At 39.3% G+C, this 144,179-nt stretch overlaps 3 protein-coding genes across 7 annotated transcripts; 1 reads left to right on the forward strand and 2 right to left on the reverse strand.

Moving 5' to 3' along the window:
- Positions 1–4,219: 4,219 nt before the first annotated feature.
- Positions 4,220–70,450, reverse strand: vipr2 (vasoactive intestinal peptide receptor 2). Of its 2 annotated transcripts, XM_040038507.1 has the most exons (14): positions 70,181–70,450; positions 46,303–46,408; positions 35,508–35,621; positions 31,504–31,595; positions 18,886–18,983; positions 18,638–18,770; positions 16,268–16,418; positions 15,247–15,307; positions 13,000–13,069; positions 11,139–11,230; positions 9,223–9,352; positions 9,080–9,121; positions 7,688–7,867; positions 4,220–7,390 (listed from the first exon to the last, which is right to left on the reverse strand). In XM_040038507.1, the coding sequence occupies exons 1-13, from the start codon at positions 70,229–70,231 to the stop codon at positions 7,697–7,699; spliced, it is 1,311 nt and encodes a 436-aa protein (XP_039894441.1). In that variant the 5' UTR covers positions 70,232–70,450; the 3' UTR covers positions 4,220–7,390; positions 7,688–7,696. The 2 variants fall into 2 exon arrangements, with proteins under 2 accessions (XP_039894441.1, XP_039894440.1); XM_040038506.1 differs by lacking the exon at positions 4,220–7,390 and having other exon boundaries at positions 7,666–7,867.
- A 2,240-nt stretch (positions 70,451–72,690) lies between these two features.
- Positions 72,691–73,670, reverse strand: LOC120737666. Its single transcript, XM_040038499.1, has 3 exons — positions 73,266–73,670; positions 72,975–73,192; positions 72,691–72,889 (listed from the first exon to the last, which is right to left on the reverse strand). Exons 1-3 carry the CDS (start codon positions 73,531–73,533, stop codon positions 72,752–72,754), a joined length of 624 nt encoding a protein of 207 aa, XP_039894433.1. The 5' UTR covers positions 73,534–73,670; the 3' UTR covers positions 72,691–72,751.
- A 15,357-nt stretch (positions 73,671–89,027) lies between these two features.
- LOC120737659 (extended synaptotagmin-2-A-like) lies at positions 89,028–142,494 on the forward strand. Of its 4 annotated transcripts, none has more exons than XM_040038494.1 (25): positions 89,028–89,228; positions 90,435–90,819; positions 107,137–107,178; positions 109,189–109,323; positions 109,751–109,827; positions 110,379–110,451; positions 113,168–113,257; positions 122,870–122,925; positions 127,148–127,268; positions 127,402–127,578; positions 128,219–128,301; positions 129,149–129,197; positions 129,664–129,753; positions 129,882–129,977; positions 130,799–130,900; positions 133,454–133,516; positions 135,417–135,491; positions 135,755–135,841; positions 135,956–136,105; positions 136,815–137,242; positions 137,436–137,534; positions 137,613–137,744; positions 137,840–137,945; positions 138,188–138,237; positions 139,197–142,494. In XM_040038494.1, the coding sequence occupies exons 2-25, from the start codon at positions 90,442–90,444 to the stop codon at positions 139,240–139,242; spliced, it is 2,805 nt and encodes a 934-aa protein (XP_039894428.1). In that variant the 5' UTR covers positions 89,028–89,228; positions 90,435–90,441; the 3' UTR covers positions 139,243–142,494. The 4 variants fall into 4 exon arrangements, with proteins under 4 accessions (XP_039894428.1, XP_039894427.1, XP_039894429.1 ...); XM_040038493.1 differs by having other exon boundaries at positions 89,029–89,205; XM_040038495.1 differs by lacking the exon at positions 130,799–130,900 and having other exon boundaries at positions 89,030–89,205.
- The last annotated feature ends 1,685 nt before the right edge of the window (positions 142,495–144,179 follow it).

The following is a 144,179-nucleotide window of genomic DNA, read 5'->3' on the forward strand; positions in this document are numbered from 1 at the left end:
ATATTTATTTTAAAGTACAACACCGTATGTCAAACAAAAAAAATTGTTCCCTATTCTCACAGAGAAAGAAACATACACTAATAAAGTGGCTGGCTTATTAAAAATCTAAACTTATACCATCGCTTTTTCAATTTTTGTTCTTTTTTCCATCTTCAGGATTAAAGTTGTCAGACTATGTCTGTTAAGGTTCTCCGTCATCCAGGTCATGGTAGTCTAACAAGCTTGGAAAGAAAAGCGTCTGGACTAACTTAAGTTTCTTGAAGACGTTTCACCTCTCATCTGAGAAGCTTCTTCAGTTCTAAGAGCAACTGAGACAGAGATGTTCACATGTTGGACAGAGAGACAGATGGTGTGAAAGACTGTGAATGACCATCTTTGAACAGAGGCGGAGGCTTACGACACCAACTGTCTGACATCTATGATCCAGTTTTGGGATCCCTTCCCAGACGCCTTTACAACCGCTCACATCCTGGGTCATTTGATCTCAGGAAATCACATGATAGGGTGGGGCTAGGTTATACCAATGGGTTCACCTGAATCCTTGGCTGATTGTGACCTACACCCATTTTCACACCTTGGTTTGTGTGATTAGGTAGAGGATCAGCAGGAGGTCTATGACCCTTTAAGGAACACTCCCATAGGCTTAAAATCTGGGACTTTCCACCAATAGCTCTTAGAACTGAAGAAGCTTCTCAGATGACAGGTGAAACGTCTTCAAGTTACTTAAATAAGTCCTAACACTTTTCTTTCTAAGCTCCTTAGAAAAGTTTTCAGGCATTTAACTGTGTTAATAAAGTTTTTTGACATTATTTTGGACAAAACTATCAGATTTTTGTGTCTATTCATCAAAGGTCTTGAGCCCACATTAAATCATAGCTCCTTAATGCCTAGTACAGTTTGCATAAAGCAACAGTGCCATCTTTGTCACTTTGCTTTTATTTAACTCACAGACATGAATGCATGTCTGGTCCTGCATGTTGGATTGTTAATTGAAACCGGCAACACTTATCGGAAAACCTCATCGGGGCTCAGGCAGCACAGCTGCAGGGCATTTAATAGTTTGTAAATGTAGCTGCAGACGTCATTTTGGCCCAGTCGATGTTTCATACTGCTGTGGTGTTTATTCTTCATTACCACCCAGACAAATATATATAAGCTATTTAGTCATCCAAACATGATCAATAGATCCAGTTTGGTGAGTGAAATCAGCTGAAAAGACTATAGCGCACGGCCCTTGTATTCACGACTAGTTTCTTCGACTAAAGCGTGTAATCTACACACTAATTAGTTCAAAAAGTCCTTAAAACAGAACATTTGGACTTTTCTTCAGTTGAATTTTAAACTTTTTAAGCAATGTTAAAAAAATCAAATCAGTGCAACACGGCTCTTTACTCTGACTGTAAGCAACCACATATTGGTAGAAATTTTGTTCACGACTGTTCCTCAAACACAATATACAATACATTACAAGTCATGGCAAAGATCATGTCATTTGCATAATATGTCTCTTCCATTATACTGATCTAATATTTCTATTTCTTTGAAAGAATTCAGTATTTGTGTCTGAAGCATGAGATGAAATCTATGATGCATTACTCTAATTAAAATCTGTTACATGTGAACTTCAGCTAAGGCGTCAGAGTGACCACAGTTCACTGCCCATGCTGTTTTTCTCTTATCTGATGAGAGGAATTCATCCTAATTAGAGGGCAGATTAAGGACATTTGTTAGACAGCATTGTGTAAGATGATTGGACCACCGATACAGTCTGTTTGTTTTGACAATAATATCATTACTCAAACAAACATTCATCTTCATTGCAGCTTTCAGATTTTAGCAACGTATAAAAGAGCAGTTCGAGACTACATACCTTCACCAACACGACGCAGGAACTGAGTCCGTCAGTCTGGATTAGCTTCTGATATTTCCAAGACATCAAGACAGTGTGCCCAATTAGAATTTTAATAACCCTTGCACTAAATATATATATGAAAAAGAGTGTAACCCAGGATTTCATAAGCTTGTTATGATGTGTTTACTTGATAGGTTAGTAAGCGTCCACTGTGAGAAACCAAAGTTGTTTTAAACAACTTTTTGCTTTGTTCTGATCAACCTTCAACCGCTGAAACTTTATAAAAGACTAAATAAACCAGAAGCAACAAAAGCAGTGCACAGAATCTGTTTATTTTTTTAATCTTCATTCAAGCTGTGCTTCCATTTCAATGTCCTTGTCACATGTTCGGATGTCTTTTAAAAGAAAACAGTCACTAATTTCCAACCACATCAATCAACGATGAGCTGCAAAAGAGTTTTCAACAGGCTAAAAATAATAATAATTGCAACATTTGAAATGTGCTGAAGGAGAGACTGCTTTAAAACATTTTAGGAATCTTCTTTTGGGCTTTGTGAACCACAATGGAGAACTGCCTGCTTATTTGGGTACCAAATAAGAAAACAGGTAAAGGTAAAGACCAATTCATGGTTTCTGCGGACTAAACTCAAACAAGCAGATCTGAACATGTTATGTGCACTAGCAAAGGAGTCTATCGTGAATATGGTGAAGGCTGGATATTTTTAAAGTTCATTATAAAATGTAGTATTCCATAAATGGATACCATAAAGTACACTCTTTGTGTGAGCTGAAGAAGCCAACACATCAAATTTTAACCTTTTGATGGTGTAACGGTGCACAACCTGTTTTTTTATGTGCAATATTGCTAGAAGAGACAGACACAACCACACACACAAATAGCAACCAAAAACAAGATGTGGAAGTGTCATCAATAAAATATACATGGTGGAAATTTATGTGGTGCAAAAACCAGGTTTTTATGTAAGTTTTTTGGCACATATTCCGTTGTTTCCCTCTGAGGACCCAAAATTTGGGCTGTGCATGAATTTCCTCACAGCTGGCTATGTGGCCTCTTCAACATGGAAACCATGAACTGGCCTTGAGTCAGACTCTAAAATGAATAAATTATAATAAGGCCAGTAGCTACTGTTCTCAGGTGGAATAAAAGCTTCCACGACATTTATACAGCTAGGCTCATTCCTGTTTGAGATGAAGACAGTATCAGCACTGAAGGGGCCACCAACTGCTGGGATACGCTTTAGATTGTGTAGATCAGGAGTCTCCAACTCCAGTCCTCGAGAGCTACTCTCCTTCAGCTTTAAGATGCATCCTTGTTCCAACACAACTGAATCGAATGATTGGCTTGTTACCAGGCCTTTGCTAAACTTGATGGCCTGCTGAAGAGGTAATTCAACCATTTCATTAAGCTGTGTTGGAGTAGGGATGCATCTAAAATCTGCAGGACCAAAGCTCTCGAGGTCTGGGCTGGTGCAGATACTATAATGGGTTCAAAGATTTTAAAAGTAGTTTTCAGAGTCTTTGAATCACTTGAGGCTATTAGTAATGATGATAATTACACAATTTGCAAGCTTTTGAATGGTTTTGGTTCAGATTAGTTTAAGGAAGAAATGGATAAAGCCAACCCCAGTGACTTCAAATGATTTTGAACTGCAAACAAGTTTGGCCCAAGTGTCTAGAATTTTCAATGTAATAAATGTTACCACGCAGAAATCATGTTCCTATCATTGAGAGGACAGAAAAACAAGCAATATTAAATAAAATGCAAATTTCCAGAGAGTTACATTCACACAGCGCAATGCTTACAATGGTAGCCTTTATCAATCATCTTTTGCATGACATTCATGGTGTCTAAGTACAAATACATGTGTTCAGGCGACATGATTCGTAGCATCACGTCAGTCAACATTAAATATGAATTCACTCGGCAAGTCAACACTGTGTGCTGTATATGGTTTTGTAGACTCTCAATCATTTGTAGTCACAGAGATGTTAAATGACACACTGAGTAACATAGTGACATCTTTTAAGGTACTTGGTAACACTTTCATTAAGGCAACAGCTTTGTTTTGAAATTACAACTGAAATTTCTGTACAATTAAACAAGTTGTTTAGTTAAATTAATCGACATTGATTTCAATAGATGATCACTTGTTTAAATCGTTATTTAAACATGACCAGGTACAGCTTGTTAAGTGGGAACATTTACTTATTTAGTTTCTGTTTAAGGACCAAATAATTTTTTTGACAAAATCAGCAGCAGCTGAGCTAAAACCTTAGTATGGACACCTGTACCCACCTGCTACTAAAACTGTTAATATCTTAGACTAAATGATTGCTGTGTTTTTGTTTTGGTGTGTGAGGACATTTCATCTCTCTTTCAAGACGCTTGTTGGGTTGAGTTGGGAGTGTGGGATGAATTGCCTGGTGGGGTTCTTAAGACTGCATTCTAGGTTACTGAGACCTGGTGTTTTAAGCCGCCACCTCTGTTTAGTGCTAACTGTTTACAGGAGATACAGACGGCCTATTTTACTCCTGTCACAGACACAGATGAGTCTGTCCTGTTGAGCTGGCTCTTTATGTTGTACCATGCATCTGACTGGTTGTAGGTGGATGACAATGACGAAACAGAGGGATGATATTTCTTCACAAACCAAAAAGTAATCCAGTAATCCAAGGTAACTAAATCCAAGTACTTAAAACTACCATGAAGTGGATTACTAAGAAACTACAAAGACATGTTACCATGAAGAAGACAGTTGTCGTTATCTATACTATTCAAACATGCTTTATCTTTTTGCCCCCTCCTTTTTGTCATTTCCTTTTCTGTTCCTTTCCAAATTTTTAACAAAGCAGCATTTGCACCATAGACAGTGAATCCATGCTGCAAGTCTTCTCTTTAGGCATCTCCCTGTCTGTCTAATAAGTTCCCATAAAATAAAAGCATGAATAAAATCCCCAAAATAACTCTTGAAAGAGTAAAGCATCATACATTCCTAGTAATGTAATATATAGTATTTTGTATCATCTGCTGATATGCAGAGGATACCATAAAAATGTAATAAATAATAATCACTTTAAAAACAAAACAGGGAAATTTCAAGACTCGTCTCTGCCTCAGTGTTGTTCACCCTGCAAAACACATTGAAATAAGTTTGGACAAATATCTGATCTCCTTCTAAGTTCTTCAAATTTTATGGACCAGATTATTTGCTGCTGCAAGTATGACTTTACCTCGATGTTTATGTGTATTTTATTAACTATATTTTGTGACACAACGCAAGAACTGAATGCTGATTTAAAATATAGGGACACACACATACACTTAAATTAAAGGTTTGAAGAGGAAACTACTAAAAATAATTCTGTATGCCTTAAATCAAGTGTCACCAGAACTTTTTGTATTGTGCTGACCATTAAATACAACATGTTAAAGAAAAATATAGCACATTACAAAAAGCAAAAGTTTTCATTTTTTCGCGTTTTGTCTTGACAAAATATACAATTAGAATCTACAAGAAATCACACGTTAACAGCCGTTTACCAAAAGCAATCAAAAAAAGTCAAACACTGAGGATTTCATGCAACTACCACAAAACACTGGTTGCATGAATAAAACCAACATAAAGTAAAACATTTCATAGTTACTTGTATCCACCAGGCACTTCTGCATTAAGTGGTGACGGCCTGGAGGTTCTTCTGCTGAAACACATTAAATGTGTTTTGAAGCAAATTTCTATCATATAAACCTCTTTTTATGTAAGTAATTTTAAAGACATCATTTCCCAACACAGGCTCTCACGAACACGCTATGTTGTTAATTAAATGACATCTTTAAAGTGCTCGTCTGTGTTGTGTCTTTAGAACAGGTCACCGAGCACTGTGCAGAAACCATCAGAGCATGGATGAGGAGTTTGGAGCATGCTCAGGACTTCTCAGTGACAGCAGTTTGTTGACTGTGCATTAAAATGAAAGTGTTTTGGAGAACAGTTTGGATTAAAATTGGTACAAAACAACCCTGTGTTTACCAGTGGTTTTGTTTTTTTTAACCATAAGCCCAGAAACACTGAGCTCATGTGCTGACCTGGGTCGAAATGCGTTTTCGACTTATTCTTACCAGTAATTTTAAGTATCAAATGGGTGGGTGTGGCCACTGTGGACCAGTAAATGATTCACTGAAGTGACAAGTTGTCACCTTTCCCTGTATATTTGTAAAAAATCAATCATTAAAACTGACCTTTATGTGAAATGGTTTGAAAAAACTAGGAGAAGCTTATTAAAAGAACAGCTAGAGACACTATAAGTAAAACCTAATGTTTAAAAAAATATTTACAAATCAATTTTTTACAACTCGATTTTTTTTTTTTTTTTTTTAATTTACATAACCAAGTTTTTCTATTTAAATGATAATAAATGTACTACCCATGGTCTCCAAAAGGGATAACATATGCCCAAATTTGGGTTTGGAGACAGCTGTGGTAAAAAGGCAACAACAATGACTTGGTACTGGAAGCAAATGCTGTGTTAAAGTTGGGTTTGGACACCAGCATTTCTCACAGATTTTTGGAAATATTCCCATTAGGACCCAGTATGCAAACACAACAGCAACTGACAGGAGGGTGGCGAAACACAAGAGGCTTTAATCAGGAATTTGATAACTTAAGGTGCTTTACAGAGTGACAGCCATCCAGGAGCACCAAACAACAGGAGAACATTTGGAGGCTAAGAGTCTGTTTTTCTTAGACAAACACCATGGAGAGGGAACAGATGGACTCAATCAAGACAATAATGAGAATAGGAAATTAAAAAAGATTGGAATTAAAATCGACCACATTAAGATCATTCTTTCAAAGCTTGGATTAAACTGAAACAGGGTGAGGAACAAACTCACACAGACACCTGTGATAAGGCTGGGAGAACACAGGAGGCACATGGAAAAGGATTGAAAACATATAAGAAAGAACTAAGGTGAGTAGTTTTGCGGGATTTAATGACAGGACTGTCACTTTGCTGCGTTATTGCATACAGCATGCACGTTCTGGAAACTAAATCCTGACACGGCTACCATGAATTTTAGGTCAGTATCAAACAAAAAGGTATTGCAAGGTTTCCCATAGCCAATCTATTATATTTTACAGCATGGCTCCAAAATGACAGCTGGTAAGACTGCAGCACAGTATTACCAGCGGTGTTAAATCGCACAGCAGGCAACAGTTATATAAAGATTTGTATACTGAAACAATCACCTGTTTTCCTTTCTGTTAAAGACGGCAAAAATGGTTCTGTTTTTTTTGGGGGGTTTTTTTGCACTTTTTGCAAGTGCCAATTTAAAGTCTGCAGCACCTAGATCCTGCTGTTTCTATTACACGTATGTTTGTTCAAAAATATAGATTTCAATGCATGCAACATTCAAGTATATACATTTTATATCTCATCTGTGCACAAAGCTCCAGGTAAAACAGTATAAGGACGTTGCACATGTTTTTCTCTGCTCACGCAGCAGACATCATAGCATAAAGACTGCGCAAAAAAAAAAAAAAAAAAAAGGCTCTTAGCAGCAAACACAGTAAACCTCACTGGACAGATCTGAAAAGTTTTTGATCCACTAATGAGAAACTTGAAGGCTTGCAGAGATTTGTAAAGCTAAAACCAAAATCTGCACTACAATGATGTGCAGGTCCCACCCTTGTGGTACTTCATCTCAAAGTACTACTTTTTTTGTATTTTCCTAATAACTTTGTAAAACTATTGGACCCAGGTCAATCTTAAGACTGCATTTTTTTGTGTTTTTGTAGTGTTTGTTTGTGTGTCAAAGACCTCGTGTTCTCACAGCACCGAGGTCTCTGTCTGCAGAATGGACTGGGTTCTGGAGTTGCTGTGAAACTGCACCATGTGCTGTGAACCGTTTCTGGAGGCGAAGGTGTTGTTGTGGCGATTCCTGCTCAGACGACAGTTCAGACACATGCTCCGCCATTTTCTTTTTAGCTCACCTTGAACCTTCAGGAACAGGTAAAATAAAAAAAATTAAATCATTTGGATCAACTAGACACCAATATAGCTAAAAAACTTGATCCAGTTAGTCAATGCATCTCATCTGCTACTTCTGGGGGATACTAAAAATTGGGAGACACAGCCTTTATGTGTGTGTGTGTGTGTGTGTGTGTGTGTGTGTGTGTGTGTGTGTGTGTGTGTGTGTGTGTGTGTGTGTGTGTGTGTTTAAATAATTTGATCCATTTGGTCCAGCAACATTTGGCATGATTATGTCTGATTATCTGTATGATCATCTTATATAAGCCAGGATAAATCAGCCTGCTTAGTTGGTGGAAAATTCAGTTTCCCATTCCCCAATTTCAGTTGGAGCTCGGGGCTGCAGAATGGTGGCAAGAAGAATGCTGTGAGACAAAATTTAGGAAATCTTTCTCAGCATTTGCATCAATGAGCACCTTCCACTTTAGGAAAAGAACAAGGAAAAGATGCTTCCTTGTTATTTTGTATCCAGTTGATCAAATTGCCTGAGTGGCATCTTAAATCTATAAATACTTTCCTCCTTTTTGATATCTGCCATTCATCTTTGTTTTTCTTCATATTCTCCATGAGTATCTATGGAGAACATAAAACTTTGCTACAGTTCAATCACTACCTCATTCCAAATATTAATCACACATATCAGTTACATCCACAGCAATTATTTGGGATCCCAGGCAGCTTCTAACTGATTGAGCGGAACTTCCTCCATCTGTCAAATTCACCACTCACCAGTATTTATGATAATGTAATGGAACACATCATCATACATCCAATGATTTTACATAAAGTCAAAATGTGTGACAAATTCAGCTGACACAGTGTAGCTAAGTTTACTAATGAATGGAGTCTGACTGGCAGATAGAAGGACACTCAGCAATCAACACTTTGCAGATTTTAATTTTAAACACTTTTTAATAAACTAATATAAGGAGAACACTGAAATGTTGGAAAACGTTTTAGCTCCAACAAATTTAATTTTTTAAATGTTTCTATGAAAGATTTACAAAATTAAGCTAAACAGGCACACTATCAGTTGAGTATAGAAACATTCATGGATAGATTTTCTATTTTGCCTCTCAGAAATCACTTTCACTCAAATGTTTTACTGTTTAATCAATTTGACTGCTCATTAAAATGACTAAATCCATACTTTGTATTTTATCAGTTCACCTGATAACTTACCTCACTGTTCAGGAAACAGTAGAGAATGGCCACGACCAGACCCTAAAAAAAAAACAAACACTTAATGAAGTAAAGTTTTTTCAGAAAAGTTTCAGAATCGCTGCTTTAAAGGATCAATAAGGTGAAAGACACTTGTTCAGCACCTGAAAAGATCCAAGGGCAAGGTCAAAAAATATTTTATAATCTTCTGCGATGGATTCACTGAGAGTCACGAAGACCACATAGTGGATGCCAAACAAAGGAATCAGCAGGAGTGTGGATTTGGCCAGCCTCCTGAGAGAGAAACAGTCATATACAATTATTTTATGATACAATTTAAGAATAAGATATGATGCAGTGTTTCTTTTAATTGTTCATTACAAGACCGATGCAATAAATCAGTTAAACATGGATGACTAGCGTGCCTAATTCATCTGACACAGATTCTTTTGTAGGGGGTCCAAACATACTCCACCATACTCTGCTACCCAATGGTAATGTGAGACAGTGAAACAGTGGAAAGATCTAAGGAGCTTGGAAAGAAAAGCGTCTGGACTTATTTAAGTTGCTTGAAGACGTTTCATCTCTCACTGAAGCTTCTTCAGTTCAAAGCGCAAATGGAGGAAAGTCACAGATTTATGTGGACATAAACAAAGAAGCCTGTCGGACTTTTTTAAAACTGAGCTCGAACTGTTCTCTTGAATTGAGATAATCTGCTGTCCAGGGATCTGCTGGGAGGCTCACACCATCAACAAATCTGATATCAGAAGTAATCTTTCCAAAAGCCCTTTACATCCCACTGCAATCAGACTACTAAATGCACCCATCCCTCTGTGCTCTAACACCACGCTTGCTCATGAGTATGGATTTATTTCCAAGGTGATACCAAAGTATTCCCAAGCCAATTAAGCCAGTCAGTTGTAGTGTTTCCCACTTCTGCTCCAGGATCTCCTCCTGGCTGGACATGCTTGAAAGTCCTCTGCTAATTTGTCTTTATTTATTATTTTATTTATAATATATGTTATTCTATTTCTTTGTGTATTTATTGTATGCACATTCCTCTTTTTTGACTCGTCACATTTTTGTAGGACTTTAATAAATTCTTAAAACTTTGCCATCAACCTTCTTTTGTGTTGACATCTTCAGCACTGCTGCTCCACGTAGATCAAGGATCTGTTCACTACACTTTGTTGGCTGTTTGGCATCAGTTTGGCTCATTTAAGGAACTTTCTTGGATACAATTCCTATTTGTCTCTTTCACACTGTGATTATGAGTTCATAGAAAACCCCATATAAAAATAAATTGACATTTTTGGGCGAAGCCTTTCAACAGTGGAAATCTCAAAAAGTAAGAAAGAAAAGTCGCACTTTTCCGTGTGGCATCGGGATACAAGCGGACAATCAAACTGCTCATGCAGCACACTCCCAGAGAAAACGGTAAAATCCTCTTTTCCTGCATCACTCCCAAGCTGTCAAGTGTCAGCTCAGTCTTCACCTACACCAACAAGAGATCCTGCAGTGAAACAAATTGGGCTTACCCACCACCTCTCGCCACTAAATCGTGGATCCCTGTGGACATGAAGAATACCTGACAGCTCAGCACGAGTAAGATTTCACCAGAGAGGAAAACTGCCTGAAGATTAAACAAAGCAAAGCCTTAAACAGACACTAAACTGCAGAGAAAATGTGGCTCCATAAAGGAACAAAGGTTCCCCCTCGTTTCATAAAAGCAGCATCATGAAACGCTGTCTTGTCGAATGAGCGTTAGCGTCACTCTTATCTCAGTCAGCAATACTAGAGGATAAAAAATGTTCTTGGTGTCTCAGATGATCATGTTTTATACTTTGAAGAATTTAGCTGACTCTTTTATCCACAGCAGCTTTTACTGACTGAGCAGGTGTCATTTACTTGATGACACAACAGTTGACACAACCTGTCACCTTTTGTTAACTTGGCTTCAAGTGCATGTTGGAAAAAAATGAAAATATAACAAAACGAGGATCCAGGAAGGCAGAGGTGCGGTTTCCTTTGTGTTCATGCTCTCAGCATGAGCACAAAGGAGCATCAAATCGAATCCTACCTGTACTGTGATTGGTCATTGCCGCCCACGTCAGGACACCTCAGCTTCTGAACCAAGATCCGAATGATGCAGATGAACTGAATGAAGTTTACCTGGGGGGGAGTGAAAAAATAACTTATAATCCATAAGGGGTGATTTTTATTTTGCTGTGTTCGATACTTTGCCACCCACCAAATCCAAGAAATAGGAGGTCATGATATAAACGCAATTTAAAACAGGAAGGCCTTGTTCTAAATAAAAAGCAGCCTGCTTTATTCTTTTTTTAAAAAATGAGGGATTTGTGTCTCATCATTGAACAGAGATTTTTTTGCTTGTTAGGCAAATGTATAAAGTTCTTCCTTAAATAAGTAAAAAAACCAGACCGAACTTGTTTTCTGTTACAGTTATTTTCTGTTGTTTCAGATCTTTTTTAAACATTACAAATGGAAATATTTTTGCAAAAATTAGCAAAATATCTCTATCGCTGCATAATGCCATCATTCTAATGTTTAGTGTTATGTTTTCCTGCTAGCTAAAAGGCGATCATCAGAGAACTTCTAATATAATCTAGAGCTCCCGTTCTCTGGACCTCTGGTTCCTTAGGCGAAACAGTCCAGAATGAATGGGATCCTATGGTCCTGTAGTCCAAACACAGACCTTTTGGCAGGCAAACATTTTCCTCTCACACTTCTCATCATGTCTGTGACAGAAGAAGGTGACAAAATATAGTCCTGAGGAAAGAAAATATTTTCACAAGACTCTGTGCAGAAATTAAGAGAGTAAGTATCTGCCAGCTGGTCTGACCACATCTATAAAACAGAAGTTTTGCTACTTTGTTGGTCTGGTGTTTTTGTGTGTTAACAATATGCCGCAATCTTCTCAGGGGTGGACGTCCCAGAAAATTGACTGTGCTGTACTCAGAAATTGCCTTGCACCCTACAACCATATAACATGGGTACTGGTCGCAGTTAAAATATTATGAATATATATGAACATTTAAGTTAGGCTACATCTTCGCAGTTGGCTGATACGAAGCACTGCCTGCTGTAGGTCACTGATGCCTGAGACATACTGATTTAAAAAAAAAAATTTGAGGGAGGGAAGCTGATTTATTATCCTTTAGGATGTTGTAGAGTGGATAAAATGGTCTGTGAGCCACCTCTGTCCCTCGGGCCATATTATATCCATGTATGCCTTTAAAGGATGAAAGAGATTATGGTGGGCTGTCACTCAGCAGGGCAGCAGGAATGCACTCAGCGGGAATTCCTATGAAGTTAACACCTTGAGACATGAGGTACTAACACATCACACTGCTGTTTTTGGACATTACACAGAACGCTTGGTCATGAGTATGAATTTATTTAAGACTTTCTTTCAGGTTTTAAAAGGTCTTAAAATCAAAAGGCTCACAAACCCTAACACTTTAGTGAAATATACCGGGAGAAACAACTGTAATATCATCCGGTAATGCTGTTCGCTGTCTTCTTGATACATTTTATTTTTCTTCACGTGTAGCTGAAATTGGAAAAGGACCGATTTTAAAAGACTATGTACTTTAAATACAGATCGTTTCTGTAGAATGTTATGGAATAATTTGTAAAATATATGGATGTATCAATGGGAATTTAGAAAATCGTACTAGTGAGATCTGAAACATTGCCATAGGTTTCTAAAGGGTTTTGTATTATAGTCCAAAACCAGATTAAAAAAAATGTGAATAAGGTCAAAGACAGATATTGTTTCACATGACGGACTTATTTGTTTTCCACTTTATGTTTTCAGTATTTGTTTTTTCTAATCAACCAGTTTTTAATTTAAGCAACTGAATGCTTTTTTAACCAATACGCAAAATCTGCAGGTAAAAATGAAAGCAATGGCTTACCATAATGGAGAATCCAATTGGTCCGTTGATCACCCAGTTGGGTATGGGTTGGTCATTTGTTTCCCAGCACCTGAAGGTCACACAAAAATATGAATGTAATAGTTATGTAAATATTATATATAACAGTAATAAAAAATGGGCATTTTAAAAAAACAGAGGAAGTGCTAGTGGACCAATAAATGTCGTTGAATCGCTGCAAAAAGTACCATAAGATGGAAAGAACCTGGTCTTCACTGCTTAACTTGAGCACTAGTAATTTATCTACAAATTTGGAGGAAGCCAGATGGTAATAGACCCCATCTTACTGACTCCTTTTCTGAAGTGAGAAAGCATAATTCTAACTCTTTGTTTGATCTCTACTAATGAAGCTCATTTCTGCTGCAGGCAATCCTGTGACCTTCACTTAAAGTCCAAACCTTTACGTGGGGCGTAGATCAGCTAATAAACATTCCAGTTTATAGTGACAGTGTCAATATTATAACTGAGCCCCCAATGTGCCAATCAATCTCTTTTGATTTCACCTATGTAAAAGGGTACAAGTTTGAAATCTCAAGGTTCTTTTAGATAGATCACAATCCTGAATGACTACACACCTGTCTCAAATCCCCACCACCACCGCCACAACCGTACCCCAATTAGGCAATGCTGTTAACATGGCACTGCACTTCATCCTCCAGTTACCTCCAGTAACTTATGTCTGGTTATTTCTGTAGACTTTAATTCCTATCAGACTCTCAGATCTTTAGTAACAGATCTCCCCAAGGCTGTGTACACTCTCCCCTGCTTTGCTCCATGCATACCAACCGCTGCACCTCCAGTCACCAGTCTGTCAAACTCCCGAAGTTCACAATAGACACCACCCTCATCAAACTCATCTCAAGGATATGTGTGAGGGTGCACTGACAACCTTATGACCAATTCAGAGACAACAGCCAGGAGCTCTGTGCTGTTAAATCAGTGGGGATGATTGGGGTCTTCAGGAGGATCCCATGCCCAACATAAGCCTGCATGACTGCCTGGTGGATACTGTAGGTCTTGGGAGATGAAGACTTCAAAGTTGAGGCAAAACATCAGCTCCCTCATTACAAGACCACAGCAGAGGATGCACCTCCTGCAGCAGCTGAGGAAACCTAAACTCTGAAGTCAGTGCTGGGATACTCCAACTCCTCCTCCCTTGAATCACATCCTCTGGCAGGAGGCTGCGGTCCATCAGGACCAATACTGCATGGTACAGTTTCTTTCCATCTTTATCACTTTATTATTAATGTTAACACTCCCATAATCAGACCATTAAAATCTTCACAATGGACTCCATTGCAAGCCGTAAATATTGAGTATTTTTACAAAATGTATATGTTCTTATGGTTCTTATGACCAAAACCATTTTGTTCATTTGGGTCAAACTCTTCACTTTCTTAAGGTCATCGTGTCTTTGGGGGTAAAATGACACATTTAAATATGACAGATTGTCCTAACAATTAAATATTTAAGCTTTCTGGATATTTGGATGGTATGGTTCAATGAAATAAAAGTCAAGGAAACTAAATGACTCACTGCTGTGACTTAGTCTCAGTCTTCTTCTTGGCTTTGGTAATGAACTTAAAACTTAACAAATTTCATTATCATTCTCCTCACACTCTGGAGTGATGTCCTTACTGTCCTTTGCTCTCAGACCCTGCCTCAGTAATTGTTATAGACTTGTTTCAGAAGCTTGTTTTTATAGTTCGCCTACACGGCATGACTCATAGATAATGAGCTGCAGTGCCAGTTGCAATAATGTGCAACAAAAGCCAAACGCCACCAGGTTCCTGTGATGACATCTCAAAGCAAACCCTGTCAGCTAAATTATCCAATAAAGTGCACTTTGACATGTGAGATATTTCTCTTATTAATTGAAAAACTGGGCCCCCTTCCTGCATGGTAATGAATAACAGTCTAATCAATAAAATGCAATTTGAGGCCCTAACGAAAAAACAGAGGCAGTGGCTGTTGAATACCAATGCATGCCTCTCTTTAATGTAACTGGAGCTGCCTAACGAATATAATAAACAGCTCCAGAGAGAGCATGACACATAGACACATGTCAACTTGAAGAAAAACAAATTGCAGACAGACATTCAGTCAGAATGCAAATCTATTTAGTAAAATATAATCCATGTATGTTTAACAGACTTCATATAGTTCATAAATAACAAACCTGGACCGCGTTTCTATGGTGATAACTCACTCTCTGATTGTTACACTTACCCCGTGTCTTCCAGATAAATCCTCGTTATCACCCACGCAGACACAAACACAGTGGGGATTCCTGTCAACAACCATGAAGTATAGAAAATATTATCACATCGTGTTTGCATTTCTTATTTTTTTTTTATTGCTAGTTACGATTTAATCTTTCTGAGTAAAGTAATGTGAGTTCCATCCATGTATTAAGACTCTAAACAGATTGCTTCAGTGTATATTAAGGCTTTTAATTGTTTGTTGATAAATTCCATCTCAGGCTCAAAACTAGACGGTGTTATACTGTCTTTCAGAGGAGGAAAAATGGAAATAAAAGATGAACATTGCTTCTGGAAACTAACAACCAGCAGGGGAGAAATCCTCTGTTTGGGAAAAGATGTCCCATGGGGATTACCATGACAGTTTCTCAGTCAGACCTAATCTCTTCTAACATCTGGTTTTAAAATACCAAGAAGGCAGCAGCAAAAAGGCTCAGTTCAGTTATTATGCAACTTCACTAAGGTCTCTTTTCCATTAGTACCTAATAGGATCGCCTCGCCACGACTCGACTCGGATTGGCTGGCTTTCCATTACCATCGAGTAGCAGCAGCACTGCAGACCACGCCCCGCCGCAGTTAGCTTCAGCATTAATGCGCAGCTTTTACTTTGTACTTTTTCCCTAGCAACCAGAGGTTGTTGGTGGTTTGCCAACCAGTCTGTGTCCTTGTTTAACTGAAGCCAAACCACGTTGAGCATATATGAAGTTTCTCCTTTTCCTTTACCTTGAGCCATTTGGTGAACTGGTAACTTTTCAGTCAAGCATTATATCAAGTTTGATGCCGTAGGATAACAAATGTAGCACGGTATTGTTGAATTTGAGGGAAAAAACATTTGGCTTATTTGCTTAAATAGCTGCCTAAAGTAACGAGAGCGCTGATATCTAATCAAAATCATAACTAAGCTGCTAAACCTGCAGCTATAACAGAGTGAAAGCTCCCACGTGGCCATTTGACTCAAAATCAAATAAAGAATAAGAAAATGTACCTACCCCAGCCGATGAACATGTAGACAATAAAGTGTCGATTTTCCGAGAAAATGACAACCAGCAGAGTGTGGAGGTACAAACCCTCCACCAGCAGCCAGAAGAAGTTGGCCATAATGAAATACTGGAAAAACACCAGGCTGGCTTTACATCCCACCTAAAGAGAACACAGAAAGAGTACAAAGATGTTAAATAGGCTTTGTGTATACTTAAACTATATAATATCAGCCTTGACTGTACATTGTATCGCTGACTGTATGTGGTTAATTGTAACCATGAGCACAGTGTAGGATAATCATGTATTTATACTTAGTATTCTGATATGTGGGTATAGATTTCAATTTTCCACTGGATCTGTCAGACAGTTCACCCAGAGCAGATTATGACGTCACAAGCACCGAGCAGATGAGTGCATAAAGGTCAGAGTGCCCTGACAATGAGGGTGAGTGGAGGAGGAACGTCACGAGGGAAGAGTCAGGCAGCTACTGAGGCAAGGAGAGGAGCAGATGTCAGCTTTCTGCTGTCAGTTTATTAGCTGAAACTAATACAACAGTCATGAATTAAAACCCGCCTTCATGAAGGTATAACTGGATGATACTTTTGTGGTGTTTCTGGTTTAAAGCTAGTGTGTTTATCAGTCTGTGTAAAGCGCATCAGTGAGCATACATACATACATAAATAACAGAAACAGGTTGCAAATTTTGTCCTTTATCTTTTGCCCGTCACACTGCTCTGAACAAGCTGCGATCTTCCTAAGTCGGGATTTATAACGTATTGAAATGACGCAAAGGGTAATGGCGCAGATCGGTGAAATATCCATCGTGTTCTAATCCAAGAGTATGTTGTTATCCTGTCAGATGCATTTGGTGCTTTTTGCATTGACAGAAATATTAGCGATAACAGACTTCATCTAGAGGCAGAGAAAGTTTGCATCGCCATAGAAGGTTCGGAGGTGGCAGTTTAAGTGCCAAGTTTGCCAGACAGAAAACTCAGTAAGGCATACTCCTTTCTGGAGAAAAACACCCCTTGTGCAACATCAGCCCTGCAGAATGAAAGACCTGCAGTAAACATACTAGGAGTAGGTCTAAAATTGGAGTTGGTTGTGTCAGCCTGGGAAAATTGACATTAACATCACTCAAGTGGGAAAAGGAACATGGAAAATAGGCAATAACAAAAAAGTTGCAGAGTTACTGATGCCACACTAAAACATTGCAGATAAATATTTGGTTGATTGCATGAAAAATTAGATCAGTGCCACAAATTTATTCAAATGTTGACTGTGCATTGTAATATGGTTTTAGGTCATAACAGTTAATTGCTATCCAAATAGAATGATCTAGTTTATAGTAATTCTAATAAATCAGGCAAAGCACCCGGTAAAATACAATATCCTTGTCTTTGTAATGTCCAGGTTATTTTCATGTTCCAATTTTTTAAAGTGTACTAACGCAACAAAGTCGGAAGAATCTCATTCCAAAATGGGAAATCCTACTATCCAAGGAGCACATGGATGCAAGGTTAGAGCACACCAGAGCACCAGTGCCAGGGATACCGAGTATCTGTGAGACACCTGTAGCTTTGACAAAATTGTATTATCAATGCTTTGGCAATGAAACTGGGCAGCAATGCAGGCTTTTCTATACACATCAGTGCTGGGTAACTTATAAAAACAACAGTGTAACGCTAGGGCACAGTTTCACATACTCTTGCTCACTCACTCAGCACAAAAGTGTCTATTACGCAGTGAAGATGGTGCACAGTTTGCCCCACGGAAGCTTTAAGGATTTTCAGGCTTTTGGATTTGCTCCCATGTTTGCGTGGCTCACTGTATATCCCGGGTGTATTAGGAGGACTGGGTACCAGATTACAACCTAACTCCTCGTGCGTTTAATGAAAGCTGCTCAGTGGTGCATGCAGTAAAGCTTTTTTTTCTTCTTGTCCACACTTCTTCCTTGATGTTCCGCATGCTTCCACAGTTTTAGGACCAGAAAGCACGCAGGCTACTGGCCCTCTCAGCTAAGCAGATAGGGAGCATGCGTGACTGGCTGTTGTCTCACCGAACACATGAATGGGCTAACTGCCAGGAAATTCTGCAGAGCCACCTTCAGAAAATGATTACTTGAATCTGAAGAACAAACTGTCACAGCAGAACGTTTGACAGTTGAGATGTTAATTTCATATCTGAAGCATGCAGACCTAATTCCCATTTATTATTTCATGCTTTAAACTTTGTCAGGCTTTACGCTGAAACATTTTTCCCATTGTGACAGTTCTGCTGTTAACACATGAGTGTGTGGCTTTCTGTACTCAGTGCTGCATTGTTGGCCTCCCTCGGGATATGACTCTGCTCGCTGAGGACAGAGGTGGTGACCTCACCAGTGATGGCTGGTTTGAGCAGTGCGAGTTTCGGTTGAAGAGGATGTCGTCTTTCACCAACACCGCCACGGCTCTCAGAATGAAGGAGAAGAAGAGATTGAGGTGGATGTAGTTTCTGGTGCAGTGGAGCTTCCTGCAAACATGTTGGTAATGAAAGAAATGTAGCATAGTGCAGTAAATGTTAAATAAAGATGCTACTTTTTTTATCTTAATTTTCTGATTTAATATATTTTAGTATTCAGTCTTACCTGAATAGGCAGAGGATAGCGCACCCTGTAGTGAGGGCAATTAAAGACAGACTGTGACCCAGGGTGTACAACGTCTGCACGACCACGTAGAAGACCAGCTGCAGACAAAGGGGGAAAAAGAGCTTTTGTTAAATTATTAATGCATGTATATCATCCTTAACATATCACTAAACTGGGCCTCAAATTGAGGTGAAGATTGTGAAGCATATTACATTGCCAAAAGAATTTGCTCGTCTGCCTTCATGTGCATGAACTCGAGTGACATTCCACTCTTAATCTGCAAGGTTTAATATATCAGCCCACCCTTTGCTGCTATAACAGTTTCAACTCTTCTGGGAAGCTTTTCCACAGGGGTTAGGAGTGTGTTTACTGGATGGCTCGCAGTCTTGGGGTTGAGGTCAAGCCAGTCATGCTCATCCACAGCTTTATGGACCTTGTTTTTTTGCACTGGGGCACAGTCATGTTGGAACAGAAATGAGCCATCTCCAATCTGTTCCCACAAAGTTGGGAGCATGAACTCCCAAAAAACAACCCCACATCATAATCCCCCATCCACCAAACTTTACGCTTGGAACATGTGCAGTCAGACAAGTTTTGCATCCACCAAACCCAGAATCATCTTTGGACTGTCAAATGGAGAAGCACGATTGTCACTCCATTCTCCACTGCTCTAAAGTGCAGTGGCAGCGTGCCTCACATTGTTGCATCTGATGCTTAGCATAATGCCAGATGATGTAAGGCTTGGAATCAGGTGCTCAGCCATGAAATCATATTTCATGCAATTTTTTATAGAGCTTAAATATAACTATCCGTTATGTTGCTGAATTATGAAAAATCAAAAATAACTGATGATTTCCAATGCACTTTTATGTAGTTTGAGGTCTTTTATGTAAGTAACACTTCCATGTTTTTTATTACAAATACTAAAGCAACAGAAAAATAATCACATAATTCTTGAGGGTCAGATGGGAACGTTTTCCAGTTTTAGATGAAATGACTCTATTCAAAGGGAGATTTGTTTGGGCAGCGTGAGACAGAACCTAACACTCGGTGTCTCACACCAAAAATGTGAGAGTTGGCAATCCTGCATCAACAGCTGTCAAACTGCAGGCAAGTGTAAGCACACTAAATCACTTTGATTTAACAGAAATTCTGGACAGAAACATACGCAGTATGTGGCTGAATAAACAATGATAAAAGAGCTTTAAACAAATCAGTGTTTTGAAATTTGGCGTAGACACAAGTACTGACTAAGTGTGTGTTTAATTTGAAGATAAGATAAGATATGCTTTATTCCTGGGAAATTCCAAACTAGCTCAATAAGGAATGATTTACCATATCAGTGTTACCATTCCTGATATTTGCATGCTTCACATGTGTTGTACTTATTTGTGTAGCATTATTTCTGTTCTGTTTTAGAGAAACCTTAGAAAAGATAAGAGTTAAGATAATATATCGTATTACAGAAACAATAATTCTATTACATTTAATTCAAACTTAATCTAATGCTGACTGCTTTTATTATTATTTCAACTTTATTAAAAACTGTAGATCTGATGATATCAAATTTGCTCTGAGGAAGATTTGTGTCTCTACATTAGTGACAAGAGGGGGTGTGGTGGAGCGAGCACGGGATTAATAGAGACAGAGTGAGAGAGGCAGGACAACACAATGGGCGATTCAGCTGCACTATTCGTGACCCAAAACGGGTCACGAATAACAAGTGAACAGGATGAAGCTGCGGTCACACAACAGTAGCCAAAATATATGAACACAATGGAGGACAGGTGTTTCAATTCACAGCTAAGTTGTTCTCCGTGTCAGGAAAAAAGGCACCAAAATTTAAAACTGAAAACTAATTTAGACTCTGTGATTTTTAGAATCTGAACTTGTCATCAGCTCACATGAACTGGTGCACAGTTTGATCCACACATTTGTAAGAGAAACTGAAGCCCTACCCCGTACCCTAAACTTAGCTAAAGAGGGTGAGACCATAACCATACACAGGAGGAAGAATCTAATCTCGAATGCTTGAAACACTCAACAACAAAACTAACAAAAGGCAGGAACAAAAGGGTTTGCACAAAACGGCAGGAGAACCAACAGAGGTGAAAACTAACCTAACCTTAAAAACTGAGGAAGAAGGAAACTGACAAAAGTTAAGGGTCGAGTTGGAAAAGCTGACAAGGCTGAAGAACGGATGATTTAACAAAGAAAATGCTTTTTCCTTCATATCAAAAATGGGAAAAGGTTAAAAGATTCAGTTTTTTCCAGTTATTCAGGAAGAATACTGAGTGTACTGAAAAGTACATTCATATATATTCAGTCGTTGGTTGGGCTCCTTTATCATTAATTATTCATTACTGTATTAGTGTGGCATCACATGGAGGTGATCAGCTTGTGTCAAAGCTAAGAAGGTATTGAAGTTTGCTCTTATTGTAGCATTTAGCTTTTCTGTATGTTTGTCAGGTGTTTCTTATTTTCCTCTTGACAATAATCCATAGATTTTTCATGGGTTCAGTAATATTATAGTCAACAAACTATGTTGCGGTAACTTTGGTACTGAATGCAGGTACTACACCCTGCAGGAAAAGGAAATGTCCATCTCCATAAAGCTTGTAAGCAGAGGGAATCATGACGTGCTCTAAAATGTCCCGGTAGATGAGTGTACTGACTTCAGATATAACACAACGACCCGGCCACCATCAACACCAGCTGACAACTGCTTTACCACTCTTCCTCCAGAATCAAGGACTGTGACTTGCAGTCCTGTCTGTGAACAGCTCTCTGTGGACAGCCAGCCATTTAGCCAGGACCTTCTTTGGTTTAGCCTCCTTAATGAGGGATGCAGTGATCAACATCTGGACAACTGTTGAGTCCGCAGTGTTCCCAATGACTGTGGTTGTGTGTACTGAGCTAAACTGAGAGATACATGACATTTACACTGTTTTAATTTGCTGAAACTTTAAATTAAATATTACAATAATTTTAAATAACAGAGGCAGGCGAACCAGCAGAAACAGAGAGACGAGACAGAAGACAGCGCATGCAGGAAACACTGGGGGAAAGGCTAATAATGCTTCTATTGATTACATACAGCAAAAAAACAGGGTCAAAAAACTGAAACTCTGCAACACTACAAATAGTCACGGGAAAAACAGTTAAGTCAAGACTAGAGCAAAGACTCAAAATATAAACAAAACCCCAAATGTCAACATAAAGTACTCGGGACCACGAGATCTTAACTGAAACAAATCAGGTTTCCGATATGAATCAAGTAGCTACATCCCCACAACATGTTGTTATTATTTGTTATTCCATGTTTAGTAGCAAAACGTAGTCAGTATCTATCTCTGTGCACTGTACACATACAGTTTATGCATATCTTCTTGTCCAAAATGTATCTGAGTATAAAAGAAAATCAACATGTTAATGCAAAATGCTAACGCTAAAGCTTCAAAATGCTAAGTCCAGAAGCCAATTATGTCATGGTTCATCTTTTATATAAAGTCTGTGCAAATATCTGTTTTGTTTGTCAGGAGTCAGGTGAAGTGTCTAAATTAGAATCGTGTCTATCTGCAATTAGGGGCTGGTTATCAAATAACTTCCTGCTTCTAAATACTGATAAGACAGAGTTGATTGACACCGGCCACAAAAATTTCAATACTTGTCCTAAAATTTCATCTTGAAAATTGATGACTATGTCATAAATTGCAGGGACAAGGTTAAAAACTTGGGCGTGTGGTTCGCCAGGGTACTGTCCTTCGAGTGTCATGTAAAAGAGACAACAAAGACCGCCTTTTATCATTAAAGGAACATAGCCAAAATCAGTTTTATCTAGCGACACTGCAGAGGTTCTTCTCCATGCATGTGTGTCTTCACGCATCGATTATTGTAATGCTCTCCTTTCTGGGCTACCAAAGAAAGGTTTTAGAGGTTTACAGATGTTGCAAAATGCAGCTGCTCGCATTTGAACTAAAACTGGAAAATTTAAGCACATTACCCCTGAACTAAAATTCCTTCATTGGCTACCTTGTCAGGTTCGAGCAGATTTTAACCCTTAGATGCACACGTGGGGTCAAAAATGACCCCACGGGTTGTTTTTCTTCAAAATCTTTAAAATGAAAAGTTGTAATATATTCATATTCCAGGTATTCCTCATAAAATATGTTTGTAACATGAGGCCATTTGCATTTTTATTAATTTTTTCATTAATTAAAAAAAAAAAAATGCAGTTTTTGTATCACTACCCCACTCTTCCATAAGTGGGGTCAAAAATGACCGCAAGCAGTTCCTGTGGAACCTTCTATGAAACTTTCATTCTTAGCAACTCTGACTGTCCCACTTACACTTCTGATGGATCAAGAATTAATTTTTACACAGTAACATACACGATTTATAGTCAGGGCTGCACATAAGTGGTTCGTAAGTGTGCATTCACTGTCAAAATAAAAGTATTCCCAGAAATTCATAGAATACACGCTTCTTTTGCGGTGGAGGAACACCAAAGTAATTGCTTATGGAGCTTGCTTCTTCAACATCTTTAGAGTTCTGAACAAATGTCTGTCCTCATCCAGAACATCTTATGTACACAAACGCGTGTTCCAACTTCTTATCTGGTACGCGTCTTTTATTTTGACAGCAAATGTGCACCTGTGAACCATTTATGTGCAGCCCTGTTTATAGTTTCCTGTGCATTTCAAACATTGTCCTTTCTGATTTTTTTTTTAATATCTAAAGTAACATGGCTGCTATGAGGCCAGCTGTGGACCTTGCCCTATAAATGATCCCGGACGGATGGGATGAAGAGCCCATCAGAGGCACTGACTCAGAATCTGACATCTCAGATATAGAGGACCCAGGCTACTGTCCCCCCCGCTGGACAAGGCCAGTCAGACACAGAGGAGCCCTCTGATGATTCCTCTGAAGAGGAAATGGATATTGAGTCTAACAGAATGAGCCCCTCTTACTGCTCTAGCCACAATATTCTGAATTAGTCGGCAGGGCTTGCACCTGGGTCTAGTACTGTCTCTCCAATAGATGCATGGAAGATGTTCATGTCTGATAATATAATAGGAGAGGTGCTGACATGCACAAACATGGAGGCACAAAGAGTAGCTACAGACAGGGGAAAAGAGTGGAAAAATGTAATCAAACATTAGCTCCTGGCTTTCATTTGATTGACCATTCTTGCAGGAAGTGAGAAGAACTGGGATGTACCAGTCAGTGTGTTTTTTGGGAGTCCTCTGCATAACCCATTGTACAAGGCCACTATGTCAATTCAAAGATTTAAAGATATTCGCCGTTTCTTGCACTTTGATGACAAGAGGACCAGAGCCTACTGACTGAAAACAAACCACATGGCAGCTTTCCGCTACATATGGGACCTGTTCCTGGTCAACTGCAGGCAGAAATTCATGCTCAGTGATTGTGTTACAGTGGATGAACAACTTGTGCCTTTCAGAAGGAAGAACCAGCTTCTGCAGTATATGCGGAGCAAGCATACAAAAGTGATACAAGTGATACAAAAACTGCAATTTCTTAAAATTAATGAAAAAACTAATAAAAATACAAAGGGCCTCATGTCACAATCATGTTTTATGAGGAATACCTCAAATATAAAAATATAACAACTCTTTGTTTTAAAGATTTTGAAGAATAACAACCGAGTTTATAGCAAAATGCATTGTTTCTATTTGGGGTCATTTCTGACCCCATTCGTGGAAGAGTGTAGGTACTGGTAGGTTGTGCATCCAAGAATTAAGGTCATGCTGCTCACTTCCAATTCTTTAAATGTTTTGGCGCCTTCATACCTCCCTGATCTTTTGCACCTTTATGTTCCATCCTGTGCTCTAAGAACTTTTAAAAGGCCAGGATTCTGTCCTTTTAAAAGTTCTTAGAGCCAGAAAAAAAGACTATTGAAGAGCATGGGTTTTCTTCTCGTGCCCCATTTTTGTAGAACAACTTCCCTCAAGCTATTAGACAGACATGCTCGGTGGAGGTTTTTAAAGCTAAGTTGAAGACCTACTTGTTCACCGTTTTTAAATTTTTGTTATGTTTTTAACTTGTATTGCTATGTATCGCTTTTATTTATTTATCTCTTTTTTTCAAATAGCTGTACAGCACTTTGTTTGAAAGCGCTTTATAAATAAAGTTATTATCATCATCATCATCATCATCATTATTATTATTGTTCTTCTGAGTCACTGCTTAAGGGAAATTTGACTCAGTTACTTAATGACGACACATTAATAGACATTTCACCCTCAGTGCTAAAAACAGGAACACTGCAGGTGGGTAGCAGCGATGTGAAACGATAGACAATTACAAAAATGGACGAAATCACTGTTGGCAACCCAAAATGGGTGGGAAAATACCAAATGATAGCAAAGATTACTGTTCCCAGATATATGACAGGTTCAATGCTTTAAAAAGTTACCAAGGCAACGGGAGTTTGGTCCACTAGTGACTGTCAACTACAAAGCAACAGGCAACACGCCATGGAGGAAGGGATTTCTGATCTATAATGCTGCCAGCCACCAGGGGGTGCTGTACTGGTCTTGCTTCTGGTAAGCTGGCATGTCATCCCTAATATACTAATGCTAATTTTGCTGACATTCAGTTGGAAGCATTTTAACCAGCACTAAGCATCAGAACTTATTTCACTGCATCTTATAGTGGACTTGACTGTTTGCACTTCACAGCAAACTCAAATCAACGTCATGGCGGCACCAAGGGAAATAAACAATGAAGCAAAAGATAATTTGAATAATTTGTTGAATAAACTTCATGAGTAAAGAACAAAGAGAAGAAAGGAGCTGAAAGTATTTTATTTCTACTCTATTGTACTTTATGTGGTGTGTTTATCACCCACTGCTGTTTGGCAGTTATTTTATTCTCTGCAGTACCTGTGGTCTAGTATTCTCTGTAACCTCCTGACCTGCTTTCAAGCATGGATTGCAAAATGGCTTGTAATGTGTCAGCGTTAATTAACTGGGTCAAATTCCTTTTACTCTGTAATTTAGAAAAAGGAAGCAGTGACAGGCGATTTGACCTTTTTTCCTTCAATCTAGCGAAAGTTTCATAAAAGCAAAGACCCAAGGACAGATTCCTGCAACAAAGTATTTGTACAAGAATGAAAAACTGACAAAAGTGATGTCTTAGACATTAGTTTAACCCACAAGAAGTGGGAGGTGTAACACAGTTTAGTGTTTCAGGGAAGAACGTGAAAAACACCAGAAAATTCTAACAGAATTATAAAGTAAATAATGAAACAACAATACCAGAAAATTTACACAAAATGTGTTGTTGTGGACATGTGACTGATTACAAAGAAGCAGGTGGGTTTCATGCAGACATGTGTCTGGTCTCTCTCCTCCTGCGTGATCACGAAGCACAAAATTATTGTTTACAGTCTAATTCTAACGTTCTGTTCATTTGTGGTCTGATTTTTTGGTGGATAAAACATGGGTCTTTGTGTTTGAGCACAGATGTGATGCAATAAGGCCTTTGTGTTTTGTAGATTTCCCGAGCCCCATTATACCCTTAGTGCTGGAGGAGAAAAGCGAGCAACATTTATTCTTGTTTGAAAGATTTTAGTATCTGTTGCATTACAAAAGAAAACAAAACAAATGAAATCCGACCATACATGGTCCGTCGCAGGCTCCCGCTCCCTGCCTCTCTCTTTTCCTCTCTCTCTCTCTGTTTGCGCTGTTATCTTGTTTCCTCAGAAAAAGATGCTGTAGGTTGAATTTCTTCCACTGGCTTCTTTCGGCAAGAACATCAAAGAGTGTTTGTTTGACGAGAAGCCAGGATGCCAGACTTCAGTCAGAAAGGGAAGGTCCAGTCCTGTTCGGGAGACGTGTCCCAAACCATTTATCATCACTCCTCCTTACCTCAACCACAACTGTGCCTCTTCACAGGGTTCCCACCCTTCTAGGAATTCTTTTTTTCTCCGTGACACAGGGCACAAGAAGTTGGATGCAATGTTTTTTTCTCTGTGTAATAAAATGGACAATATACCATGTTACATGAAGTTTCCCTTTTTAGCTCACAGCTGCTTTGCCATGCTGCAGTAACATAACTCAAATCCTTGTTCATAAAAGTAAAAAGTGTTTGTTTTTATGAACACTGCATCTGCTAATCATAAGGAAACTGTTCAACATTTCTTCTGCATTTCATAATAACACTGACTTCAGTTTAAAATAAGTCATTGAAATGTAGATTTATACAAATAAAAGTATGTGAGTGCCTCTGGTGTCCGATGCCAAGTGCAAAATTAGATGTTTTTATAATCATGAAACTACAGTGACTCAGGTTGTATTACCATGAAATAATCTTGATTCTTGTTTCCCGCTGAGTTTCAAACCTGGATTGCTGCCCGGGTGCTGCCAAACTGCAGCAACAGCGAGCCATGCACGATGCACGATGCACTTCAGCGTGTAATATGGCTTAAATGGCATTTCGCTGCAATATCTCCAGTATATCGTAGACAGATCGGATCAAACCGACACTTGGGAACTATAAACAAAAACCTTTACTCTGTCTGGAAAAGCATACAAAGAAAGATATTTTTCCCCTTTATTTGGTGAAGTCTTGATATTTTAATGAAATTTTAAATAGACTCAGCTGAATGAAAGGTTTTTAAAATGTTATGGTTTGACCTTGAGTCTTTGTGAAAATCACAAGGACAGCCGGGGCACTACTTGTCTGGTGTGGGATGACCTTGTAATATAGAGATTCCTGTGGAAGGATCATCTCATCTTCAAAAGTAGATTACCTTACCTGTTGTAACACATGTGCTCACATGAGCACATTGACATGTGCTCATGTCAATTTCTATAATCAGTGTATTCTTATTTAAAAAGGAAACTCTTATGTAATTCCTTATTTTATGTCATCTACTTACTGTTTCAATGGCTGCTGCCCAAAATAAACTTGAACAAGGTTTCAAATATTGATGTCAGTGTATGTGCGAGTAATCCTTATGAGCCCAAACCTCAGACTTCTCTGAACACTAAACAGTTACAGACATTTCTTTTCTACTCTGGGCTCTATGTTGAATAAGACATCTCAGATACACAGCCCTGGCTGTGCACACAGACTTTCTGTTTAGTAAGGAAAAATGTATATGTATGTCACTATATGCAAATTTGTAAAACAGACTAATATATAAATAGAATTCATTCCTTTCTTTGGACACAGCAAAGCCCAAACATCCAGGTGAAGAGTTCATCAGTTCATCAGCATTAAACTTGTATTTCTAAAACTACAACACTGACTATGCGTGAAAACGCTACAATAAGCCACCAGAAAAGATGCAAATAAAAAACAGGCATCATTTAGCTGCTTTCCATCTTTTTCTTTCTGTTTGCTTTTTCCCCAGCGAGCTGTAGTAAAACCTGTAAACTACTTTAATCACTATTCCCATGTTCAAAATTCTCCTGCATACTTTACATTAAAGACTAAGGAGCTTGGACAGAAAAGCATCTGGACTTTCCAAGCTCCTTAGACTACAATGACTTGGATGACTCAGAACCTTCACAGACATATTGCAGTTTACATTAAAGACACTTTTTTGGCAGCTGCCTGAAAAACGCTGGATTCTTTTTCCCTTTTTCAACTTTCAGTGAACAGTGAGAAATAAAACGGAACATTTCTCTTCCTTTATAAAGTAAAACGTCTTTGATTTTAGCTCAGTTTAATTACGCTGCAAAAGAAAATGTATGACTTCTGTCCATGAGACATTCCCAACCTACCAAAGTGTTTTTAAGTGAGTGAGTGTGTATTGGTTTATTTCCCCCATAGGGTTTTAGTCCTAATCCCTCTCTTGTTTGAATTATAAAAGCTCACTTTCTATTTATGTTTTGTTAAAATAATGTTAAGTTCTCAGGTCTTTGAACCCTTTCAGACACTTGCTCAACCATTTCTTTCTTTGATATGCAAAATGACAAAAAGAAGATGGACAGCTGATGCGACGACAGTACCGCATTATTCCCGAGTACCTCTCTACTCCCTACTGAAGACAAGAAAGACAGAAAACCACAGCAAGGGAAGAGTGTGAACCGAGAAGCCGTGCAGAGCCAAAACTGAAAAGAGAGATGGATGAACAATTGCACAAGCACAATGGGCGATTCAGGATACACAGAGTTGAGACCCAAACTGAACCACAGAAGAGTGGAAGAAGAGGGGAGCAGCAATTACCACAGCAGAGGCCAAAAAAGGCCACACACAACACACCAAAAACTCCAGTTTGGTGACCCGTCAGGACGTCCCAAGCTGAACCTAATTGTGAAGGAAGTCGTTTGACATCTGTCCTGCAAAACTATTGTTTAATCAGCATTTCAGTAACTGTATTTCAATATGTAGTTAAAACCTTCAACCACAAATGTTCCTGTTGTGCAATCAATTTGATGTCTGTGCAGGATGAGCAGGGAACCTCACAGACGCCTGTTACCTCTTTGTTTGGTTTGGACTACATCAATTAAATAAAGTGAAGCTTATGCTCAATAAGGAGGAAGTGTAATCACTCATCTGCCTGCTTTCCCAGGCGTTTGAGTGTTTGTCTGTTCTTTACATCACTACCACTTTCCCACACTGGCAGTCTCAGTACTGACATCATTACTCTCATCTAATCATGTTAGTGCACATCTTCTTTGAACCAATCAGCTCAAAGAAGGCGTGCAAGACTAAGCCTAGTGTAAATCCATGTTCTCTATCATTCTTCCTCCCAGACTCTCATTTCTGCAGCCCACCTCCTCCCCATCTCCACCTCACAGACACCTCAGTCAGAGCTCCATCCATCCTCAGTCTTCACCAACAGCATAAAAACTCGTCACTGCTGGAATTTTGTTTTGTCGTGTTGGGTCATTGGAACCTAATCCCCTTATCATGAAGTAAATCCTCTTCAATTCTTGCGAGTGACCTTATTGAAATAATATATACAATTCGCTGCCTTCCACTGTAACATAAGGAACTGGAACACATGCCTACTTTTTACTACACTTAGGGGTTGTTCCGAGCACAGTGCAACTTCTCCACTTTCCCAGTTGTTTGCGATGGCATTGCCAGGTTTTTACACTGTGCTAAAAGAACGGAGCATCTTTTTTAGCACTAAGTGTTTGGCTATTTTATTTCAGGTCAGCATCTAGTGAAACACTGCACTCCACATAATCCTCCTCCTCTGTAAATATCCATGTCTGCCCAGCTGAGATCCACAAAGTATCATAATATTGATGTAGAAAGTTCATTTTTTGATGATGAATCATTTGAAAATGTCCAGGGAGCGATGGAAGAAAAACAAGACGCAGTTAGAGTGAGCTGTTAGATGAAGAGCTGCAGGATATTGGCTGCATACCTCCAATTACTCTGTGCCATGCTGTTTGCAGACACATGTCCTGTGCTGTCCTGCTTGACTCCTACTAAAGTTGCAAAGGTTTTTTTGCAATCATAAGAACGGAGCATCTTTTTTAGCACTAAGTGTTTCTCTTGCAATCGTAATTTAACTCAAAGTCTGCCAGAAAAACAATTGCAATGTAATGATAACAAAGTTTCAGATTCTGTGCTCAGACCATGAAATCGTGCTGTACATGCACATGTACATGTACATCTCTTGACACTAGTTTAGGTATGTTTTGGGACTTTTTGACGCCTGTACATTACAGTTATACATGCACAAAAAGTGATTCTTTCATACTGAACGTTTCATCTGTGTGGACAAATTCACCACCACTTTCCTCTGCTTGAAAACAGAGCTAGATATAACTCAGAGGCAACAAGACCAAGTGTCTGATACAGCGATGGAGGCGTGCTGTGCAAAAGTCTTGAGCTCCTCACTTCACATTTTCAAGGAAAAGTGGGAAAAGGTGCCGTGATTTATTGAAACGTGCAAACATACATGGTGGTACAGTATATAAGGCAAACTGCAAACTGAATATGCACATGTAGTGGAGACCATCTTAAAAAAAGATTGTAGATGCCATGCTACAGGTAGATGGGATACCAAACATAGAAGAAAAAGAAGAATTATTAACATGTTGTATCACCTTGTGGCTATTTTGTACAGATATGAATACAATGTGTGTAGAAATATTTGCAAACCACCGGCCCGTTCCTATTCCAAGATACCCAACTGTCTGAAATGCATAGAATTCAACCAAAGCAATCTTATAGTGGCAGTGTAGTTAAACTGTATGACCTGAAAGCCGTTCAGAAAATTTCCTACCTAGATAAATGGCTGCTATTATACAGATATTCTGGGAAACATAAAATGACGACCCTTTAACACCAAATTGCTTCTAGAGGAAGGCTAATGGTGTTTTTTGTCCATTAAACGACACAAAAAACTAGACAGCAGAGCGCGCAGACACCAAATTGCTCACATTTAAACACGTATCACTCTACTGTTGGGCATATTGACCTTTTAAAGAAGCAGTCTTTCACCACTAACTGGTGTTAATTAACAGCCAACCCCGCGGGCTTCGTCAATTAGGGGCCACTAATGGTCCATGTTGGGGTCGCAGCTTCTTTTCCTGTTCCACAGTCAGAATTCATTAACATCCAGGTGACATTTACGACACACAAAAGAACAAAAAGCAGCAGTTAAGATGTTTACTGTACCTTATCCTGGCTCGTGTCTGCCCCACACACACTGGTTATGTTTGGGAAAACATCAGACCATCCAGCTGTTGTACAGTTTCTGCTAATGTTACCTGCAGGAGAAGAAATGCACACACAACTCAGTCTCTGTTTCTCAGTAAGCATGCTCAAAAATAAATACAGATCACTTTTTCCTGCTTTGTCCTTTTTTAGCAAACAGAAAAAAAAATGTAGGTTTCACTGTGTCGCGTTTTGCTAATACTTCCTGGGGTTTTTGCCTCTGTTCTTTGATTTGAGCCCAATCAGAGGGGTCAGAGTCTTTGTTTGTTCTCAATGGTCGGTGCTGTTTCCTAAGAACCCCTGAATTAATGTGGGAGTCATTTTTATTTGTTTAACAATCCTTCGTTTCTGTAAGTTTTCATTAAACTTTGCACATAAAAACATGGCAAAAAGCAGATTCCCTCCTCACACTCCAGTCTCCCCCCACTGTCCAAACATCTGAGTGTTTTATGGCTAACTGCAACACACTCATCTTCAAAGAACACAATTTGCATTTTCTTTATGAACTCTGAATCCAAATCCCTGCAAAGACATAAACTCATAGAAGACAAGAAATATGTACAGGACTCAAATGAAAATGTATAACTTTTTTTTTTTTACACCACATCAGGATTATTTGGTTACATTCAATTAAATTTAAGCACGTGAAACAGGTTTCAAAATAGTTGTTTGGTAGTGTTCTTGTAATCAGAGTGATTTATTTTACTTCACTAAATGTTATGAAGACAAAATAATTTTGTAGACTGGTTGAGGGCTTTGTAAGCTTGTAGGTGAAATGGTTGTATGAAGCTCACATTTTTGAGTCAAATAAAAGCTTAATGCAATTCTCATTTCCCATTTGTGGCCCTAAGTGAAACTCAGTTTCTCATCCCTGACTTAATTCAATTTTAAGGTTTATTCCTGAGGAGGACCTTGATAGTTGGTCATCTATATTGAGTCTGAGCCAAAAATAAGAAAAACTGCTCATCTAAATGCACATTTAAATCACACCAGCATCTCTAATGTCATCAGTGACCAATAATCTGACTTTTTCTGGGGATTCGCTGGCAGCGGGGCACCCTTGGAATTTTCTCTTTTTGTTAGGTTTGCTCATCCAAGCACTCCAAGCCATATTCACTCAACTCTTAACTGAACATATTGTGAATCACTCATTTCAGTTTGATAGAAGTATTTTGTAGCATGAAAATATCAGTGTTTCAATGAATTTTAGTACTAAAAATGAGTGGCCACTGTGAAGTTGGATGCTAAAAATATCTTTGTAAAGCATGATATATGAGAGCCAGTCAAAATGATTTGTCATGTAGAATGAGAGGATATTATAGCCTACAGTAGACGTTACACTGACAGATGCTACTGGACAGAAAGCCAAATGAAACTCTAGAGGGAGCCATCAGGCATGCACATTCCCAAAATGTTAAAAATGGAAAGTTTGCATTACAAATTGTCACAAAATTTAGGTTATTGCTTATGTTCCCACAGTGTAAAAACACCATCAGTGTGTCTAAAATGAATAGCATGCACAGTGGACAGTGAACCCCTGAGGCAAACTTGCAGGGGGGTGCCAGTGCCAAAATCTCTGCAGTGCACGGCAAGTTCATCCTCCTTTTGTAAATTCCCAGTAAAAAGCACGAAGCATCATTTGTGCGCTGACTGGAAGTAACATCAGCATACTTCTGCCTCACTACACACTCAACAAACCCGGTCCACTGTATCACAGAGGGGGGAGACACAGTTGAAGCTAAGACACCGATTCATTAAGCAACAGTGATTTGCATGTACAGCATGATTACTTGCAACATTTGAGCTGCGTGCACTGCTGTGTTCGCTCTAAATATAACAGCAGTCTTGAACACAAGTGGCCACTGATGTGCACAAGTCAGCCAGAGATGTGGATTAAAGCTTTGGCAAATACAGCATGCAGTTGAGAAAAATGGTGGAGGGGGGGGGAGTTTTCAGATCTTTTACTGAAGTAAAAGTATTAACATCACACTGTGACAGCACTCAGCTTGTTTAAGTATAATGAGCACAGTGTGGCTGAAAAATAAAAAAAAATAAAGCTTTAAATGCAGGGGAAACGACTGCTTTCAATATCTGTATATGGATTCAACTGCCAATTTTTATTTACTTTTTTTATTTACAAGATTTACTCGACATTTTCCATCTAAACTCACCAATTTACCACAGTTAAATACAACATTATCACAAACAGACTGCATTCAATTGTCAGTTTGACCCTGTTTAATCACAAACTGATATCAGACTGACAGACACCAAAGTCACTTTGAAGAAGTTCATTGTAGTAATTTTGGTCGTCTCCAACTGTTGTTTTCCATAGTGTGACATTACCATAATTTCTAAACTGATGGTGAGTTGATCTTGATTGAAATACTTAAATAATTAAATTGTCTGATGAACAGTTTTTTTAATGGCTATTTTTGATATCTGAGAAACTACACAATATTCACATTTAGGAGGCCATAAAAAACATAAAATATATTTTCTTTCAGTTTACTGATCAGTCATCTAAACAGTTGTAAAGTAAAGTAAAGTAAAGTAAAGTAAAAAAAAAAAAAAAAAAAACAGGCTTCTAAGATTGGAGACATTTAGTGTAAAAGTGGGGTAAAAAAAAATGACAAGCTGGAACAAAACTGTGGGAAGAGCTAGGTGACAAATCTCTGTTGGAACGGGTGTTTTTAAATTTTTCTCTTAAAATGTTAAAATTGTGCAGCAATTTTATGGACACTGACACACCACTCAGTTGTGTAGTTATATCTCAGGTACAAGTGACAAGTTGTCATTTTTTTGTGCAGGTTTAATGTTGCAAAGTCATTTATTTTCTGAGTTATTATTGTTTTTCCCCCTTTTTTAGTTCTGTTTACTTAGTTAAACTAAACCTCTCGCGATGCTATAATTAGCAGTATGAAGGTGAGCTGCCTAAAATTAATGTAGACTAAAACTAAATAAAGAGCTTCTCTTTCAAAGTTGAATTCATGGCTTTCTCGCTGGTTTCGTTTAAATGACAGAAAACGAAGTATTCGGTAACTCCAGGAAGGATGTCTTTACTATTTCAGTAAAACGTAATAACTGTAGGGTGTCTGTATCTGTCCCAGACAGGGGAAGCGTCAGGGTGAGCTTTGGCTCCGAACAAGCCGCTGGGCGCTTGCATAATGTTTAGTCATCAATGTAAATCAGAGCACACTCAGAGCGGAAACCCAAACTGCCATCTGGTCACTGGCTGGAAAATCTGATGGATTCAGGAGGGAATCCACTGACTGCACACATTCACACAACTGGGAGATGAACAATGTCAAACAGGGACAGAGAGCCTTGAGTATTAATGCTGAACCCATCTGGTGAGTGACTTAAGTGCAGCTCTAGATAATGTGAAAAGTTATCTGCAGATATTTAAGCCTGGTATCATTATATCATTATATTACAGGAGCAGCCTCATAGAAAGTGAACAAATGGAGGAAGAAATTCTGTACAAAAAGAACAATTTTTAAAAGGTCTGCTTCTCTTCATGCTCCAAATTTCATTGTATGTTTTTGTGTGAATGTTTTTGTAAAGCAGCTGCAAAACAAAAGTAATGGAGCAGAAGAATGCTCAAGTAATGTATAAACACATCAGTTTTTACTTTAACTCTGATGTCTGTGTTTTCATGGCAGTCCTTCAGTGTAAGGGGAGATTAGGAACAAATTGTTACCCATACACTCTAATGACAAAATTGACCTCAGTAAGACTGAAGTGTACACTCACAGAAATCATAACAATGGTTTAAGTGAGTTACTGCATTCCAGTGTTATGTTAATATAAGACTATAGTCATGTGATCAGCAGTTTAGGCAAATAGCTACCAAAATTTGAACTTTTAAATGTCCATTTTCCCTCAACTTATTTATCTGCGGAAACACAAAAACATCAGTTAAAGAGATCCTTTACATTCATTTATGAATTAACCGTACTCACCATCTCTGCCAAACACAGTCCTGAGGACTCGAGGGCAGGGGATGGTCACGGTCTCTCCAAACTCCGCTCGCTCCCAGCATGCTATGCTGTCCCAGTCTCCTTTGCATCCGGGGCCTGTGAACGGTGGGTAGTTAGGTTTAGAAAGATTTTCACCTTGAAGTATACATTTAAAATTCCTCTTTAGAAACAAACATACAAAAAAGGCAGCAGCACCTCTCACTTGCTAAAAGTACATTTTTGCATTTGTGAGTGGATGCACGAACTGTGTGAAGTTGTTGCCTCAGTGACGCAGTAGTTCCTCTGGCTCATGACCCATCACTATACAAAGATTATTGTAATGTGTCAGATAACGATATAAAGTTATAAGCTTTACTGTCATTGGTTGGCTGTACTGCATAAACTGATGAGAAAGAAAATTAACTGAGAGGTCAAGGAGGCTTGGAGACAGTCTTATCCAGGACAAACTCATCTCTAAAATCTGACCAATACTCAGGGAGGAGTTTAACAACCTTAACCTTAAGCACTTTTCAGGTGTAGACCCATTAAGTCGACTACAGATAGGTAGACAAACTGAGTCGTCACCATTGCATAAACATGTTGGTGTTTCAGCCGGATTTGTTAAGAAACACTGGTAGACATACAGACCACAATACTGGAGGGATACTGGGGTATTTCCAGACCAGCCAAGAGATGCAATGCTTCCAGGATGTCCTGGGTCTTCCCCAGGGAATCCTTCTCCCAAATGGACATGCCATGAGGTGCCCAGTCAGACCTTCAAGCTACATCAGCAACAGCTCTACTCTGAGCGCCTCCAAAATAACCAAGTTCCTCCCTTTTTCTCAAAAAGTGAGTTTATACACCCTGAAGCTCATTTCCACAGCTTGCATCTGCAATCTGTCACAACCAACAAGGTGAGGCTGTAAATGCAGAGTGATTTGTCACTCAGCTCATGCAGCTTTGTCTGCATAATCGGTCAAGTCAGTCTCCCACTCTGGAATATCTCTCCAAGCTCTTAAGCGTGAGCCTTAATGGGTGTGAAAGTGCTGATGGCAAACTGAGCAGTCATATCGGCTTTTTAGCAACAGATGAATGGAGACGGTGTGCTTATTAAACGCACCCCTCCTCCCCAACACCCCTGCTAAACATCCATGCTGCATGAGCATCACACACACACACACCTTTTAATACAATAACATATTAAATCTGTTTTTCTTATTAACTTGTTTGTGTGACTAGAGGGGGTGGATATGAGCTTCTACAGAAATAATCCTCCTCTTCTCCCCAATTGAGTGCACCTCTGTAAACACCTTCATCCACAGTGAAACAAGACAGAAAGAACATGAAAATTTGAAGCTCACAATTTTCAATTTGTTTTTTCTTTTCATATTATTTCCTGTTTCTCATGTTGCATTTCCTTGTTCCATGCTCACTTTCATATTGGTTTTATTTTTTTCTGTATTGCATTTAATCCTTTCCTTTGATTCTTTATTTCTTGCTATGCAGTCATCTTTGAGTCTATTCTACATTTATTTTCTGTCTTTGTCTTATCGTCACATGCATTTCCTGTTTTACTTCCCCTGTCTTTTCCTTATCTGTTTTATTGTTATGTTATTGCAGCATATCAGACAATATTTATTTATCCTTCTTGCCTTCATGTCATATTATGACTTTCTCTTTGTGCAACTGTCTGTTTCCTGTTAAAAGACTCACTTTTTCTTATGTGTTATTAACTTCTATATTATAAAGGTTTAAAACTCCAGAGATGGGAAGGTTTTCAGGTATCTGTACTCTACTTGATTATTTTATACAGTATTTTACTGTCATTACTTTGGTCCTTATCATACGACTGTCGTAAAAGAGAGATCAAAGAAACATATTCAAATGAAAAATCATATAATTTATGCATCAGTAATTGTACCGTACGCAGGGATTCAAGTGGGTCAGAATCATCCGGAACAGCATTGGAGGTGCAGAATAAGTTGTAGGTGTGGCACAATCTAGCTACCTAGAAGAGGAGGTAAAATCAACCACCTTCAATGTGAACAGAAACCAGAGCTCGTTTTCTTCTTTTTTGCTCTATTTTTCTCTCCTGGTGTTCAATGTAACACACATTCAAGCTGAAAACATTCAGTCTAATCAGAAATTAATGTGAAGGAAGTTTCTTGCCCCTTAATATTTTATTAAGCGACTAGGAATTTATTAAAGAATTATTATTATTAACATAGAAGGTAAAGGTTCAGCAGTCCAAAATACTTGGCGGAAGAGCTGCTTTTTGATGAATCAGTATCAGTTTGTTTTTTTTAACGCTGTTCTTTTACTTTAGTGATGAATGTTTGTACTGTTGCCACCTCTGCTGAACGCATGCCCTGGTCTCCCGTGTATGGGTCCTTGATTCTGAAATGGTTACATTTCCTTCCTTTGTGAATTTGGCCTAGCTTCCAAATGTAGGAACCAAAGCTTATTCTTGTCAAGACCTCTCTGTAAATAATCTGCAAGACGAAAATGCTAAATTCAGACACCATCCTTCCTTTAGAGTACTAAAAAGAGGAACAGCCAGGGGGTGGAGGGGGTGACGGTGAGAAGAAAAGTCGTAAAAGACGGGAAATAACAGACAGAGAGAGCAAAAGAGGGCAAAAAAGGAGAGATGAAAGAGTGAGAGAACAAATGTCTTTGGGTAAAATGGCTCAAACACAGATTTGAACTCATTGGTGCATGAAGAAAACTCCATCTACCCGCTAAGTGATCCATCCTTTCTCTGAGCGCTTTCATAAAAACACATCAGAGGACCAGTTTTTAAGTGACCAGGCGGCAAAAGCACAGCAGTACACATCTGGAGGGATGTCGTCTTTCTCTGCTTTATGGTCTTTTTTTTTTTTTTAATTTCCCAGTCAGTACAAAGTAAAGGGTGACTGAGCCTTTTGGATTTCATGCAGTGAGTTTTTAAAAGTGACTTATGTATAAGTGGGTAAATATATTCCATTAACCTCCTTCAGTTACGGACATGTTTTGAAGGAAAACTTTGCTAAAACTCCATTTTTGCTTCAATTTGACATCCAAAAGTTTCCAAATACTCGCAAATGTCAGAGTTGGTTGGCACTGTATTTCAGACAATTTTGACACAAATGATGTGTTCGGTGGTGGCCAAGTCAGTGAGGGATCACAACATGACATTATAGACTTTGTGATTTCAAGCTGCCCCTGATGAAAAATGACCAGTGTGAAAGAATCTGTCATATCTTTGGTTTAGCATTCAAACCCACAAGCTCAAGTTGACTTAGAAGAGGTTTGAAGTTGTCCATCTAAAGACTGAGTGTCAAAAAAATGAATATGGTTGAAAATATACATCAAACTTGCTGTTGTATCCAAGTTTATTTGATTCATGCTGCACAGTGTGGCTTGCAATAAACTTGCTGAATTCAAAGTGCCTGAGGAGTACTTTGCACAGTTTTCCATATTTTCCATATTTCATATTTGATACATACAGTTTTGTTTTAATTTGTCAACTGGTTCAATAAACTATTTTATTTCATGTGGAAGTTTGTTTAATGAAGGCGGCTGAGGCTGAAACAACCTGAAACAAACTGAGTCTGGTGATTGGTCACTGCAGCACACACAGTAAAAGGCTCATTGCCCCAGGGTGGAGCTCTGAGCAATACATGAGACCCTTTCTATTCCTTCTATAAAGCTCCTCCCATTCTGACGTTTGAAACATTTTAAAAATCGACACATGCACATGGACACTTTGCAATAACGTACACTTGCAACAGTCCTGATTATTACTACAGTTTTACTTATAATCGGTTCTTTGTTATCACTTAGATGATTTAAGGATACATGTAAGCAAAAGCAGCATATGAAACTAAAACATGAAGTATGAAAAAATAGTCATCATAACTCTGGAAATGGTCTTCTTTTTTCATGCCTCGTTCTTTAGAGAGGTCGTCACAGCGGCTATATCTGCATAGCTGATGCCCATCATGATACTGCCATCCCCATTTATGCAGACTTGGGACCAGCAGTGGCTCATGTCCCCCAGCTGACACAGCCACCCATGTTTGCTGACCAGGTTGAGTGGAAGTAACCCAAAAATAGGCTAACTAACGCTGAGGATAGACACTAAATATGATGACAGACAGAGGGCAATCATGTGTATTACAGTATATATTATTGAAATGTTATTTAAGGGCTCAGCATAGACCTCAGAATCAAATTAAACTTAAGGTCCATTTAGAAACATTTTTGCTACTTTTAAAGGTCAAATGTGAGATTCTTGGTTTTCACCAGGGCTGAGCGAGTTAAATGTCAACTGTTTTGTGTCAAAACATTAGCGGGGCTACAGCATCAGATAAGATCCTGAGAGATTAGTTATAATAAAACTGCTCTCCCCAGCAGATTTGACCCCGCAGAGGTTTTCAGCCGTGTTAAATCTTTGTTCTCGTTCGTGTCATTGAGCTTTAATTAACACAGCAGGAGCGTCCAAACTCGCATCACAGATGAGGAAAGTCAGACTCGTCAATGCTGTGCAAACTGTTTTGGGCTTGAACATAACAAAATAATATTTTTATGAGCTTTTCATAGACAAACTGTGCATTATGCATGCAGACTTTTGTGCATTTTAGACATAGATGCGTAGTTTAAACTTTAATGATGGAAAGGGAAAGTTTGCTCAAGATTTTCTGGCTAATAGAAACATCACTGGAGACGTTTCAAATGTGCTTCTGTTGGATCTGGTGACTTTCACTGAGAAGATGGTACACTGTGGTCATAAGGGATGGACATCAACACGCAGGTGGGCTATGGTGTTGGTACTTAGGGGCTCAAAGTATGTCAAGAAAAGCAAAAAAAGGCGATGGAGATTGATTGCGTTACACCACCACAAGCCTGTCTCTTTAGTACAAGGCGGGAGGCCTCCATACTTTCATGTTGTTTACAGAAAATTCTGACAGTACTATCCGAAAGTCGCAGCACAAATTGAGACTCATGGGATCAGGAAATATTACCTTATATTGTCCAGTTCGGCTGATTCTTTACGAACCGTAGCCTCAGTTTCTCATTTCTTAGCAGACAAGACTGCCCGTGTCAGCGATTACCCAGTGACAATCGGTGCGGTCTTTTGCTGCTGCTTCAAGGATCAATGTGTTGCACATTCAGAGATGCTCTTCTGCAAACTTTGGTTGTAACAAGTGGTTGTTTGAGCAATTTTGCATTCCTATCAGCTCAAAGCAGTCCTTCTCTTACAGCTGATAAAGTATTTTTGCCACTTACCTGAAAGTTTCTATTTTTTGGAGGATTCTTAGTAAAGCCTAGTGACAGTTGTGCTGGAAAATCATAACATATCAACAGTTCTTTAATACTCGGACCAGCCCATCTTTCAAGTCACTTACATCACCTTTATAGCCCTTTCTTATGCTTGTTTTGAACTTCATCAGCTTGTCTTGACCATGTCTTCATACCTACATCTGTTGAGTCGCTGCCATGTGATTGTCTGATTAGACATTTGCATTAATGAGCAGAAGAACAGGTGTACCTAACAAAATGGTCAGTAAGTGTATGTGTGACGTCGGCATCGTTCCTCGTATACTTGCTTGCACTTTCCCAGTGGAGGGGGTCTTGATGCATTCTCAATCATCCAGGAAAGTAAATCTCCAAAAGTTGATTCTGTTCATCTGGACGTTGCGTTTTGTGACGTCCAGATGAACAGAATCAACTTTTGGTGATTTCCCAGTGGAGGATTGAAAGGAATACCCATCGGATTATTATTCTTATTCTATTAAGACATTTCATGACTCGAGGAAGTTACAATATTGAGCTTTTTTTTTTTTTTTTTTTATAGCAGCATAAACCTAGCTTAGGTTCTTCACAAAAAATGTTCACCGGTTGCTACAGAATCAAACCATTTTTAAATGTAATAAAATGATCCTGCCATTTTAAATGACACATGCAGAGTTGATGTTTATTATTGTTTAAAAAACATCATTATATACAGGATGTAATGAGACTGGATGAGAGTGCCACCCCTGCTCCATGCATTAGAGTTACACTGTTGCAATATGATGTTATATAAATTGCATTTAAATAAATTGTACACAATATAAAAGAGGTAGCTATACCACATGTATCCCTGCCCACGGCTATTGCACGAATCATGGTATTGGCATGTGAAGTGACATATTGCATAAAATATAATAAAATATTATAGAGATGAGTGACATGTAACTCAAACATGTGGCAGGGGAGGTGAGAGCAGACTGAACAATACTCTGGGATCTAGAGAAGTAGAATTTTGTTTCCAGTGTCTCGGAGAGAGGCAAGAGGACAGCCAATTATTTTTTAGGTCATATCGATGACCTTCTGTAGACCTTTTTTTAGTCACCACTGAGCATCCAGCATACCACAGCACACCACAATGTGAGGCAGTATGTTAAGACATTTCCTACTGTGGAGCGGTTAAAGGTCACCAGAGCTTTACTTCAGGATTCTGAGAAAGTGTAAGAGTTGCTGCGCCTGCAGACCAGGAGAGACTGTTCTGCAGATTTCCAGGAATTCGAATCTGTGGTCCATGCAGTCTCAATTTATCAAGATGGGGAGGGGGACTATCCTGCAGCTGAGTTCTTTTATTTGTTTATTTATTTATTTTAATTTTTGGTCAGCTTATGGACCTCCTCTCTCTAAGCAGACTAAAGGAGGAGTCGGACTAATATTGATATACTTCAAAATTTGAAACACGTGTGCTACAAATGTTATGACGTTAATGGTACTGTATATTATTATAACATCTGACACGATTTGCATAGAAACTATTCACTCAGAACATTAAAATACATCACCAGATTTACAATGTTGTATTGAGTATGTCCCAGCTGAGGTTCAAACACATAAACTGTCTCCATCTGTTTACATTTTTGACTGCGGTGGCCGGATGACGGATGATTCGACTTTTTCACTATCCCTCACTATGTTTCATGTGGCTCGGGGGCGAAGAGGTTAGAGATTTTTATATCACCAACTCTCAGTCCAGTATTTCTCATTATTTTTATGTAAAAGTGGTGGATTTTTCTTTATGGATCATTAAAAACGCTTACTTTACACTTAGTTTAGTTCAACAAAAATATATAATCAAAAGCTCTTTAAAGGCTTTTCTCTTCAATTTTCTCTCGACTCCTTTCTGTTTTGTACTTTCTGAGCTGTGAACTTCATCAGAGGACCACATTCGGTGTATTTTCTGTGGTAATTAGCCTCTTTTGCAGATGGGCACGTAGGAAGATAAAGTCTGGGTGAGACTAATCAGCTATTTTGAAAGCATAAGTCAACATTTGGGAAAACTGCTGAGCTGCTTTTATATGCAGCACTGATGAAAAGAGAACAGAACTGTTAGCCTGGCCATGTCCAAAGTGAGGTCATCAAGGCAGAAGTCTTTGTACACAACCACAGAGGACTTCAAAGGAAATCAATGCGTGAAAGAACTGAAGACTTTCAGCTTTAAATCAAGGGGTATTACAAAAGTTTTGCAGTTTAATTCTTAGCTACCAGTCAGTGTTGTGTACATATCCAAAACAGAGGCTTGTTCTCAGTCGGTTCAAACATTTTTCAAACCTGCTCCTCTTGACAGCACTATTATTAAAGACCACCAGAAGCAATATCTTACGATCTTCAGACAAGAGACCCGACCAAACCTTGAGGTAAGATTATTTTGTCACATCAATAAAAGTCAAACTTGTGTTGTAAATGATAAACAACAGCGTCCTGCAGGATCCTTGGCAGAAAAACTTACACACAAACTCATGTAATCAAATGATAATAAATTAATAGCAAGTCTGGGTTTCAGAAGAGCGCTTGGGTGTTTTTGGAGAAAATGTTTTTGAAGAAAATGCCTCGTTGCTGTCACAAATCACCCCTGACACTCGTCTCCGCCCTGCTCCACTCTCGTCTTCACCTCTCTTGTGAACTGTCTGTTGCTTCAGATGTTTTTCCCCAAGCGTTTAAACCTTCTCTATGTTCTACTCTTTGCACGTTTATCTATCTCAGTCTAATTTCAGGGTGTCAAAGCGTGGCCCACAGGCTAATGGTGGCACTTGTTAATATATTATTATAGTAAAAGATTTACTACTGTGTTTAACTCTAAGGATCAAGAATAAAGAAGCATTTCTCTTTTGTTGAACCACCACAGCAGCTCCCTGAGCAGCAGACGTCCATGGTTATCGTCCTCTGGGCTAAATCTGGTCATTGCATGCATCAGCCTCTGTGGATTCAATTACTGTGTTAAAATTTTCCTCAAAACAGAAATTAAAGATATTTCATATGGGAAACTGCCCTTAAACAAAACTTTATTCAACAGTGAGATTAATAATCATTACAATCAGGACCTGTGAGGGGTAAGTCTCTGTTTTCTTTTTTGTTTTGTTTGATTCAAGTTTAGATGGATAGTTGGCCATTTCAACACTATAATTGAACCCGCAGGCACTGAGGCTGCAGACACTTAACTAACTTAATTTATTTAAGTTAAATTTTAGGTAGCACAATGTGCCACTGGAAGAAAATCAGCCCTTACAAAAATAAATGATTATTTGTCATTTTTATTTTAGATCACAAAGTAACCCAAAAGTTTGAGCAGCAGTCTATACTTCAGGATAACAGGCTAAATTTGTGATTCGTTTTTTTCCTGAATTTGGCAGAAACAATCACACATCTGTCGTGATTTAATTCAGGAATGATTTCGTGTGAATCCATTCCCAGCTGCAGAGATTGCACAGATTTTCAGTGCACTCGGTGAAAGCTAAGTGACCTTTACGAAAGCTTTTCGTGTTGTGTAGAAAACATGGCTGGACAGAAGACAAAATATGGGCTTAAACTGCGTTATGAGATCTAATCATGTTCTCACGTGGTGTGATTACATGTACACACTGTATGCAGGGTCCTTCATGCTTTTGCATATCAGCCTTCAGACTGCAGGGTTTACTTTTGCAAATGTTTTCTCTTTATCTGAGCCTATTTCAGTGGAACAAAAAGCAAAACTTCAACTTTATAAAAAGAAAATGAATAATTATAAAAGTTCATTTGAAAGTTTGACTCAAAGCAAACACTAAATTACTGATAACCCGATAGCTAAATGCCTGAGGGATTTCCTTCTAAGGACCGCCAGGAGAACTGCTGTACTAAACGCTGCATTGGAGCTGGAGTTGTTCAACTACAATACAAGAGACACACTATATAAGTAGCTGAATGATATAAATGATATGAATAACTTTTGCACAGTGGAACCCGGTTAGCTTACAAATAAGGAAAGGAAGGACAGGAAATTAGCTGGTTAGCAATAATTTTAGTTTCATGATAAGAATGAAGGAATTTATCACAACTAAAGCTATTTAATCAATCCTGGGCAAAAAATCAAAAATATAAAATACAAATAAATTCCAAATAGTGACGTTGCCACAGCTCTTTAACATTTATACCAATCATTAAGCTGCGAATACTCGCTGCAGCAAGAAGTGCCACCGACAGGCAAAACCTCAGTATTAGCACTTGTATAGAAGAAGATGTTTCCTATACCAGTCAAAACCTGAATCAAAGAAATAAGAGCTGCCACTACATGAAAGCACAGTTTGCACCAGCAGATGTGACTTCAGTTTCTGTGTCCTCACCATTCAAGAGGGCAAACGCGGCAAAAATAATTATCCCAGAAAACAATCTTGGAAATCGTGCCAGAGGTCAGATAGTCCAAAAGATTCCCCCCATCACTTTTTCCTGATAACTTTTCCTTCACTTTGATGAAAACCTTCATAAAGAAAGGAAAGGAGAAATTTATACAGACTTAGGGAGGAAAATGCAGTGCACCAAGACTTTACTTAGACAAGGCTCTTTGATGTGACAGTGAATGTTCTTGATGAGGGTCTGCTATGCTGAAACTTTGTCAGTAAATTACAAAGAACACATCAGAAACTTAACTCCATCGGCTATGATGCTATTTGATATCACTCACATACAGAGGACAGCCTGTAAAAATAACATTTTACTTGTAATGTTAAAGAAAAGTCTATAAAACGAGATGAAATGCTTGTCACATTCTCATCCCGTCTGCTGACATTTCCTCTTCCCACTGGAGACATGATCCAGTATAACTCCTGCCTTTTAATTAATGACAGTCTTAAAGGCTGGGCAGTAGAGCAATGTGCAAAACTAATGCAAAGTGAGTTATGATAAACCTTACATTCATGTTGACCATCTTAAAATAGATCATAATCTTTATAAAGCTTATTTATATAAGCTTTTAAGCTTATATAAGCTGATTTTATTACAGCAGCATGACACTCATAGTTCACCTTTGGGTTTATCAGCCTTTCATTGAAGGTTCATAACCTATCAGGATGTCATGGCTTATAAAACAGAAAACACTGTTAATTAACATCTACACAATTTGTGCTGCTTCCCATGAATTATCTCATTTTCTTTCCTTTAGTATTTAGAGACTCGCTCTGCAGAGTGAAAGCTTTCCACAGCCACAGGTGTTAGCAAACCGGTGTGCATGAATGAATACGCAGGATAATTAGATCAGTTGCACCAGATGTTGATCCCTAATGCAGTCAGCATAATGGATGATCGAGGGAGCTCATTTTGGTATTTCCTCAAACACCTGTTGTCGGGGAAAACGCAACATTAGCATGAGCCGTGGAGCCACAACGGCCACGTTAATGCTTGAAACAAGCCGGATTTAAAAATTCTGTCCAGCTACACAAAATTTTTCCAAGTTACTGTTAGAAGATATCTGGTTTCTAACAGTTGTGCTTTGAGTGATTGTGACCTTTATAGCTGCTGTTGGCCTGCTTCTCCCTCAGCTTCTTTATGCACTCGGCCTGGTCTCTCTCCACCTCCAGCAGGAAGTTACAGGTTGGATGTCGGCCGTCAACCTGCAGTGGAAGCAATAAAAAGAATACAAATTGTAGATTAAATATTTAGGCTATGTCAACCTTAAAACAGTCTGAGAGTGTGAAGGAAATCAGGTGTCCATATCAACAAAGATGAAAACTGTTATACACTGTCTTTAACACATTTTCTTACACACGTGGCAACAACTATATTAGCAGCTACCGAGAAACTTTTTGGAATTTATTTGCATTTTCTTTTTACATCCATCTGACAGAATAATGCTTTAATGGCAGACAATCCCCTCATGTCCACTGTGCACATGCAAGCAAGCTCCTGCATATACACAATCCAGATCTGCTGCTGCTTAAGATAAGAAATTTGTAAATAAAACTACAAGGAGCAATGAGGACTCTGGCACTTCAGAAGACAGTCATTTTACAACACTGCCAAAAACATATTATTCCAAACCATCTGCAATATTTATTTTACACAATGTGTTTGCATTTTTCTTCAAGTTCGTTAGAGATGGATGAAAGTGTTATAAGCTCATACACAGAGGAGAGCGAGGGTTATGATAGACAGATGAACAGAAGGTCAAGATAAGCTGCTTAAACCAACCAGCCAGCACTCCCTCTCTTAATATTTGTGTGTGTTTAAACAGAGGAGAGGCACATGAATCAACAGCGCGTAAATCCTGAGGAGGAAATTGTGATCGAGCCAAACGGCACATGACAAATGAATAACCATCTTCTATATTTTAAGTCGTAATAGCACCTGTAATCAAACATGTTCTGCACTGTGTCTGTGTCTGTGTCTGATCTGATTTCAGTAGTATCACTGACTCATGTAAACTCCACAGCCTCGTTACTGCAGTTACACAAGTAAAGTTCTTGCATCAACAACACAGAAAAACTACCATTAACAATTAATTTGTTGCTTTTACTGAATCAGCACAAATTAAACACTTTAAATTTTAACACTTACGCAAAGTTTTATTCATATCACTTTGAATATAGATTTACCTCAGAGTAAAATATCCAATTCAAGTATTTTACGACTACGTGTCATTTCTCTAATTTTGCTCTTTAATGGGATCAACAGTTGTTAAACAGCTCCCAATGTCCATCACTCAGTCAAAATCTCCCATAGAGGCTGCAGCTTTTTATCCCCTGGCATGAAGCAAGGCTGGGCATCATCCAGACAGCACACACAAGCATGCACACAGACTTACACAACTATGAGCCTGAAGTGGCAGCTGAACTGTGATTTGACGCATCAAACACAGAATATTATCCAAATGTGAGCAATAGATTATTATTCAAAAACAAACTCAAAAGTCTCCTGTCAAACCAAATTAGCTGAGATGAACGCAGCTAAAAATGAACGTGGGAATGACGGACGTGTTTCAGAAAGTTGTCGGTAATGTGACTAAAACCAAACACTTCATTTACTGGACAAAGGGTGAGGTCAAACACACAGAAACATTTGATATGCATGTAAAGGTGGAAACCAATAAAAGTTGTACAAAACATAGTAAACGCTTGAGTATTCCCATCAGCATGCACTATTTTTGTCTTTGACAGATCTTACACCTCATGAATGAACAAATATACCAGAAAACACACAAATAGAAAGTCTTAGTTTAGCAGATTAGCTTGGGTGAAAGACTGAAAGTTGAGGCACACAACGATGTGTGCCACTGGTAAAGTTTCTGGGCTGCCTTTCCTCATAACAGCCATCCCTCAAGATTTTCTCCATTTAAAGCAATGCATTGTTAGGGATTGTAACATCGAGTCCTTTTACTGAATCAGTAGACAGTTCAAAAACATTCCCGCACCACTCGTGCTGATGAGTCCAAAAAAGGAAGAAAAAAAGTCCATGAGTGACGAAACCTTTAACATTTTTTATTTCACTACGTATCTTTGAAATGTTTTTATATTACATAAGCACTTTGGCTAGAAAATCCAAATCCAACATTATGTTAATTTTGTAAATCATGGTTCCATGTAAACACACAATCAAGCAGGATATGATGAAAGGTGAGGCTAGCTTGGTACTGTATGAGCTTGTAGTGTCTCTCAGTTATCAGTAAGCTCTATATTACAGCGGGTTATTTAATCATTCCTAATACCAACATGGCAACAGTGACAAGGCTCAGCTTGAAGCTTCTAACTAATGGGTGATATCAGGCAGCACATCATTTCCTTTTTCATCAGAGCCTTTTTGCTTGCCAGCAGTTGTTTAGGTAATGGATAAACTCTAAGAAATGGATATACACCAGACTGAACTGTTGTTACAGCAGCCAGCAAAACTGTCACCTATTTACATCTGAAAAAAAAATGATTTTAATGTCCGGATGGAGACATGGTTTTGGTTTGGTCTTCTTCGGTTTGTCTCTCACACACTCAGGTAAGTCGATTTATGTCAGGTGTTGCTTTAATGTGCTCCAACCAGAACCGCTTCTTCTTCCATTTTAGTCTGCCAACTCTTTCCTCTCTGCTTTTTCATCTTATGAAGACATATTAAAGGTACAGTCAGTAGCAGTCCTAGTTGGTTTGGCGCCCTGGGCGAACACTCCCTCTTACTCTTCTTATATTTATTGTTTGTTTACTTGCACTGCTGTAACTGGAGCCTCGTCTCGTCTCTCTATATACTGGACTGTATGTAGCGGAGATGACAATAAAGTTTACTTTGACTTCAGCAGTGAGCAGGTGCACCGAGGGCTCTCGCGCTCACTTTTCGCATACAGAATTTAGAAAAAACATCGGTGCAAATGATAAGTCTGTATCATAATGTCTGGTGTTTTCGTTGACATGTCTAATCTCCTGACAATAAGTAATCACAACAATATCGGCATGTTTATGCACACACATCAGAGGTTACACAAAGTTTATGACTGTGCATCAATTTGTTGGGAAGACATAACCACACACTAAATCAATGTATATTTACGACTACAATAAATAAGCAGTAACTATCTTACTGGACCTGTAAGGTCCTTGTTCCCACACCTGTCTGAGAGCTGTGCATGGACATGCAGCATGAATAGCATACTTTACAGCTAGGCTGACATATTCATCATAGTTGCTCCAGACAGTTCAAATGCTCCATGTTACAGAAGTTTGTATGTATGTCGGACAAATGCTGAAAACAAAAACTCCACGGTGACACCTTGGAAATTTTCATGTCAATTTCAGGCTAAGTGCTTTTGACCTTCATTGCAGGGCATGTCAAATCCAATAGCACACCATTTGCTCACTCACTTACTCAGCAGGCTGGAAAGTATACAACAACTAGACAGTGCGACACAAAGAAGTCGAATTAATGAGTTTACCGCGATGAAGATACAGCAGAGTCTGGACATGCTGGGCAGCCAGACACAGAAAACAATAGGTGCACGTGGTTTAACATTTCTAACCTCACATAGACCCATGGTGTGTTATCTTCAAAAGTTTGCAGCATTTTTTTTTAAATTTCTTTAGGACAAACTTAAAAGAAATTAGAAAACACCCAAGGTTTGAAAAGAGGGGCCAGTGCTCAAGTGTCTTAAACCTGCTTTTATCCTGTTTGTTGACACACATCTGCAGTAAATCACATTTTTTATTTTATTTTTTTCCTTTGATTTCCTTTCCTGCCTGGTTAAAGACTTAAGTTACATTTAGTTCGTTCGTATATCCCATTAGCCTTGTTTGCTAAAAGCACATATGCAAGCAGCATAAGAATAGAGGAAATCAGGAATAAAGAACCAGACTTAATACTGTTTTATCTTTGCAATTGATATCGATGCACCTACATCCACAAATTAAGCTTTGGGAACAAGGTCAGGTGTGACCGAGTAATCTCTCGCTAGCACACATGTTACTCTTCCTATGGAAAGTGAGAAATAAACTCCTCGTGTTTCCCTCGGTCTCTCTCGTCTCTCTGCCAGTGTGCAGAGCTTAACGTACTTTTGTTGTAATTTTTGGTCCACTGCACACTAAGTGATTGGTGTTAAAGCCAGTGGATACATGCACTACACGAATCAAGTGCAACATAAGATAAGATAATGTGAGATAAAATTATTCCTCTAGAAGAAAATCAGCAGGAGAAAATTGATTTATCTAATACTGCATCAACAGGAGAAAATGTTAAACATCACAGTAAAACCCACTTCAGTAAAGTGTGCCAGCTATCTTTATTAACCTGATCACCCTGTGTGTGTATATAAAGTGTTGTCTTGCCTTTACCCTTTGTCATGATGTGTGTTATCCTGCCTGGTGTCGTCTCCTTCTGTTTCTTCTGTGACTTCTTCTGGTTTTGGCTTCATGTTTTAGACTTTATGCACTGGCGGCTGGCCTAAAAAAACGTCTCTTCTTGTGTTAATTCACTTGCTTCCTGCATCTTATTATCCTGCACATTATGACAGTCCAGTTCTTTTGCTGATTAGTCCTCAACACAAAGCAGTCTGTTTTTAGCGCTTATTAGTTTTCCTGGTATTTGAACGTCTGTAAGAAATCTCACGCCACCCATCTCGCTGCTGCGGTAATATGTCAATAAAAGCTCAAACTGAAAATGTAGTGCTGGTGGAGTGTGAACAAGGCAGGGAACTGGGTGCCAACTCATTAAATTGATTGGTTTCATTTTATATTATAAGTATCTTTGTCCTTTTAAGTATATTTCACTGAGGTAATGTTATGATTTAGCAATGTAAAACACTGAACTGAACTAAGCCCTGGTGACCTGTTTTACGTCCACTAAGTCTCACGGCAATCTCACAAATGTCTCATGAAATATTTGGTCTGGACCAAACGACACCACTATGGTAGCTAAAGCAGACACCACCTGTGTTATAGCAGATGTACTAATTGGTTCGATGACAGCTGCTTCTCCACAAAGCTGCCTCCAGCATGATGCAGATCCAGAATCTACTCTAATCGGTAGATGATAATGACTAACTCAAGTTAGCCAAAGGAAATGCAAACAAGGGCATTACCCTTTCAACACACAGCTCTGCAAACAGCAAACAAATTGCTGAGGTAGTGTCTGAAATTTTCATAGGATATTTGATTTTTCTCCCACTGGTTTGATATTCTCTGGATTGTCTTAAATCTGCAGATCATGGTTGATGAACTTATTTTATTCAAGAGACAAAGAATTCTGTCCCTTTTGAGGTTCTTTCAGCAAAAGGATCAACGAGAAAGTACCAACAATACAAACAAGCACAAGGAAGTGTTTGAGTAAAAACCAAAAACCAAAAAAAAGTAATGCAGAAACACTTCTGTATATAAGTTCTGGCATAAATGAATAGCAAAAAATAAATAAATAAATAACAGCAAGTGAATTTTTATTAAAAGTCTCAGTTTAGTTAATGGCAGAGCTATCTAAATGCTAATGAATCGGTCTTATCAGCTCTTTTTCCTAATGTGTTTTCGTGCTCTGGCTTCAATCAGCAGTGATGCACACCACTAGCTGGCCACCATCAAATGAGCTTTAGGAGATGATGATGCTGCCCTGAGTTTACCTTTACTCAATTTGATTTTATGGCAGAGGTTGGCCCCAAGAACGAGCGGTAAAAGAGCTGCAGTGACAAAGAAAAGGAAAGAAAACTAATGAAGTATGAGAAACTCCCAGAATCAGCAGCAGAAACTCCCCAGCAGGCTGTAAATACAGTGGGGGAAATAATTATTTGCTAAAAGTTTGCTCATTTGCATAAGAAATAAACACTCTCTAATTTCTTTGGTCGTTTCAATTCAACCAAATTTCAGAAAAAACACATTACATAAATGTTATAAAGCAATTTGCATGTCATTGCAAGCAAACATGACTTAGTACTCGGTGGAGAAACCCTTTCTGCAAGCACAGCAGTTGCACGTTTCTTGTAGTTGGTCAGCTGGTTTGCGCGTATCTCAGGGGGGATTTTGGACCACTCTTTACAGCAACTCTAAATCCTTTAGTTTTTTGGCAACTCAAGGTTTTAGCTTCCTTCACAGAAGGAAGAATATAGAACTGAGGTCTGAAAACTAGGTAATAAACCCCATGACGTCAATGAGCCTCTTTTTTAGCCACTTCTTTGCTGTCATATAGGAAGAACCATGCATCATCTTTTCATTTTCAGGAGGTTCTTGCATGGTACATGGCCTCGTCCAATGGCTCCTTAAAGTCACCCTTCTTCCTTAGCAGAAAAAAAACTCCAAAACATAATATTTCCACCTCCATACTTGACTTTTGGGATGGTGTTCTTTGGATCATATTCAGCATTATTCTTCCTTCAAACACGTTGGGTCAAAAATGCCCTGAATTCAATTTTGGTTCATCTGACCACAGCCCTTTCTCCTACACCTTCTTTTAATAATTTAGATGCTTATTAAGCAAATTTAAGATCGGCCTGTACATATTTCTTCTTGTATGCCCTGCAAGATTTCAGTGCATTAGGGCGTAATGTGTTGCTGATTGTGTAACTGCCTTCAGCTCATTAACAAGCTAGTGATCATTATCACCCAATGAAGTAAGATCCTCAAGGATGCCGAACAGAGGGTGACCGATGATCATTTCATATTTCTGCCACTTCAAAATAATAAAACCAGCAGTTGTCACTTTCTCACCGTCTTCTAGCCCTCTGCATGTCTACAGTCTTCTCCCTGAAGCCCCTTGACGGCTGTTTGGTCTTTGCCCGCGGTGCTGGAGAGGCTGGATTGGAAGAAATTGATTCTGTGGAGAAGTGTGCTTTATATGCAGCTTCATCTGTAATTGATTGATTGATTGATTGATTGATCTGTGGAAACCAGAATTCTTCCTGGGTTGTAAGAATACAAATACTTATTTCAAAGGATGAAATGCAAATCAGTTTGCAACTTTCATGTAATTTGAGTTGTTTTTCTGGATCTTTGGTCGATCTGCTGTCTCACGTCATTAAAATTAAACTATGATAAAAATTAGAGACTTGTCATTTCTTCGTTAGTGAGCCACTTACAAACTCAGCAGGGTGATCAAATAATTATTTCCCCCACTACACTAACTACTAAACACAAGCAGAAAGTTAAGATGATTTAAAACAATGTACCAAGTGTGCTGTCACGTGACTCCTCCCTGTCCATTCTGGAACATGGAAACATGGAGGAAAATTCAAACAGTGAGCAAAATGTGCAACCCAAGCAGCTTGCACCAAATACCAATAACGTGTCTGTTGAATTGACATATATTTGGCTTTAGTAAAGACAACATTGAACAAAAAGATGAAAACAGAAAGCCCCGTATTACCAAAGGTGATACCACCAGTTTGTGCCACACTTGGAGCACAATCGTGTAACAGAAAGAAATTATCCCAGCTTGTGAACTATGAGCCTGAAGTCTTCCAGATACAGACTGGTGATGGCTAACCAACAGGACATAGAAGTGATGGACGGATGGTTTCAAACCCGCTGTAACAGCACTGTGCATCAGGACTGTTCTTCATGCTGCTTCAGATGTCAAAAATAGCTTTTACTTACCTATATTCCTTTAACTTTTAAAATATTTTTCGCTTGGCAAATGTCTGCAACTAATGCCTAAATAAGTAGCAGTACAAGGGAAAAAAATCCTGAACTGATGATTACATGCCATTACGTCTTCAGATGGAGATGATTTATGTCCAAAGGACAGAAAATACGTAAGTGGGTACATTTTTACCGAAGAAGGTAGAAAAGGCGACAAAACTAAAAATGTCTTCAAAATAATCCTCATAAGTGTATTTCTGAAATCTACTGATGTCTTGATGCACTCTCTCACCAACTGTGTGCTTTCTGTTAACATCATGAAATTAAAAATAAATAAATAAATCAGCAGCACAGTTTAAAAAGGTGAAAAGCTGAAGAACAAACTTAGCATTTCCCCTGATAATGTCAGGTGAAAAAGAACAAAAATGAGGACTGTTTAATTACTTATCACGTCTCTTTCACTCATCCCAAGCAGGAAATCATGTTTAAAACAGAAACGTCAAAAGGAAGAAAGATTTTTAAAGTCAGCTAGAACAAAAAAGCCTGGCTACTTCCTACACAACCTCAGACTTCTTCCTCACCAGGAAGGCAGCATCTCTTATCGCTGAAGCAATTCAACCAGCACTTTCATTAACTGTCTGATCCACAATCAACCTGACACCATTAAATGCAGCAGCCCTTATTATAGCTTGAATAAAGCTTAAATTATCTGTCAGTTCATCACTATGACAAAAACCCTTTCATGCTGTCAAACTGTTTTCAAAATATTACATTGTTTCTGAAGACATTAATTGTTGCTTATTTATTCGTTGTGTATTGGTTGGCTGAGCGGAACATTGTTACCATCCCTCTTAAATAGCTACATGTCCTCAATATGCTGTCAGAACAGGTCTTACTTGGCCAGGAATAATCTCTAATAAGCCTTTCCACCTTAACGGTGTCGCTGCTACTGCCTAACCTAAACCAGGTTTCACGTCTCACCACCAAAAAACGGGAGCCTGTTTCAGAAAGTAAGCACCACAAGACAACAAAAAGTTCAGAGCCACTGACAGCAAAGACCGACAAATGCTGAACACATATTCTGTCTGCCATCATTTTCTTATCTCAGCTTCAGCCAGTGAAGGGAATATAATAATCAATTCTCAAATTGTGGGTTGGTTCTCAAAAGGCACCTGAGATAAAACCTGCTCTGAACCAGCAGCACTACAGTACTCAGACCCCAAGACGTTAGCAGCAGATCTTTTACATCCTGCAGTCTCTCAACACTCTCTGCACACTTCATGGTTTGTTTCACCTCAGACTCAAGTTGAGATTCATCCCTGATAAATCAAACACATCCCGGGACCTTCACCTCTTTTTTTAGTTTGGCTAGAACAATTTGATGAATGGACTGGTTCTTATATACTGTAGTGCTTTTCTACTCTACCCGAGCACTCAGAGTCTCATTCACCTCTCATTTACAAAAGCACATTTTTTCCCTATGCTTCAGAGCTTTCTATTTAACACACACACACACACATGCACACTCTCATGGATGCATCGGAGAGCTACTTGGTGTTAGTACCTTGCCCATGGATATTTGGCATGCAGACTGGAGCAGCCAGGGATCGAACCTTGTGACCTGCTCTGCATCTTACAGTCACCCCAGTCATCTCAGACACCATTACTTTACCAGTTAAAACACCTGAGACTGTGCTGCTGTATGACATGTTGCCGATACCTGAATCACATTTCTCACGTTAGCCTCGACTGCAACTGTGATATCAGACATTAACAAAACGAAAACTGCGTTTGTGTAACAGCTGCCCAAGATAGTCCGAAAACACCGTTCACAGTCCTTATCAGAGTCTCTGTGTTTGTGGCCAGCAAAGACTATTAAAAGAAAGGGTTCACGCAGTGCATCCAATTAAACAGATAGTGGAAAATGTTGGATTGTGGTTTCCCTTATCACAGTAATCACACTGCAGGGGAGACTCACAGCTCAGTCAAGCTTCTGCGTTTCTCACAGTTTACTTGATAACATCTCACAGTTACATGTGACATGGGAGCTTAATTTTAACATGAGTTGTGATAAGAAAACCAAATAGGTCTCGACTTCAGCAGCTTTTGCTAAAATCACATTATACAGTATAAATCTAACTGGGTCTGCTGAAGCTTCACAGCCTCGGTCACAGGCGCTCTGCAGGGCAGGTAGCACCAAAGAGGGAGCAGGCTCCCACTCATTTATTTCCAACTGCCCCAAATGTATGTTATATAAATAAAACAAGACCCTGTAAGAATCTGCAGAAATCACCTCTGATTTCACCCTGAAGCAAAGCTCCAACCAGGCTTCACCATCTGCTCCAGGGTTGCTCCGTCACTGCGATTTTAACGCCACTGCCACACGCAGCATTCTCACTCAGCTTTTTATTCATTTTTATAGTAATACCAATGAACAAACACTCTGTATCAAACAACAAAGTGCTAATCTGGAATTTAAAAAAAATATATTTTCTCACATTGCTTTAGGTGTTAAGTACCTTTTTGCATTATCCTGCTGGATGGAGTGCATTAGATACAATTAACTGACACTGTACATTATGTACACTCATATACAGCATGCATTAGGTCCCTCCAGTGATGCAGCAGTTAACACATTTGTTTGGTAAGTGCAAGCTTGTTGGTTCAATTCCAGGCAGAGACACAAATCTGCTTTAGGATCGTGTCAGGAAGGGCATCTTGTGTAAAACTGCCAAATCAAACCTGTGGAGTTTCTTACTGTGGTGACCATTTGTGGCAAAGGAGAAGCTGAAAGTAACTTTCTATACTGCAGTTTGTGCTATTAAATGTTATCCATCCATCTGTTTGTCTAGTTCAGGGGCCTGGCAGCTTATCCCAGCTTTCATTTGGCAAGAGGCAGGATACACCTTGGACAAGTCAAGAGACACACTGTGGCCAATCACCAATGAGCACCTCGTGCATGTCTATAGACTGTGGGAGGAAGCGAAAGCAACCAGAGTGAACCCACACAGACACGAGGAGGACGAGGAAAGACCCCAGAGATTTGTGACTTGGACCTTTAACTTTGAGTAGAAGTGACAGGCTTTGGATCCAGGCAACTAACAATGTGATCACATGATATGCACCAAATCTGTGAGGAGAACTGTGATTCAGACCATGGATTGCGATTCTGTTCTGATATTATCCTCTAACTGAGAGTATTACTGAGAACAAAAGTGGGGAAAAAAATGTGTTTGGGACAATAAACTGTGTTGATCCTATTTAGTTCTATTTAACAGATGCTCTTATCCAGCCTGGTTTACAGTTGAATTTTAAACCAGATTAAAAAAATAGACTGCAACGCTCACAGCGCAAAAGCAAGTGCGGGTCAAAAAAAGTACAAGGCGAGACAAATAGTGCATTTCATATGCTGGTGTAGATTCAAGGTGGTGCTTCACTTAAAGCAGGGGGAGGAATTACAGCACTATGCTTTTTCATAATGGGCTATGCCTCACTGCTCAGCTGTGGCCTAAATACAAAGACAACAAACAGTTCTCTACAATGAGATTAAAAGAAGGGTGAATCACTTCAAACGCCACTAAATTAAGGGTTTTCTGACCATATTAATTGTTTGAGATAAGTTTTGAAGAATCGTCTGAGGGATCAAGAAGAGCAGAAAAGACTTTCTGTTATCTCAGGTTTTCCAACTACTGTCCCACTGAATGTAAAATGTTGCATTTTACTGATTTTTAAAAGAAAAAGAAATAAAACTATGACAGAGACCTTCCAACTTGAACCTTAGTCAGAGACACTGAACAGAAGGGGTGGACAAATGAAGAAACCAAACAGAGAACGAATTTCTGGCAAAACACAACCTCACATCAAACGCACACAGTCTGTGTCTTCTAAAACTTTCACTGTTTCTAAAGTCATTTTTGTGCTTTGTAAAGTCTTTCCAGCTACGACCCAGTATTAACAATTTCCCCTCTTTGTAGCGCGCTATGAATACGAAATTAAGCAATCAAGCTGTGATTGAAGTGCAAAGATTCAGCTTCAATTCAAGGGTCTGCCAAAATCGGCGCAGTGACAGTTATGAATTATAACCTTTTAAAAGTGATGCAACTTTCACTGGGTCCAAAGTGAAACACAAGAAAAGCATTTTGAAATCTTTTTTGGTCATCAGTGACTGAACTCTATAAACCACGGATGTCACGAAAGTCTCGGTTTTGGTCTTTTTGGTCTTAAAAAAAGCTCTTAAGTTGCTTCCAGTTATGTTTTGGGTCATTGTCTTTCTGTTTCTTTACTTGGTTTCTTTACTTGAAAGCGCCGTCGCATCAATTTTTAAACAATCGAGTGAATCTGAGCACAAAGTATGACTCCTTCCACTCAAGAATTCATCCTGCTATCACCAGCCACATCGTCCAACGCCAGTGATCCAGCAATCGCTGATCCGGCCTCTCTTTTTACCTCTTTGCTCTTTTCATTTTCTTTTCAGCCTAATGAAAGCCTCCTTCACTTTATATGATGCCTATTTGCACCGCATATTGACAGGCACCGTGAAAAGCTAGTGCATGCACAGTCTTTTGCTGTGCTCGCTCCTCCTGTGTGAGTGTATATCAACAGCACGCTCAGGCTCTATGAGTAAAGGCTTCCTTACTTCGTGGCTTGTTCCTATCATTTCCATGCGCCTCTCCTCCTGTGCCCCAGATTCCTCTCATATGTCACCCAGCCAGCCAGAAAGCCAGACCTCCTGAAAATCTCTTCACTGGAAACTAACCTGCCTGCCTCAGACTTTTCCACAGTAAGACCTTGTTGCCCATCGTCTGATTTGCTAATAAAATACCTGAACTGATACCTACAAGTCCACCTTCTACATCATTGAGTTATTCACTGCGACTTTCCCCATTTGTGAAATTACCTGCTCTGTGTCACCAGATCAAAAAAAGCTTAAATATGTGGAACCACAAATACCTGAAAACACTATTTATTTTAACGCATCTCTTTGTATCTTCTGTCTCCAAACTGTAAATGTTACAATTTCATTTAAATGTCACACCACACTTTCGCTTTGTGACACCTTACAAAAATATTTTCTTCTTTATCTCAACAACCGTGGAAAACATAAAAGAGGTTTATGATCCCAAAGGTGGAACACAATTCTGCCATTTCTCTACTGAAGAGAAAACAGAGTCAAACGCGGCGCGCTGACAACAGGATCCGCTATCTCTACACAGCCTGGCAGTAAAATGTCAATACATTTCCATATAAGAAAGAGCAGCTGCGGCTTTCTGTTTTCACTGCTACATGATCGGATCATGAGTCACTAGTGAGTCATCCGGTTTGCCTCTCTGAAAAGACCACCAATCACCTCAATTATCACCTAAGCACCAATAATCAAGGCGCAGCTTACAGCATCCGCTTAGTGGACTCTTGTGTGCACTGCTCTGAGGTTTAGATGCTCTAGGTTTTCATTTCTTAGAGACAAAGCACTCAACTATATTTTAAAAAGATAACAGTGATAAGGAGACAGTTACACTTTTATAAAAGAATATATTTGCTAAATAATTCAGCACTCTAGGTGAAAGAGGTTCACTGTGATTCAGTGACATCACTACTGGTACAGCTGATGTCACTTCCTCTTAAGGGTGATAGTTTTTTCATAATGCACGCTTCCAAACTAATCTCACACTTTTTCTTTACTCATTCTGCAACTTTTGCTCAGTTTTTCAGCATCCCTGCTGTTTCATCAGTAGAGAGTGACTCCTGGTGGTAGAAGCCACAACGAAAACCAACCTGTGGATCATCTGAAGCTCAACTTCATCAATTCATCCATCCATTCTCTTCCACTTAACCAATTCGGAGTTGAGGGGAGAGCTGGAGCCTATCCCAGCTGCCACAGGGCAAGAGGCAGGGTACACCCTGGACAGGCCACCAGTCTGTCACAAGCTTCAAGCCATCCACAGTTGCAATCACACTCACACCTACGGCGAATTTAGGATCACCAACTAACCTGATCCAACTAACTTTGGACCTCCTTGCTGTGAGGCAACGGTGCTAACCACTGTTCAGCTCACCTCTGATGTCCTAAAAAGAAATTCCCATCAACCAATTCCCAAACTCCATTAAATAGATGTATAAAAAGAAGTATGATGTTAATGTAAGTTGAGGTGAATGAATGTTATCGCTGTCTATAACAATCAGTTTCAACAGCAGGTGCTCCACTTGTTTGCACAAACAAGCTTCTTCTCTGATTCAGTTCAGTTCAGTTTTATTTATACAGCACCAAATCACCACAGTCGACTCAAGGCCCTTTAAAATTGTCAGGTAGACCCTACAACAATGCATACAGGGAAAAACCCAACATTCACATGAACCCCTATGAGAAAGCACTTTGGCGACATTGGGAAGAACAAACTCCCTTTTAACAGGAAGAAACCTCCAGCAGAACCAGGCTCAGGGAGGGGCGGGGCCATCTGCTGCGACTAGTTAGGGTGAGGGTTCTGCAACCTTCAAACTAACAGTAACAGAAAGTTCTTGGGTTTGAAGAAGGACCCATTCTTATCATTTATGTCTACTAATCTTAATTTTGCTGTTTTATACAGTACTGTGTATCACTTAGTGTGCTGTACTGATAATGTTGAGTCATTTAAAGGCTGTTGAGTGCCAAAAATGGCATTTTAATTGTTTTCAAGTTGGCTGCTTTGTAAAACACAAGTTGGAAACATGTTACACCCACAAAGTTTGAATTCACAATTCTGCAGCAGTTTGTATTTTTAGATATGTTCAGTGAGATGTTATGCTGATGAAACATCAAAGCCATACTTGAATCTTGTGGGGGGTGTTTGGGGAGAAAAAAAAGGCTTAGAGCAGTTTTTCTGTCTCCTCTTAAAGAGCTTTTTTTTTTTTTATTATTTTTTGTTTTTGTTGTGTTTGTACTTTTTCAGAGGAGTGTGTAGGTTTTCTTACTGCTACAGTGGGAGTCGGGCTTGTATATACACCTTCTTTACTGATGCTTTCATTGCTGGTTGTTGAAAAGAGATGCTTGAATTCATGGATATTAAAGATCTAATTGGATCAATTATTTTATGACAGCACTGAGAGCACAGCATTGTGGGTGGGGTGTGGGTTTTGTGGATGCTGAAACTTGCTGATCCCCCTTGAGGTAGGCTCTCATTCGCCCCATGTCCTTGATCAGCCCTGCCAGCTCACTGTGTAGGTGATCACATACAGCAGGTGCTTAGGACTGTCATTTGCCATTCACAATAAATAACACACACTTTGTGAAGAACATGAGCGTGCTTTTGAATCCAATGCTCAAAAAAAACAGCGTGAGCCTACTGGATTCTTTTGGATCACATTCACATCTGTAGTGCGGTTGGTTTATACATTTGAAGTACAAAATAAAACATATTTTATAATGTATCAGTTTCTGCGCTCACATGCCAGGAGTTTATTTGTCTGCTTGGTTTTATTAATTTTGGCAGGTTAAAATGCTGTAATTCAAGCCATGGTGCAGACTAAACAAGTGACCCAAGAGTACCAGGAAATGGGACTCTTGAATTTCTTTCATTTGCATGAAGTATAAATACTCACACATTTACATTTGTTCACGTGTATTAGCCTGTCTATGATGATTAGCCTGTAGAAAGAGTTATCTCAAATCATTTGCATTTGAAGGTCAACTGTAGTTAACGAAACTAAAGAGAAAACTGTAAAGGATGGTTAGACACAGAGGACAGAGGTAGAAGGGCAGTAAGTCTTGAAACACAGTGTACCTCAGGATACTTGTAATGTGCCGGTGCTCACTGCCAAGTGAGGGGGGAAAACTTTTGCTGCAAAGAGTGGGATCTTTTGATCTCATGTATATGTAGATGAGAGTAATCCCAGCTGTGTCGAAGGACAAAATGTTTTATTTTGGTCTTGGAGTTTCCCTAAAATTGACTAGAAGAGAACAGTCTGATTGATCCAGCTGAATGTCTCACTCAACCTCTCCTTATCTATGCACAGCTTTACAACTCCCTTAACTCTTTATGGCATAGATTCAACAAGGTGTTGAAAAGTATCCTGAAAGATTTTGGTCCATATTGACAATAGCATCACATGCTATTGTCAATATGCATGCTGCTTATTTCCAGTTCCACCACCTCCCACAGGGGCCCTGTTAGAGTGAGATCCTGTGATTGTTGAGGACAATGAACTCATAACCATGTTCATAAAACCTGTTTGATACAGTGCATTAGCAGCTGTCTGAAAATGAGTGCACCCTCGTCATAAATGGATGCATGTGGTCAGCAACAATAGTCGGGAAGTGTTTAAACAATGATCTTGTCGAAATCAATGGAATTATGGACACAGTCAGATTTTGATTCAGCATACAATACCATCAGGAAAGCCTTCATTTTTCAGCATGATCCCAAACACACTGATAATACAGTAAAAGCATACCTGGATAGAAAAACGCACAGTGGAACACTTTCAGGCGTGGATTATTCTCCCCAGAGTTGCAGTCGCCTTTTTTGCTGCCTTGTCTAAACCATGCTGCTCACAGTACTAGTGCTTTGTGTGTTCTGGGGAATTAGCAAAATATAAGTATAGCATCATATATACAATACTGTATATATATAAGTATATACAGTATTGTATATGCTAGTGACTAAATGCAGGATCATGAGCTCACTATCCAGCCAGATACAGGCTGTTACTGGGATTTGTTGTTCCTCTGATCTCTGTGTTAGTAGCGAGTGCAAATTTCCCGTAGAGTCACAAAAGTCACATTAGTAGGAAATGTGTCAGGTCCAAATAAAATGAAATTATTTTTAACTGTCAAATGTCAGTCTGTAAAATAATGAACTGTTAAAACTGTTAATGTTAAAATTCAAATTATGACCTGCGAATTGAGTCTTGACTAGAAATGCTTATTATTAATCACTCAGTATAACTCTTTCTGACAGTCGATCTTTCAAATGAACACATTAGGTGCGATAAAGTGCGGTATGAGGTCTGAGCAATATCTGACTCTTAAGTACAGGCTGAGCTGATCTACAAAGCCTGTTCACTTGCTTTTAGTTCCTTTGTACTGAAGCTGGCAGTAAATCACTCACAGGGTGTCGTGAGGTTCCCCACCAATCTGGAGCTGAACAGCTAAAACGAATATTTGCAGCCCCCAATAAAGAAAAAGGGAAAAGAAAAATATTTTAACACTTGCAGAAATAGTATTTCTGATATGTCCAGAAAATATGAAACTGTACTAATAACCTTTATTTAAATAAATTGCAGTCTGTGTCTCTCTTTTCTTTTTGTTGGAAGTTGATTTAAACATATAATGTAAGGAGTCTATTAATCTATGCTTTTTGTTTGGTTTGGGATTTATACCACAATGAAAATAATGTTACTTTGAACCAACTTAGAAAAATTACTCTAATTTGATAAATGTGTTAGTTTTACTCAGACTAAAATTCTGATTTGATTGAAACTCTAAATTTCTATTTAAAATAAGTCAAAAAATATTTATTTTATTCAGAATTATTAATGTACATTGAAAAAAAAACGAAAAAGATATTTTTTAAAAAATTTCACTTTGGTAAATTGAATGAGTTACAAATACATTTGTCCTTTAGACGTGTCCTGATATAAAATGTTGCTCGACAAATCTTCACAAAAATCTATTTTATTCCTTAAAAAAATTCACCACAAACAAAAGCTATAGTTTTACAAAGAAAGCCAATTTCTTTAAGGTGAAACCAGATTTTGTCACAATCAATTTGCGAGATGCAAAGAAAAATTCTCCTTTGAAGAACCAAATGTAATATGGATGCATTTTTACAACCTAAAGCACTGAACTCTGCTATTTACAAGTTAACAGTAACAGTAGTTTGATAAGTTAAAGAAAAAACACACACCAGACAAAATGAAGCAAAAAGCTTTCCCTTCCCAACCCCCACCAAACCCCTCTTTCTAAACAATTCAATTCAGCATATTTTTGAACTTCTCACATTTAAACATTAGACTGGTAATGTAACAGCTATTAACATTAACATTTCTAACACTGTGCAAACATGGCTACCTAAATTAAAGGAATATAATACAAATAAGCTATAAAAGACAAAAAAAAAGATGCAGTGTCCACATGTCTCTTTGGCTGATCCTGGGTTTGTGTCATTTTCTGTGGTTCGATCTCCATGAACAGCTTCTGCAGTTTTTCAAAGGTGTATTTGAGCTCTCTAGGTTGAGAGTATAAATCCGTCCAGAACTCGTGTGCATGTTCACTGCTGAGCGAGGTGGTGGACACAGGAATCAGTGCCGAGCAATGCGAGTGGCATCGAACAGTCACGCGACACGATCGCCTTTGACTTGAAGTACATATTTACTTAAGGACAAATTGTCAGCTCCATACGGTCGTCCTCATTCTGGACGATCTTGTGAGCGGCCCTTTGAAGCCAGACTTTAAGGAACGGGAGTTCTTGTACTTGAAATGGCTCAGGAGTGACGGCATGTGGAACAGTATTACAGGGTTACTCCATCAAGGATTCAGAGAAATCCTTGCCATATAATGCACAACCGATTATCTCTCTTATTACAATGCTAGAAATTATTGTTCATTGTTGGAATACAAGTGATTTCTGGGACAGTGGCGCGGCTGCCCCTCTGTTGGTCTTCCTTGGTCTCTTGTGTTCTGGGGGCCTCTGGATGTCTGGAGTCTTGATCTCCTCCATACCTGCTTCATGCCCTGGAGGACGGGGCTGTGGCTCCCCACACTCCCTAGCAGATCGTTACATGGAGAAACCTTTGGAATGCAAGCATGCTGATCCACACAGGTATGCACACAGGTGTACACATGGGTATTCACAGACGCGGACTACAGCTTTCTTGCTGCTGCCGCAAAGCACATTGTGCGCTGTCTACTCTTGCGTGCTGCACAATATCGTTTATATTTAGTAACTATTGATATCTATGACTAGCTAGTTTATTGTGATGGTGCTTTGTTTTCTTTATTATTATGTTGCTCTTTGTTTGTTTGCTGTCTCCTCTGTTTGTTTGTTTTTTGTTTGTTTTTTCTTTCTCCATACAGGTGACCCAGGAGTTTGTGTTTTTTTTTTTTGGTTTTTTTTTTTGTTTTGTTTTTTTTCTCTCTCTTCCCCCCCCTTCTCACCGTCTCTTCTCCCCTTTGGTTTTCTCTCTTTCCCTCCCTCTCTTTCTCTCATTCATTCCCCCTGTCCTATTTATTAAAAAAAAAAAAAAAAAAAAAAAAAATGACAAAGGATGAACTGAAGCTCTGCCATCACGTAATGTCGCATACTGCTGTTTCTGATGTCATTTATAAGAAAAAAAAAAAAAAAAAAAAAAAAAAAAAGGAATACAAGTGATTTGATGATGTATAGAGCCCCACAGCATGACCTGGACAAAGCAGCACAACAGGTGTCTGCTGCCTCCAGCTCCATCATGTTTCTAGCCCTCTCCATCACTGCTCAGCCTGGGACACTTTCAATACTGGCTGAAGAAACATTTAATCTTTCCCTTCCCCTCCAGACAGCACTATGTGCCATGTAATCTTGCTTCTTGGAAGCCGGACCAATTCTCTCATGTTCTGCTGCTACAACTCTGAGAAACATCCACTTAGAAGTACGTGAATAAGCCCGCAGCTGGAAGTCCGACCTTTCAGCAAGCTATAAGACATAAACAGCAGACTGTTTTCATCATACAGCTTTATTAGTTTGCCATTATCAAAAAGGAAAAAAATCCAAACACACAGTCCAAACACAATTCTGTTTTCCCAAAAGTCACAAAAAAAGATTTTGAATTAACGTACCGTACTGGCCACGGCTTATCTGTCACGCAGAGATAACCACTGCATTTTTTTGGAGACCTACAAAGTCTGCTTTGGGACGCTGCAATGGCATAACAGGTTTTGCAGGTTTATCAGTTTTGCATCTTGTTTTGTTTATGTTTTCCCCTCTCATTATTCATTTCATTTTCACTCACTTTTTACCTTCGCTCACTGCTTATGTTTAGGTAATGAAAGGTGCTCCTTGATGTTTAGGTGCTGAAATGCGCTTTATTAGGTTTTTTGACTAAAAGCTACTTCATTAGGGTTAGATTGATAAAAGATTGTGGACTGGATTAAAACACTTCAATAATAGCATCCCTGCACAGAGAAAACTGACAGACTTGGGAGTGACAGGCACGTCTTACAGCGCTAACCCAGTGTGTCATGTGCCACGACCAAAGGACATCTTGTGAGACACGCCGGCGGCTTGGAAAAAACAGCATTATTCGGTCAAAAGATTCTGTGAAAGCTGATTGAGGGAAAATCAGCTTCACATAAAACACCAGCGAGAGATTTCACATGCTCTACAGTTCTGATACTTTATTCCCCACGTTCCTTAATTTCTTAATTAGCTCTGAGAAATTATCCCAAAGAAAGAAGCTTGTGATATTTTTTTTTATTTTCATCTTCAGCTTCCATCTTTACAAGCTTCATTATGTTTCTGCTCCACGCTTGCCAAACACCATCTGTCACTCAAACAGTGTGGGCTTTGATCTCGTCTTCTACGGCTTTTCTCTGCAAAGTATGGGCGTATTAGAGCTGGATATATCCAAACATTACTTGCTCACCCAGCATTAAAAAAAATTCCCTGATGTTTTGTGTTTGTGTGTTTTTTTCCTAATAATATAAAAGAATGTCAACAGAAATGAGATGAAGTTGGAAAACCTGCAGTGCAAAAGTTTTCTAAATGAGTCCTCCTCTGCTACGAGGATGAACTCTCATCAGACTATAGCACGACTTTTTGCACCCCAGGGTAAATATCCCTGGTTGGATCCAGTCATGTTGCAGTCCAGACAGATGAGCTTAATATACCACTGTGGCCTTCACACCTGAGTCCCTGCTGTTCTCTCGTGCATTGAGGCTACTGAGAGACACGCACAGTATGAGGAAATGTAGGAAATACTACCTCATCTACTCTTTATTATTCTCTTGAATTTTCCATCTGTCACGTTGGTGTATTGATTCTAAGTCGATGTCAGCTTCTTGTTTTTACTTTCTTTTCCCACTGATGGTCTCCGTGTTTATCTGCTCACAGTATATCCTGTACAAACCTAACATCCATACAACCAACATATTTAATTCAAAGGAACTGATTTTTACTCAGAAGGAGAAAAGCATTCGTGAGGTTGATATCTGTAGCTTCAGTTCTTATTAGAGCTACAACCAGGAATATTCCATTAGTGGCTCATATACTGATTAATCATTAATCCAATTATAATTTTCAATCCACTTTAGTTTACTGTATATAAAAGAAGATAACCATCACTTTTAGAAGTGGAACTAGAAAAACTTTGGCATTAGGTGATACCGGACTGATTGATTTTAACTGATAATTAAATCTTTTTATTTTCTCAGAGATATTTTTATTAGATTGAAGCAACAAAGAAAAGGAGATACACAGAGAATTATTACACGACAAGCAAGTAGATTTCAATGATTGTTTGAGCTGACATAATAGAATACAGATTAATGACGCATTCACATATCTTTTAATTGCTTTTATCAGTTTACCCCCTACCCATACCACACAGTAGCCCCATCCCTGAAGCCAGGTTGAGAAAACAAAAACCAAAACAAGAAACACCACCACAAATACAACAGGACAAAACAGAACAAAATAAAACAAACACACAAATAAATGTAAAAAAAATAAATAAATAAAAAAAAGGAAAGAAAATCTACATTATCAGTATTGGGGGTGATTTACTGAGAAATGCTGGAGGTCGGTTCACAAGTTCTTCAGGAATTGCCCCCACAAAAAACTTATCACTGGTATTACTAATCGCATAACGGATCTTTTCAAGGCTCAGATAGTGCATAAGGTCCCTCAGCCACTGAGCATGGGTGGGCAAAGGAGCACCCATCCATCTTAGTAGGATCACACATCTAGCCAGAAGAGAGGCAAAAGAGAGTGTGCCACACTGTGACGAGGTCAACCTTGCATCAGCCTCCCCAGTGGTGCCAAAAAGCACAACTAATGGATTAGGATCCATATGGTATCCAAGAATTAGGGATAAGGTTTGAAATATGTCTGTCCAGAATCCTTCAAGGCTAGGGCACGTCCAGAACACATGGATAAGGGGGGAAAAACTTTAATTAATAAATTATGAATGATTTCAAAAAATCTTTATAGCTCACTTTTTTAATCTAAGTGGATTAAATCGACTTTACATCACCTCTTGTTTTTGTGAGATTAGCCTTATTTCCTGAGTGCTACCAAAACAACCTGCACCACATGCAGAGTTGTGGACAGTTATCCTGGCAACATCAAGGTCATTCTCCCCAGCTGGAGACATTGGGTGAAAACAGAGAGTATTCTTAGTGTGAACATAATGTTCAAACTGTAAATAAGTGGAATGAAAAATGAAAATGTTTTCTCAAAAGCCCTGAAAGAATGAGCACAATTTACTGGTTTGTTTAAGTATATTTCATCTGATACTCGTTTGGCACATTAAAGTAAGACCATGAAAGTTGTGCATCCCTCCATTTATGACTCAAGAATCAGCTTTATGTCAACAATTTATTCAGAATCAAATTGCAGCTTCACAAATCCAAATCAGACTGAAATGAATCTGATCCAGTTAAACTCAGACAACATGTTTTTGTCTATTTAAGGGAAGGAAAATGCAAAATTGCACCGATGCAAAAAATCCTGTTTCTATAAGCAAAAAACAACAGACTTGCTCAAAACCCACCAAATACATTAAAAGCATCGCTGCATTTTCAGCTGTCATGTATAACATCAGTCACGCACAGTAATGTATAAATATAAGGTTTGCATATTTAGAGAAAAGCTACACTGATTTAGACCAAGCTCCAGTGACTCTATTTGGACTCATTATTGTGAGGACGCAACAATAAAACAAACTAAATTCACGTTAAAAGCCATCAGAGGTTGAAGCTAAAACCCAGCGAGAGGCGCTGTTGTGTATTTGGAGTGGCAGCATTTGTCTGTCAGATGATTAAACTGTGGCATTTGTTTTGTGTGATGTGAACATTTTTACAGCTCCATCTGCTTTTAGTCAAAGGAGGAGGGGGCTGCTGGGAAAATAGCGAGAGCGCACTTCCACTGTTTATCCTGCGGGGTGGATCCACACAGAAGGGCAGATAATGTATGAGGGGCAAAAAAAAAAGTGGGTTAATATCTAGAGGATTCCTCAGAAAGAACAACATGAAGTGAGAGATTATGTCTACAAATTATCTTCATTAATGAAACTCTACAAAACAGCTTCAGCAGATATGAGGTTTAAAGCTACAATTAATGATTATTCTAATTATTAAATGCCCATAAAAGCACGATTAATCATTTTTGCTAGGAAGAAGTCTGCAAATATTAATATTTATTAATAATTCCCCAGATTCCTGATCAGATTTTTTGCCAGTTAACTACTAATTATAAAAACCCAGCACACTTCTATTAAAAAAAAAAAATGACTTCATGAAATCTGTCACTAACCCAGCAAATACTCACATTACCTGCTATCATCATCAGAAATGTTATTTAATGGTTAATCTATGAAAATATACCAACTCAGTTCATTAGCCAATTCATTTATCATCGTTTGAGCTTTAAGAAGCACATTTTATTACCTCGGGTTAAACACAATGACCTTACTGAGCATAAAATCGATTTAATGTCACATTATTCTTCATTTGAGCTGAAACCACCTTATTTCAAAGAAACTGTTTTGTCTAAAACTTGTGAAAATATAAATTCATTGAAGGAAACGTAAAGGCATAAAAACTCCACAAAATTAAAAAATAAAAAGATTAACACATCAAACGTCAAAGGTTAAAGAGAAGTCCATCATAAAACACTCACTTTTCTTGTTTCAATATCAAACAAGTATCAAATCGTACAACTGTAATGTCAATTTGGACTTCCTCCCCACTAATTGGTGCAGTTAGAGAAATAATCGATGAGTAATTACCCATCAGTGAACAAGTCAAAAGATAATTTCAACTGAAAATAATTCTTCAGCTCTTAGAGCGCTGGTGACAGTTCTCACACCTCTTCGTGACATTGAACAGACCATACAATGAATGAAGCTGACACCGTAACTTTACAATCACGAATCATCAGCAAAAGGCAACAAAATACCACGAAGAAGGATAACCTGTCATACAACTTTAAGAACATCTAATAACAACAATGTTATCAGCGAAATGTGACCGCAAACTTTTCCTCCACCAGAAGGCTAATCAGCATCAAAGAGTGCAATAATAAAATATAAGCATCAGTGTGGGAATACTCAGTGTAATTTCTTATATCGCGGAAGTCTTCAGTATGTGAACGGTTTTCTGAATCATATAGAAGCACTACAGAAAAAAAGACTCACCGTGAGCGGACAGGTTGACAGACACAAGGTGACAAAGAGCAAACTTCTCATGTTTACTCCTCAGCTGGAAGCCAGTGAGCTGTCCTAACAGGAGGAATTTGGGTTAAAACGCTTCATTTAAACTCCTGTCAAGAGTTTTGATCCGGGTAAAAAAACAAAAAAAACTTTAAACATTTTTTTTATTCCGTGAACGATATCGAGAGAAAAAGAGCCCAGTCTGCGGTGTCCTCTATCCACGCTGCTCGCTTCCACTGAGCTGAATGTGCGGACAGATCATTTACCCGCAGCTGACTTCTACTGTCAAGTTCACAATCGCATGCAAGAACATTTCCGGTACGGGCTTTCAAAATAAAAGACAATAGTGTCACAATATCAGATTCTCACGGCAAAAGCTTTTCTCATAATCAAAAAAATGTCACATACACTTAAATGCCACTTCATTATTTACACATTACTGTGCTATACCCCCTTTTGCTTTAATTCTTCTTGGTCTATATTGATGAGATCATATCACACCAGTGATGAGAATCTCCTGTTCCTCCACATCCCAAAGTTCCTAAATTGGATTGAGATCTGGTGACTGTGGAGGCCATTTGAGTCATGTTCAAGAAATCAGTTTGAGGCGGTTCCACCTTTGTGACATGATGCCGCATGCTATTGCAGCCATCAGAAGATGCGTACCCAATCATCAGCATTGGGGTTGTTACTCCAAAAAGTTACATAAAAGTTAAGTAAGTAATTTGTTACACTACTCGCTACTCTGTAACAGGAGCTCAAATGCACTGTCACATATTTATAACTAACAAGGGAAGTTGGAACAGTTGGTTGACAGGATGGGATGGGTGCTCTCTGGCATCTCCTGGTGTAGGTGTCCTGAAGTGGGGGGAGAGCAATCCCGCAGCAGCGTTCTGCTGTACAGATCACTCTCTGAGGAGCTTTTTGGTCCTTAGCACAGCTGTTCCCAAACCAGGATGTGATGGTGATGTTCTCTGTGAGGATGCTCTCCACAGCGCCTGTATAGAAAATCCTGAGGATCTCTGGAAGTCAGGAAGTCCAATCAGATTTTTAAAATACTTAGATCAGCCCCACTGGTATCAGTCACTATGCCACATCCAAAGTCACTTGAATCACCGTTTTTAACCATTCTGATGCCCAGTTTGAACTTTAGCAGGTCATCTTGAGTTGTTGCCGTGTGATCGTGTCATCAGATATTTGCTGACGAGGAGCTGAACAGGTATGCCTAATGAAATGGCAGTGAGTTTATGACATCTAAAAAGTAGTATTCAAATTTTATTCCATTTACTGTTTGTTTTCTGTCTTTAATGAAATATACTCAAATATAGGTGCAGAAAATAAAACACATAAAAGTGTACAATTACAGAGAGAATTACAGGTAATAGAGAATTCTAAGGAAAACAGTTGAACTCATAACAGAAGCTCCACAAAACGTAACACCTGCCATCAATGCGATGTCGACTGAAACACATGGAGGAGGAGGCAGAGAGAGTTCGGGTACAAGGCCACCGGCTGGCAGCTAACTGTTCTGATATACTGTGATTTAATGTCCACTGACCATTAGCTTACATAACCGTTTCCTCGTTCTATTTTTCACATTCTCTGTCCAAAGGAGGACATGCATCTTGGTTTTCTGTCCCTTTGTGTTAGGCCTGTGATGGACTGGTGACCTGTCCAGGATGTACCCTGCCTCTAACTCTATGACAGCTGGAATAAGCAACAACTCCCCCCATGACCCTGAGTTTGATAAGAGCCTATTTTGCAGTGTTAAGAAAATAATTCCTGCCACTGCGTTATGTGCACTATTATCATATTTATGTTAATCATATGATGTCCATATTTCATTTTTAAATTGTGAGTACCAGAATATCATGAAACCCATAAAGTAATACAGAATTAATCACATTCATAAAAAGTTGTATATAGCACTACTCTTCACTAACTCGCTAACCTGTGACGAAGGGGCACAAGTACATTTTGTCACAAGTTAAAATGCCTGTAATTAAGCTCATTCTCAATCAAACATGGGGGGGTCATCAAGCATCTGAATGGTTCGCCAGCTCTGAACCTTGCTGAAAGTTATGGCAGAGCTGAACAGCACTGGGTTGTGAGCGCACCACAGCACTAAAGGATGTCAGGTCCTCAGTCGTGTCACTGTCATGGAGTCAGTTTATGACAGCTTGGTCAGACACGTGCATGTTAGTAGTCCACTGGAGGGTTTTTTGTACGTACTGCTCCTTCTGTTCTATTGGTCATAAAGGAGCAGATACTGGTCCTGCTGCTGGGTTGACGCCTGTTCTCCTGTAACGGCCAAGCTCCTGTTCTAGTAAAAACATCGTAAAATTTCATATGGAAGGAGGTGGCGTACCTTTGCAACCTTTTCATGCTACCAGTACTACAGCACATCATACATATATATATATTATTCTAGTACAGTTGGTGTGGAGCGGAATAAACGGCTATTCTACTCTATTTTATTGATGTCATGAACTGGTGGAAATTTGAGAATGGGACCCAAAAGCAGACTCAATACACGAGTTGAACTATTTACAAGGTTTATTTAATAATTGGGAATTTGAACAAGAACATGGTTAGAAACTGAAACTTAAACAGGGGACCTACAGCCGAGGAAGGTTGAAAGCGGAGAAACACTAAAACACGGGGAGTGCACAGAGAGCAAAGTAACTGGGAGCTCTGCAACAGAGGAGAGGGAGGTTACCGGGCAGGAAGGCGAGAGAATGACCAGAGGTGAGTAGGTACTGCCGTGGGGTGTGCTTACTTGCAGACTGCAGGTGGTGAATCCTGGGGTAGGTGTCTCTGCGAGTGTCCAGTAGGGTGAGCACAGTGAAGGAGGATATCCAGTCTCAGAGGAGTGACGATACACAGAAGGGCAGTCAGGTGAATATGAGGTCAGTATGGAAGTCCTTAGTTTGATATCTGACTGTAGTAGTTGGAGCAATTCGGACCAGCACTGACAGGAGGAGAATCTGGTAGGAACTGAGGACAGAGAGCAGTATTAGATACAGGACAGAGGACCATGGAACTCAACACTGGGAAGCCAAATTACTACCAGAGGTAGCAACGACGAACTGGTGATGAGATGCAGGAAGTGCTGGTTTAAAAACCCTCCTTCTGATTGCTCCTGGATGAGGAGCAGGTGAGGTGCCAAAAACCCCACATTGGAGGATGAACCAGCAATCTCTCGCACACCTGAAAAAATCCAGATGCTCTCGCGGAACATGACGCTTGAGTAGTGTACCATTTTTTTCCTTGTGAAAGTAACACACGCACACTCTGTCACAGGAACCCTCGATCTGTGGGTAAAAGGCAGCCGTCATCCCCGCCCCACATGGGCGGAGCTATCAGCTCTCTCAGCGTGGTAAATGGGCTAGTTGTTAGTCTTGCTCTCATCGCATGATTCCCTGTGTGTAATTCTATTTCTCCTGGTATCTCTATTGACTCCAACAACCCCTGATCACTCCCTGACATTCACCTTTTCAATTTTCATCTTAGTTCTGACCTCTGGAATCATTTATTTAAGTCTACGGTGCTGCAGCAGCACCTTGGTAATGGTTTGTCCCATCCTACATAAAACGAACTAAACACTGTTAACCGCTGTCTTCAGCATTAAAGCAGTGTATTCTTGGCCCATATATTACCTCACCTCACCTCTTTCTTTGTGTAGATTACTATCATCATTAAAGAGTGGTGTTCCAATAAATATGATGTCAATAAGCATCACAAATGCCCACTTAAAAATAAGAATACTGTGTTTGTTCTTTCTGCTGTTACCAAGTGGGGAAAAAAGAGCTTTAGTCTAAATCTGGCTGCCTTCAAAGTGCACAAGAAAAAAAACTAAGAGGTAATAATAATAACAACAACAACGACAATAATAATAATAGTAATAATAACAATAAATTTTATTTGAAAGTGCCTTTCAAAACACTCAAGGACACTGTATACAGCAGAATAATAAAAGCGCATAAAAGCAAGCAGTTTTCACAATCATAAAAGCGTAAGACATAAAACTAATTTAAAACTAGAGTGGAGAGGTTATGTGGGATGAGTTATTTTGAACCAGTGATTTTTGAGTTGGGACTTAAAGAGAGAGAAGGAAGAGATATTTCTTAAATCAGGAGGTAGGGAATTCCAGAGTCGAGGAGCAGAGCAGCTGAATGCCCTGCACCCCATAGTGGCAAGATGGGGAGAGGGGACAGAGAGAGAAAGAGAAGAAGATCTGAGACGATCTGAGATCTGAGATGAAGCGGTGATCTGAACCAGATCAGAGAGATATGGAGGGGAGAGATGATGTATAGCCTTAAATGTGTACAAGAGTATTTTGAAATTGATGCAATATTTGACCCGGAGCCAATGAAGCTGCTGCAGGACAGGAGGGATGTGATGATAGAAGGGGTCCTGGTCATAATACAAGCAGCAGAGTTCTGGACACGTTGGAGCTTGTGGATGGAGTTTAGAGTAAGACCAAAAAGAAGAGAGTTGCAGTGATCGATCCAGGAAGTAACAAGGCTGTGAACAAGAATGGCAGTGGCATGTGGGGTGAGAAAAAGATGATTAATGTTGCGCAATTGAAAATATGCAGACCTAGTGACATTATTAATGTGTAACACTTTATAATAATGCCACACTATTAAGTATTATTAAGATACTACTGTAACTCACTCTTATTTGGCCCTACACAAAAATCCATCAATAAGCTTCAACATGTCCAGAACTCTGCTGCCCATATTATTACTAGGACTCCCTCTACTCACCACATCACCCCTATCCTGAAGCAGCTTCACTGGCTCCCGGTTAAACTTTGCATTAATTTTAAAATATTCCTTAATACATTTAAGGCTATTCATTCTCTCTCCCCACCATACCTCTCTGATTTAGTACACATCTCCATCCCATCCTGGTGCCTCAGATCCTCCTCTTCTCTTCTTCTCTCTGTTCCTTCCTTTCATCTTATTACCATGAGGGGCGGGGCTTTTAGTCGCTCTGCCCCTTGACTTTGGAATTCCTGACCCCCTGACCTCAGGAACATCAGTTCATTCCCTCTTTTTTTTCTTTGTTTATTAGAAACAAAGAAAAGTTTTGGTTCAGGAAAACCAAAACTTTTTTGAGTGCATGACTGAAGCAGGAGAAAGGTCATGTATTAGAAAAACAGAAAAAGAACAACACTGACTCTTGATAGAAGACGCAATATTCAGTGGCGAGTACTTTGTATATCAATCAATGACCTCCTAACAAAGAGGTTGCGACCCTTCAACCTTCCTTATTCACAAATCATGTAACATTCAGCGTTCGCTTGTCTTTAAATAAAGACTTGAAGTGAACTGTGAACACTGAAACCGTTTGGAGTTTTTTGTTTATATTTGTAATTAATTGGCCCTCAGCGCCCACTGTGAAGTGCAATTCACAGGTCCCCCACTTCTCTCACTACCATTACAACAGTGACACTTGCAATCAGGCATCTTTTCATCCCCATCACATTTTTGTGCTGTGAATACAATCAGAGCTATAGAAAGATGTTGTGTGACACACAACAGGCTAAGCAGAACAATGGGTCAAACTGGGGCCTGCTTGTTCACATGTGAAGAGGATAGTGTGATCCTACCAAACTGCAAAGTCTCATTACATCCATTCATCTTCCTCATAACAACTTGTAATGCTCTCATCCTACTTTTACTTCTACTGGATGGATGGATAGATGGATGGATGGATCTTGTGTTTACATTTAACCTTTTCTGCAAAATATTAAAAATGTCATCCCCCTGTTTTGTCAGCTGAGAAAGATAGAAAATGACTACGAGCAATCTGCTCAGAGTGGTATCAGCACGTCTCCCCCAGTGCATCTCATACTGCCCATTTCAGTGTCTGCTCTTGCTCCCCCTTGTCAGACCCAATTGCACAACAAAGGATGGGTTTGGGGGGAAAGAAGTTCACAGGCAGCAAGCTGAGCCATAATACAGAAAACAGGCACAAGCGAAGCATGAGTGAGAGACAAATTGCTTGAAAGCCATGGGACAAAAAGAACCACAGTCAAAATGGCAATGTGAACGGGGAGCACCAACCCGTCCCTACTGGTCGCTTGTTACGTTGGTTTCCACCATGTGGATGTTTCTGAGTATAAGAGGAGGATACTTTTCATTCACGTTCTGTAAACAGCTCCTTTATAATTGCAGCGTTTGTTTTTCCAGTGTTAGAAGTGGGTCGAGACCGTAGCTAACGTCATATACACCGCCTGACTCAGATTACTACAGCTCTGACCTTTTAGGTGAAATTAGTTTGGTGCCTCTGACCCTCCCATGAAGGTACATGGATTTATACCCCACCACCAGAGGGTTTGAGAAATTAATCATAATAGCAAAATGGCAATTTGGGCGAGAACAAATGTCACAGTGTATTTCAGCAAGAGGAAACGAAATAATTTATTAACATGTATCACCCTGGATCAGCTGCATGTGTTTTTTTATTACCTCAAATATAAAAGAAATGTCAATTTTCTGCATGTCTAAGGTTAATTTCTATATCTGCTGCAATAAAATGTCTTTCCAGTTGTAGGTTGCTTGTTGCCATATTTTCTGTGCTACTAATGATTGGAGTGGTCACGTTCTCTACATAGGTATGGCTAATACATATGCTCAGTGATATGATAATCACTGAAATAAAAAATACGTACTCTAAATACAGAGTTTGACATTCAGCAGAAAAACTGAAAACTAATAAACTCTGGGAGAAAAATAATTTTTGAAACTTTATTAATATGGTTAAACTTTAACTTCAAATATTGAGTGTTCTTCACTGTATACTGTAATTGGGATGGACGTGTTTTCCTCATTTTGTAACAGCCAGGAACAAATGACCGTCCCAGATAGTGTAATGACCCCCATAGGTTAAAACGACAGCAACCAATTTCGCTGTTTCCAAGAAGTAATTTTGGCTTCATCGGTTTTGTGTAGCAGATGGCTTTAATAATAATTAACATCCTCTTGACACTCATGCCAGAGGACACGAGTCAGAAAATAAACATTAACAACAAATAACATTAACAACTGTAGTTCTTACCAGAAAGTGGATCCAGAGCAAAATAAAAAATGTGAGATAACAATAATAACAATAATAATAACAATCACCATCATTATCATCATTTATTACATAACAAGCAGATGATTTTATAGACTGGCATTGCAGCTGCTGTCAGTTGTGTAATCATGATTTCCCTGTTTCAGTGGTCATCTGGGATCGGTCAAGGAGAGCTGAGCTGAGCTGGAGCAGCAGAAAAGGGGCCGGCTAAGCCGAGCTGACGTGGCTGAAACAGCCTCTTTTCTGTGTGTAGTTGTGTATATATATATATATATGTGTGTGTGTGTGTGTGTGTGTGTGTGTGTGTGTGTGTGTGTGTGTGTGTGTGTGTGTGTGTGTGTGTGTGTGTGTATATACATATAAACAAAGGAAAACTCGCACTCCAAGTGCAGTGACGTCTGGTCTGTGTCGTACCGAGGCCTTCCTACAACAACAAACCTGTTATATGCTTACGTATTGACTGCTATGCCGGTCCAGCTTGGTTGCTGTGATGTGTAAAAGGAGCTCCTCCTCTTAGTCGTGGAGAACATTCTTGTTATCCGGTCTAGAAGACTGGCAAGCACGACAGAACACACACACATTCCCCTCCGCCACTGAAAGTCCAGTTTACAGCCAGTCACAGAGCTGGACTTCCTAATTAGTTTATTCATTCTGTTGGTGTTTCCTGCTCTGCTGCTGTTCTCCCAGCAGACCACAGCTAAGTACACTTTACCTGCCACAGCTGACTGATAGAAACTCTCCATCATTCTGCTGCTGAAGCTGAAGGATCTCAGCTTCCTTGGGAAAGCTGAGCCCCTCCTTGTATACTGCCTCTGTGTTGATCCACTTCAGTTCAGCCTGTACTGTAGTGGCTGTGGGTACTTGTACTCCTTCACACCACCAACATCCTCCCTCAGGAGACACATGGGCCGTGTAGCTGTACTTCTTGAAGTCAGTCGCTCTCTCGGGTCTTTCTCACATTCAGAAGGAAATGATTTCTCCCACACCACTCCACAAAATCAACCATTAGTGCTCTGTTCTCCTCCTGCCCATCACTAGTACATCAAACTGCAGAATCATCAGAGTATTTCTGTAGTTGCTATAACCTGACATACTAGGATATGAGGCAGACAGACATGGAGACAGAGTAGATTTTAAGCCCAGTTGCATGATGGGAGACATAATTAACTTTTGATTTTGAGCCAGATATTTTATACATAATGGAACCGAAAGAGTTAAATGCAGATAAGTTAGCTGCATGATATTTTATATATTTCCTAAAATAGCTCCTGTTTTGTAACCATTTTTACAAATTGGTCCAGTCCACGCACGAGTCCTGACAGAATCACAAAGTTTGGCTTTTATTGTAATTCCAGCCGGAATCAACACACTAGTTTTGATTCGTCCTCACTTTAGATTTTCCACTGCACATAACATTTACTGAAAGTGTGTTTAAAGGTCAACTTTAAAGGGGAACTGTCATGCATTCAGCTAAAATGTCGCTTCAAACCTCTACGTCTGGATTCAGTGGGGATTACCAGAACCCCCCCCCCCAGTCCTCCATTATACATACACTCACAGCTGTGTACATGGTTTCTACCTTGTATAGTGAGCTAATGAAAGCAGAGCCAGGATGAAGTGGCACATATTTACACAAAGCCGGGGACCATCGGGAGCTCTGCTGTGAGCAAAAGTATCAACAGTGCATTACAACCAGCAGGCACAAAAATGTAAAACAGCCGTCCAACTGCTTCAGCTGCTTTATGGCTTGTGTATAATCCAGATATTAAACAGTTTGGCTTCACAAAATGTGCCTTCCTGATACAGATGTGAGGGAATGCATCATTCTGTCTTTTAATTTATTGTTTCTTTTCTCTTTTTTACTTTTAAAAGTCTCTCTCCTCCTCTTGAAGATTTCAGGCCAAGGTTCAGTGGAGCTCACCAAAAAAATGATGTGATGTAATGATAAAAACTGATTAAAATGACAGTGGAATTGAAAAATTTGCTCACATAAACTGTTTTTAATGTAACGGGATTTGATTAAAAGATAAGATTATTTCAGGCATGTTATTTAATGAAAATAGGCTCAATTTAATCAATCATTTATGTCAGTTATGAACTTTGCATTCATGTCACGATGCAAGAGAAGGACAAAACTTCATAAATCAGAAGTTTTAAATTCATGAACAGCCATGCTTATCTGTCATGACCCACTACCTGCATTCCACTGTATCACATCAAATCATCTACTAACTAGTTTCTTGAATTCAACAAGGAGTTCACTGTGCTCAAATAGCCTCCTCAGTCAGCGGATCTCAGTCTAATAAAGCACCTTTGGGAGCTGATGGAACAGATTCACATCATACATGTACAGCCAGCAAGTCTGCAGTAACTGCGTGAAGTCATCATATCCATATGGACCAAAAATTCTGAGGAATGTTTCCAGCATCTTATTGAATCTATGGCGCACAAAAAAACGAGGCAGTTCTGAAGGCAAAAGGAGGTCTGACCCAGTGTTACATAGGGACACAGCGCTTACATGCATTAGTTTTCTGTGTGAGTTCACAGAGCGCGTGAATGTGCAATCTGGTTTGGAGTGTGCATAATTTTCTCATTACTGAAAACAGCACAGAGGGTTGTTATCTGAAAACAGACACCGGTTTTGCATTTAAATGCAATGATATATATTCTGTATGTGTGAGATGAAGGCTTAAAAATAAGAAAGAAAAACACATTTTTCCCTTCAAGCTAATGGAACAGTTTCCAAAATTAGAAATTTTGTGCAAGCACTGCTAAACAATAACATGTAGCACTATTCTTGGAGATAACAGTGTCCAACGCTCCATACGCCCAAACACCCAGACACAGGTATCTACCAAGTCAACATAATGCTTCAGCCTCCAGGCACTGCTTTCAGCAAACTCCCAATCACGTGTTTATGTTTCAAGCGATAAAACTCTGTACCAGAGAAAGGAATTATGGTTCCAGCAAGAGTAGAGGAACAGGCTCTGTGACAGTTTTATAACACAAGAATGTAGGCAGAAAGAAAACAACTCTGGAGACCTCTGATAATTTACCATCTCCTTCCAACAACCAATATTTTGTTTCTTTTAACCATAACAGCAATTATTCCTTAACCTTTAAGAAAGCTTTTTTTTTTCTTTTTTTTTTTGGCAGCGTTGGACCAAAATGGAAAAATCTTCATAGGAAGAAAAAGGTCACATGCTGCTGCTGTTTTCCTACTGTTCTTTTCTTTAATTAAGAACTGCCACACGGGGTATTGATCATGAATTCTTTTTGGGTCACAAACATTTTTATTCGTATTCCTTTTTTGTGCTGATAATACAGTGGTAATATCGCTGTGTTTGGCAGAGCATATCGAGGGTTCAAATCCGGGTCTGGACTTGCTTACAATAAGAAGACCAGGTGATTAATAGATGTATTTTTTGTCTGCTTATTTTTGTTGTTTTTTGTTTTTTGCCCTTTATCCCCGTCCCTCTTCCCCGCTGTTTTTCTTTCCCTCTTTCTTTTCCCCAGTCAAGTCTGTCCCGTATTTAGCAAGTGAAAATAAAATAAAATAAACAATAAAAGGTGAATCAAATAGACCATTACGGCAAGGCTGGGATGGTCCATTTGGTAAAGTAAATCCGTTGGGCATCTTTCTTCACCTTTAGACAATAATTCTGATGGCAAAGGAGCCAAATGGGACAGGCAAAAAAAAGACGACCTTATTGATCCAACCAAAAGGTCGCACAGCAATTATTCATAGAAAATATTCTGTGCGTGTGGACTGCTACCTAAAGATAACTTTAAACTTAACCCAATCTTAAATAAATGATGTTTTTGAAATTCACCGAGAAATCCTGCCATCTTTAGTATTGTTATTATTATTCAAAACAGACTATTTCTGCAGTACCTATTTTTTCTCAAGGGGAACTTGGCTTTGAGCTTGAGCTCCTTTCCTGCCTCTTACCACTTTTCTTTCTCCGAACCTGAACGGTGCACACAAACAGGATGTGTATTGCTTTGCTGCAGTGGAGTTGCAAATTGCTTGTTTCCCACCCTCATTTTGAGAAGCACATTGTTCTGCCTCGTTTTCATCATCCGTGTCTGCCATCACTCCGGCAGCAGTCGAGAAAATGAAATGAGAATAATGACAATAACGGCATATATACCTTTTTTTCATGGAACGAAAAATGCTCGTTGTAATGTCTCAGTTTACTTTGGTCTGCAGTGACCTAAACTGAAGAGTGGATCTTGACCCAAACTAAAAGGGGTCTTTGCTGAGGTATCCAAGCATCAGAGTGCACGTGGGAGATGGACTGTGAGACACAACATAATCTATTTTATTTATATGGATTTCGTTATAAGAAAACAGTGGAGGTCATAAAATGTCGACAGAAAACTCAGGATAGTGTATCATTAACCTTCTGATGGAAAAACACTTATGTGGGTTGTTCTTCTGAGGCTTGAAAACAAGCCCAAGACTAGGTGCGTGTATACTGCCTATAATAAGGATGCTCACTTGGCCAACATGCACATCAAGTTGTCAGATCTAGTTACAGCCCAGTGGCAAAACTAATCTCATTACCAATATTGGCTGAGAGAGGTTGGACTCAGAGACTTTGTAATAAATATATAAACTCATGTATTGGTATCAGATTAGTGGTGGGGACAATTTCAGGTAATCACGAATTATGCCCAGTCCTGAAAAAGACACCAGAGCATGACATTGTCAAAGAATAGCGATAGTCTGTGGATCTGTGTCACCTCTGGGTTGACGTTTTGTAAAAAGTGTCACTCACATTCAGCTTACCTACACCTTATTCAAAAAATATCCTTTTGTTTCAGCCAAATGTGATTCAGTTCAGTTCAGTTTTATTTATATGGTGCCAAATCACATCAACAGTATCTTTCATTTATATTTCTCTCTACGATAAAAGAGAAAACTTATTTTGTTGATATTTCTTTTCTTTCCTTTTCTTTATTTATATCTATTTCCTAACCTTTGCTACTTTCTGAGCATTTACATATTGGTTCTTTATTCTTATTACTTTTTTTTTATACTTTTTTTAATCTCCTCTAATGTCCCTGCAGACACAAACACCTACACTTGTGAGTAAATGGAACGTCTAATTAAAACCCACTTCTTTCTGTTTGTTTATCCTGCTGCATTTACATGTTCTTTCTCCTTCTTCACGTCTGGACTTTGTGACTGTCATGCATAATTTAATACACCTTAATAATGTATATATCATTAATGCCATATAATCAAGAAATAATTGATTTATTCAATACAATGTATGAATGCAACATAAATGTTGGGCCTGTATTACATTAATGTGAGAGATTAAATGAGATTTTGTTCGTATTTCTCTGACTGATTTAACAGACTTTTTGGTATGAGCAGTTCTTAGTTAATAGAAATTAGATGACATTTAAACCTTTTCTCATTTAATGCCACACACACACACACACACACACACACACAAACACACACACACACACACACACTTCCAGTTACAGATGGATGGGCAATAGCTAACCATGGTTTAAATATATATAGTATATAGTATATATTTCTGGTTTATATACATACAAGCAGAGACAAACAAAGGAAGAAGGTTATAGTGATAGATGTAGCTATAGAGAGTGACAGCAACATCAGGAAGAAGGAACACGAGAAGTTCAAGAAACACCAAGAGCTGAAAGAGGAGTCAGAGAAGATGTGGAGATTGAAGGTAAAAGTGGTTGTTGTGGTTATCAGGAATCCAGGGGCAGTCAGACCTGCCCCTGGATTCCTGGGATCCCTCAGCCAAGATCTTTGTGCATCCTTTGTGAAGAGCGCAGTCGTAGGAACAGGAGATCTAGGAACCCTCAAGCTCCCTGACCTCTTACAAAGGACCTCAGCTTGAAGGTCAAAGACTCCCCACAGGGCGAGTGGGGTGTTTGTTTGTTTGTTTGTTTGTTTGTTTTATATTATATTCAAAACACAATCATATGCAGACCCAACTTTATGGAATGTCCTCCAAGTGGCTTTAACCTGGTTTTACTGTTTCATGTTAAATGTTCATGTCTGGGGTGGCTGTAGCTCAGACAGTAGAGCAGGTCGTCTACTGATCGGAAGGTTGGTGGTTCGATTCTTGGCTGTCTGGTATCTTGGCCAAATATCCTTGGGCAAGATACTAACCCCAAATTGCTCTTCGATACAATCGGTGTGTGAATGTTAATTAGAAAATGTGCTTGGGTGAATGCACAAGTTGTATAAAGCACTTTGAGTGCTCAGAAGAGTAGAAAAGCGCTATATAAGAACCAGTCCATTTACCATAAACATTTAAACGAATCATTTTCAGGAACACTAGATAAGGATGGCAGGAGATGAATATTGTTCCCACTTTTCTTTCTTTTCTTTTCTTCTTCTTTTTTTTTTTTACAAAATCTATGTATGATATGTATCTTTTTTTAATAAGCTTTCTTCCTAATTTATGATCATACAAAAAAAAAATCCAATAAAAGTGATTAGCTGATTTCCCATGTTGAGTACAGTTTGTTTTTAGTAAATGACATGACAACTAATTCTTAAGATAAGAAAAAAAAAGTGAATTTAACTTTTTATCACCTGATACCAGATTGTCTACACGTGTCTCTACAGTAGCTGTGATGCTTCAGTTTACAACACTTTCATGACCTCTAGTGGAGAAATGGTTTCTGTCTGCTGTAGTAGGCACTGAGAGCAGCGACGAACTGTACAGGTAAATTTCTTCCACTAGATGAGCACATCTGCTATTTTAGTGTCACATCTGGTTCATAGGGAAAAAAATACATACAAAAATATATCAATGAATTATAAGAGAAAACATAGTTTACATCCTTTTATTATGGAAATTGTGTTTGCTTCCATTCATATTTCATGCAAAGGTTAGGGTGACTAAATACATTTTTTTTAGATCACTTGTGCTTATCTCGAAGTTGGAATACTGGAAAAAGACATCTCAATGGTTTAGATAGCAAACAAAATTGTTATGTTTTTCTATTTTTTATGGATTAACACAAAGAAATTTTAAAAATCCATCCATCGATACATCCATTGTGTGAGCAGCAGTCTAAGCAGTGACACCACTGACAACAAGGTAATCCTAAGGCACAAGGATGCCAATCAGTTTGATGAATTTCCACCTTATTGTAGGGGAGAGCTTTATGCACCTGGATCATCACAGGAACCATATTGTTGTGGGCAATTTACACCTGATTGGTGCGCCCAGCCAAATTGGCCCTGGAAGAGAAACCAAAACAAAGAGTGTCAACAATATGCCTTGTGGTATAAGTCTGCAACACCAGACACCAGATTTTTGCTTGGAATATCAAGTTTCAGAGTGCATTATTTACTTAATTTTTATTTACATATCTATGATTCTCATGGCATAAAAAGCTTAAAAATGCTATCTCAGCTTTGTAACACTTGTAACATTTCGTAACGCTCTTCATCCTTCTCACCACCCTAAGGAAGTTTAGTGTTCATGTTCTCTTCACTGCCATCATGCCATTAATGATTGTAAATAATGCAGTTATCTTGATCATTTTGAAAGCGTCTAAATCCATTTTCTATTAGTGTTCGTTTGATGTCATCAAAGGAAAAAGTTTGAGATGTCTTATAAGGAAGTCCAATGGTCTTGTGGATATATACAGTTACTAAATAGTACCATGCTGTCTGATTGCATCCATAGCCGTATATATGATTATCTACAACAGGGGTCAGCAACCCTGGGCACACGTGCCACAGTTGGCACGCGAAGGGTTAAGTGATGGCACGACCATAGCTGGACTGGCCATCGGGCATACCGGGCATTTGCTCGGTGGCCGCCGGTCCGAGTGTCAGGTGAACTGAACTTCAGGTAAGAAGTTATGACCTGCAGTCTATCTGGGTCAGATATAAAGTTTAGGTGGAGTTTATTTTCGTTGTGCTGACTTTTTACAGTTAGTTACAATAACTCATACTGCGTACTAGCTAGCATGACGGAGTTTCTATACTGCTGGGTGGGTGCTATGATGTTACTGATAGTGAACTTTATTTAATTCATAAGGTTTGTTAGTAGAGTTGCCAACCGTCCTGTAAAAAGACAGAATTGTCCCACATTCAGAGAAAATATTACGCGTTTGGTGTTGAGCTGAGAGGGGACGCAGTTTGTCCCGTACTTCAGCTAGAATGGAAAAAGACACAAAGGTGGATTTATTCTGTTACACTGCACAGCTGCCTTTTCTCTCATTCTTTCCCCTCTCTCTCCTGTTGCTACTTCAATCATGAAACTGATCAACCATAAGCTGATCAGCTTTTCTGTCTTGTTTGTTTATCGCCCACTTTGCGCCAGAAAGAGGAAACCGCCGGATGTCGCGTTAAACAACAGCAGCACGTTTAAGCTTGATCAGCTGTTGTTAGAATTTATTTAATATTTCTTTCTAGTAGCTGATGTTTGCTGGAGCCACAGCTGTAAAACCTGCTGGTCATGATATCTGGTGATATCAGGATATCTGGTGAGAGGGAAACATGCAGATGAAACCAGGAGATGTCCTTACTGAATCATCAGAGCTGAACAGGTGATGGAGAAACAGGTTTACCTTTTAGGTGACATGGGTGAGAGGGATTGTAATGAATGAGCTCTCCCCCTTTTAGTGTCTGGAGTTGGGAAGGAGCAGTGTGTGTGGTGTGGGGGTATACCTGGAAAGCTGGCTTCCCGGTTGAACACAAGGTGTCGAAGCAGTGGGAAACGCTGTGGGTCAAAATAAAAGAACTGCAACTGAAAATTGAACACTGTGTGGGTCCTGATCATTTCACAGTCAGGTTACTAGAAGGCTGAAGTGTTAAAAGTGTTTCAGTAAGTTATAACATAGACCTTTGAAGTGTAATTCAAGTAGAACATCCACATGGATGGAATGACCCAAGGTTTCCCATGAGAACATTGCCTGAAGCATCACACTGTCTCCTCTGGCTTGCATAGTAAATCATAGTCTCAGATGTTCCTCAGTAAAGAACACACACCATCATCCACGTGGTATAAAAAAAAAGGTCAAACCAGACCTTCTTCCTTTGCTCCGTGTTCCAGTTCTGACATGCTCACATCATTGTGGCACTTTGGTCTGTGGACGGGGATCAGCATGGGCACCCTGACTGGTCCACGGCTATGCCCCATACACAACAAAGTACGATGCATTGTGTATTCTGACACTAGGGGGTACCCCACAAGGATGCCTTCCCCTTACCCAGTATTGACAAGTCCCTTGATGCTTTGTCAGGTGTCATCCTGGTTTTCAACTTTGGACCTTGCAGCAGGTTATAGACAAGTCCCCTTCTGTATCCCATTTAGGTTGTTTGAGTGGAATAGACCCTGTGCACGAGAAAATGCTAACTTCCTGGTTTGAGACCGGATGTAGGGTTGTACATTTCCGGTAGCTTTACTTTGCGGTCAATCGCTACTGCGAAGATATCCTCCAAAATCATGTCCAAAACTCGAAAACGGAAAGATCGCGTTAAGTTACAAAGAGCAGAAGGTGGGAACACTCACCACTGTTGTGTCATAAAAAAAATCTAATGATCAATTTTGACGTTTAAACAGTTTAGATCGATCAGTTGTTTACATCACTCAACACAAGCAGAACTGCATTACTGCATGCAGAAGACACATCGTCCACATTCAGAAGCACATCTCTGTATAGTGACTGGTCTTATGATTTAAACAGGCAAATGTTCAGCATTCAAACTACAGGTGAACAATAGTCAAACCAGATGTTTCCCCCGTTATGTCGATATCAGCTAGTCAGGTACACACCTACACAGCATGTTAACAAACCGTGAAAAAAGCCACACAAAAAGTTAATGATTGCTGGTAAGGGTTTCTATACATTAGCATTTATGAAGGGTATGTTGTGACTTACCTTCAAAACTACAGTGGTCCCTCGCGGTTCACCTTTCACCTCACTGTTTCGCAGATTTTTTTTAGTGCAAGTTTGCATGCCTTTTTTTTTTTTACATCACATTGTGTCCTGCGTCCTGATCGTTGCTCCTCCTTGACGTCTCTCCTGTACAGTACAGAATCGCTGCATGGCTAGCAGTGTGACTCTGAAGTGCTGTACTGTATGTCCACGATGTCCACGAAACGTTTTTCACAGTCAAAAAATAAAATTGGCTACTTGATTTCACCTATCGCTGGTTATTTTTAGAACATAACACCCGCGATAAACGAGGGACCGCTGTTTACAGATACTGAGAAATATAAAATTTGAATCCATTTTCTCTTTTGCTCTGAGGCCCGGGGGAAAAATATCGACAAGTCGATGAACATCATTTACAGATATATTGGGTAAATGCCCAAGACATCTATAGAAATGTAAATCGCCGCTCGATTCATTCATTTGCTTAACTTGTTTTGGACCGTAAACAAGGCGCGAATAGGACACCGGAAACAAAGCTCCCCACAGGAGTTTCCACACCGGAAGTAGCATATGCTAACGCGCACATAGTCTATAATGCCCTTTTAAGTTGTGTAATTCCCCGAGTACATTTCAGAAATTAAGGGACAGCATATTTGGGGACCAGCAGTCATTACTGCTCTACTTGGATGATGTCATTGTGTTCTTTCTACAGTAGAGGAGCATGTGAGCTGTTCTGGGCCATCTGCAGTAAGAAGGTCTCAAAGTAAAGTTGGAACAGTGTTCCTTTTTTCAAGCTATTTGTGTGTGCCTACAGACACTAATAAAATAGAAACCGTTTCTAAGTGGATTTGAGTTCCTTCTTTGGCTCTGCAAGCTACTATTGCTGTTTTGTTGAAAGATTTGCCTAGTTGGCTGCTCCTTTGCATTGCTTAATAGCTGAGCTGACTGGTACTAAGTCTAGGAAACTCAAGAAGGGTTTTGTCTGCAGTATGTTGGGGGAGATTAAGCACTTTTGGTGAGGTTTCCTCTTATGCATTTGAGGGTAAACACCGGAATATGAGCATAAAACCCCATTTAAGTTGCAGCGAGAAGTGCAGTGCGAATCTCGGGTATCTGGTAGCAACCCTTGGGCACTCCTCCCTGGCCTCTCCGAGTTGCCTGTCTTTAACTGCATTGATCAATTAATTTTGTTGTTTTTAAGCAATATCTGGTGTTTTAATTAAATGTCTTGTAGTCTGCCACTTAATTTTCAGTTATTTTGTTTAATAAATGAATGATTGCCGCGCCTCTGTCTTTGTCAATAACAAACCTGTGTGCCTTCGCAAAAACTTTTGCACTGGTTAATCTAATATTTCCTGGGGTGAACCCCACCCCCAGGTGGCGTTGTCGGCACCTTTTAGTTGCCTTTTCAGTTTTCTCCTCCTTGCAGCCACGTAACGTTATACCCTGATGGTTGAATATATGAGTTGGACTTAGACCGGGGAGGAAATGCCAAGGAGGGCTTTAAATCTAGATTAGGCATGTGACACTTTAATAGTCACTATTTTATACAATCACTTTTTCTCTATATATACAACGATAAACCAGCGTTGAACTGACAAAAAAATCGCATCACTTTATCTGTGAGCACTGTATTTATGAAAATAGAGAAAGTAAAATGGTCAGTTCAACATGCTAAACTAAATCTGTTTTAAATTTTATTTTCTAAACTTGAATCTTATCATTTAAAACTAGTTTTCTTTCGATGTCTGTGGTGGATTTTCCGCCACCGGGTGGCACCCGTGTCTGCTGCTGTGCTGTGCAGTTTGAAGCTCCCTCCCTGAAGGAGGCTGACCTCTTTCCCGCGATGACAGTTTCCTGCAGGCTTGCTGAGGCGAACTGCTCGCCCTCACAGTAGGATGTGCTGACGGGGAGCAGGGTTAGAAAGAGTTGAGCTGCTCGGCATGCAGTGGACGAAGCTGACAAAGTGATTATTAGTTCATTTTTCAAGGAGCAGCGAATGTCGCAGGTGGATACCGGTGAGTGTGACGCTTCCTTGGCGGTAAGGGAAGAAAAAGAAGTTGTTTTTCGTTGGTGTTTGATGCACGTATTACTGGTAGGTGAAGTCCTAGCCCTAATACGTGTCACTCTGGGGCGTCAGACTCCATCTAAGAAATGAGGGTTTAAGACTTGCACTATTTAACAGTCAAGTTATGTACGTTTTTATGAATCGTGTAACTACACTCTGATTTAATCATTGATGCTCTTTTATTCGGCTCGCATATAGCCACATAAAATAACACATTTAGCAGTAAAGAGTGTACTTTAATGACGCCTTCACACTTGTCGGTGCTAGCCACTGCACTGTGTTTTGGCAGCGCAAGGCTGAAGCGAGGACGGGTGAGGCACTTTTCAAAGTTGAAGTACTCCCGTAGACATACGAGGGGATGCAATGAATATATGCCGAATTAAAGAGTGCCTCTAATTGTTTTGCCACAGGTAATGAATTCGTTTCTATCTAAAGCGTACTCTCCCCCTGTTCCTCAGAGACAAAAAAATGGCATTTTTGTAAGGGAGTTTTGTGCAAGAGAAAAAGATAAACGACAGCTTAGCCTGTAGTCTGTATTGATTTACACTGCAGGCCAAGAAGAAGATTTTCTTGTCTTGTACAGATTTGTTTAACGGGGATTAGTTTGCAGCTTTAATGTATTTTTCTGTCATTTGCATCCAGGCTACTACAGCCTGCTTGTTGAAGGGGAATTAAGACAACATGGATCCTCTGGAGAAGGCCTATTACTACTAAATTGGGCATTTTTATATATATATATACCAGCGCTTTACATCAAAATAAATGTTACTCTTTTTATACTTGGTCCGAAAACCTTCTAGTGTTTACTTTTGAACATAGAAATCGTGGTTGTTATTACTGGATTCTTTTCTTTCACCATCATTTCTCATCCAGTTTTAAATACTAAAGTCAATTCTTAATTAAAAGAGATGACTACATAGCAATCTTGGTGTTCATTTGAGGGGATCATTTCTCAGTTTCTTGTAACACTGTCAAGCTTAAAGTTGTTTTATTCCTTTGGGCATAACTGTGTCTCCATTCATCTCTTATAATTTGGTTTATGGAGATGGAAATCTTGCAGCCACAAGGCCTTTTCTTTGTAGTATTGTAGTAAAAAAAACAGTTGGCGCTTTGTCTGCTTCTGCTTCTGTAGCGTGTGAATAAGCACTAACATTTTCTTGTAATTTACTGTTTTTCCAGAGGGGAAATGAGTAACAAGATGGACGGTCCAGCGGGAGAGGGTGCCAAAGCCAATGGGCCCATTGCAGCACCTAACACCCCCACAAATACAATGGGCCCCCCTCTGTCCCCAGAAGAGCTGGCCGAAGAGCAGCAATCATCCCTGACAGATGTCACTCAGATGTGGATTAACTTTGCCAAGACTTTTGCCCTAATATTTCCTATCTACATCTTGGGATATTTTGAATTCAGCTTTAGCTGGGTTCTGATTGGACTTGCAATGCTTTTCTACTGGAGGAAGAACTATGGCAACGGGGACTACAGGATAAACCGGGCCTTAGCGTTCCTGCAGCAGGAGGAGAAAGCGGTGAAGCAAAATGTGCCAACCACAGAGCTGCCACCATGGGTATGTACCGCAGTGTTGTTGTAGTCCGTATATTATCACAGTCTTGTTATGGTTTATTTGCTTTCCTATTCTCTCAGGAGTTCTCACAGTCAACATCAAATATAGGATGTCTGCCAAGATGGCTGACATGGATGACTAATTTCCCTGCAGCTCTGCCCACTGATTTTTTTGTTTTGTTTTGTGTTCTTTTTGCTTCTTTACTCAAAATACTTGACAGACATCCCAGCTCACATGCTTGTGTGTCCAGTCAAATTAAAGGATCAGACAAACGCCCTGTAATTTCCATGTTTGGGATATTTTCTGAAGTCTTGCGTGCAAGATGATACAACGGTATTGGCATTTGTTTTTCTCATAGGAAAGACTGCTGCAGTTTATTGCAGATTGGTTGACCAGAAGTTTAAGCCATAAAGTTTAATTTAATTTCCCTTAAATTCCTGAGCATCAATAATAAAATGCATAAAAGTTGCAAATAGCATAGATTTTATTGGCTGAATCTCTGCTAGGTCTTCATGAAGGCATCACTTTTTTGCTGTCTCCTGTGTCCTGCACATCACCTACATATAGGGCAGGTTGTGCACACATTGTCTGTTTTTGCTGTTTGTTGCATCACCTTCCAGGAGGTATTTCTCAGATTGTCCATGGAATGATCAAAATGGCATCCAGACTGCAGCATGTCTGACATTTGAAACCCTGACTGGGCAAAACAAATTTTGTTGCTTGTTAATGTTGGCCTCATAAATAGCCCCTGGAAAGGTCACATTCTGCCCTTTTGTTGACGGTCCACATCATCAGTCCTAGGATTTAGTCAGCATTAGGCTCATTTCAGTGTTTTTAAATGGCCAAAGAAGTTGGAGATGTCAGCCAATTAATCTCCGACGTGTGACTTCACAACCCAGTGTGCCCCTGAAGCTTTTTAGGAGAGTCATCAAACCTGTTCTATTTTTCAATTTCTCTCTTCATTCCTGAGATGTTTGGTGTATTTGTCTGTTACGAAATTAGTGTGTAAAAGCAGGAGGCAGACTGACTGCACGTCTTTAACATAGCTGTCACTCCATTTACTTGATCTTTGCTTATAAAATATGACATTACTATTTCCCATTATACCAGGAATGGAGATTAGTGTTGGGCATGTGCACACAGGTTCCAATGAGAACTGAGAAACGATGTGAACTCTGCAAATTTGTTCGTTTGGCCCGAGGTGGCAGATAATCCTTAAGAGCACAGTGTTCTCCCATGATGCTTTTTCTTTCGTTTCTCATTATCAAGCTTAACGAAATCCATAAAAAAACGTAATATCACGGTCTGTAATTTCCTTTACTGCAGAAGGTCACATGAAAGCATCGTTTTATGTGGTCATGATGTTGAGAGAATATCATTTTTGTTTTCATTGATTGTCTAGTTTGTCAATGTTCTTTCTGACGTCTAGTATCCTTTTGGGTTTAAAAATGTCATAATGTACTTCAGTTCAATTCTGTTTTTATTCTGATAAAACCAAAATATTAGATGGGCAACAATCTGATGAGACCCTGTGAGCAAGAATTTGGAGATGATGGAGAGGAAGAACTTCTCTTTAACAGGAAATACTCTGTGGTAGGACTAGGCTCAAGGAGGAGGAAAGCTTTTTGTAACTACTCGTTGGTGAGATGTTGGGAAAACAATGACAGAAAAGCGACTGATTTTTCTAAGAAAAAAATCAATGGCCTGATTAGCATATTGAGCACCTTGGTGTGTGTCTTTGAATCCTGATGAGGACTTGATAGATCTCTGCACTGCATGCTCCTCCTGTAGTGACTTATCAATCTTTCTTTTTGACTTTCCCCCGTTTTGACTGGGGGAAATGATCAACAAAAAAGTGTCATGCTGACCATTAAATGAAACCATAAACTTATTAGAAATGTGATTACTGAGGTCATCGATCAGCTGAGCCAAATTCATGCCTTCCCATAGACTTCTGTACAATTAGACTTGTGCAACCAGAGGAGTCAACGCCTGCTGGCCATTAGAATTCATATTAAGGGACTTTTTACATTAGCTTCATTTTTCAGATACAAAAGCTCTTGTGTCCAAACTTTATGCTAGCAGACCGTGGCTGACTTACCTAGCATGGGCTCAAGGATCGCTTGTTAGCTCAGAAAGTAGTAGCAGTAGTTACAATATTACGTTCACTATTAATAGTTCTACATGAAGATAAGCTCCACTCTTGTCTGTGTTCAGCCTTCCTTTCTCCTTTAATACAACAAAAAGAAATGAGGCGCATCCTTCTTTGTGTGTTAAAGTACGAAGCAGGTACAAAAATAACACAAAGGAATTGTCCAATAAATACTAAAGCATTCATCCAATTCTTCAACCCTGTTTTGTTTATAATAAGAGATTAACAAATAGCTGTCACTTATTGTTAACAGTAACAAACGGTCACACTGTATACCTGTGTTTTTCCACACTTGCAAACTGCACAATTCATCAGCCATCCTTTCCAAGGCTTCTGTGATGTGAAACCCGCTGACACTGTAGTGAAGAGGCTTCTGTTTTTCTGTCACATTTACTATTATCGATGATGATGCCAGAGTAGGAACTGTAAGAGGCTGAGTCGATGGCAGGATGCCAGGCAGACCCAAACACGGCCCCCCTCCCGTCACAGAGCAATCCATCAACACAGCCATTGTCACACAAAAATGATGCCCGGCAATAACAATAGGTGAAAAATAAAAGCTTACCTGCACGCAGAAAGATGAGTGGATTAGAGCAGCTGTGTGGAAACCGCACGTTTTCTCTGTGTGACACTGTGGAACCTTTAAGTAACTTTGTGTTTAAGAAGAAAATGTGAAACCAGTGAAAGGATGTTAAAGTATTTACACATCCCAGTGATAATCGGCATCAGTGGGACATAATCAGCTGTGAACTTTGACCTCTGAAACAGGCACGGTCTGTCACTGCCTGTCATACAAGACAGTTTATCTACGTCACCTATGTCACATTAACCTCCAAACTAAATGATTAGGAGCTCACTGTGAGTCCTGAGACGACACAGAGGAAAAAAGCGAAACAGTTTTCTTAGCTTGTTCTTTTCTCAAAGGACAACATTAAATCTTCAGGCTGCATTATTTAAGCAGCAGACCAAAATCTGGGCATGTAAGAAACTAGAAACATGGGTTGTTTCTTTTTGAGTTGATCAATTGTTAATTTGTTCAAGTATTTCTGTCAGACAGGAAGAAAGTCCTGCATCAGCCCAAGCTTATCGTAGCATAAATAAGTGAGAATTCAGGGTGACTTGGTTCAGCCTCAACTATAAACTTCATCGAAAAGTTTCAAACCTATTCTTAAAAAATCTAAAGGGTGTCTGTCTCTCAAATCCAAACTGGGAGTTGGTTCCAAAGAGGAACTGATAACTGGTAACTGAAGGCTCTGCCTCCCATGCTTTGAAAGCAAAGTGTCAGAAAGGCACACGGGAGCAAAGATAACGTGAACTCTTGGTTATTTAAGTAGGGATGCAACTAGAGATTATTTAGTTAGTACATAGAATGACCTTCTCAAAGCTGAAGTTGATATATTCACATTGCTTATTTTGTCTAACCAACACAGCAAAACATGGATATTGGAAAAATGTATCAAATCTTCACATGTAAGAAGTCTGAGTGTTCTTGGTTAATCGTTGTTTTTATAAAAGCAGCAAACCTGAACCTCAGTAGTGAATTAATTTAATATTCAGTGAAATAGCTGTGATCATCTGTGAAGTATAGATTTTGTTGGAGCTACTTGTCTACTATTTCTCACCCTCCTAGGAAATATGCCTGGAATGAGGCTTGATAGGCAGTGTGGGCACCAGCTCATAGTTAGCAGGCCAAGAATGCCGGAGGATAATGCTACAGTTTTATCTTTCTGAAGACAAACCAACACTGTTCACCTTGTTCTCTCAGCATCGTTGGACACAAAAAGATGTATCTGTCGTATCAGGGCTTTTGGAGTTTACAGCAGAATTTAACTCGGTCAAGACTCTGAGTGAGACTGGATTTTAGAGGCCGATGTCGTTAGGAAGCAAAAGTTAAGAAGAAAATTCAAGATAAATAAAAATCAGGGTTTATGATTATGTACTTCCAGTACAGTGAACCTACTCTTTCAACTTCCTCTGACAACTGCACTCGACTCCTATGAGGATGTGTACAGTTTACATGTGTTATAAGCATTACCAGCTATTTCAAACAAATACTCACCCTTTTATATTCTGTTGTGCAATATTAAATAACTCCCAGCGCATAGAATAAACTTTGATTCAATGCAAAATATTCTCATAACAAACTAAGTTATTAAACTTACATCAGAGTTTGTAAATTGATCAAATAACAGGATATAAACCTATTTCATTTGAGGCTGTTGTTTTGCGACTGGCTCTGAGTTCTAACTAGTTTTAACTCAGGCCACTTTGCCTTTTTTTAGTTTCTTTAAGATGTCAATGTCCAGCTGGGTGACGTTGATTAAATTGTCTGATTAGATTTTTGGGGATTTTTTTGTCCTCCTTCCCCTTACCCCCAGCTGGTTCCAGTAAATCGCTGCTTTCCGTGAGCCTGGTCCTGTTGGAGGTTTTTCCTGTTAAAAGGGGATTTTTACGTCCCACTCTGACCCACAGCACGCTCACAAGACCTCATCTCATTATCTAAAATGCTACTAAACATGTAAGATTGACTAAGACATTAGTGATTGAGGTCTGAAATTAACAATGGCGCAGACTTTTTGATAAACACTCAAAAAACTTATGGTAACCTAATTATCGTTCATGGCTCGTATATCTTTACTATAGAAAACCTGTAAGATGAAAAAAGGCATTTTTATCATCCACTGTGAATGTAAACAATGGCAGAAAGTGATACGACAGTACTAGACTGATGCAACAATACTATCATGTGTGCTTTTGAAAGACACCACATACCGTTTTTTGTGCATTCTTAGTACTCCATTGTCCTGTAATCTCTTCATCCACGTAAGCTGGAAAATCAGATGTTTTGTTCTTCCGCTGCTTATCTTTGCTCTGCTTTTCACAGTCTGCAGCCTGTAAAGCTTTGAATGTGATTACTGAATGTTAAAAGGCAAGATAATTTTATTTTTTTGTTTTTTCCTGGACAGCATCATTCAGAAATCATTCAGCAAAATTATTTCAACATGATCCTGCCACCAGGCCTAAAATACTGTTTATTATTTAGCAGCCAGCTTATGGTCTTTAATCACATGACAATCAAAAGGGGTTGACCTCAAACACAGACATCAAAAGTTCAGACTACTGCTGGCTGCTTTTAAGATGAGCGCGGTGATCGAAGGAGAGGTTTGAAATGCCTGTCGCTACAGCAAAGAAATTAGGTCAGGGTGGTAAACCGACAGGCTGCAGGTTTAGGACAGGCGAACCAAATTCCTGTGGAGATAAAGACAGAGCTGATATTTGAGTGTCCGACTCGGACCTTTGCTTACCAAGCTGATAATGTGCATTATGTGTTTTAAATTGAATCATGCTTTCCTCTGATTGGCTGACTGCCATAATTGATTAAGTATTTAAAATAACAACAAAAAAAAGCTTTTTTTCAAGCCAACATGCAAAACAGTTGATGATTCCATAATTTCATGTGTGGCAGTTTTACACTCTTAACTTGATATTTTTGACTTAATCCCACTATTTCACACTGGTATTTGTTTCCTGATATTTTACAGTATAAACCATGAACCAGGAAAATAAGTCTAGAAATAATAGTTGGTGGAGTCATTGTTCATGTGATGGAAAAACAGCAGGGATAATAGCAAGTGACGTTTCTGTGTTTAACCATATTAAAAATATCCCCCTGTGTTTGACAGCACACATAGCAAAGAGTACGAAAGCCAACTGTGTGTAACTAAGTGTAAAGAGCAGTCTGAGTGTTTGACAGCGAAGAGTTGAGTTTTGCACTCCTGATTTGATTGATTTATTACATTTAAGTTGACCAACGTGAACAGCAGCGGGGCAAAGGTGGAGCCTGTAGGAATCAAAACACACAAATGAAATCCAGCAGGTGGGGTTGTTACTGAGTACGGAATAAAAGCTCATGTGTCCATTTTCCATTAGAACATCAAGTAGATAATTTGTGTCATCTTCTGGTGTTTGAATCCACATACCAGCAGTAATGTGGAGTCGTGGACGGGGAACAGAGGCTTCAGAAAATGACTGAGCTGAAAAGAGATGTGCACTCAGAGAAAATTATTACTTTTCTTTTTTCAGGCAAAAGTCATAAACTGATGTAGCTGTAGAAGCAAATACATCTGTGCAGCCAGTTTCATGGCAAAAGAGGGTATTTTATGATGCACACCCTAGTGAAGGTAAACCACATGATCAAAGATTGTTTAAGTCTTTGTGTGAAGCTGTTAAACTATCAGTCATGACCAATTGAAGCCAGAGAAGAGGAGCAAAGAGAGACGGTGAACAACTATAAGAACTGGCGAGAACAGGCACAAGTTAATGAACAAATGTTGAGTGTGCCATCCAGCAAACTGAGCCTGCAACTAAAACACGGTTCCACGCTCACCAGTTTTAAGCTTATTCTTAAAAGCAGAGAGAGCGTGTCTGTGTCCTGAATCCAAACTGTGAGCTGGATCCAAGGAAGAGACGTCGGACAGCGGAAAGAAACCACAAGTCAACCTTCACTCTTTGTAAAACACGGTGCTTGGTCTTCAAGAAGCGATGGAACCTGGCAATTCAGGACTTTGTATGTGAAGAGAAAGATTGTAAATGCAGAGCCAGAGACGAGAAGCTGATATGAGACGTATATGATCTCTTTTTCGAGTCTATGCTTTTGTTTCGTAAAGCAACCTACGCTACTATCAACTGGAAGCTTGTGAAACAGGTTGTTATGAGATGGCTGTGGAGTTGCTTACATGTCAGACTGTAGTGAGAGGGAATTCGTTTGCATGACTAATGGTATGATTTTTATATACTGTGCAGTACTCTGGTTATATTTGGCTTTTTTTATGGAGGTTGGAACCATGCTCATGATTTGTGGTTGGGTTTGAGTCAGACGAATTTGGCTGTGTTGGGTAATTCCTGGGTGGGACCATGAGTATGAACGTTGTGGAAAATTTCAGCCAAACATCTTCTCTTCTTAATGTTCCAGTGACCTGGTTTAATGCAGCCCGACTGCATTCTGCCTTTCAAAACACAGACATAGGAAGTTGCTGCATTTGCAGTGTAACTGTTTCCCTCCGTGTCCTAGTGGCTCTCTTCTCCTCCTCCTCCCTCTCTTCATCTGTGTGTGCTCATATGACATGGGGTGGGTGGGGATTCCCTGTTCTTTTGAAGTGCCAGAGGGCGGGGCTGTGCTCTGCAGCCCAGAACGAAAACAATGCGAAGGAACAGAAAGGCCTCGGCTGCTCTGCCCTGATTCAGGTGTCTATAAGGTTTTGTTTAGTTGTGAAAAGAAACATGAGGTGTTGTGCAAAAAGTGCGAGCGTTTATCTCAATCTGGGTGCGTTTGAATCTGCATATTTATTGCAGTCGTGAAGGAAATATTTACCCTACCACCCCTAATGATAAAAATGAATGCGTCAGCTTTGTTATTGTTATTCTTTTAAAATATAGTTGGAGTAGAGAGCAGCACTGTCCAGTGGATCGGCTCTTTATTTTTAAGAAATTAGAGAGCAATGTTGACTCGATACAGACACGCAAATGAATTAGACCTGATCAAAGCTGAGTTTCTGAAACCTGCAGTGAACATGGATACTTTTCCTGCTTTTAGATATTTAGACTCCTGTGGTTTGCAAAAACACTTCCGCTTGTGTAGAAGTTTATCAGAAAACTGATCTTGACTTTTTGATAGGCTAAATTGCTATATTCAGGTCAGGTACTAGTATCAGTTGTAAATTATGGTCACTCTGAGAGTCAAAAAGGCGGGTTATCCAGGACTATCCTGGCTAACAGTTAGGTAATCACTTGCTTACAGACAAAATTTAACAGCAACAAAAATTTCTGTGAAGCTGAGTGACATACAGGCAATATCGTGCGTTCGCCCCAACCCAAGTTAGGATATTGTGGATGACTACAGAGGGGCTGTTGCATGCTGTCCTACAGCATTAAAACTGAATGCATATATTCCTCATGATGGCCTGTTCTGCTCTCTCAGCCTAAATATAGCCGTCAGTGGAGCAACTGTCTCGTCACATCCACCTTTCGACATCTTCTGTCGTGTAAAGAGGACATGACTAAGCACATTTTCCTGTTTTGTTGTCACCTTATAGATGTGCAGAGTCACCGTCTTCCCACTTTTTTTTTTTTTTTTATATTATATCCACTTTTTTTTCCAAAAAGAATTCAGCCAGATGGACACAGAGCAAACGTTTAGAATTTTCTGCTGTAGAAGGATTTTTTAAAATATATTTTTTGTTTCATTTTTTCTATCATTTTTATTTGAATTTGTTACTCTTTTCCCACACCTCCCCCTGCTCTCTCTCACACAGACATGCTTTGTGTTTGGGGTGTGGCTGGGGAGGAGTGTCAGGATTTCCTAACAGCTGGTGCATAGTTGTGCTGTGAGTCTCTTCGCCCATGTCGCACATTTTGGCATGAACACGCACACACGTGACGGAAGGTGACGCTCCAGTCTTCTGCTAATCCTTTGTTGGTTTTACAGAAGACCTGCTGTACAAGGCGAAAGCCAAAAATGTTGCCCGACATCGGATCCATGTTTTTCTTGAGTATAGAGGGGCAGGGTGACAGGAAGCAGAACTGCAGATCAAGATGCGCAGGTCTGTGCTGGTGTGGGCGTATCGCTGCAGGCGTATGAAGCGCAATCCAGGAAGGCCTGTTTGAGAAATATATCCATAAGATTACAAAAATATTGACAGACACTGCTCAGTATAACCTCTCAGACAGGATTTGACTGGAAGTCTGGAAGGCTTACAGCAGTGCTAATTTTCATCATTGGATTATAAGTAATGATAACGCAACATTTAGACGAAGCGGGATTTGCTTGTTTGCTGAAAGTCTTACTGAAATAAATGAGGACTCGCTTATTTGATTGCTGACATTTAGGGAAACGGTGATTTGTCAGCTGTCAGGAAACATGTTTTATTTACTGTATTTTGTAACTGATTAATTGTTTTAGCCATTTTTTGAGGAAAATGGTTCTGCTTAAACTAGATTTCCTTCCATTTTTAAAAGTGTGCACAAGTTATCCAGTACTTTGAGAACCCGTAGGTGCTTATTTGTAACACCAATGAATTGTGATGAAGTTACGATTAGTGATGGCTCATATTGGTGTGTCTGTAATGTGTCAGTGCGATGAAAAGTTATGAATGCATATTTTCCTCATGATGGTCGGTCCTGCTCTTTCAGCCTAAATATAGCCGTCAGTGGAGCAACCGTCTCATCACATCCACCTTTCAACGTCTTCTGTCGTTTAAATGAATGAATAGACACTGGGAGTGTCCAGTGGTCCAAACTGTCAATGGAAACTTTATCATTATTGTGATGAGGTTTATGATGGTGTTATCTTCCACATGCTAAAATAACCCCAGAGTTTATATTAGAGCTTGATTATGGTAAAAAAAAAATTACAATCATTTTCTAATCCCCATCAACTCTCCGTAAATCACTTTGTTAATTATTGTTTGATCTTTTTACGGCATTCTTTCTACTTTAAATATTTTACTTGAAAATCCAAAAAGAAAGTAAGTAAGAAGGTGTTCTTGTCCATTAAGCCCATCTCACATATGCAGTTATCACTCCCTGGCAGCTTGCTTCCACTGTGGGACGTCTACAGGTGCTGATGGGGGTCAGAGGAAGCCCCAGATGGCAGAGGACTTGTGTACCATTGGAGATTTTTGTAGCAACAAAGTTTTACACCTGTATTCTTGTGGAAATTTGAACAACTGCCAGTAGTAATAAAATAAAGGCCTTTACTTCTCCAAACCTACTTTGAGTACCTGGAGCTGGATGTTTTGGTCAAGGACTTTTTAATTGGCCTGGTCCCAGTTTACTCTATGGAATGTTGCTGACTGTGTTTAACTTTGAGTAGAGGACTGAGCAGATTATCAGCTCCTTCATGCATATTTGAAGTGCACGCTGCTGATTCAGGGGATTTAGAGAGAAATCTGCAGGAAGAGCACGCTGAGGTCAGTCGTTGGGAGTTTCTGGTGACGTTATACTTGAAACATTCAATGAACAATCGTGAAAGATCATTTTCCTTCCGTTACCTGGACCTTGTGCTGCCATTGTTGCTCTAAAAGAGGAAAATGTTCCCAGTTTATTGAGGAAATAAATATGTTTCCTTGTTTTGTTACTCTCTAGAGAACTCTGCATTATTGAATACAGAATAAAAAAACATTTACATAAATTAAATGTTTCTTCTTGTTACAAATAAAATGTTGTATTGCCCTTTAGTTTCAGTCCTCAGACACAGTCTGTCCTTCTCTCGTGATAGTTTTATGCTCAGTTTTTTTAGTACCTAACCTAATTTCCTGTGTAATTCATATAAATGAGGGAAAATTAGTAATTTGCTGTACTTCCCTCACTCTCTTATCAAGATGTCCAAATCTAGATTTTTCTTTCAGTTATTTACCCTAAAAGTAAACTCTGCTTCCTCAGCTGTTGGCTTTTTATTGGCCAGATGAGTCATACTTTCCTTTTTTTGTCTAGTTCCAACTCTGTTGTTTTGGTTTTCTGTCATCTGCCAAGTTGCAGACTGTTTATGTGACAGATGTGGTTAGCACTGGGACTAAGGAAAGAATGGAGCAATGACATGTCAGGGCCATATTTGGAGCAGCTTTGCCTTAAGTGTAACCTGGAATAACTCGCAGAAAGACACTGTCACCAAAAACAAACAATGATTTGTATTTCACTTACATGTAAAGCTCCACTTTAATCCCTGATGGAGCGCTGTGGCCTAACTAACAATGGGATGCAGTAGCAGTATTTTCTTTCTATCAGCCTTTTGCCTGCTTTGCTCATAATGGCATCTTCAAAGATGCTGATGTTTCGCTATCCATAAACCCCACAGGAGTATTGACTTTTTGTGTTTTAGTAATTTGAGACAGGGGGCCCGGTTCTTAGAAACCATGTGACATTCCAGGGGAAAGTATTCAAACAACACTAATAATAAAAAAACACCAGAGAAACAGTCATTTGCATTAGTCACATGTTGTTGTTGTTGTCGTCTTTCCATTTTCTATACTAGCTGCACGCCCGCGCTGACATAACGAGATTAACGCTGACAGCACTAATTTATCTTTTAAATAGTTTCAGCTTCTTAGTGGCGAAAATCTGCTTCTTATCTTTGTGTTATGTAAAAGAACACTGAACATAGTTGGTAGTTTGCGTTGTTGATTGAAGAAAGAAAGGCTTTTGAGGACATCATCAGAGGCTAAACTGAGATGGACTTTTCACTATTTCCTAATCTTTTTATGGCGCGTGAAATTAATCAGGGAATTCAGAACAGATTTATCAGTACCAATACTGCTGCACTTCTGTCATGTGTAAATGGGATTCTATACACTTGGCAGTAAATGGTGAGCATGACATCAAGCAGGTTTAGTATAAAAACAGAAGTTTGTTCACGTGGTTCATTAAATGCAAACAGAAAAATGGTGTCGTCATAGGAAATGCAATCCACAGTGGGATGGTGATGCCATCATTAGCTTTTTCAGTTGTAGGATGCATGACTGCATGGTCATGGTGTGCAAAGCATGCATAACTTGGATAGCTTCTTGGGCCACGTTGGGCCACATGTGAGACTCTGTGACTCTGTGATGCTTCTGTATGCGACACATGCAGCATTCGGTCATGTCTCTGTACCCATTTAGATGTTTATAAAGACACTCGGCTGTCCCTTTAAATTTCTGTGAAGGCTTTCATGTATTTAGATGTTCATTTTTAACACAAAGTACGTATGGTTCGCAGGTCATCTATGCTTTAATTTGTACAACTTTACATGTGTGAGAAACAGTTGTGAATACATCTACTTTAAGATCTACTTTAAGACAGATTTGTCTTTGAACACATAACAATTTCAGTTTTATTAAAAATATCTTAGAAACTTTTGGAGAATCACAAGAACATAAGCAAATATATGTTTTATGTCTTAACTCCTCTCTTAGCTGTGATGTTTGGTCCTCGACTTCCTGAGTAGGATCAGCTTTGGTCAATTTCATTTTTCAGTGAAATGGACTTTGATCTTTGAGCATTCAAATACACTTAAATGCAAAACACTGAATGAGGAAGCACATGCAAAGACAAACCTTTTATTTATGCTTGTGCTTTGAGCCTTACCAGCCTGTATTTAAATGGACTTTGTTTGTGGCCCCTGCCACTCGTGTATCTGCCTCGGGCCTGAGTGTTTCTCCCGAATCCTCTCAGCGTGCCCATTACGTAACACGTCTGCCACAGTCTACTCCCTGTCCTCCAGAAGTCCTTTGATGCTGCTGCACTGACATCCTGGTGTTCGGCATGTCGCAGCACTTAGCCTCTGAGTTATATTTTCCTATGAGACATCCATCATTTGTCAGAAAATGATACTGCACTTAGTGAAAACATACAGCAGCCACTTTGCCAGGCTGCCAGCATGACTGGCTGGATGGCAGTACAGGTCTGTCAAGTCGGGTCTGTAGCTTGAAGTCGGATCATTTCAAGCCTAAAATGATGAGTGCATGCGTCTAAAATAAGTTGAAGTCTAAGAAAAGAAGTGAAGCTAGCTGGATTTTCCCTTTTTCCCATACCTAATGGCAGCAGTAAGTGGTAACTTGAGCCGAGCTCTCACCGTGAGCAGTGAGCCCAAATGGCATCTGCTGAAGACATTTTTGCTTTTCTTTTTGAAGTACAGGGCTCAACAGTTCCCCATCTGCCCAACAGTAGCCACGAACACAGCTACTGAAGAAGCCTGTGAATTAGGGATGGGTACCGGTGTCCGGTGCCATGATGGCACCGGTTCTGACATAAACGGTAGTAACCAGACCGAAAAGCAGCGCACATTTCGGTGCTTTATTTCGGTGCTTTTTTTTCCTGAGCTGTGATACACTTCTAGCCAATAATTTTACGTTTCCGAGGATAGTAGGCGGGCCCAGGTACGTGCGTTCTTTTAGAGCAGAGCTACAGATTAAAAATGCCCAAGGCGAAGCGGTCAAAAGTCTGGCTGTACTTCACAGCAAAATATGCAAACTCAGCAGCCTGCAACAAGTGCTTTAAGCTGATACTGTGATACTGTCAAAGGAGGTAACACCAAGAATCCGATTAAACAGCTGGCGACGCATAGCGTTTTTTTTAAAAGCCCAGAAATGCGCCGTATTTGATAGCTTGCTGCGAGACCTCACACCGAGCACATCTACTGTGCGTGGGTTGCCTGTTATCGGACCCGGAGTTAGCAATATCCCCCAAAAACCCGAAGAGGAGAGTCCTGGCCCCTAGCCCTGCCAGTGTAGCAGAAATGATGATGGCAGCAGCCGTTCTTCTCTGCGTGAGTAGTTTAATGTTGTTCGTGTGTAATTTACGTTGAGTAGGCTAACCACGTTATTACATTAATGCATGTAAGGTGAACTAGCAAACATCATCATAGCTACATGCGGCTGTCTTCTTGTTTGATGGCAGATGCTTCCTTCACCCTGGCCCAAAAGGCTAAAATGACCAAAGAAAAAGTGGAAAACAGTTAAACATGAGAGGTTTTGGACAAAGTTTGTGTTTTTTCCGTTGTTTAAGCACTGCTTCCAGCCAAGAGTGATACCATATATGACCCATAGCTGCAGAAAAGGCTAACATTGTTATCTTTTTACAAAAAACCAGCTGAACATGAGAGGTTTTTGGACCAATTTTGTGTTCTCCATTCTTTAAGCACCGGTTTGAGCACCGGCACAGTTTCAAAAGTATCGATTTGGCACCAGTATCGGATAAAACCTAAACGATACCCATCCCTACTGTGAATAGACTATATATGATACATACTAGGGCTGCCACAAACGATTATTTTGATAGTCGACTAGTCACAGAAAGAATAATAAGAGTAATATTAAAACTAAGTAGCTGCCGCCATTGTTGGAAACTGAGCTGGGCTGCGCTATGAATTCTGGGACACAGCTTCTTCTTCTTCGGGGTTTAACGGCAGCTGGCATCCTTGTACATTCTGTTTCAGTCCGTTATTACACTCTTAAATCCTACTACTTATTCCTGCGTCTTTTGGGATCTTACAAAGCTTCAAACGAGGCGTCGACTATTAAATCAGTCGTCGACGATTTTGATAGTCGACGTAATCGTGACTAGTCGACTAATCGTGGCAGCCCTAATACATACATAGACATAGGCTGGATGTTTGGCATTTAGCGGGGTAATTGCTAATGCTAATCCATTCAGCTTATTATTCATATTGTGTTGATGGGGTGTGTCAGTTCACTATAGTTTTTTGTTTTTTAGATGTTTTGCAGCAACTCGCACAACATCTTTCTGTCTCTGTGAGTATTAGAAGATCTCAAGGCGGCAGCACAGTTCTGCTTCACTTGGATCTGGAAGGTGAACAGCTGTTTGTAGGCTGATTCATATTGTGGAACATGTCACCTCATTCTGCACAGGCATGTAGACGTTTGAAAAGAGGGCTGAAAGTGCTGACACAGTCTGTGTTTTAAAGTGTTTTCTTGCTCTCCATGTAATATTGTATTTACTAGCAAGTTAGTTGTTAGGAAGAATCCCTAGTTATTGTAGCTACTCCAACGTCTCAGCTGTGATGGGATGAATTAGGATGAGATTCAGTGCAGATGTTCATGTTCCCCAGAGGAAGAACTCTAATTACTTTGATGGCTTTTCGTCTTGTAAACAATGATGTACACATTGATGGTTTTCAGAGAAATGTCTGTTGTAGCCAATTGGTTTGTTTTCACCTCAGCAACTCAACTGAAGTTCTATCATGAACAGTTCTTTGACATCAACAGCGATGAGTGAAAAGTGGAGGTGTGTGTGAGTCTTTACACGCAGCATCAAACACTTCATTACGGTGTTTTCTCTGTGGCTCGCTGCTCTGCCAAGAGAACTGGCATGAATCAGTGGGAAAAGTACAGGAATGTGAGGTAACACGATGCCAAAACAAAGGTACGAGCTGTCACTGATATGCTGCAAGAAGCCTCGTTGTAAACTCAGACCTGCACTTTCCTTTTTCCTTGTTTGTTTTTGCACCTTGGTGTGATGCAGTGCAGCTCAACAGCAACATTAAGCTTTTAAAATTGAACCAGCGCATCGTTCAAGCTTAGAATTTTCTGCAAGCGCTTTATGTTTAATTTAAAATGGTTTAATTTGTTTTTGCAAGGTTTACTTCATAATAGAGGTGGGAATCACCATACATCCCACGATACGATATTATTGCAATTTTTAAAAATATTTTGCGATATTCAGATTCTGTACATAAAGTTAAACTTTATCAATATTCATTTTATCTAATATCAAAGTCTCACACTCAGTCTTTCTCTCATTTCAGTTTTATTGTTGACAAACTGAACGGTTTGTATTACAGTCTAGTCCAACTTAACTGAATGCAACCATCTGGTACAATTATAGCTATTCTGAACTATGCAATTTATGAAAACTATGCAGCCCCTTCAGCAACTGAAGAATTTGAAAGTAAATTAAAACAAAATATAATTTTACATTAAATAAAAAAGTTTTAAACTTAATTAAAATAAAACATGTCTTAAATGAAAAGAAGTAAACTGTCATGTTTATTGCTGCCAAAAAAACAAGTTAAACACATTTGGACAGTGAAGGAATGTCAGGATTCTTGCTCAGAAAAAGGATCAACATGCTCTGAGCACAAAAACCTTTTTTGTAACAAAATATCGATTTCTGCTGTGCCTGTATCGATACATTATTAGCAAACAAAATATCACGATACTACACAGTATCGATTTTTTTTCCCCCACCCCTACTTCATAAGATGACAAACAGGAGTGCTACAGTATGCTTCATAGTTACTAAACTGAAGCATTTCCTGTAATTTTTTTTGTGGCCTGACCTTTGAACTCCTTACTGTTTATCTCCTCGTTGACCTTTGACCAGCAGCATGTAATATGTATTTTTTTTACAGGTTATTTTTTACAGTTTCATTGCTTTGTTTTCTACCTTGCAGCCTAATGTAAGAGCCTGTAAATTCATGCCACAGATTACAGTAGTTGTGATGTAGTTTGTGAACCAGAAGTATAGAAACAATGCGTCCTCTATAGTAATGTCAGCAAACGGAGAGGAGACACAAATGAGGGCACGCCTAAAGAAAAGCATGACCTTTCCATTAGAGCTGTTTAAATAAATGTAAATCGTGTTTTTAACTGGTACATTTCCATCTTCTATTCCAGGTCCATTATCCAGATGTGGAAAGAGTGGAATGGCTGAATAAGGTATACACACCTCTTTCTTTTTTTGTTTATATTATATTTAAATTAATTTTTGTGCTTAGACACCTACTCGCACACCGCCTTACATCCTCAACAGTAGTCTGCCAGCTAGCAGAGGCAGGCAGGCAGGGTTTTATAAATAGGATCTGAATCTGGAGCTCTGAGAGACCCTGACCCAGTGCTTCCACCTCCCCAGAGAGAGACACGGAGGTGGGGAGAGAGTGAAGGAGAGAGATGCAAAGTGAACTAGAGAGCGAGAGAGAGTGAGTCTTAACATCAGAAGAGCACCACTTACTGTAAATGTGTACAGGTCCTTCCAGTAAAAAGGTAATGGATGAAGATGAGCAGGAAAATATCTTTTTAACATCTGTTTATGGGAACACAGAAAATCATTTGAAAGGCAAATAAAAACCAGAGGTATTCTCCTCTAAAGCAAAGAAATGGCCATAACTTACCAATCAATAGTTCTGATTATCACCACACAGATGGGCCCTTTCATAGGAGGATGGAGTGAGGGACAGCCAGGGCTTTGGTGGCTTACTCTTTATTGGATTCAAATGTCTTCTAAAGTATTGCTAAATGTTTCAATAAATGTTAAATTAGGATATAAAAAAAAATTTCTTACAAAGACCCTCATTTATTTAGTAAATGTACTGTAAATGTCACTTCATGTATTAAATGTGATGATCACCAGTGAATGTATGTGATGGATAATTACTCCCTCATTTCCCTCAGATTAGGATTTTGACATGTAGCTGCGTTGCTCAGCTCAGGCAGATTAGATGATTTTACATTTTTCGCACCCAAACACAGAAGTGAGGAGCGTGCTCCTGTACAGAAGCCTGAAAAGTCATGTCGTCCGCTGCCAACAGATATCGCTCAGTTCATTGCTTCTTCATCTGGATCAAATAGGTCATAATGAGCAGAACTTCACCTGCCATAACATCAGACCTCTGTGAACCTTTAATGCTCCTGGTCACTGTAATCAAAGGACGGTTTATAGCAGCTCATAGTGTTCACCTGAGGGCACAGCATTTTTACACTTTTAGAGGATTTTACAGGGAAGTTTGCACTCATAATATGACTCAGTCATTTCTGTGGTAGTGAAATTTCTGAGTGTGGCTTAGTGAATGGATGTTAAAGCAACAATCTGATAACTTCTTAAGGCATCCGTAACGTTGGTGTGTATGCTTATTAATGCTGACATATTCAGTGTGTTTTGTTATGTGACAGGAGACTCGGTTACACTTGGACTCAAAATGCTCGTAATAATCAGAAGTGTCGTGCAAAGTTTGAGTGCATTATTTCTCTCGCTGTGATTGCGCAAGGAATTTTTGCGAGGTGATATTATTTTAATGCGTCAGCAGCAGCAACTGAAGGTCAGGTGAAGGAGCAGCTGAGAGTAATTGCAGGGTGGTTTCTTTTATCCCGTGGACTATAAAAATGACCTCGTTTGGCAAAAGGTGTTGGCAACACAACACTGATGATAAGAAATACAGCTGTAAGACATATTTTTGATTGATGTTTACCTGTAATGGCTGTGAGGGTATAATATTATACAGTGTGATGTAATATGATGTAATGTGAAGCAATATGTTTTATTGCCCATCAGGGGGATTTCAGATTGGGCACAAATGGTGCAAATAGCTGCACACGTAGTTACAGAAACACAGGAGTCTTGGTAACAGCTTCTCAATTGCAGTAGTAAGTATAGACAATCTAAAGTATGACAAACACAGTGACAGTTTAAAGTACACCGATCTCTGCATTGTTTGTCATTTGAACTAAATTGGTATAGTGCAACAAACACACAAGCGTTTGCAGAGAGATGCCAGGTAATTGTTTTTCACCAGGTCTGCTGTAAAACATGAGGCTTGTCCAGCAGCTGCATGCATCAGTGCTCAGTGACTGACTTCAGGCTGTGGGCTGAAGGATTTTGGGCTGTGGGATTTGGATGTCTTGTATCTGTCTAATTCTTTCTCCCACATGGTTTTTCTCTTTTCCCTTCCTCAGACGGTGAAGCAGATGTGGCCGTTTATCTGCCAGTTTGTGGAGAAGCTGTTCAGAGAGACCATCGAGCCGGCGGTGAAGGGCGCCAACCCTCATCTCAGCACCTTCTGCTTCACCAAGATTGACATGGGCGACAAGGTGACAAGATAAGAACACGGTGTTGTGAATGCACTCCAAAAGGCCATGGCAGGACACTTCTGTAATCTGGGTTATTCGTACTAATACACCAGCTAGTACTTTGTTTTATAGGCTTTTATTGCCTGTAGAATAACACTTTTATTTTTAGATGTTAGCTTTGTGGGAAATCCTGGAGAATTGGTGTCATGGACGTTTTAGGCAGCACCATCTGTCAGAGTGTACGTGTTCAGATCTTTTATCGCATGTTTCTATTTGTGACTCCTTCGTTGACTCGCATGAACTGATTTAATCAGAACTGGAAAGTTTCTTCGCCACATACCCAGATTTACCTCACACGTAGAATTATGCAGAGCTAGTAAACATTAAATAAAGCTTTTACTGCATGTCTGATTTCCGTTGTGTCATGTCCTCTGTTTTTTTTCTGCAGCCACTGAGAGTGAATGGAGTGAAAGTTTACACAGAAAATGTGGACAAGAGGCAGGTTATCATGGACCTGCAGATCAGGTAGACCGCTCAGATTCATTCATTGTTGAATTCACTTGACTTGGCCAGTGATGTAATCTTAATTGCACTTGTTTCTTTCAAATTATGACTTCTTATGTACAAATCTTAGCGTCAGGCTGTCGTTTAAAACCTATAGTTTGTTTAATTTGGTCTGAATCAGTTGATGAGTTTTTAAACTCAAGTGGTTTAGTTTGTCACACAGAGAAAACTCGTTACTTCAGTAAATGTTTATTAAAGTGCTCATTTTGTGCGCTTCCTTTTTCTCAGGATCATAATTGGGAATAATTGTCAGTTGTATTACCTGATTGGAACATTTCCACGCACTCGTTTTTTGAGCCCATGCAGAAATGCTCACTGACACATCAAATGTAGATTAAGTCACCGTCAAATTAGTCAAATAGATTTGGATGGTGGATGTACAGCACTCTCATCGGTTTGTGTGTAAACTTGCCCTTTAAAATCTGAATAAATGCATGATGAGTTTTTATTTTTATCTTCATATGAATACACACATGAATCCCCTTCTACGTTCTTCTCGCCCTTCCTTTCAGTTTTGTCGGGAATACAGAAATTGACGTGGACATCAAAAAGTACTACTGCAGGGCTGGAATCAAAAGTATACAGGTACGAATCCAAGATAGATGCAACATGTTAAGGTCAGTAGTTGTATGCCTATTTATCCCATATAAAGACATGAAAAATACAAAGTCCGTTGTCACAACACTTTCTGCTACAAACAACGAGTCCCTCAAACTTCTGCTTTTCCAGTTCAGGGCCCAGTAGGAGTATAGATAACCAGTGTAGATGATCAACAAACAGTCACACCTACAGCCTGTTTACTATAACCAGTGACCCTAACATGCGTGTCTTTGGACTGTTAAAAGAATGCCAGAATACCCGGAGCAAACTCATGCAGACACGGGGAGAACGTGCAAATTCCACAAAGAAAGGCTGGTGGATTTAAACTCCGTGGTGTAAGGTGACAGTGCTAACCTCCACACTGCTGTACCCCAAACTACAAGTCCATTAATTCAATAGAACTGAAAACTGAAAGTGCAAAAACTGAGACAGGAAATCAGTCATGTTATTTATTTTATTAAGACCTCCTGCATGAGTCATCACCGTTCCCTTGGAGTCCAATGACGACTCATCCAGTAACTTTGGGCGGATGGCCGTTCCTGGGAAGGTTCACCACTGTTCTGTGTTTTGTCCATTTGTGGTTAATGGTTCTCACTGTGGATTTCTGGAGTCTCAGAGCCTTAGAATTTTTTTTTTTTTTACATAGTAAATTTTAGGTGCCAGGAACAAATGAATGTCTGGAAATTCTCCCTAATAAATAAAGTGGCTGATTTAACGGACATAAAGTTGTTATTCAAGTTTGATCCTTGAAATAGTCCTAGTGGTAGCAGAAGTAGTAACAGTTTCTAAAAAAAAACAAATGAATGAAAAACTTAAAAACACACGCTGTACCCCAGCGGTGACTTCTACATTAAGTACTGACCTCTGCGGAGAAAGTTAATTGCATCATGTGTTTACACAGAACTGATAACGAGACGTTATCCACTCAGCTGTTGGCACAGGATCAGACCATATTTGCTGACCAGAGATCAGAGTGGGAGAGAAGACCCAAAGATTTACAGAGAGAAATGGCTACGTGTACGAAGCCCAGTCGATGTTTTCCTTTTGTGTTTGGCTCAGATTGTAGAGCTTCAGTCCCCGACGGTGTGTCAGCGTTTCATAGGCTGCTGAAGATATAAGTAGTTTAAATGGAGAAGATGTGAACTGGGAGCTTATCATGCTTCATGAGTCATTCGGGTTTACTCTCCTCCACTCGCTGGCTGTCGACTTTTTTTTTTTCTTTTCTTTTTTGCTGTCACATCTTTTATTTAAAAAGGTATCTTCTTCCTCCCAGCGGGCCTCTGATGGAGCATTATCAGCTGCACATGACTTCTAAAGCATCCTCCTTCAGGGAGAAATGAGCTGCAGGACGGAAAGTGGTATAAACAAGAGGCTATCTGCAGTCTTTCCGCTGCACGCCCGTTTCGATGAGCAAAATGCTGGTATTTGATTACTCAGAGCAAGCTACAACCAAATTTGGTGCTACAGACGGCCGGTCTGCATGTCTGAGGTTTGAGTCACTGCAGCCTCTGAGAAACCTGCATCCAAAATAAAGAAACATTCACTTAACTGTGAAGTTTGTGTTGCAGACTTTCTTCATTCTCAGGGCCTCAAAATTAGGATTACAGTAGGCTTAATGATTACAGTATATGTGGGTCTGTTAGTACAGCCGATCTAGTTATAAGTGGGAAATAAACTCGCTGGTTCTTTTTCCCTCTTTCACCCACCGTGTATTTTGAGCTGCTGTTCCACTGTTCTGTGTGGATAACATTACATACACCCAACCACCACCCACGCCTCGCGGGTGAACACAACAGAAATCTGAATAGACTCTGTATATAAGGTAAAAAAACTATATAGAGACATTATTCCTCAGTATTTTACAGATTTTTGACTCACAGTCTGAAATAATCGCTGCTCGTTCAACAAGAATTGTCAGAATTTAATCAAATTTGTCTCTTAATGGGTCGTTGCCCAATTTGTGTTCACTGTGCATTTTTACCACAGTATTGATCCGATTCTACTCAAACGAATGGGTCCTCACACAATATTCATTGTTGCTGGTGGATTTTGGTCATTATTTCTCGTAATGCAGCAAAACGGTAACAAGAAAACATCACTTTCTCTCTACTTTAAACATTACAGCAACCTGTGATGGATTGCAGGCTGTGAGTGGAAAAAAAGTCAAATTGAATGCAAAACACAAACAGGAGAAGAAAGACCGTCTCCTGACTGACAATCCTGTGACTTATTATCCCACCCATCCATTCGCCTAAGCTGGACTTTGTAGATCTCTAAAATGAGTCTGTTATCTCTCAGTAGCCAATAATATGCTGTGACGGCTGTAACCCTGTTGGATTTGTTACGGGGAAGCAATCAAACTTAAAGATGAAACAAAACAGTCCCCTGTCTTACTCTTGTTTTTTTTTTTTTTTTCCTCTGACCTGGATTCTGAGGCTTAACAGGTAATTGAGGGGAAGAAAAAAAATAGAGTTAAGGATTAGATGGTCCTGCAGGCTGTGAATGACCAGAAGCAATAATTTGGGTAAACTTGTCTGTGAACGCAAACAGAAAGCAAGTCACTTGGATCAGAGATGAAACGTTACGTCAGATCAACAGAATCAAGTTTTAGGGCTCACCGATGTAACCTGGACCTGGGGGTCATCACAGGCTAAAAATCAAAAGACTCATTTGTGATGTTTCTTTCTTTTTCTCTGTTCAGCTTCATGGAGTGATGAGAGTGGTGATGGAGCCGCTGCTGGGGGACATCCCTCTGATCGGAGCCCTTTCTGTCTTTTTCCTCAAGAAACCTGTGAGTACTTTAACTTTTGGCAGCCTCTGAAATGCTTTCAGGTCTTGTTGTTTCCTTTATGTTTCCTGGTCAGATTTTTACATTAACGAGTCCCAAAATGCTTTGTTTTCGTTGCGCCTTGATCTGCATTGCAAAAAAGGGGAACATCAAGCTTTTCACATGAAAACACACGCACACGCAAACTTTGAGCTAATAACTTGCAGAGTTCTAGCATACCAGCACCAGCTGTTATCACTGAGATCTTATTGGTTTTCTTTGCCTGATGGTGGTCCTGCTGGTACTGTGCACTCTTGCCACCTACCACAGCGCTTTTCTCGTCAGTCTTCTTGAAGGCAGCCTAACTCAAGCCCTCCTTTATCAGTGCATTCCTTCTCTTTGACTGCTGCCTTCCTTCCTGTGCTTCAACACGGTCCCTCTTCTAGATTCAGTCTTTGATGGTGGCACTCAGAGGAAAAATATTTGCTATCATAATCTTCAAATAGAAATGTGAAATTGCCCCTGTCTCAATAAACATACATCTTCAGTCTGAAATTGGTAGGAGGAGGCTTTTGTGGAGTTTTGAACTAAACGCTGAAGCTTGTGGTTCAGATGTGAACCAGGAAGAAGTCAGGGCGGTTACAAGTGATTTTATCTCTCTCTGCTGTCAAACAAGGTGTGGAGAGCTCAGGCAGATCTTTGCTGACATGGAACATACATCAAACATTAAAGATTTTCAGATGAAGCCAGAAAATGAAATCAAATTCTTGATTTTCATGGATGTTTTTGTGCAGAATTAGAATAAGACTGTTCAAGTCTGTCAGATCATTTATGTCATCTGCATATGTGTGAAGTGCCCTGACAGGGTCCCTCTTCTAATCTCTTACCACAAAGGATCTAACAAAAAAGGAGCGACTGCTGACACATTTATTATGACATTGTGACATCAGCGTTGTCTCTTGTAAAATGTATTTGTAGGACTTCAACTTAGAAACTGGTTTTTCTAATAATTTACTACAGAGATGTCCTAGGGCAAGGAGCCAAACACTGATACGCAGTGTTCACTTCAAGCATATAAGGTCAGATCCTGTCTGTCAGGAAGCTTTTCACCTCTTAAGGCATTTTAATCATTTTCCTTTTCAGGATGTTTTAAAAATCCTTCCTGATTGAGTTGTATTGTACTTCCGGATGTAATGAGTGCAGTAATATGTAACGTGTGAATTTACACAGTGCAGTTTTGTAAGTCAAAGCAACAGATCACTCGCCAAATTTGTCCTCTGCTCTGTAGTGTCGTTTATCCTCGTTGATTATTTTGCTGTAAATTGCCCAGTTCCAGAGATGACGCCTGCCTTCATTTGATGATCATGGAGCTTGATGACATTCACCAATCTGGTGCAACAATTGTATTTAACGAGGAAAAAAAACAAACAAACCCTCAACAGCTGTGTCTCTTTCCAAGAAATAGTGACCTGATTATTCAAATAAGCTGTTCTGTGTAAGAACTATTGTTTTTCTACAAGCTAGCTATGTGCATGCTGCTTTGATTAGCAGATGTCGACAGTAGAAAAATGGTTTCCTCCAGCGTGTGGCGGGTTTCAAGTTTCACCAATAGTTAAAATTTAGGAGGAAATATTTCCCACCTGTAATAATCATTAACAATGAAAATACGAAAGAAATAATGAGAGAATCTGAAAATCCCGCCCACTGTGCAGGTTTTCTCTTCTCTCTCTGTCTCAGGCACCGCTCACCTGAAGCACAGGTTTGCATCTGCGCATGTAAAGCAATGATTGATTGTTAATTTTGACCCGAACTAAAAGTGAGGCAGCCTAAGTTAGTTCATATTAATGGCAGATTTTATAAATAAATCTTCACAGATTCTGACAGATTTGTCTACATTTGAAAGACATCTAATAAAGGCCCGTGATTGGCCGGTGCCTCGTGTCATAGGGTAGATTTCTGTTGCTTTGTTGCGAATCAGAAAACTGCAATAAATACCTTTAATTAATATGTATTTCCTGGAATCGTTAGTTAAACCGCTGAGTGATGGTAGTAGCAGCAAAGAACTTTCTTGGCTTGTTAAAAATGTCTGTCAGTTGTGCTTCCAGACTCAGACTAGCAGCATTGCTTCCACAGCTGTAGATGGTATATTGGTGTTATCATTACACCTGGTCGATAACAACCCTCACACTGACGGTTACCTGCTGCTGTACTGCCACAAATAAACCAACTCGTCACACCGAGCGTGACGTTGCTGATATTTCTTCACTGTTGTTGTTTCTCCTTCCCGTTCCTCCCTGTGTGCCACAGTTGCGTTGTGACAGGTTGCTTAGCTCCAGGCGTGACAGCTGTGTTCTGACAATGCGGCTAATCAGGAAACTGAGCATCGGTGTCAGTTAGTATCAACCACCAGCCACCTCTTTGTTTTGGTTTATTCTGGTGTGTCTCGTGCCTTTGATTTCATCAGGGGCAAGTTTGAGGCTTCGTGTCGGTTTAAATGTTTGTATTCATCGCACGACGCTGCACAGGGCAGGGTTTGTGCATTAGTCGGTGCACCACTTTTATCCAGCGTTGTATTATCAGGTCAATATATATGCATAATAGAAACATCCAAAACATCATCAATGTTCAGATAATAAAGCAGACTTTATTAGTATTGTCACAGATTTAGCATCTGACATTGTGAGCAGGTTGACTGCACTTGTATAAAGTAATTGTTTTATAACAGAAAACATATTTTAATATAACTTGATTGAAATTGGCTTCCAAGGGAAGGTTATTAACAGAATTGATCAGTTTTCTTTGTATAATTTTTTTTTTTCTTTTATTGCAATGAAACATAAATATAAAACTTCCAGGAACTGCTCGCCAGCTTAAAAGTGCAGCAGACATTTCAGTAACTGTAACAACGACTACAGTAACTGTAACATATCATTTAGCATGCACTTCATAGTAGCTACAGCAACATTACTGAATGCCTAAACCCAACCAAACGACAAAGAAAGTGTAGAGAAGTTGTAAACTTTAAAATGTAAAAATCTACTATTGTGGGATATTATGTGGACGTCGGTCAGCATCGGTAAATCAAGCCAAAAAAGGTCATCCGTCACATGTGAATATGGTGAGAACAGGAGTGGGAGTGCGTTTGACGGCTACAGTTATATTTAAGTGATGTTATTGTCTGAGCCGCATGCTGTCCAAAGTGACATCAGACCTGTCCAGCGTAACTCTAAGGCTGGTTTTACATGTTTTACACATGTAGATCGGTCAAACCATCCAAACAGGTCCTCGAGTGACGCAGCGCTTTGACACAGCAGTTTTAAATAACAGCCACCCTGACTTTGGCTGTCCTGACATAACAGGACAAAAGATTGTGGTGGTTTCGGTGAAGTCATAAATCATGATACGCGGCAGTATTTCTATTTATCTGCTATGAACGGTTTGCTTCTACAGCAGCCAGCAGACGTTTTTACTTTGAATGAATCAGATTTACAGTACTGGGCTCTGTTGAGCACGAGGATAAATCGCTGATGTGTTTCTCTGCTAAGAGAATGTAAATGTGCTATGAAGTGTGGGTAGTGGGCGACGTTTAAAAATTCAAAAATGGTCCAGTAACCGAGGATAGGCGGTATTTTAGCGCAGGCACAGACTTTTTGATGGGCGGAGCAATGCAATCATGCACGGACGGACTTGCATGTTTAGAATTTAAACGTTTTGTTTGAAGGGAATATTTTACCTTCTTTTTTTGTTTGTTTCAGTATTAAAATAGCTACTTTTGGATTCTTTATTTATCTAATTGACATGCGCCAAATTGCAAAAAAGAGATTTATCTTTTATGTTCGCTGGAAGAGACATTTTGATTTTTAACTTACTTTTTGTTTAATTTTGTATTTGTTGTTTGGTCGAGTGTGTAAGACACAGAAACACTGGAACAGGCTGTAAACACGGTTGTAGTGGAAAAAGGAAACCAGTTTCTCTTTGTTTCCCTCCCCACCATTGTGGTTTTTGTATTTAAATAAAATGTTTTTGTTTTTTTCTGAACTGCCTTTCTTTCTTTCTGTTATGAGTTTGCGTGCATGTATTGCTGCTGCATTTGGGTGCAGTCTGAGGAGGGTGCATTGGTTCGCAGCTGGAAGAAGGTGCCATTAAAACAGCACTAATTTTTTCCATTGATTTGCCTCTCTTAGCTTCAACCAGCATTATTAGCAAACTTACTCATCGGCAAATAAATAAATAAATCACCCTTTAAAACAATCGTCGAAAGGCTCAGCCTGTCGTCAATAGTGGATATATTCGTCCAATCGCCCAACCTTAGTAGTGAGTGATGCCGTCTGCTGTTTGTTTTGTAGAGCAAGAAACTTCTTTTTTTCTATACCCGAAATAACAGCTTAGCAGCGTCCACACAGTAAGTTGTGGTTAGTAAGACACCATCTTACGATCAGATGAAAGTAAGGGCAGCTCTTTCTCACACTTCACACAAACACCTCACTGAAGAAACCTGAAGAAACGTTTACTTTTTCAGTCCGAAGCTGATACCGTGGTTTTGGGTGTTTGTCAACATAAAGTATCTGATCCGAAACCAGTGTCAGAACAATAAGCTGTATTTCTCATTTTAAAGAAGAGGAGGGGAATGTTTCCTGTCTCTGTAATGCTGTGTCTGTCTGTAATCATCCATCTATAAATTCGTTCCACCTGCCCAATCTGACCCGTGCAGGGTGTACCCAGAGTGGAGATTAGGTCATCTGTAATCAGCTTTAACTTGTTTAAAATGAAAAGTAAACACAGAAATGCTTTCAACAACTATATTTACTGAATAGCAGTGAACAAAAAACAATTGGAACATGATAAATGCAATAAAGAAAACGTATAATTTGAATTCACTTGAATTATTTGTGCTAATTTTTTTTCTCTGTCCTACTTATGTTGGACCTCACATCGGCTTTTGACACTGTTTCCATCACATCCTCCTTGAAAGTCTTAAACATTGGGTTGGTGTATCTGGAACTGCCTTAGAGTGGTTCTCCTCATATCTACATCACCGTTAAATCCTCTATCAGGGATTTAGGTGTCACTTTTGACTCGACTCTTACATTGGACGGGCACGTGAATTCTCTGGTTCGGTCTTGTTTATATAATTTAAGGAATGTGGCTAAGCTAAGCGCTGTTTGATCTCTGAACTGGAGATTGCTGTACATGCATTTATTTCCTCACGCTTGGACTATTGTAACTCTTTGTTTATGCGTCTAAGCAAAGGTTCTCTGGATCGTCTGCGGGTTGTGCAAAACGCTGCAGCGTTCACATGTGACACCATTGCTATCTCAGCTACACTGGCTTCCTGTTGAATTTAGAGTCCATTTGAAGTTCCTGGTCTTGACATTTAGAGCCTTACATGGACTGGCACCAGCCTACATCGCTGATCTGCTACAGCCCGATGTCCCCAGCAGGTCCCTGAGGTCATCTGATCAGGGCTTACTTGCTATAAAACAGACTAAGATGAGAACTAAGGGTGACAGAGCTTTTGCCACTGTGGCCCCGAGACTGTGGAACCGTAAGAACTGTGGACTCAGAAAGTTGTTTTAAAAAAAACAACTCAAAACTCACCTTTTTAAAACTGTTTTTCATAAAATTTGTGCCTGTTTGGTATTGTCTGTTTTACCTTTTATTATTTCTTATCTTATGTTCATCACTTTGTGACTCTGTCTAGAAAGATGCTATATAAATAAAAACTATTATTTTATGTTGGTGTGAGTCTCTGCATTGCTGACATTTATGGTAGCACAAGTTTCTTTTTCTCTATTTTCAGTTTCACTCATAGAGAAACTGAAAATACTTCCACTGTTCATGTTTAGTGGAGCAGAAAGGAGGCCGATGTAATGAAGATACTTTTTGAGTCTATGGCAACTGATGAGGCCAAAATAGCAAAGAAAAGAGAGAGAGAGAGAGATGAAGGGAGAAGCCAATGGGAATCGACTGTAGTCAACATAAATTTCTGCAAACACGCTAAACACACGGATAGCACATCAAGCATGAAACACCTTTAAACTGCAGACGCGCAGAAACAAATGAAAGCATTTCAGTATCCAGACCAGATTTTGTGCATTCATAAAAAACGATAAACGAGCAACCTTACACCTACACTACGCTGTAGGTTTCACTCAGAGTGAAACCTACAGCCTGATGCCTGCATAGAAACCCACAAATAGCAGTTGGATGACACTCAAATCAGTTGTGGTGTGAAAATGAATTCTAATGAAATAACCTCCTCAGCCAGTGCAGAGAGCAGTTTTGCATGTTTGCAGACTGTGTTTATACTTTGCTTTTCAAAATAAAATTAAAAAAACACTACTGAATCTTTTGCTCTTTTTTTGTGATTTCATTCATTTCTAATGTGTTCTTTGAAATCCCCCAGCTGCTTCGATGCTCTTCCTGTGCCAGCCTGGCAGAGCATTGTTGTGGTCCACCATGTTCTACATAGAGCTAACTAGGCCACAGAAAGACATGCGTTGCTGTTAATCATTTGTCTCTTATGGTAATGACTCTGAAAAGAAGAAAAGACGCACACCTTTGAAGTCTTATTAGGTGTATAATTTGATTTTTATCCATTTATTGTTTAAATCAGTTTTACGTTTGTAAAGCGTAGTTTTGTTGCTTTTATTATGACTCATTTCCTGTTATGTGTACATATATCTACTCTGTGCTAGAACTTTGCCAGTTTCTCACATCAGCTTTCCCTCATTGCTACTCAGTCTGCTTCTGATGTAATGATGTTAGCCAACATTTCACATTTGAATCCTCTTTTATAATCGTCTTCACAGTTTCCTTATCTCACAGATACTGACCCACTCCTGCAGACGCACTCTTCTCCCCTGACACTAACATATTATTGCTTTTGTTAAAAGTAGCATGTAATGATTTCCTAACAAGAGTCTGAGCATCGTCCTGCGAGCTGTGCAATGCAGTGCAGTCGTGTGATAGTGAACACTAACTATCAGTGAGCTGATTGTCGTCCCGAAAAACTGAGGACAGAGACTGGTCCTTGTTACTCTCTGAAAAATCAGGTTTCTAGATCAGTGGTTTCCAAATGATGTGCCTGGATTCAGTTCCACGTGTGCGATGGGATTTTGTAACTGCTAGGTCTCTGAGGTCAGCTGATCAATGTTTGTTTGTGGTACCCAGGTCCAGACTAAGAACTAAAAGAGTTTTTCTTTGGAGGTTGTGGGTCCGAGTTGTTGAACTTGCATCTGTCGGACTTCTTCAGACACTGTTGATACCTTTAAGAAGAAACTCATGATCCACCTGTTCAGGTCTCCTTTATGTCATTTTATCAGTTTATTCCATTTTAATTGAAAGTGCTACACGGATACATTTTAAAGCACAGCAGTTGTAAATTCATGGATTCATTTACTGTTTGTATTTTTTTTCATGATGGTTGGATCAGAGTCCTCCTGGTGGTAGACGGCAAACAATTTTGGCCTTAATGAGATTCAAAGTGTTGGCATAAATTTTTTGGTAGGGTATCGCATCCAAATCATTATCTGGTATTAAAGAGACCAAAGTGTGTCATCAAGTATTTCCATCACAGCTGCTCCACCTCTACCTGTCGAGTCTTGGGCTGTCCAGTTGTGGTAAGCCTGCGCTCGCTGCAGCCTTAGATGGATTTTCTTGGATGACGGGTTAAACGCCAACGTATCTTCTGCTCTTTTATTCCATCCATCTTGACGTCTGATGTTGCAGTGAGAGGACCTTTTCCTTTTTATCGAGGTTTTCATTAGTAATTATATCTTGACACCTTCAACTCAAACCAACCATCATAACATAGCAACAGATTTATTTCAATCTTTCTGACTAACGCTGACTTGTATGACCTGCTGCATGATTTGAGGATTAGATCATTGCATGAATAAGCAGGCGAGTGAGTGTACACACACAAGTGCTACCACTGGCTTCATACTACTTTACTTGGGCGTGTCAGGAATGTGGGTTTAGAATCAAAGTGGTTAATTACTTCTCCTTGTTATCTGGTTATTCAAGAAACCCAGTTAAAGTTCCAGTACAAAAGCCTCATAACTGGGTTAGAAATCCAGGTTGAGCTCTCTTTCAGAATATGAGAGTCCTGGCTAACGCCCTTTGCGACTCTTTTGTGGAATCAGTTGCTGTACGACGGGAACATGTTGCCGCTTGCATCAAGGGAGCATGCTGGCAACCTGCTGTGTCATAAAAACACATTAAATAGCAGTGCCTTCAATAAAGTTTCTGTTTGCATTATTGGCTCTGTTGTTTCTGTGCAGCTGACCGGCTCATATTTACCAGATTATCTTGAGTAAGATAAGAAAGTTTCATAGTGTAAATAATGTGATTACTGTTCTGTACAGTTAGTCTGAAGCTTTCATACATTTTTATCCCCCATCATAGAAAAACACACACATGCTAGCATACACACGCTAGTATACAAACACCATGTTAGGCTAACAGCTGACATATATGATCTTGTCTAAATTTAAACACACTGCTTGAACTTCCTGTTGTCCAGATGCTACCTGTGTTCGTATCATTTTCTAGATAGAAATGACTGGTAACTGTGACATTAGCAGTAATACACATTCAAAAAGTGCAACATGTTCCAAGGACATTTACAGCAAGTGACATTTTACTACACAATTTATTTATTGTTCTTTCCTGACTGTTGGAAAAACTAAAAAGCAGAAACACAGGGAATTAAAACGGCTTGACTGTTTGTTTTGTGGTAATGAGTAAGAGGAAGTTCGCTGTTTGTCAGGAGTTTGTCAAATGTTATGATGACATTGATCTCTTTTATTAGCTCTTATAATGTAGACTTAATGTCTTGCAGCTAATTATTTGTTAGCATAAAGTAATGCCTGCAGTCAGTGCTGTGTGCGTTCACACGGGAAGCATCCGTATCGATTATATCGACTGAATTTAGAGCTCGGCTCCTTGGCCGTTCCCATCTTTGAGGAGAAGATCTCAGAGAGACTGTCTTTATTGTTTCAGCATCTACTTCGAGCTGCTTCGAGCTGCTCCCTTGTCACACATTTGATTTGGCAGTTTTACACCAGATGCCCGTCCTGATCTGACCCCCCTAAGGGGGATATGTTTCTCCAGCTGCAGTCAAACTAGCAACCTATCAAGAGTTATCTACTGCACTGTGGAAGCACATGATTTCAACATCTGGCTTCAACATCTGTATGAAATGAAAAACAAAAGTATACCGTTAAGAACTGTCATATAGTTGAAAATTGTCTGGTTTATTATTTGGAGAAAAAAGAATAAATCTGTGGTTTTGCTGAGATTATATTTGGGTATTGACTCATTCACGTTTTTTAATTTTTATTTAAATGTTCACATTTATTATGGCACAAAAAGCTTTTTTTAAGCACTATAAAATGTGAGTGCAGAGGGAATTTTTAATCATATTTCCTGAAAATTCTTAGACTTGCCGAACTCTGAAACCTTCAAAAATCCAGTCTAAACATGTTCTATCTTTCTGTGTCGTCACATTTTCATCAGGAAGCATTGAGGTTTTGAAAACACCAAATGGCCTTTTGCTTTGTTTTCTCATCTTCTTCTAATTTTCTTGCTAATAAATCTAAGTCTAAATTGTAGTATTTGTCTGTTTTTCAGTTGCTGGACATCAATTGGACTGGGCTCACAAATATGTTGGACATTCCTGGTGTCAAGTAAGTACCTGCGGATAATTATTTATAAATAAAATCGGTGTGATTTATGAGGGTGTCATGCATTGTTACAGGCTGGATTGACAGTTATTTGCATTACGAAAGCAAGAGACATTCTTTAAGTTCAGTTCAGTTCCAATAAACTGGAGAGACTGGCATCCCCACACTGCAGGGAAGGGTTTGTTATGGGAGAGCAAGATGGCTAAAGTCAAATAGAGAAGTTCGGTCTTCTGATTGAATTTTTTTCAAAAGCAATGACTGTCACACGCAGTGATGAATCACAGAGGAATGACTGCTGTCCCACTGAGGCATCGTAATAGTGTCACTGGATGTTTGAGGCTATTTGTTTCACATAAACTGTGTTATACTGGAACTATTCTGTCTCTCATGCACAAGCACGCAAACACGCACCTACCGTTCTCTTCCTGGTGGGGGCGTTGTCACCCACCATGATTCCAGAGTGTTTTGTGTAGCTCACATGCTGCTGCGGATGTTGTTGAGCATGATAAATGTTTCATTCCTGTTTTAATGCCGTGTAAACTTTAATTCCTCGTCTAACATAAAAACCAGATGTGCATCATTATGACATATTGTGAAAATCGCTGGGCACGTTATTTGAGATGATTTAAGAGTCCGTGAGTTAAAGTTGGATGCTGTGGGAGCCGAGAGCGTCTAATCTGTAGTGAGAGGCAGAGAGACGGCTTACCCACCTTTAATAAAACCCAGTTGCTTTTCACTGCTGTGTTTTGTGAGAAGACTTGTTTTCCGTTTTGGTTTCCGTTCAAGAATATTTTCCTTATTCTGCTGAGCTCATGGAAATATTAATTGACCTGGACATGATGCAAAGATTTCAGCTTGCTTCCAGCTGCAGCCACTGCAAACTATTAGTGTTTAACACAAAAACAGGAGAAATCAGACCCTGAATCAGCTATTAGTTCCTTTAGAGTTGGATTGTTTATTAAAATAGCTGTGAAAACTCTTATTTTGCAAAACTGTGGGGGGAAAAGACACAAATTAGAAGTGTAATTTGGGCAATTCAAAGCAAACTGCTTTTTTATGGGAAATAAAAAGTCTTGTAACACATAATCTTTTATTTAGTATTCATTCAAGATTCATGATTTCTCTTTTCCCAGCTGCCTGGAAGTATGAGCTGAAAACAGACACAACATCAAAGTCTGGCTGAACTAGGATCACTTAATTTTTAATTAGAAAATATCTCACTTTCGATGAGTTTCACCACGTTACAGTTTTGGAAGCTCAAACATGCTGATCACTCGGAATCACGTTAAAGAGACACGCAGCCCGAGCAGGCTCTCGGGCTCTGATGCTCAAACTATTACGTTAAAAGCAGGATCGCAGAATGGATTATAACCATTCATTTTCCTCTAAGTGTTGATATTTTTAGCTGCGTTATTATGAAAGGAGACCTGCCACAGACGGAGATGGGATGTTGGTCGGATTTGTGGGAAGATTTTCCAGACAGGAATTCTTTTTTTCATCTTTAGGGACACAGAGAAGTCTTTGGTTTCTAAGCTTTAGGTCTTTTATTCCATTTTAAAGGGAGCAAATGTGTTTGCCAGATCCAGCTGTGTGGTCATTTGTTCCCTTAGTTGAGTGAAATAGATGTTCAGCAGAAAAAGACACTGAAATCTTTATCACTACATGTGCTTCATTTTATGCTTGTCTTTTATGCCTACAATAACTTAACTTCAGAGAAGACCTTCAAGTTGTTGCTTTAACTCGTCTGGCAAAGTCGATGATACGTGATGAAACTTTATGTGAAAAGTGTCTCTGATGCATTAGAGGATTTTTATTTTATTTCCCCCTTAAAGTCAAAATGTAACAACAAACTTTGTCATTATTGACTTTTTCTGGTTTGTTTTAGCTGAAATTGAATTCACAGACATGTGTAACCTTAGATGAAAGTAATTGTCAAAACTTCTTCTTATTTTAACTACCAATTTGTATTTTTTTACAAGAGAATAATCGTCCTAAATGTTAACAAGGTTTATGTTAATGAATTTTACAGCCTGTGAGCTTCCTGCGGTTTGTGCTTTTACCTTTTGCAGCAGTGGAGAGAGCTGAAAGCAAAGGCACATGAACATGCTTCATGTTTGTACAAATGTGAGCTGACAGACTGAGGTTAATGTAATAAGCTAACACTAATAACAGTGATCAGTGATGCAGGTTATTAACCACTTCAGGTTAGTATTTAACCAGGCTTACACGAGGCTCCCGTGGCGCTTCCACCACTTTTACGAAAACGGCATTAAGAGTTATTTTGACTTTTTTGACTTGTGAAGGCAACAAATATAAAACCACGTCGTGTTGGCAGAGAAACAGACAGCAGAGTCCAGCCCAGATCCTAAGACCTGAGCTCTAATTGTCTCGCGCTAACATTGTGGTGTGTTTGCTGGATGGCGTTTAAAGCATCTTCTGTTTAGTTCGGCTTCCAGGTTCTTGCTCTTGTTCGATGGTGTTGCCTTTTAACATCACTGTGCTATTAAACGTAAGTGTACAGTAAAGTGTATATAAAGGGCTGTTAGGAGCCTTTATGCTCTTGATGATTTGATAGTGGTGCAGCAATTTTTTTTGTCGCACAGTGTGAGAGTGCATCACAGTGTGAGAGTGCATCAAAGTGTGCTTCAGCGAGCCCAGTCTTTATAAAAGTCCATCCAGTTGTTGTCGGGATGTCAGTCTGCACCAAAGTGTGTGTTTTTTTTTTTTTCCCCCACTGACTTTTAAGTTCTTGAAGTTCGCTTCATTTAAAACCCTTTTTAGAGCCACAGCTCCCTGCCTGCTGTTAGCACACTGCTAGCTGTGTTGTTACGCCTTCATTGGCTGCTGCTGGCTGGTGGTTTACTATTTGTTGTCAGCAGAGAAACACTGTGGTTTCCAAATAACTCCACCCTGTGAAATGTAACTATCCTTGTTCAGCAAGTTCAAAGAAAGTGTGTGTGTGTTTGTGCACTTTTGTGTGTGCACGTGTGTGTGTGTGTGTGTGTGTGTGGTGATTGAGCTACAGACCTGCGATAGCCCCACCCACCTCTTCCTGTGCGTGAGGGCGCTCATATTTCCTCACTGAGTATTTGCATTTAGCCCCGAAACAGTAGGAAAACCTGAGGTCACCCCTAGCTGCTTCCTTTTTGAATAGCAGCATTAATGCCACACATACACACACACACAAACACACACAACGTTCAGTCTATTACCAAACCGAACTCCTTTTATAGGGTTGATGGGATGTGTTGAAACTTCATGGAGTCTTTAAGCATCGGCCTGGCAGCAGAATTGCACCACTTAATCTCATCTGGAGACAGTTATGTAGTTAAGCAAGCAGCTCAGGAATCAGCGCGTCGACACTAAAATCAAGTTTGCGCTGATGTGAAATCCCAGAGTAAAGCTGACCCAGAATCAGCTGCTCCAGAGGATTAAGTCATCCCTTCTGAAAGCAGCCGATGCTGTTCCTTACACAGGATGCTGCTGCCACCTAGAGGAAAGAGGTCAAATATCAAAGGATGATCCATACACAGTTTTTAGCTTGCTGTCAAATAGAGATCATTTTGGCTTAATACAGAGGAGGTGATTGAACTTTTCCTATTCAGAAATTCAATAAGAACATGATTCCTCCAGAAACGGTGTCTTGATTACTCCTATCTTAGAACAGTTTTACCTGGAGGTAGTTGCCACCAAACAAATAATTCCTGCCAAGCAGTTGCAGCTCATTCAGAAGGCAGAGCCTTTCTGTCTGCTTCTGCACAGGAAAGATGGTTGTTTCTTCTATTTATTTGTTAGCTTTTTTGTCATCTTTGCATCTGAGGATTACTTCAGAATTTATGTTCTTCATAATCAGTGTGCCGTGTGCTTCTTATGGGTGTGGCTCAGATATGTGACAAACTGTATGGTCACCTGATTCTGTCACATATAGTTAGACATACCACAGCACTGAATCTGTACACAAACAACAGCTGGCATTTACTGCTGTTTCAGTATACTTGTTGGCTGTTTCCATTCTGGATGGGTAAAGATCTGTTTTTCAGCCACTAATCATCATGTGAATGTTACGTAAATGCATTTCTGGAACCAGAGGGAAGCATGCCTGAGCACAGGGCCTCGCTTTGCACAGCTGGATATTTTAACACAATATAACATCAGTTTTAATGATTTCTTACATTTGTTCGTCATCTTCCCTCTCTCCTTCTCTCCCCGTCCATCACTCTGTCAGTGGGTTATGTGACAATCTACTGCAGGACATCATCTACAGCTACCTGGTGCTGCCAAACCGCATCGACATCCCGCTAGTGTCAGAGGCCCAGATGGCTAGACTGCGCTTTCCCATTCCCAAGGTAACACAATGCAGCCAAGTAAATTATAGCTGCTAAAAACTATAAATAAATTAAACAGGTGAATAAATCTGTAATTTAGATGATTTCCTCAATGCCCTCAGAAGCTCTGATAATAATCTTTCTGTGTCCTCAGTGCATCCTGAGAATCCACTTCATCGAGGCTCAGGAACTGCTGCGTAAGGACAAGTTCCTGGGAGGGCTGGTCAAAGGGAAGTCGGATCCGTACGGAGTCATCAAGATTGGGACGGATCTCTATCAGAGCAAAGTCATCCACGACACCGTAAATCCGAAGTGGAACGAAGTTTATGAGGTAAGCTTCAGAAGACGCTGCACGGAGTCACTGGTGACAAGATTAGAGTGTAATATTGTCCGATATCTTTTTTGTTTTGTAGGGTTGTTGTAACATATAACAGTATTTAATATGGAGGTTTTTTCAATCACCTGATTCCGTTGAGTTTTTAATTAATAAAGGTAATTTAATGGGTGCAAATTTTTGGCTAAGAAAGCTGTTTCCGCTGGATTTTACATGTTATGCTGCCCCAACTGCACCATTAAAATACACAAACACAGGTTTTTTTGATCAAAAAAGAGACCAAAGATAAATCTGTCCATGAGTTTGTTTTTTTTTAGGATGTGATTTAAATATTTATCATGTTCATCTGGTTTGATTTGTGAGCCACCGAAACATATTTTATTTATCTGTTCCCTTCCCTTTGTCTTTGTGGAAGAGGTGAATGAGCAATAATGAGGAATAAATGTTTCTCCTGACAGTAAGAAATTAGTAACTTCATCTAATTGGATGTAATCTGTTGTCTTGTTTTGATCTGGCACCAGCAGTGGACCTGCTCAGTACAAAGTCAATGTGTTTCCATGCAGTCTGCAGCCGCGCCTTCTCGTTTGTGTGTGTGTGTACTGTGTGTGCAGTATGTAGTAATGCAGTTTATTTTCAGGCCTTGGTGTATGATCACTCGGGGAGCAGTATGGAGATTGAACTGTTCGATGAAGACCCTGATCAGGACGACTTTCTGGGAAGGTAACGCTGCTTCTTAGGCTGGATTTTAGCTGAGTCACAGAAGACTGTTTTAAAACGACAGCTGTCATCCTGAACTTAGCGTTTTACTTTTCTAATTACGTGATGGTTAAATAATTATTCATCTATCAAGTCAAATGCAAAAACAAATTCTTCTTTAGTGGCTAAAAAAAATAATAAAAGTGTGGTGCTTTTTCTGTTTTTCTAACTTCTTTTTTTAAGTATATTTGTTATTTTTGAGGATGCCACCTTGGCTCGGAGAAAGCATAATGTTTAGATATTTTCAGCTTTATTTACTGTAGTATTAAGTTGATGACTGGCGTTCTAAATTGAAACACGCAATTCATATTTAAAGAAAACTTCTTTAAAAAAATCTTATCAGCGTTTTTCTCACTAATTTTTACTGTTTGCTGTTTGATGTGATTCGTAACAGGTTTTCATCAAAGGACGAGGCCTCTGAAAGCAATCGCAGCTTTCAAGCCGAATCCTTGGTGGCGTTTAATGAAAGCAGCGCTGCGTGTCTGAATTTCATTTCCCACCAGACTTCATTATTGCGCAGCGTCACGACACAGTGTGTCGTGTGCTGTGATGAGTCAGCTTCATTCTGAAACCCTCTGTGAAAATTTAATCAACAGAAGGCAAAAATAAGGAAATTCCATCAGCAGCTTATATTTATAACTAATTCATTTTTTTCCCTGTAAAAAATCCAAACACCCAGACAGTCTTTGATAAATGTGAATTGCTGTTATTATTTAGGACTGGGCGTTTGGCAAAATAAGACCTTTGAGGATATTACGCAGCGATTTTAAATTTTATTTGTATTTAAATTCTTCATAACTTGTTTTTCCAGTCTTGCAATCAACATGGGCGAGCTCCAGAAGGAACAGAAGGTCGATGAGGTGTGTGCTGCATTCAATGCTTTTGGCACGCTGCTGGTTTAAAGTAACATTTCAGTCGTTTAATTATCCAGTTAGCAATTTTATTCACTTATCACATTAGACTTTAATGCTGTTTTCTTGTTTCTGCACATGCAAGTGGAAACTCTTGGGTTTTTCTTTTGCACTTTGTAATAATGTTATGTTTTTGTACGTTTCAGTAGGACCCTGATGCTCAGGCATATGATGTCATTTGTTGTGTTTTTGTTTGCTTTGCATTATCTGACATCACAATAGCCAATCAAACTTAATGATGTCGAACAAATAGATTGAACTAGTGAATTTAAGTTGCATTTTTTTTAAATTAAGAATTATTTTTATAACTTGCATCATTTTAAGTAATTCAATAAAAAGTAAATGAGTGATGATATTTGCTGTAATTACAATTTTGCTCTTCCTGAAATATAACAACAACTTTTCTTCACTTCAGTGGTTTCCATTGGAAGATGTGGCTACAGGGAAGTTGCACCTCAAACTGGAGTGGCTGTCTCTGTTGTCCACCCCTGAAAGGCTGGACCAGGTACAGTCGCCAGAGGGAGCTTAAATCCAGCACTCCATTTACATTTTTAAACTCGCTATGTGAGATGTTGTCTTGCTTGGTTGGAACTTTAACTCTGCTTGAGCCTATCTTTGCGTTTTTCCTCCCAGGTGCTGTCGAGCATCAGAGCAGATCGCAGTCAAGCCAGTGACGGCCTCTCGTCTGCGGTGCTCATTCTCTTCCTGGATTCGGCCAGAAACCTTCCGGTGAGTCGACCCGGCCGAACGTCGCACTCGTGAACAGCAGCAGCGTTAATTTACTCAAACAGAAATTAAATCCTAAATGTACGGAGCTGAAAGACGAGGATGATTATGTTGATATAGCTGCTCTGTTCATTGATCTAAGCGTGTTAAAGCTCAATGAACCAGTGTTTGCAGTGTTTGCTGAGCTCTTAGTTCTTCACTGGGATTTTGTTTTTTCTGCAGTCTCTGAGATCAGTTTTAATTTTTGCCTGTATCACTTCGGCCTCTTGCTTTTCTGCTTTCTGAACTTTTTTCTTGTTCTTCTCTCTGTCGTAATATCTGTTGTAATAACCTTAAGCTTTTCATATTTTTTGCAAGCATACAAGTAAAAATCAAGCTCTGAAAAGTTCATGTAAAAAGCTGAAGATTGAAAATTGCTTTGGAAGAGAAAAATTGTCTTTAAGTCAGAAGAGCAGAAGTGCTGCTCAGTACTGACTTCACCTCCAAAGCTCAGCAAAGAGTTTGAGGCGAACGGTTTATAATATTACTGAAGAGCTCCATTAAAAAAATAAAATAAACTACATTTTATATTCTAAACATATTCAGCATATTTCCTTAATGTGGTAGTTTTACTTTGTCGTCCTACACAGAGAATACCATTTCAAATTCCCTGTACGGTGGAAACATACATGAACTCACTCGCTGTTTGTGACAGGTGGTAAAAAGCTAACTCTGTTAAGAGCTGTTCATTTCTGATTTCTGTAGCACAGACCTGACCTTCCTCTTTTCAGCCTCCTCTTCTCTGCTTTTTCCTCTTGCTTCCTCACCTCCTCTTCCCTCTGAAGAGTGTCTTCGAGGGGAACTTGGGCTCTGGCTACTTAAAAGAGAGGCGCGCGTCGGGCCTCGTGTTTTGCGAGAACACGGCTTCTCTCTATCGGAGCTTATTTGTGAGTCCGCTGGCAGTTTTCTGCATCCTGCAGTGTGAGAATGGCATGATTAGAGAGCTCCCTTGTTTGTTTGCCTGATGAGCATGGATCCCTATGTGTGCTTGGGTTAGATTCCCTAATATAATTATTGTTTGTTAAATTGTTGTTGATTGGTTTGACTGATTCCAAAGCTGAGGAACATGAGAAAAAGGTTTGGCTGGAAGATGATCAAAACCACAATGATGGTTTACATTTAAGGCCTGTCAAAAGCATCCTTCCTCCACCATTATTGTGTATTACAAGATATTAGTGGTCTCGCAGAATGAGTAGACTCATGGTACATTGTTTCTACTAATCAGGTTTCATGTTCTCTTCACCGCAGCTAATTCAGTGTCTCAACGGCTCATTTCCTCCTAAGAAGTAAGCCATGCTGATGTTTTTCTGTTTGGCTGCCGACACAGATTCCATTTTATCAGAGCAATTGAGTTTTACTGTAAAAGGGTAAACAAATCAATACTGCTCTGTGGATACTGTTAAAAGCTATTCAGTCTTACTCTGTGTTCTGCAATGAGACAGCATAAAAAACAGAAAATAGTTTGAACCATTTCGATGTCGTCTTCTCGAACACATCAGACATCAAAAGTTTAAATTTAAGTTCATTTCAGTGCTCACAGACTTGATTTAGTCCAAAAACAGGGGCAAAGTTACTGATCTCAGTTGTTTTGAAGTGTGTAAGGAGGAAGGCATGCATTTTGACCACTGTGAGATTTTTAGGTTGGGGAGGGTGAATTCTCTGTGGATTGCTTCCCTTCATCCTTCCTGTTTAAGCCCATTGTGTGTTCAGGTTTTCCCCTTCCCATGTGCCCACTCACTTCAACTCTGACATCACAGGCCAGAGCTCCACAAAAACCTGAAGCCAGTGTGATTATTTTTAAAGTAATGCACAGACTGTGTAATGGTGAATGCTAAGATGGCATTTAATTTATAGTAGACGTACGGATCTCTTTTCAAGGAATGATAATGTGAAATGTGAGAAGCTTCTTTTCATATATTCCTGCTGAATTCAATCTTTTCTCAGTACAATGTGTAGGTGTGGCTGTAAACGATTTTTATTTTGGGTCAGTCCATTCGGTGAGGCCTGAGTGTTTTGGGGAGATCTGAAGATGGCGCACTCAGAGTAGCCTTTAGCTGAATCATCTCATTCATCTAACTATTGACTTGAACTCAAGGGTTTGCCTCAGGGGCCTCCTGTTAGAATTCGTGAGGAGTCTTTTATCGAATTGTTATAGATAGTGATGGACCTCATTGGAAGAAATGGTTAATTATAGAATGAGGTATAAAAGATCTGAGAGGATAAACTTCAATGATCATAGGTTATCTGTCCTTGATATCAAGTATCTAACTGTTATTGCATACAAACAAAACTCAACAATAACCAGGTTTTATAAGAGTGACCAGTAAAGGTATCAGCATGTGTATATCTGTTAGTTTAAATGCCAGATAAGCGCACACCCCTTGAGGGTTGGCGGGTTAGGGTTAGGGGGCAGTTACATCAAAGCCATTTTATTCCTACTGAACCTTCATATTTCTAACCCAAGCTCATCCCAGGGCGTAACATATTCATTCTGTCCATGGTTGGGCTGTTAAAGTCTCTCACTAATTCCCAAAACCTGACGCATGAAGGCCCACCCTGAGCGTAAACGAGCCATCAACATGATGTTCGATGACAGCCTTACAGTAGCATGTACAGCTACCCTTCCTTTTCCCCAACAATGCTTCTTCTGTCTAAATGAATTGGTTTCTGTCTTTGATGTAGTTGAAAGTTGAATAACAAGGATGCTACATTCTGTTTTGTTGCCATTTCACTCCATTCTGTTCTTGCTCAACACTGAAACACTTTTCATTGGGTTTGCTGTCCATGGTCTTAATATCATTGTTTTCGTTCCATTTAGAAATCTTTATATTTGTTCCCCAATCATTACTATATCACAAATCATCTGACTTTCATTTTTCTCTGACACCCATGTATTTTCTTGTCCATTGTATCCACTGACTCTTATCTAATGCTGTGGTATTTTCACTAGAGTCCAATCAATGTGTTTTGGCTGATATTTTTGCATAACAAATGAACTGTAGATCTAAACATCTTTTAGAATCCTCAATATTTCATTAAAACAGAAAAAGACGTGCGTTTTTAATATCCAAACTATTTAATAGTGTCTAAAAGTAATGTTATATCAACTTGTTGTTGATATACAATGTTTTCATTCATCGCTGTATGTCAGCCTGAACTTGCTGTTGGTTGAGCTCTAGTTTTAACCTCATGTCACGGTTTAATTGGGGAATAACACTAACCATGTGATCATCCATGTTGTCTCTCTGTCTTTGTCACCGTGCGGTGCATCCCGATACATCTGGTGATGCCGATGGTGTTGATGTGCTGACACCAATCCTTCCTCCACCTCTTCCCGGCATGCTCCTCTTTTCCCAAATAACCTGGTGGTGTGTGTCTGTGTGTGTCGGTGTGTGCTGTTGTTCGCTCTCTCCTTCCTTGTCCCTGTGGGAAAATCAAAGCGCAATCCGTTAGAGTTCAACCAAGCGGGGCTGAGGAAGGGCTCGGTCAGTAAGGCCATCAAGGTAATGCCACGGCAACCAAGCACACCCATCCCGATCAGACACTGAGAGGAAATAATATAAAGGAAATACAGTAACGCTTATGCACAATGTGACCAGAAGTATGTGGACTCCAATGTTTTGTTTGAGAAAATTGTCTTAATTGTTGTGAAATAAACAAGAGCTTGTGGATGTTGGAGTATCTGTTTTGGAAAGTTACAGATATGGTTTCTCCGACTGTAGATGTTGATAAATTCGATGTCAGACATCGATTTGGGGGATTTCTAAACAATTTTTTTTATGTATGTAGCTTTAAGGTTTAGGGCAATGTTATGCTGAATAAGTAGAAAAAATGAATGCTGCCATTAAGTTAAAGAGCGCTGTCTAGAATATCAAATGCTTAAGGCTCGCGTTAGTCAAAATAGCATCGTTATATTACCTACGGTCATGTTTATTTGCCGTGTGGCTCTGTTCTGTAACCTCTGGGCATTTCTGCCCCTACATTTGGCAACCATAAAGTCAGGGACCCGAGTAGCAAGATCCCCTCACCCACAACAGTTTGACATTGAAATGTAAGAAACGGTGAAGCTGGAGATGAGGTGGGTTACAGAGTGGCTTGCAGAAGCAGCATAATGACAATTCACCATGAGAGAATTGCAAACCAGCTGAGCCATAAGCTGATGCAAGCTGGCACATAGATTTACTTTTATTTAAATCACGCCATATCACAACAGTTGCTTCAAGGCACTTTGTATTAGGAGATAAAACCTCAGTAATCAGATGAACAACCACTTGGTGACACCGGGAAGGAAAAACTCCCTTTTAGCAGGAAGAGACCTGAGCACAGGGAGATGGGGCAAAGCTGCTCTACTGGGATTTCTGCTGAAACTCTGAAGATAAAGGGTGTCCACATACTTTTGGCCATGTAGTATATGAAGCAGTTAAGCACATTCAGGGAAAAAAGTCTAAAACTTAAAATACTGATCTGAGTAGTCTGAATTTGTTTCTCAGTTTCCTGTTGCTACAAGTTTTGCTACTGATAGTTATTTTGTAGTTCTTCTAAAAGTCAGAAGTCACAGCTGATTTGTGGCGATACCCTTGACCAATCCTGTGGATACTGTTACTGATTTAGACACTCAAGACAACTTTTAGGGAAAGTTGTGGCAACCTTAAACAGTCAAGGAGTTTATTTGAAATGGTCAACCAAGCTCCAAGAATTGCATTTAAAATATTTACAGTGAGACTAACATGTCTGTTGTGATGGTTCACAGACCCACTATTAAGAGCTTTCACTGGAACTACTTTCGCCAGAAGAAAATAGTTCCTGTTTGAAGCGATTTGCAAAGAGGTCTGTGGGGATTTTCAGCAAAGACATGCTTCTTTTAAATATTTTAATGTTACTTTTATTGCTGTTCGCAGACTAAATAATCACATCAAACATCTAAAAATCTGGATTGTTGTATTAAAACTCATTAGGTCATGTTCGCATTAGGAAGTGCTGCTGTAGCATCCAGAGCAGCTTCACAACTGATCATGTTTCCTGTTTTTAAAACTCATTAACAAACTCCTCTCATCGTGTTTGTTGACTAAAACCGATTCTAACAGCGTGTGCTGTCAATAACAGCGTTGTTGTCTGAGCTACAGTTGAAATTTTTTTTGACTCTTTTCTTTTACAATGATCTGGTGTGGTTTCTACACTAACTGGTTCTGGGCACTTTTACCTGTTGTCCTTTTTTTCTTTAATTCCTTTCTTGAAAAGTCACAAAATGACACTGTGTGAGATAGAAATTAATTTAATCAGTGGAGTTCAGTGTCACTCCTTTTGTTTCAAACTGAAGTCCAAAGAAACACTCACTCTTGTTATATATAATGCTAGCATACCCAGTCCAATATTATTACTGTTTGTTTGTTTGTCCTGCTGTAGTCTGGTAAGAAGGTGACCAGTGATCCCAGCCCGTTTGTCCAGTTCAGAGTGGGACACAAGTCCTACGAGAGTAAGGTGAGAGCACGTAAAATCCACATTTGGTTGATTTATTAATTTCCCAAGATGCCAATTATGAAAATTGCAGCTATTTTTTGTACATAAAAGACTGATAAATGAATTGAATCAAAGCTTTAATAAATGTAAATAAATGTACGTTCAGGCTGTGATTGGTTCACAGCACGTGAGCCCTGTACCTGTACACTTGCTTCTTGACTTTGAATGTATGATCCATCTTGGCTTAATACTTTCTTCTTCTCTTCCTTTCTGTCTGTTTCCAGACCAAGTATAAGACTCATGAACCGTTGTGGGAGGAAACCTTCACCTTCCTCATCCACAATCCCAAAGTCCAAGAGTTGGAGGTTGAGGTATGAAGACATTCAGCTGATTTTATAAACAGTTAAATGCTTATAAAATGGAATATATGAACTGTAACTTACATTATGCCTTAAAATAAAACTTCATCACAATTAATATTTCAGGTGAAGGATGAGAAGCACGATTGTTCACTGGGGACATTAACACTGCCCCTGACTCGCCTGCTGGAGGCAGAGGAGATGACGTTGAACCAGAGGTTCCCTCTGAGGAACTCTGGACCGAGCTGTACCCTCAAGATCAAAATGGCTCTGCGGGTAAAGGAGCAATGATTTTTTTCCTTAAGGATGATTTTTTTCAGATCTAAAATGATCCAAGCCAATTCCCTTTGAAGCCATAAAGCTCGCCAGAGACGATGCAGGTCCCACTCTGTGACTTGAGAATTTGGGTTTCTAGAGATTCTGATGAAGAAACGCATGTGATGATAGGCTAGGGGAGAGTCTTTGTACATACTGCTCCACTACCATGACGATGCATCGCATTGCTTCTATAAAACATCAAAAATTCAAACTCTTGACCTTATGTAATTCAGTGAATCAAATTCAATGAGTATTTTCACATTACATGTCTTGCTTCTGCATCACTTATTTATAAAGTGTTATTGTTAATGACATTTTAACCTTTTCCGAGGAATCATTTCAACTATGTATGAGTAATGATTTGGATTTTGAATTTCAGCACAGTTTCTGCTGAACAGTAGGCAGTGCCTGCACAGGCCTCTGTTTACCCTCATAGGAAAGCTTATCAGCAGTTCTCAAGTGAATGCTAACAGTACTGCTTAACTAAACAGAAGATTTGTAGGTATTTGTAGGTAAACTGACATAAAGATCCACTGACTAACTTTTCCCTAGAACTGAAACTCTTTCTCAAAACAAAAATATAGAAATGCCTTTTCCTAGGTTTGTTTTTTGTTGCTGTTTATGCCATTCAAAACTGTGAAAATAATTATTCTGATAATGATTTCAGCTGTTGAGTCTGGATAAGGGCACTTCAGCAGCTTCAAACTCCACACAGTCCTCAGTGCAGGTCCGCAAATCCGAGTCCTCCAACTCGACCCCACGGCCCTCTATCTCCTCAGAATCGCCCAAGCCTCCCGCCTCTACCTCAGACATTCCCAGATCATCCTCCGTGTCAGCCAAGGAGATGCTGAACAGGCAGAAAGAAGCTAAGGAGACTATGAGGACCCAGCAAAGCATGGACTTTGGGCAGGATGGCAGTGTAGGTGGAGGAGGGAAGAGCTTGGCGGAGACTGGGAGAAGCACCTCAAACCTGGCCATCTCGGGCTCCCAGCAGTACCTGGCCAGTGGCAAGGAGCCAACTCCCAGCATTGCTTCAGACATCTCCAACCCTTACGCTGCTCAGGAGCTGCAGCAAAGACTCGAGCAGTTTCACAAGTATCTATCAGTCTTTATCAATAGTTCCTAATATTTTTACATCTTCTTATCATGATTTAAGGACATGTTGAACAACAAAGGCAGCTGTTTGGTTGGTGTATAAGTGTGTTTTGATAGTGTGCAACAACAAACCTAAGAGGTCATTACAGCTCAGGTATCGTGAGCATGTTTGATGTATTTTCTGTCTTCATAGTGGTTCAGGCCCCAGTCATTTCCCCCTGGGGGAGATCCAGCTGACGATCAGACACAGCTCCCAGAGAAACAAACTCATCGTAGCTGTTCACAGTTGCAGGTAATTAAAAAAAAAATGGGGCGTTTCTTCCTCAGAGACATTAGTGTTTTGACTCTTACCCTTTGTTGACTTCCTCAGAAACCTCATAGCTTTCACTGATCATGGCTCGGATCCTTACGTCCGGCTCTACCTGCTTCCCGACAAGCGGAGGTCAGGTCGAAGGAAAACTCCAACAGTCAAGAAAAACCTCAACCCGGTCTACGATGTGACGTGAGTCCACCCCTCTCACTTTTTTTTTTTTTTTCAGCCATTTGATAAGCAGAGCAAAGCTCATAAAGATTCACTGTGCCATTCTGCCTGTTTAGGTTTGAGTTCAGCGTTTCCCTCGTGGAGCTCCACAGGCGGAATCTAGATGTTGCCGTGAAGAACGGTGGAGGTCTGCTCTCCAAACACAAAGGCCTGCTTGGAAAGGTGCAGACATCTTTAATTTATTGTCTGTATTTATGTGTAACTGAAAAGCATTTCTTTAACACAATGAAGCCATCAGAGTGGAAATTTCGCTGGTTTTGAGAGAAGCCTCATTTTGTTAGACTTTGTCTAAAAGTTCAAGTATTGCTGTTCTTTCTGCTTCTGGTGTCATATTTCTATGAAGTGCATCATTTTGACTGTATAAGAAAACGTTGTGGGTTTGTTTGTTTTGTTTTTTTAATCAGGTTATGGTGGAATTGACTCATGATCAGATCACCAAGGGTTGGACACAATGGTTAGTCGTTCATCTCGCTTCAAATCTATTTAAAACAAATACATTTTACTTTATTATGTCATATTGAGCTCATAGCATGGCTTGGAGAATAATGAGTTCAAATGTAAGTTTGCTTGTATATATTTTTTTTTGATTGAGTAGATTATCATGAAGTTATTTTTTACATTATATTTTTTGAAATTAATATTGTGAATGCATCAATAGCTTGGATTAGAGCTAGCCTTACCTAGAAACACATCTCACGTGAATATATAAAAAAGGCCTTTCTGTACTATTTATTTATTTAAGTTGTATTGGCCAGTCATTTTTGTGCAGACTGTTTAGAGGCTATTGGCTTTGCCAGTGGGCTATCGTCTAAAGCACAGGTGTCGAACTCCAGGCCTCGAGGGCCGGTGTCCTACAGGTTTTAGATGTTTCCTTGATCCAACACAGCTGATTTAAATGGATAAATTACCTCCTCAACATGTCTTGAAGTTCTCCAGAAACCTGGTAATGAACTAATCATTTGATTCAGGTGTGTTGACCCAAGGTGATATCTAAAACCTGCAGGACACCGGCCCTCGAGGCCTGGAGTTCGACACCCCTGGTCTAAAGTCTGTGGATTACAAATGCATGTCTCTAGGCTTATTTACTGGATAAAATGGCCACTGTTGCTCATCCATCACTAGTTAGCGAAGACTTAGTTCTCAAGTGAAAGAAGATTAGTCAATTTTCTGCTTAAATATTGTGAGATTGATTTTGTAAAAAAGGCACAGACCTGAGGCCAAACATTCAATAAGCTGTATGACAGTAAACATCCATCAGTAGTTTATAAATCACTGGTATAAGGACAACAGTTGGAGAAAGGGCAAATGTGCCTGTAGTGGAGATAAATGAAGGCGATGTGACGTTAAAGGTTGCAAAAAGCTAGATTTCATGGATTATGAAGCAAACTCTAAACGACTTTTTCCCTCCTGCAGGTATGAGCTGAGCTCAGATGGCCTGGCCAAGTCCAACCAACTTTAAGTCGCCATCATTAGTATCGTCATCATATCACCACACTTCCACTTTATATTCACTTCACTTCCATCTCTACAGTACAACGTGTTTTTTTTAATAATTTTCATTATTTCTAACTGTAAGAAACAAACTGATTAAGAAAAGCAGCTTTTGACACTCATTTAATCACATCAGTCGCAAGGCAAACCTTCCCTTTAAGAAGTGAGTGATTGGCTAAAGGGAGTATATACATGTAGAGAACTATACTACGTTGTGTAGTGCTATGGAAACCTATATTCTATATTTAGAGAAGTGACTGTTTTTTTGTTGTCTTTCCACAAAGAATGATAGTGTACAAGTGTGTAAATAATGTACAGTGATGCTGGACAAATCAGAGTACAGGGGTGTATTGTAGAAGTGAGAAGGAGTCGTGGTGTCTTACTTGGCCAAATGATTGTTTATAATTTTATTTTATTTGATTTAATTTTTATTTTTTAAATGCAAAAACATTCTGGACAGAGTCGCACCAAAGAGTGGAGTATTTTTTTATTATTTAGCACAGTTGGGGTTTTGGGTAACACAGCAATACACTGGCTTTATTTCACCGTAATAACGAGTGTGTGTGTGCGTGTGTGTGTGTGTGTGTGTGCAAAACCCAAGCAAAAATAACGATATGCACACACGTGTGTTGTTTTATTTGGTGACATGTTTCTGGGTTTACATTGAAATAAGGCCATTATTAAGTGTTACCTGTTTGTTTTGTAAAAACTGAATATGAATATTGCACTTTTTTTTTCTTTGTTTGTTTTTTTTAAATCTGTTGATTATCATATTTACTCGGTGCAAACATCGCCAAAACTCATCTATAGACAAGTACAATTTTTTAAACCATAAGAGGTGGTAAAAAAAATAGTGTTGAAAGTTCATGGAATAGTTTAACATTTTGATGAAAATGTTTTACTCACAGGTCTCTGCAAGAAGATGTTTAGCTTAGCTTAGCTTAGCCTAGTTTAGCTTATCGTAGCTTAGCCTAGCTTAGCTTACTTTAACAATAAAGTTTGTGTGTCCTTTTGGGGGGGATTTCTTTCCTCACTGTTTGGGTTACGTTTAGTCACCACAACTACAGGTTTGCCCATTAAACCTGGACAAAAAAAATGCTGAACAAAACCAAGTAACTATTTGTAAAAAGTGTAGAGTGAGACCTATTTCACTCTCACTATTGGCCATGGCTGTTGAGTCAGTGCACAGATGCCAAACATCTCAATGCATACCCGAGACATCGGTGGTCTGGCATTATTCGACACTCTGGGAATGGAAATGGTCCAAATGACCTCAAAATGATCTTTTATTGTACCATAAGGTGCTGTGTTATATACGTTATCTTTCCTTACAGATAATTTAGTGTTTTGAAATCAGTAACCTTATTAATAAACTAACAGCTGGCTAAAATAATTATTTACAGCAAAGTTGTGTGATGGGACTAAAGACCACATAGAGGAACCCCTTTTTTTAAATTTTTTTTTTTTTATTAGTGATAGCTGAACATCGGTAAAACTAATTAACAAGCCGTGTTTTGAAAGTTTAAGATGTTTTGGTTGCAGAGGGAGGCTCATCAGAAGACTAAGCTAAACTAAGCTAACTCATCTCGACAGTTGCTGGTTTTAAGTTTTACGGGGTTTTTTATTTTTCTCAAAATGTGTTACTATTCTATCATAAAACTGTATTTTAACAGAAGTGTTTTAAGGATCACCCACTCATCCTCCATGTACGTAAAGCCACTATGTGTAGAAGTGTAAATTGTCCACGGACAGTCTCCATTGGTCGTATGGAAAAAGACATAATGACAATCAATTTTGTTTTTTTTGGTTTTTAAACTTTTATTTACATTTTATGGTAGAAGCTTAAGATTATAGTGAAAAATCCAAAAATTCTCTATGAGGAAACCTTAAATTATATAATTGTCTGGTTTGAGAAGAAGCCAGTGGTAGCCCCAGGATTGTTTTTTTTTTGTTTCTTATTAATTTATTATTGTCCCCTGTTGACTTCCTGTTATATGTGTTGATAAAAAGCAGTAAAAGTCTTGTTTTTCCTGCATTGATGTAATAAAGTAATTCATCATTCTCACTTCACTGATGCTCTTCTTAACTGAAATTCTGTTAATGCTAGTTCTTTGCAACAAATGTTTTGGCTAGTGTTCATTTATGTCACCCGATTTCACAGGGCTTACATATTGGAAGGCATCTACACATAGTGGCTTTAAAAATATTTGGCAACATGATTTTCTTCAGTGAAACAAATGTTTCTTTTAAAAATTTATTCGTAACACTCAGAGCAGGTTTTGTTGTTGTTGCGGTAGCATTCATATTTCCACTAGCATCAGCTGTTCACTTTGTTTATGAATCCACTTAAGTCTTAACTCCGAATGCCATCTGAAGGAAGGTGCACAGACACGAGTTGAAAATGATCTTTCGTGTTTTTTTTTTTTCTATATCTTTTTAAATGCAGTTTTGACTTTACAGCACACAATCCGAAGGGATTTATATCAGAAAGAAATACAAAACAACCATAGCTTTTGTGTATGTGACCCGACGCAGCCAAAGAACAGCAGATTTTCTGTTGATAAAAGTTGGGGTAGTTTGACCTTGGATTCTCACAATATAACTTCTGGATATTTGCCTTGTGCTCACATCAAGCATTGACAAAGTATTTTACATTTATATATGTTAACTGCATTTTAATGTCTTGATGTTTTTTTTTTATTTGTGTTTCCCGTCTTGTCTGTAAAGCATCAGATTTGAAACCTGTGCCTCTGGGGTCAAGTTTGTCTTCTCCCATATGGAAGTAACAACATAACTAAATGCTGGTTTTACATGTATTTTGTGTGTCCGGTGAAAATGGACCCTTACTTTTTTCTTTTCCTTTTTTTGTGTGTGTCATGCAACATAATTATAAATATTCTGTATGCAAGGGGAAAAATTCACAAGTAAACTATAGTATATGACATGTTAGTATTTTGAGACTTGTGTTACATTTGCTGTTAGAGAGAATGGGACTTTTCTTTTTCTCTTCTATTCCATATGGGCTGAAAAGCGGTTTCACTTCTGTGTCTTCTTAATTTATCTCGTGCCTTAAAATGTACATGACCCAGAGATATTTACATGTTTGGAAAGAAGCAACAAATTGCTAAAACAGCTTCCTTGTTCCTGAATGTCTCCTAAATGTCTTTTAAAATTAATAAAGAGCTTTGGCTGGCTTATAGCAGCATGAAGCTGTACAGGACTGTGCTTTTTGCTCTTGTCATTTTTAAGACTATAGATGTGTTTCTCTAGTGGATGTGCAGCTTTTGAGGAATTTCTGTGTAAGCTTTACAATAATTTATTATGAGAAAATAAACAATAGTCATCTTTATATCTAATGTATTGATGGAAATTATTACATATTATATGTATTATAGAATCTGCCTTTAATAAGATATCAAATGGAGTATTCAGGATGTGTTAGCCATTTTAATTTTTATAGGCAAAAATTACCTAAAAATTGCAAGTGCAATGCAATTAACATTAACATCTAAGGACAATAACAACAGACAACAGTTACAATAATGGTGTGTTTAGGAAATATAAAACAAGGGTTAAAACAAAGGACACTTTTTATCATTATCCAGTGGTGAGGTCATTTGCTTCTAAAGAATAGAGATCTTTGGCATAACTTAAACTTTCATTACCTGTAAGGATTCAATATGGGTAAAGATGAGGCCTTGTAAATAAACAAAATCTGGCTAGAAGAAATACAACATTAACCAACAGATCTACTGTTTTTAACATGAATAATCTTGAACTCTACATCAGGTACAAATGGTTTATTGCTCACCCATTTGCCTTGTGCTCACAGTACTGATGGGTCCTCTAGGTCAGGGATGTCAAACATAAGGCCCAGGGGCCAGAATTGACCCAGTAAATCTGGTATCAGGTTATTTTTAAAATCACAATTTCACAGCCCACAATTACAGAAGAATCTTCAGTGCCATCTTAAATGTGCCTGTGTAGTATTTTAAAAGCAATTTTAATTTGTCAACTTGCCAGTTCTGCACAGACCAATTGTTTGAATGTATAACTGTCTTATCCCTGGAGAACCCATGGGGTCAGATCCGACCCCATTGGTTTACTAGGGAAACCATGGGGTCAAATTTGACCCCATGGTTTCTCCAGGGTTAATAATGCAGCTCTTCTTGCCGTAGATACTTCTCTAACAGAAGTTAGCGCTGAGGTAAAGGGTTTTGCACTGTTGCCTCACAGCAAGAAGGTCCTGAGTTCAATTCCACCATCAGGCCAGGGTCTTTAGTTTGCAAGTTCTCCCTGTGTTTGCGTTGGTTTTCTCCAGGTTCTCTGGCTTCCTCCCACAGTCCAAAGACATGCAGTTAGTGAGAGTAGGTTAATTGGAAACACTAAATTGCCCATAGGTATGAATGGGAGAGTGAATTGTTGTCTGTGTCTATGTGTTAGCCTTGTGACCTGTCCAGGGTGTACCCTGCCTCTCACCCAAGACAGCTGGGATAGGCTCCAGCCCCCCATGACCCCAAAGCGGATGGATGGTTTTGAGGTGAAGAGCATAGTTACAGTAGGGAGTAATTTAAAATGCTTTTGACCACAGAAGCCTGCTGTGTGTTTGATAACTGCTGTCATGTAACATTGAACTGTGTCAAACTGTTACTGTGACACAAAACTGACAAAAGTTTGGTTCAGGTTTGACGTGTACTGTGGATTTTAGATCAACTGTCACCAATAGAGTAAATTCCTACAGTGTAATACAGGATAGTAAAGCTCACTTAGTAAAGTTTCACACACCCAACATAAAGTGCCAATCTCCTGCACTGCATTGCTCTCAGTAAACACTAGAGAATGCTGTTTTGCTGTATTTGTCTTGTAACTCATTTTACATTTTAAACAGGTTCTTGTGGTTTTTTC

This window comes from Simochromis diagramma, unplaced genomic scaffold (genome assembly GCF_900408965.1).
Source record: "Simochromis diagramma unplaced genomic scaffold, fSimDia1.1 OVJJ01000247.1, whole genome shotgun sequence".
Taxonomy (NCBI): domain Eukaryota; kingdom Metazoa; phylum Chordata; class Actinopteri; order Cichliformes; family Cichlidae; genus Simochromis; species Simochromis diagramma.

Coding starts and splice junctions, on each gene's coding strand:
- vipr2 (XM_040038507.1), bottom strand. CDS start 70,231: ATGAGAAGTTTGCTCTTTGTCACCTTGTGTCTGTCAACCTGTCCGCTC. Junction 16,419..18,637: donor GCTCAAACCAGCCATCACTG/GTGAGGTCACCA, acceptor TGTTCTCTTTAG/GTGGGATGTAAAGCCAGCCT. Junction 11,231..12,999: donor CAATTGGATTCTCCATTATG/GTAAGCCATTGC, acceptor ACTCCCCCCCAG/GTAAACTTCATTCAGTTCAT.
- LOC120737666 (XM_040038499.1), bottom strand. CDS start 73,533: ATGACGGCTGCCTTTTACCCACAGATCGAGGGTTCCTGTGACAGAGTG. Junction 73,193..73,265: donor GTTCGTCGTTGCTACCTCTG/GTAGTAATTTGG, acceptor CTCTGTCCTCAG/TTCCTACCAGATTCTCCTCC. Junction 72,890..72,974: donor TCACCACCTGCAGTCTGCAA/GTAAGCACACCC, acceptor CCTCTGTTGCAG/AGCTCCCAGTTACTTTGCTC.
- LOC120737659 (XM_040038494.1), top strand. CDS start 90,442: ATGAGTAACAAGATGGACGGTCCAGCGGGAGAGGGTGCCAAAGCCAAT. Junction 109,324..109,750: donor AGATTGACATGGGCGACAAG/GTGACAAGATAA, acceptor TTTTTTCTGCAG/CCACTGAGAGTGAATGGAGT. Junction 128,302..129,148: donor CAGGACGACTTTCTGGGAAG/GTAACGCTGCTT, acceptor TTGTTTTTCCAG/TCTTGCAATCAACATGGGCG.